The 144,179-nt window shown below is 43.2% G+C and overlaps 1 protein-coding gene across 5 annotated transcripts; it reads right to left on the minus strand.

Annotated features, from left to right (window-relative positions):
- Positions 1-5,610: 5,610 nt before the first annotated feature.
- LOC124151969 (inhibin beta A chain-like) lies at positions 5,611-65,956 on the minus strand. 5 transcript variants are annotated; one of them, XM_046524682.2, is made up of 4 exons: positions 65,672-65,955; positions 54,908-54,953; positions 17,062-17,430; positions 5,611-10,933 (listed from the first exon to the last, which is right to left on the minus strand). In XM_046524682.2, exons 3-4 carry the CDS (start codon positions 17,366-17,368, stop codon positions 10,020-10,022), a joined length of 1,221 nt encoding a protein of 406 aa, XP_046380638.1. In that variant the 5' UTR covers positions 17,369-17,430; positions 54,908-54,953; positions 65,672-65,955; the 3' UTR covers positions 5,611-10,019. The 5 variants fall into 5 exon arrangements, with proteins under 5 accessions (XP_046380638.1, XP_046380636.1, XP_048247540.1 ...); XM_046524680.2 differs by lacking the exon at positions 54,908-54,953 and having other exon boundaries at positions 65,672-65,956; XM_048391583.1 differs by lacking the exons at positions 54,908-54,953; positions 65,672-65,955 and adding an exon at positions 41,962-42,175.
- Between the last annotated feature and the right edge of the window lie 78,223 nt (positions 65,957-144,179).

Genomic DNA, 144,179 nt, shown 5'->3' on the forward strand with positions numbered 1-144,179 from the left:
ACCCGTCACAAACACGTTTTATGTCGGGAACATGTTGTACAAGTCAAACAGGGAATTGCATCGGACAAAATGTTTGTCATTGATTCGTCACATTTGGAAATGTCTTACACATGACTAAGATAAAACGTTTTGATAGTTTTTCTGAGGTTATACATGTTGCAACCTTGATCAAACAACGTATGACACAGGGAGTGTATGTCGGCACTAAGTGCAAATTAAGTTTACTCCCCTTGTTGTTTACAAACAAGACAGACTGAATCGCTCGAGAAGTTTCAGGATGGTGCAGTTTCTCGAAGGCTGGCTGTACCAATCAACGAGCGCCACGAGAGCGATTCAAGGCCTGTCAGGACCTGGCCTGCGTCTTATCTACTAACCAAGATACCTATAGAGAACACCGAACTTCTGACAGGTTCCATCACTATTCCACATTCAAGAACAGAGACAGAACTGTTTCAAGACATTCGACAGTGAGCATTAGTGAGTGAACAAACACTGATCATATGTGCCGTTACTGCTGAAACTAATTTCACCATTGCATTGCCCCTTTACTGAAAACTAAACACTGTGTGTTTCAATATGATTTATTGATTAATCTGGATTTCGGGGTTAAAATGTTTGAATGTGGACATGGCCTCATAGCAAGTAACAATGATACCCATACAATTATATCTCCTTCACTGGCACGCCTCAATCCAATTATTCTCTTTTCTGTGGACACCCGTGAAGATCCGGGGTAGATAGAATAGGTCTTCAGCAACCCATGCTTGCCTTAAAAGGCGACTATGCTTGTCGTAAGAGGCGACAAACAGGATCGGGTGGTCAGGCTCCCTGTTTTGGGTGATGCATGTCATCGTATCTCAATTTTGTGGATCGATGCTCATGATGCCAATCACTGGATTGTCTGGCCCAGACTCGATTATTTACAGACCTCCGTCATATAGCTGGAATATTGCTGAGTGCGGTGTTAAAAAACGTTTCAAAGATTCGCATTGGTTATATGGCGGCATCTGTGTCATCTGTGTGTAGGAGTATAACCTGATGTGAAACCCAGTAGGACGTACACGGTACAGACAAACCAAGGATCGTTTTCTGGGGTTCGAACCAACGAACATCGAATAAGAGCACGCATAAGCAACGAAACTCTTGAATGGTCCGATCCGTTCGTACCCGCCACTTTGTATCACTGTGATATCATGATGTTACTGGTTGTGCAAGTGTAAGAGAGTACATGGATGTTGTTTGTCAACGGAGTCACCAATATTCCCCCAGTCACATCACGATCCTTCCATGCAGTACAGGCGAATAGTCCCGACTCAAGCTTTAAGTAGCTACTTTGGAAGCTGTCTCCTTCAGTGTTACGTTCTTCACAACCAGTGAGACATCTTCCCGAGGCAAGGGCGTGAACTGACTATACAAATCCAGTTTCCACCCTTGCCGAACTAGGCTGCAATTATGGGGTTACATTTTGGCTGGTGTCTATGCATAGTCCAATCAAAATCGCGTAAAGAACTAGACATCCGTTTCGTAAACAACATGGATTTCAACGTGCAGATTTCGGTCGACTGCAGGTTTTGCAAAGCATGTGTACTGCCAGCTGGGCGTCGAGAGTTGCAAATTCTTTCATGTTTTTTTATCAAGGTGCTCACGTGAGTTGATGCACTTCGCGGGGTAAGTCCCGTTTTATTACAATATAGATCTTGATTATCGATCAGATCGTCTTGACTGAGCGTCTTGTTTGAAGCAAATGCAAGTGATATGAGAAATGGAATCTGATTGGTCAATAGGAGGAACATAGAAGGGACATAACTCGTAATAGCCACTGGTGGCGCTACGATCGAGCCTGGAAATTCCAGCCTAGTTCGGCAAGGGTGGAAAGTGGACTTGCCTCGTCTTGCCTCGGGATGATACGACTGAGTAGGTAAGAAAGTTGTTATCAATGTTACAGACACATCCCGGCGCGTTTTCATACACTCTTAAAAAAAAAGAAACGCATTGGTGTTTTGAGAATACCAATTAGATTTTTTCCCCCAGCAATCGTCATAAAGACAATTCTTATGTTTGATTCCCGTTAATCATGTCATTTGTGTTGTGCATTGCGCGCAAACACATCTCAAAATGTTTTTTGTAAACGTTTATCAGCAAAAATGCAAAGGATACATGGAAATTGCTTTCAGAAAAAGTTTTCAGCACAATGCACGTGCAAAATGTTGGAAACAAGCGTAGAGACACTGACTATAAAAGACCGTGCAAAATTCATTAGTTCATTACGAATTTTCTGACGTGAACGGAGATCGAAACATGACAGGATTAACCGCAGCTGACCGAAATATCGCCACTGGACGTTTGGAAGCAGGGGAGTCCCAGTCTGCCGTTGCAAGACACTTCAACGTTCACCAAAGCACCATATCTCGACCATCAATATACCCGCACTAATTCGACTCAAGATCATTCCAGAAGTGGAAGACCAAGAGTGACCTCCCCTGCTCAGGATCAGAACATCCGGTTGCATCACCTTCGGAATCGATTTGCTACAGCAACGGACACTGCAGGACAAGTGCCTGGTATGCGAAGAATTTCCGACCAAATCATCAGAAATCGTCTGAAGGAAATGGGAATTCAAGCGAGACGACCAAAAGTTGGACCTGTCTTGCGACGTCTACACCGTCAACGACGTGTCCGGTGGTGCAACAGAGTACAGGCATGGGATCTCAGGAACTGGCGACGCGTTTGGTTCAGCGATGACTCACGTTTTCTTCTTCAACGACGGGATGGAAGACAACGTGTATACCAACGTCGACGTGAACGTTTTGCGCCGAAGTGCGTTCGACAGGTGGACCGATTTTTTGAGGGAGTGTCATGGTGTGGGGAGCCATATGCTACACGGATAGATCACAGTTAGTGGTTGTCCAGGGCAATCTTACACCAAACCGATACATAGACCAAATTCTGCGTCCTCACCTCCTCCCAACTTTGGACCGCCAGAGGGAGCTGTTCCAACATGACAACGCTCGGCCCCATACAGCACGTGCAACAGTTAATTTCCTTGTTTATCAGGACATGAATGTCCTTCCATGGCCGTCCAATTCGCCTGATCTCAACCCGATTGAACATTTGTGGGACGAACTTGATCGACGCGTCCGTCAACGTCACCAGCGTCCCCACACACTGGCACAACTCGCCAACGCCTTACAGGAGGAATGGCGAAGAACTCCCAACGAAAAAATCCGAAGACTTGTGCAATCTTTGCCAAGGAGGTGTCGAGCAGTGACGGCTGCAAGAGGTGGTGTGACCAGGTACTGACCATGACACCCCCTTGTGGCTACATATGTGCAATGACTGAACTGAATTAATGCTGACAATGACGGCAATGCATTTGTCGATCACTGTGTCTAATTTCATTTGATTGTATTCACGCATATTCTGTGTATATACTTTTAATCCTTATTTTTTAACTGTGCGTTTCTTTTTTTTAAGAGTGTAGGTCGCTGAGACCCGGAAAGATCCGGGATAGAACAGGTCTTCATCAACCCATGCTTGTCGTAAAAGGCTCGCTGACTTGGTTAATGCATATCATCTCATCCCACTTGCGTTGATCCCTGCTCATAATGTCAATCAATGGATTATCTGGTCCAGATTCGATTATTTACAGACCGCCGTCATATAGCCGGACTATTGTCGAGTGCGGCGTTAAACAACAAACAAACAAACAGGTCGCTGACGTGTTGCACCTTTAGCCTATGCTGATGGTAAGAGGCGACTGAATAGATCGGGACTCAGGTTCGGTGACTTGGTTGATTGCACGTCATGGTACCAAGACGGGGTAGGTAGTTTCTGAGTAAGGCTTTTAACAACAAAACTACGAAGCCCACAAATAGCAATGCAATACAGGCGATGAATATAGCTGTTAGTGGAATAGAGGTATGCCTATTTATCATATATATAATGGGTGGGTTTCTCGGCAGGATAAAGCCAACGGATAAAAACGATATCCGTTGGGGTCATATGCGGATAGAGATGCAAATATCAAGGTCAAGTAGGGACTACTTTTACTCTTTACAAACAAACATGGCATCGCCCTTGTCATTCGGCGATCAAGTCAGAATTAACCATCGGGAATGTGGAGAAACTACAGGGATAATTGCTATCATTATGAAAAGAACAGTCTTATATACTGAAAACCAGTGTCTTACTGTGACGTAGCTGGGGTATTTTACGAGTTTTTGCACTTTTGGCGATCTCAATTGCGAAACAATTTTGCGAGGGCAATAGCCATCCCCAAACACGCTCGCGTTATAACCTCTATTATCATCCAAAACTGGCTCCCACAGGAGATATCGCCTGGATGAGATCAAGCGATATCTACACTGTAGATATCGCTGCAATGAAATTACATCACAATGCTTTGCAGACCAGCGTGACGTCATAGGTTACATGACGTCACAATCAAATGACATCACTAATGGCTCTGCTACTGAAGCTGTTTGCAGTACTCTTTACACTGAAGACACTGCTTATAACTGTCTACAAACTGAAAAAGTTGGAAGAATGATGTTGGATGATAAATAAAATCTCACCCTCGTGTCTTTTGACATCAAATATATCAACACTCGTTGATAAAAGTGGCAAAAATCCTCGGCAAGCCTCGGAATTTTTCCACTTTTATCAACTCGTGTTGATATATTTGATATCAAAAGACACTCGGGTGAGATTCTCTATTTTACTGAAAATAAACAAATCTAGACAGAGGAAATACAATAATTTTATTTTCTATAGGCTGACAAATATAAAAACAATTTGATAACATGGACATGAACAATTCCTTCTTTTTCTCAACAATGAAACAATGACGATTTGCAAATAACATCATGGTCAATGTCACGTGCATATCCACAACATTCAATGTTTATCTCACGTCAAATAACGATAAATAAATAATTCGCACACCTCATACTACGTCAACGTGGTGATTTCATGAAAGTTTTTGAACTCTTTGACATTGTGAATTAAAATCAATTTAACAGCCGCAAAACCAAATATACCATTGTCCTCCTCGTGTATATATAACGATGACACAGAGAACCAACAGTTGCTGATAATGTCAGCTGACCATTGTAAAAACTAGTGTAGGTGGGATATTAGGTAACTATTTGAGCAATAAAATGCATTGCCAAATATACCCATGACGCGCACGTGTAACGTGAAACAAAACATGTATTGTCAGTCCGTCATAGCACATCATCTATTCATGTTTAGGTGACCCGGTCAAATAAATGCAAAATTGTTGTATGACATTCATGTATGCCCTTACGTACTCACACCGATAGATCCAATTACTGATATGTTGATAAATAGGTACAATTTTACGACGGTGTTTTTATTGAACATGATCAAGCCTTATTCGTATCTATCACGAGTGAAACAACAAACGACAAATTCAACTTGTTAATCTCTAAAATTAAAATTAAAATTAAAAAAAAAAAATTCTTCGAAAAAACCTTTCAGATCGGCTTAATACAAGAGCACAAAAATATTCAGTATTTAGATATATCTAGACTGTGCTTTAAGCAAAGCTGTCTTATGCTTACAGAAATGGTTCTGTTTCATATATTAAAATCCTTAAAATGAAAGTTTGAAAGAGTAAAATTTAAACATCCATGCTGTTTTAAATTATGTTCATTCTGACTTTAACTGAATTATAGCGAGTATTTAGACGCTGTTGTAACAATGACTTACGGGATGCAACTTTAGTTCATTGTAAGGTTTACGACAGAGGTGTCATCCATAAAGGAAAGAGGCCTTAACCCTTATGCTGACTTTTAAAGGGGCACTAGACTCAAGCAAATTTGCAGCCTCAGCTACTTTGACAGTGGTGCTGGTATTAAATGCAAAACCTAGAACCTGGCCTATTGTTGGCACCCGACCTCGTTGCACCGACCCTTTTAACAGTTAAACAGTAGCTTTGTCAGCATTATTCAGCGTTTAGTTCATCGTTTACTTAGAACCTTCTAGAAAGATATGTTAGATGTGTTATCTGGGATTCACCACAGCGTGAAAAGACAGGTTTCCGTTTTCCGGAATTCTTCTGGAAACCTTTGGATGCCTTTTGTTTCATAATTAATTGAACAAAATGCACTGCAAAGTGTTTGCCAATCATTTGGAAAGGCTTCTGGGCGGAATCCTGCCCCCCAGAAACCTTACGCCAATGATGAAGTATCCGGAAGAATTTGAGAGCGCAAACATGACTTTCAATGCTGTGCATTTATTGACATTAGTGTGTATGGCCGCTAAGTGACCCCGTGCTTCTTGACCAACAACATGGGACTTCATGTACCCGGAACTTGGTACCTGATGAATCTATCACTTGTCATCTATCCTAAAGTGACTATAACGCTATGTGAACTACTTAACACATTGACAAGACGAAAATTGAGGTATTTCAGTTATAATGATAAAATGTTTTGAATAACGCGTGATGTAATTATGATTTATGATATATAATTTGATCTATTATATATATTTATGATTTATGACGTATTTTGAGGAGTTCCATGACATTTGCAAACTAAGTTGTATATTTAACTTCACTCAGTAACTCATCCTTTTTTCTAGTTATGCGCACTGCAGTATATTTTACCAAAGACCTTGTTATTTCGTATCATCAGAACCGTCTTGTCATAACGGGATCCCGAATGACACTACCGTGAATTTGTTATTCAGATTAAACTTGATAGTGTATTTAATTGAGTCTTTAATGGCCTTATCAGAATTGGAAATTAATTTAATCTCACAACAGCGTTTGGATTAGATTCACGGGAGCATTAAGACCACATTGCTCTGCAAGGTACGCGTTTGGAGAATCGAACCCGGAGCTTCTGCGCGACAAGCGAACGAATTGCCCTCTAGGATAATGGAATATGTTCTTGCTGTTGGGACGGTGTTACCAATTACTGGTACATCTTTAATATAAGCAAATAATAAAATCTATGTCTCGAAAGTGAGTTTGTGTATAACACTGTAAAGATTTACATGTTGAATGTCTGTGTTGCATTTTCACCGCCTCACATCGTCAATACCTCCCGGGTTTGGTCCACTATGTTCCCCCAGTTACCGTGGTTACATACGGTTGCTTTTATAGTACTGTCGCTATTTTAACCAACGAATCAAGAAACGGACAGATTCCAGCAAGTGCTCTGGCCAATGAGCCGTCAGATTACAATATGGCTCGTGCAAAATTTGCCACAGTCCTATAACTATCACTCTGACACTGCCTTAAAATTCATTCATCGAGTAGGGCCCTTTTAACTTCGAATAGACACGAGTGACAACTGCTCCGGAATGCGGCCGTAGGCATTTGTTGATGATGGAGGCCCGTAGTATCAAACCTCTACAGACACGATGTGTCTAATGATATGGTTTATCTACTTTTGATAAACAAAATTGAAAGAAGTAACAACATAATAATAATGTTTGCTTGCGGTTATTAGCAATACCATTTACCTTTTGATAATTTAACCCAGTATTATGTCAATGGTATTAAGCGTTTTAAGAAACAGTTTCATGAATAAGTATTTTGCGATCTTGTTTTGTTGCCAAAGGTGGCGTTAGACTTAAACTATCCCCCATGGACTCATGGAGTGTTTATAAACAATTCCTGCTCAACTGATGAATGGACATAATGTTCTTTTTACAAATCAGTGTGTTTAACATTACAATTAGTGCTGACAATTGTTCTAGAAAATAGTTTCCCTCCTGTTTCATGAAAAATGTTGACTGGTTGTCTTTGATAAAAAGATTACAACTTCTTTCAAAGAAACATATGTATTGACTCAGTGACAGAAGAAATAATAGTCACCCAAGACTATTAAATGAACGGTACCTTACAATTGCCATCTGTAAACATGTACATGCTTATGAGAAAATCGGACAGAAGAGGCATGTTATAAAAGAAATGGTAATAAAAGTTATGGTAAGAATGCTTGGTTGAATCTCAAGAATAATATGCTTTTAAGTTTCTTTGTTTCTCAGCAACATTCCAGGTCTATGACAGCGGCATGTAAATAATCCTTGTTCTTATAATGATCCACACCACAAAGATAAAACGGACTGAACGATGACACCTATCAACCGTGTCGCCAAGCCTGACCGCCCCATTCATCAACTCGTCTCTTACAACCAGTAAGTGATGCTGGGGACCTCCATGGAGGTTTTCACGATGTTCGTCAAACAATATTAATTATGTAATGATAATAAATATAAGTGTAATACAACTACATAAGGAATGATGATCATGGATATCACAGATTACAACGAGGTAAGCAAAAAATACACATACGATATTAATGATAGGCAAATATCTCATCAATGACACAACACGAGCTGAGATGACCACATGTGTCTCACATGAACAGCTTCTGTATCTGCCAGTCATACATTCTATAAGGGGTTGACATTCAGGCAATAAATTCCAATAAATTTTCACAAAAAATGCGCTTTCAAACTTTCTCCTTTTCTTCCAGGGCGCGTGTTGTATAAACCCGCTCACTGTCCTGTTATTGTATTTATACAAGTGCACTAGCCATCATCGACCTCAACCTTGGCAATGAGACATAAGTACAACTTACAAACCAAATATTAGGAGGCGCAATGGCACACTTCTAGATATGAAGGGACGAGGTGAGAAAAGGTAACTACTTGACTGAACTAAAATAAACAATTTAAAATTTGTTTGTTGAATGATTTCTGTGAAATTTATGTGTTCAAATGACTGACAACTAGCGTTCAGGCTTTGAAAATGTTTGCCTCAAAACATCGTGAACTAAAGAGTAATATCGTGAACGACAGAGAAAGGTTTGAATCAAAGAAAAATGACGCTTTTTTACGCTCAAACTGCAAACGTACTACATATAAGAACAAGTCCGTGGTTCTGGTGTAGACACAGAGCAAAAAAACACCTCCGGTCAAGGACTTTTTTATGGGGAAACATGTGAAAGACCTTTTGAAATCTTCAAAAGCGACCTGTTTCAGTTTCCCCCTTCATTCTGTTAAAAGTTAAAACCATGAACAATTTTATTTTCAAATATATGTATGTCCAGAACACAAATTTCAAGCAGACAGAAAATGTCCCTTTTTCATACCTCGTCCCTTGGTATTTGGCACTACTTACTTTCAAGGTCATTGGGATTGCTGAGATCCGGAAGTTTTCTTATAAATCAAGGTACTACTGATGACCTCCATCCCGCTACGCCGCCAAAATGATACCAACAAGGGATAACACTCATGTTATACATTCGAGCAAACATTTAATCATTCTCCACGTCACCAAACGTCATCATCTCGTCACCAATGTGTGATGACAATATCGACAGTTGATGCGAACCACCATAAAAACAGTGTCAGTCATTAACAATAACATACATAACATCATGTGTGACAGATTCTAGTGATGTTTACAAACACATTCGTCTCTTTTCTTCTTCTTACTACAAAGATACTCCAGTTGAGACATTCTTCCATGTTATACGCTGACAATGACCCTCCTGCATGGCAACATTAAGACATTTTACAATGGCAAAAACAGAGGTGGCGGTTTCATCACGTTGATATGGATGAAACACATGGGAATTCTAGGTTGCCAATGTCAAGGACAGTTATTAAACATTGGTAACTGAGGCATTGTCTCTTAAGCATGCGCATTTGGACGAGCAGCCCCTTGAGTCCTTTACCAGATCGGCTATAGTAACTGGTGTTCACGCTTAAGTTGCATGGAACCTTTTCGGTTCGAGTACCACTTTCCAGGCAGCCACAAGGCCACGACCACAGAACTAGCAGCAGTAATGTAAATACATGACATCATCGGTGACGGTTAACATTTCGACGACATGTCTTGGTCAGGCGCCATTTGGCTTCTACTCGAGTCAAACATTTTTTTGTGGCTGAAACCCATTGTCGCAGGTTGATCAGTCCACGGGTGGACTCCTTTATCTATTAATACCGTAATGTTAAACATAGGCCTATTTGCATTACCGACAGTCACAATTTCTCACAACTAAATCTTGCAATTCTGCCCGTACTAAGTCATGGTTTTCGTCAAAGAGCCACACACTCAGTGGAGATGTTTCAACGGCACGGCATTTACCTTTCCTAGATTTTCCTCCACGTGACCGTTTGTTCCGGTTCCGGTTCCGGTTCCGGCCTCTCCGCCGCCGGTTCCGGTTGCGACGCATTCTGGAACATCTACCGATACACCTTGAGGCATCGTATCCGCCAGGGGTTACAATGGCATCGTCTAGTTCCATATCACTAAATTCTACATACGTGGACATTCTACAGCATCTGCTGCTTGTGACTGTTCCATTCCTATATGTGAGATCGGAAGGGTTACACGACAGAGACCGCTTCCGTCGATCAAAACTCTTATATCGCTGCTCTATTATCATGAAAGGAAGTCTTTGAGTGGACACTGTAGGGGGGTAGTTTCTTGCCGTACCACAACCGCGTTTTCGACCCATTGCTTTTGGCTTCCTGCCATGCTTACCTCCCTTTTTACCCTTACTCCTTCTCTTCTTATTTCTCTTGCACTTTTTCTTCGACATCTGAGGAAGCATAAGTCTTGTTTTCCGATTACAGCGTTTACACTCAACCCGCAATATGATAGTACTGTTTTGGCTCATTTCTAGATTTCGAACAAGTGAAATTGGTAAACTGATTCGAAACCAGTTCGTGCCTTGTATCCTTGTTCGAAGTTCCGCGATGACTTTATCGTCTTTGGAACTATTGTTGTACACACTGATTCGAATCATTTTCCCTTTTCTCTTCCTCCTCGCTTGTCTCTTTTTCTCCCTCTGCCAGACATGGATCCACAAGTTGACCCGAGTCACTACGGAGGCTTGATCTTCGCCAGATTTGTTTATGGTAAATTTCAGGAGGTTTTTGCCTGGAAAATATTAAGAAATTCGATACTTTTATTTCATAAAATTAAATGAAGATTAAGATGTAGCTAAGGTACATGCGTATACCCAGAAGGAGCTGCATAAAGGATAAAGATGAAGGTACAGATACGGATACATGATGAAGGTACAGATACATGATGAAGGTACAGATACAGATAAATGATGAAGGTACAGATACAGATACACAATGAAGATACAGATACATGATGAAGGTACACATACATAATGAAGGTACAGATACATGATGAAGGTACAGTTACAGATACATGATGAAGTACATATACAGATACATGATGAAGGTACAGATACATGATGAAGGTACAGATACATAATGAGGGTACAGGTACATGATGAAGGTACAGTTACAGATACATGATGAAGTACATATACAGATACATGATGAAGGTACAGATACATAATGAAGATACAGATACATGATAAAGGTACAGATACATGATAAAGGTACAGACACGTGATGAAGGTACAGATACATGGTGAAGGTACAGATACAGATACATGATGAAGGTACAGATACATGGTTAGGATAAGGATACATGATGATGGTAGAGATAGATGATGAAGGTACAGATACAGATACATGATGAAGGTACAGATACAGATACATGATGAAGGTACAGATACATGGTTAGGATAAGGATACATGATGATGGTAGAGATAGATTATGAAGGTACAGATACATGATAAAGGTACAGATACATGATGAATGTACAGATACATAATGAAGATAAGGATACATGATGAAAGTACAGATACATGATGAAGATACAGATACATGGTGAAGGTACAAATACAGATACACGATGAAGATACAGATACAGATACATGATGAAGGAACAAACACGGATACGTGATGAAGGTACAGATACATGATGAAGGTACAGATACACGATAAAGATACAGATACAGATACATGATGAAGGTACAGATACATAATGAAGTTACAGATACATGATGAAGGTACATATACAGATACATGATGAAGATACGGATACATGATGAAGGTACAGATACATAATGAAGGTACATATACAGATACATGATGAAGATACGGATACATGATGAAGGTACATATACAGATACATGATGAAGATACAGATACATGATGAAGGTACAGATACATAATGAAGGTACAGATACAAATACATGATGAAGATATGGATACATGATGAAGATCCAGATACAGATACATGATGAAGGTACAAATACAGATACATAATGAAGGTACAGATACATAATGAAGTTACAGATACATGATGAAGGTACATATACAGATACATGATGAAGATACGGATACATGATGAAGGTACAGATACATAATGAAGGTACATATACAGATACATGATGAAGATACGGATACATGATGAAGGTACATATACAGATACATGATGAAGATACGGATACATGATGAAGGTACAGATACATAATGAAGGTACAGATACAAATACATGATGAAGATATGGATACATGATGAAGATCCAGATACAGATACATGATGAAGGTACAAATACAGATACATAATGAAGGTACAGGTACATAATGAAGGTACAGATAGAGATACACGATGAAGATACAGATCCAGATACATGACGAAGGTACAAACACAGATACATGATGAAAATTCGGATACATGATGAAGGTACAGATATATGATGAAGATACAGATACATGATGAAGGTACAGATACATAATGAAGGTACAGATACATGATTAAGGTACAGCTACAGATACATGATGAAGGTACAGATACATAATGAAGGTACAGATACATGATTAAGGTACAGCTACATATACATGATGAAGGTACAGATACAGATACATGATGAAGGTACAGATACATAATGAAGGTACATATACAGATACATAATGAAGGAACAGGTACATAATGAAGGTACAGATACATAATGAAGGTACAGGTACACAATGAAGGTACAGATAGAGATACACGATGAAGGTACAGATACAGACACATGATGAAAATATAGATACATGATGAAGCTACAAATTCAGATACATGATGAAGGTACAGATACATGATGAAGATACAGATACATGATGAAGGTACAGATACAGATACATGATGAAGCTACAAATTCAGATACATAATGAAGGTACAGATACATGATGAAGATACGGATACATGATGAAGGTACAGATACAGATACATAATGAAGATACGGATACATGATGAAGGCACAGATACATGATGAAGATACAGATACAGATACATGATGAAGATCCAGATACAGTATGAAGGTAAAAATACCGATACATAATGAAGGTAGAGGTACATAATGAAGGTACAGATAGAGATACATGATGAAGGTACAGAAACATGATGAAGATACAGATACGTGATGAAGGTACATATACACGATGAAGGTACAGATACGGATATATGATAAAGGTACAGATACAGATACATGATGAAGGTACAGATACATGATGAAGATACAGATACATGATGAAGGTACAGGTACACGATGAAGGCACAGATACAGATACATGATGAAGATATAGATAAATGATGAAGGTACAGATACACGATAAAGATACAGATACAGATACATGATGAAGGTACAGATACAAATACATAATGAAGAAACAGATACATGAGGAAGGTACAGATACATGATGAAGGTACAGGTACATTATGAAGGCAAAGATACAGATACATGATGAAGATATAGATAAATGATGAAGATATAGATAAATGATGAAGGTACAGATAAAGATAGATAATGAAGACACAGATAAAGATACATGATGAAGGTACAGATACATGATGAAGGTGCAGATACATGATGAAGGGACAGATACAGATACTTGATGAAGGTGCAGATACATGATGAAGACACAGATAAAGATACATGATAAGGTACAGATACATGATGAAGGTACAGATACAGATACACAATGAAGGTACAGATACAGATACATGATGAATGTACAAATACATAATGAAGGTACAAATATAGATACATGATGAAGAAACAGACACATGATGAAAAGACAGATACGTGATGAAGGTACAGATACACGATAAAGGTATAGATACGGATACATGATGAATGTACAGATACAGATACATAATGAAGATACAGATACATGATGAAGGTACAGATACATTATGAAGGTACAGATACGGATATATGATGGAGGTAGAGATACAGATACATGATGAAGGTACAGATACAGATACATAATGAAGATACAGATACATGATGGAGGTATAGATACATGATGAAGGTACAGATACAGATACAAAATGAAGGTACAGATACATGATGAAGGTACAGATACGGATATATGATGAAGGTACAGATACAGATACACAATGAAGGTGCAGCTACAGATACATGATGAAAGTACAGATAAAGATACACGATGAAGGTACAGATATAGATACACGCTGAGTGAGTGAGTGAGTATGGTTTTACGCCGCTTTTAGCAATATTCCAGCAATATCACGACGGTGAATACCAGAAATGGGCTTCCGCATTGTACCCATGTTTGGAACACGGGTCTTCGGTGTGACGAGCGAACTCTTTTACCACTAGGCTACCCGACCGCCCCAGTTACACAATGAGTGTGAGTGAGTGAGTATGGTTTTACGCCGCTTTTAGCAATATTCCAGCAATATCACGGCGGGGGACACCAGAAATAGGCTTCACACATTGTACTCATGTCGGCAATCGAACCCGGGTTTTCGGCGTGACGAGCGAACGCTTTAACCACTAGGCTACCCGACCGCCCCAATTTACACAATGAAGGTACAGAAACATGATAAAGGTACAGATGCGGATACATGATGAAGGTACAGATACATGATGAAGGTACAGATGCAGATATATCATGACGGTACAGATACACGATAAGGGAACAGATACACGATGAAGGTACAGATACATGATGAAGGTACAGATACATGATGGAGATACAGACACATGATGTGGGTACAAATAAAGATACATGATAAAGGTACAGATACATGTTGAAGGCACAGATACACATACATGATGAAGGTACAGATACAGATACATGATGAAGGTACAGATACACGATGAAGGTACAGATACACATACATGATGAAGGTACAGATACAGATACATGATGAAGGTACAGATACACGATGAAGGCACAGATACACATACATGATGAAGGTACAGATACAGATACATGATGAAGGTACAGATACACGATGAAGGTACAGATACATAATGAAGATACAGATGCAGGTATTGGATGGAAGTACTAACTGCTGACGTCTGTTTATAAAGAGATAAGAATTCCATATTGCGAAATATATCCATCCTGATATTCATATAAGCATCACACGTTCAGACCCGAAAGAAGTAAGGATATTGGTGGAATGTAGGAAATGATTTGTGTATTGGTCTTTGTTTACTCAACATAAAATTCACAAATACTGAAACAGTTACAATACTCATCGGGCATGTTGACTAATTCATGACACATAACTCCGCGTATGCAACGATTCTGCCAGAGGTTGAGGTGTTTTCTCAGCGGGCAGTGTAACCACGCCAATCAGGAAACAGAAACATGACCGGCCATTCCTGATCGATGTGCCCGATACCGTATAACTTGGACGAGTCTCGTCAGAAGGATTATGTAGGATTTATGGGAAGACTATGTATAGAACTGACTCAGTTATCCAAGTTTCTCTTCAAGGAGGATTGTTACGTGCCATAACCATTGAGGCACTCCATCATATCAAATATTACATATCACTAAATGGGATTTAACGCTGGGCTGAGCGATTTTGTGATGATATAATTGATGTTTTTGGTTTATGGGGCAAATAGCATAAGGCACTCGGGGGACAGAACGGTATTAATAACAGCGAATTAGATGACTATTTGTTAGCATTCCAACAGCCACTCTTCTCCAGTAAGGTAGGTTTCTTATAATACTGTACATTATTTGTCACGAAATAAAGCGACCCCGTCAATCCAACCACATCGCTCCAAGTGAAATCGTCCGGATTACCACATATCCGGATTAACGAATCGTGGTCGGTAACACTGTCTCTTTAATTTTATAGATATTACAGTAATCACCCAAAGTGCAGGGTTTCCGGATTAACGAGGGTTCGGATTAACGAGTGTCCGTATTAACGGGGGTATGGAATAACGGGGGTTCGGAATAACGGGGGTTTCACTGGGATATATCACTCGGAAGATCGGATTTCCGGATGGGGTTCGCTTTAATGAGTAACCAATCTATCTAGGTATATTCATCGATACGCTATTGCACTATTCACTATAGCATAACATCTAAGACGTACCATGCACTCTTTGAGTTAGGTAGCTGGAAATACCATATGACGAACTCGGTGATGCAATGGCACTGTCATTATCAATGTTTGCCAGCGGGGGTATTAAGCACCACGGGTTGGCTACACATGCAGACAGAACAAACACGTCTCGTCGGCGTATTAATAGATTGTATGTAATACGGTTCAATGGCTAATTTATCAGCTGATTTGCCTTAATCGCGTTTGAAAAACTGTTTATAAGAAACTACCGCCGCCACACACCACGTATCATGCGAATGTTACACATTTAACGAACACAATCATAGAACGTCGATGTTTAATGACGCTTATGATAAGGTGACGAGGTGGTCTAGTGATTAAAGCGTTCGCTCGTGTCGCCGAAGGCGCGGGTTCGATGTCCATATGGGTACAATATGTGAGACCCATTTCTGGTGTCTCACGCTTGACATAGCTGGTACATTGCTAGAAGCGGCCTAAAGTCACACTCACTCCCTCACTAACTGCAAGAAGGTTGTTATGACGATGGTCATCATCAAGATGATGATTATGATGATGGGTACAATGTGTGAAGCCCATGTCTGGTGTCTACCGCCGTAATATTGTAGGAATATTGCTAGAAGCGGCGTAAAATCATACTCACTCACTCACTCACTTATGCTAACTGCAAGGACGTAGTGAACAACGATGATAATCATCAAAATGATGATGATGATGATGATGATGATGATGAATGATGATGATGATGATGATGATGATGACGACGACGAAGAAGAAGAAGACAACAAAAAGCTTACCCAGTTCACCCGGCGAGTGGGAAATTACAAATTGGGTATGCGATGTAACCTTGCCCTCATTAGCGTTATCCGGTTCTGGGTCTGTTTGAACGACTCGGACCCCCGATGTGTTCCCTCTGTATTTAGCAATCTCTCGCTGGATCTTGTCCTTCAAAACTTTCAGATAAAACTTGTCCTGTAATGACGTGTTTCGTGGCACTCCGTTGACTAAACCGGGAGGTAAGGCGACATTGGCAGAAATTTCTTGATACAAGAAAGCTCCCACGAGCCAAACCAGTGATACCCAAATAGTCTGGACACGTAACATTGCCGCTGGGGCGAGGGAGGTACAACGTGGGCCCACAAGGACTAAATCACCTTCGACACGAACTGAAAACAAAAGCGACAATTAGTTCAAATGAACATGGATTACGATACAGGGGTAAAGCTGGCCGCGTCTTAAAACACAGTACAACAATCAAGAAGCAGTACGATAGTCAAGCGGAAAGAGCGACCGAGAGTCACCCTTGAAAGGCCGGATTCGGTTCCCTTCCTGTGTGCACTCCTTTTTTCCGACGCCAGCTCGTCGTCATATTTATTGGAATACAGCTTGAAGTGGAGTACAACACGATAGATATGTTATATTTACATTCACCTTTACCTAACCAGACAGGCACACAGTCAATGAAAGAAACATATTTTATTGCAGAGCTTGAATTGCAAGAAGGTCCGGTTATCATTCGTATTGGAGATTGAACTGGTTTTTCCGCCGTACAAAATATCCATTTGCGCCATGCAAACTGGGACAATGTCGACGTATGACGCCAAGTGCATACATGAAACAATACTCTGTAAACGAAGTCTGTGTCTCTCGACAAATGGCACAAACAAGAACTCTCATGCATCACCCCGAAACGTGCATACCAGTAGAAATCAGTTCAATCTAGTTATGATTGGACGTTCATTATAATCGACAACGTACCAAGGGATCGATATGATTCCCCCTCCCTCTTATACTGTACGTAAAGTCGATAAATATAAAATATCAATGAAAGAAATATGACAAACTTCCACCGACTGTGGTATAACGAACACAGAAAAATATTCAGACTTGTTACATATTACTAACCTCAATAGGATTTAACTTCAGCCACATGATTTATCTTATTTCAGCAACATTTCCACATCTTTGATTTGTAACTTGTATCATGAACCTTAAGTCACGATACAGCAGATAACAATATAAATAAATATGCTTACAGTCCAAAATGTACATCCCACATGACACTAGTATTTTATCCAATGTTCGTGTAACCACGTAGATTGTCCTTCATTTAGAGCTAACGCTAATCAAACACAACTGAGAGTCGAATGCTTAGTCCCACCTTGAAACCATCCAGTTATCAATATCGACGTATTCTCCCCGCCGTTGTCGATGCAGTCAGTGGAGTTCCCGTTGTTACTGTTGATTATGTAGTGTCAAAAGATAGAACAGATACCGCCCACACCGCGGGGCGAGATTGGTTGTAGCAAAAAGGCAATGAAGCATCCTCATCTCAAACAGTTGATAACGGAGAAGATGCACCCACACTTAGAGTTTAACAATACCCTCCCACCTAACTACTAAAGTGGTTGTTTATTATAATTAGTGAGTGAGTGCGTGTTTTTTTTTGTTTAAAGCGCTTTGAACAGTATTCAAGTTGTATGACGGGGCCAGTTTTAAATGTGGGAGGACAGTGGGAAATGATGAAGGTTTAAGACATTTTCCACTTTATCGACCTACAGACACGGGCGTGGTTACAGAACTTACGTTACATCGGTTCTTGTCTTTCTACCAGTTCACGTTAAACACTATTCTTGCTCTTTTACACTATAAGAATCAAAAGCAAAACTGGTTTATCAGCTAACGTTGTTGCCACAGCGACATCCTGTGATCGTCCTCGGTGATCTTTCAAATGAATACCCAAGTTGGAAGATTATGAGTGAGATAGAGTTTTAACGCCGCTGTGTTCTGTTATATTTTACTACAGTAACTTTATTCTGTTATATTTTACTACAGTAACTTTATTTCAGCTCAATATGGAGGAAAGCCTGAAGTGATGCAGGTCTTGGACGTTTCCACTTTAGTCTGTTTGTTTGTTTGTTTGTTGTTTAACCCAACATTGAGCAATATTCCAGGTATATGACGGCGGTCTGTAAATAATCGAGTCTGGACTAGACAATCCGGCGATTCATATCATGAGCATCGATCCACGCAATTGGGAACGATGACATGTATCAACCAAGTCAGCGAGCCTGACCACCTGATCCCGTTAGTCGCCTTTTACGACAAGCATAGTCGCCTTTTACAGTAAGCATGGGTTGCTGAAGACCTATTCTACCCCGGATCTTCGCGAGTTATGGTTGATCCTATATATAAACACTGCGTCTCCGTTCAACAATCCTCAACATTCTCCTCTTTGCTTTCACCACGCACCCACGCACCCGCCCAACCACCGACCGATGCTTGTATTATTCCAACTGATTTATCATCGACTGCATCTTCCTCTACGTGACGCTGTGCGCTATGTGTGGATATGTCGGCCAACTCTACCTGCTAAACTTTATGATGTTTAAAGATGACGTCATAGGGCGGGTCATCCTGAAGCCAGTAAGATTTAAGGTCCACTAATGGACATGTTTCCTGCTTGACCATGATGATTAGGTCTATATTGTATTTATCCACCGAGTGTTGGAATCCCCCCCACCCCCGTGACCCCCTGGTACCCAGTAGCCTATGATGATGGTAAGAGGTGACGAAATTACTCGTTGGCTCGGTGACGTGGTTGATCACGTGTCATCTTTGCACACAATGGATTATCTGCCCTTGATTAGAAAATTTACAAACCGCCGTCATATACATGTAGCTGGGATACTGCCGAGTGCGGCGTTAAACGACAAACAAACATAGGTGTCATTAGCCTTGTGCAATACTTGATGTAATATATTGGCAACTATGCAAGTAAATAATGCAAAAATATTCTAAAAATAATCCCTAAAAAATCAAACAGTGAATTTATTTGGAATACATTTTTAGAAGTTTGCTGTTTCAATCAATTGCAAACTAAATGTATTTTTAAGAACGTTGAATTATCCTCAGTGTTAAAAACTTGTGAATTCAATTTTTTTAATTACCAAGAGAGCTGATATTAACTTCAGAAAGCTTCTTATTGCATTATTATATTGTTTGGGGCTTGCTTTATACAGGTAGAATTATAGTGACACAAGTGACGTTCAGAGAGAGTGATGTCCCAAGTACAGTAAACTACGGTTATAACGAACACGCTAATAACGAACTGACGGATATAACGAACTTATTTTTTGGTCCCGACTATTTGCTGCAGTTATGCTGTATATATGCTTATGACGAACTTCGGTTATAACGTACTAAAATTAGTAGTCCCTTTGAGTTCGTTATAACCGTACTTTACTGTACTTGGATATTGGGGTGAATTCTTTGTATCGTAGTATGACTGTGCGGTAACCCAATGTCGCTGAAAAGCTAAAAAAAAAGCAAAGTCAGAGGCGTTTTCTTCTATGGCCCTGATAAACAAGGATCATAATTGGAGCAAACTGTGATCAGCGGATTCTTACAGGGCTAAGGGACGCAACTCTGAAGGGAGAATTATTGGAATCTGGACTGCTTCCTCCAGGTTTTACAGAACAGGTCTACCATTCATGTGATAGAGGAAAAAATGACTTAACAAGAAAATCAATATATCGTTTGTCTGTACGCCTATCGACATCGCAATTTAAGCGATATGACCAGGTGCCATACATTGAAACACACGAAAATCGATATTAAACATTGATTTATTATACTGCAAATATTCCGATTCAAGAAAGAAACTAATTCGGGTCACGTTATTGCGCGCAGTTTATGGATATATTTCCATATAAATGACTTGAAGTCATTGACCCGAGTCAGGCGGTGGAACTAGTGCACACAAGTACAGAAAGGTCCCGCCCGCCTTACCCTACTGATGCTGCTGTTCCCACTAGCAATATACTTATAAGCGATAAAATATATTCTATTCATCTAAAGCTGAGTCCAGGGGAGATGTTCATCTGGATAGTAGTAACTAGATGACCAGACCTGTCTGAGATGTGTTCAAGTTCCACTGTTTTCTATAACACGTAGACGTGTGTTAGCATCCTTAAATAATGTATCATTAATCACAAAGATGCGAGTCAGTAAATATACGAAGATATTACATAAAGTGCCTGGAACTACTGCCGATATTATGTTCGGTTTCCGATGCGACGGTACGGCTGTCTGGTCTTTGGCGACGTGGCCGGTCTACAGCTCCACGATTGTAATGAAGTCAGGGATATTTGAGGCTTGCCGATCCAAGGATCCACAGCCATAACCAACTCTGTGAATCAAAGGTCTTCACGCTGAGGTGGAGATTAACCGATCGGCAGTGCAGCTATTACCGACCCTCTTTATTATGGTATGGCTGGTAATGCAAAAGTAATTTCACTCAGTCCGTATTGCCTCTTATAGACGACTTTTTTGTGTTATTATTCACTGGGACGCTGCACGGCCACCACACGTTGGGGCTCTACGAGACACAGCACTGCCAATACACACCCTTCCTCAAGAAGACAATGCACTTCCAAAAGTGTGGCCCCAAAAAGGCATCTCACTTCCCAAACACACCGGGCCCTTAAAAGATACTGCACATCCTAAATACACCAAGTTCCAAAAGACCTTTCATGTACAGCTGAAGCTACTCTTAGATGAGATTTCTTATGCAAATTGACAGGGTTTCGTCGTATTTATTCAAATACACGCCGGGCCTCTGATAGATTCGTGGTCCGAAGCAAATTAGGAAAACAGAGACCGGGCCTCTAACACACGTCGGGACTCTAATGACTGGGGACGTCAATTAAAGCAAAAACGGTACATATAAACATGGCTGGATTTTGAAAAGCAACATGTTGAAGCAGGTGAAGAAAACATCGAAGAATGTATGGACTTGTTCGTAGTTCTAGATTAGCCGTGTACGGTATCAGTGAGTGAGTGAGTGAGTGGGTGGGTGGGTGGCTGAGTGAGTGAGTGAGTGAGTGAGTGGGTGAGTGGGTGGGTGGGTGGGTGAGTGAGTGAGTGAGTGAGTGGATGGGTGGCTGAGTGAGTGAGTGAGTGAGTGAGTGAGTGAGTGAGTGAGTGAGTGAGTGGGTGGGTGGATGAGTGAGTGAGTGAGTGAGTGAGTGAGTGAGTGAGTGAGTGAGTGAGTGAGTGAGTGAGTGGGTGGGTGGATGAGTGAGTGAGTGAGTGAGTGAGTGAGATTGAGTGAGTGGGTGGGTGGGTGGGTGGGTGGCTGAGTGAGTGCGTGAGTAAGTGGGTGGGTGGCTGAGTGAGTGAGTGAGTGAGTGAGTGAGTGGGTGAGTGAGTGCGTGAGTAAGTGGGTGGGTGGCTGAGTGAGTGAGTGAGTGAGTAATGAGTGAGTGAGTGCGTGAGTGAGTGAGTGAGTGAGTGAGTGAGTGAGTGAGTGAGAGAGAGTTTAACACTAAATTTGAAAAGTATGTCTGTTGACGTCACTTAACAGGTAATCAAGTCAGCAGTTCCAGAGGTAAAACCTATATAAAAAATTAATTGGAAAATGTAATACCTAGTCGGGTTATTTTGTGAAATCATGCATGAATCAACTTAAAACAACGTCAATAACATCAGGTTGTACGAAACTCCTTTCAGTCAAACCTTCACTCATATCTTAGGGGTTGTTAAGCACTTTTCGTATCTACCCGTTGGGTTCTCCTGCTGGATCGGGTCAATCACAGAGAATCCCACATTTATACCTTTATTGTTGCGTTGACAGGTGGAGATTTCCACACCTTGATATACCAAACAGGAACCAATTACAACAGCGGCAAGACTGTTTCTGGGTGCCTTATCAAACGTCATCTAGTTCACCGTTTGACATTCTAAAACCAATTGACTTGAACAGATGACAGATGAATTTCCTCTTCAATAAACATTCGATACTCGTCGGCAAATACACGCCATATAACTGGCTATAACGACGGAGTGACGTCTTCGACTGTAATCCGACTGTTTGTGAACTCCGTGCAGGGTTCCTGGGCACTCTCATTACACTGTGGTGAAGTTTGCACATTTTTAAATATTAACTCAACCCCCCGGGTTATTTCAACCCTCAATGATTCCAGGCCAACAATAGATACATAATACGGGTGACGCTTGCGTGAATATTAATATTAATATTAATATGAAGGCTGGTGCTATTTTTGACGTCATTTATCTGCACCGGGTGAGCCCGAACTGGCTAATAATCATCAAAAAACAAACTATTGTTTTTTTTTGACAGAACAATTTGAAACCTCACGTGTCTTTTTTTTCAAGATTTTTTTCAAACGGAAACGCATGATTGTGTTAATGTTTTATGGACGTAAGCACGTTCGAATCACAAAGCTTAAGGGGGCGGTTGGGTAGCCTAGTGGTTAAAGCGTTCGCTCGTCACGCCGAAGACCCGGGTTCGATTCCCGACATGGGTACAATGTGTGAAGCCCATTTCTGGCGTCCCCCGCCGTGATATTGCTGGAATATTGCTAAAAGCGGCGTAAAACCATACTCACTCACTCACTCACGCACAAAGCTTAACTTTAGTGATGCGACAAGCCATACCCCCTGAACGCCGACTGTCGAACTAGAAAGGATGGTACATAGAGATACTCTGAAATAAGCTGTAAGGTTGATCTGGATACAGAGCTACGTTTTTTATTTAAATATAATAAACTTTTATGAGATATACACGGAATTAATGCGTATAGGAGAGAAATACCCTGATGATCTCCCTTGAATATTACGTTTTAGCGTGGGGTACCGACGTTCTCAGAATGGATTGACACACTGCAGGGCCCACGTGCACAAAGCGATCTTAGCGCTAAGATGATCCCATACTTTAACATAGGCTTACAATAGTCGTAGCGCTTTGTGCAAGTGGGGCCCGGAACAATCTCCTCCTCGCCATCATTAAAATATATAAATTTATATAAGGTAAGATTTGTTAAAAAGATGCGCGTACCGACACCTAATGACAGATAATGGTATCATAACGAGCATCTTTTAATGAATTCAAATGAGAGTTCGATGGCGTATGAATATTCATAAAGTTAGGGGCCGATTGCATAAGTATGTGAGTAAGTGAGTGAGTGAGTTTGGTTTAACGTTGCTTTTAACTGTATTCCAGTTATATCGCGGCGTGTCAGCTTAATGTGGGAGGAAAGCCCGAAGTGATGCAGGTTTCAGACGTTTACCATTTTGGTGAAACTCACGAGCACGGGCATGGTGCTAACAATCCGAGGAACATTATCGGGATTCGAACCCACAATCATAGGTTTCTGGAGTGCTCAAGGGGACGCAACTACGTTACTCGTGACCCCCTGGTCGTTTATCACTTAATTGAAAGCAGCGAATACGGATAGGGTGCGAACAGACCAACAAACATAATCATGGCGAATGGTATTCGAACCCACAACATAGATTCCAGACGCGCTTAAGAAAACAATTCTGCACAGAAACCCAACGGCCTCTTTGACGTCAGGATCACCCACGCTGTATGAACGTCCCTGTATTCGTCTTTGAATAAAGAATCGTGAAACGTGTTTGAACGTCAAAATATATGGCGTAGGAACGTCAGTTTCGCAGTCAAGTGACGGACCATTTTTTGCCGAATAGAAAAGGCGTATCTCGTATGAATGGATATTAAAACGTAAGGCATAAATATATCTTTCAACTGTGTAACACAAACAGGGAAGATTTCAAATGTTGTACCAGATATTCTCAAGGCGGAAATTCCAAACACGAAAGACGTCGTTCTTTTTGTCAGTTTATTGAACAGCCAAACTTGGCGTTGGCGTCAAAACACCCTAACAACGCGTTTAACTACGGCTGAATCACCGCGACAGAAAAGCGGTGATGACATATTTAAAGATAAACCCAATACACCGCTGCACAACCGGATATCCAACTGTCTTAGATTAGCATCAACGTGACTTTACTCCATCTAGAGAGCAATTGTATTGACCAAGCTCTGTTGAGATCAATCAGGAAAAGAGCTATTACAGGTGACCAGGGCTTGGCGATAAAGCACTTAATCACCTTTCTAAAGGTTTCGTTCAGGTGACGAATTTCTGAGGTGATCACTGATCTCCAAGTTTGCTGTTACATGAGTTTTATTCGTAAAACACATTTGCACAAAACTCATCTGATCTCCAGGGAAACGTGACGAATAGGAAACCTGATAACGCGGGTGGTGTTATATTATTTCCATAGCTGGAGAGTTATGATAAAGGGATTTGATTGAGTGGACTGAGTGATGTCGAACAGATGACGTCTGATCATGAGAACACATAGTGCAAAACCTGTATTAACCAAAAATACGAACTTTGTGTCAATCGATAAAACATGTATCAATGGACAGAGTACGTTTTATACCTTTACAGTAAACTACGGTTATAACGAACACGCTTATAACGAACTGACGGATATAACGTACTTACTTTTTGGTCACGACTACTTGCTGTAGTTATGCTCTATATGAACTTACAACGAACTACGGTTATAACGAACTAAAATTAGTAGTCCCTTTGAGTTCGTTATAAACGTAGTTTACTGTAGTTCTATTGTCGTTTTGACACATTTAACGTGAATTGCGAAACTTTATTTCTGAGATAGTGGACTAAAGTTATTGAAGAAACCTGCAGTGAAAAATGTAATTCAATCAGTATTGTACTCTTTGGCGAATACGTGGGTTACAAGTTATTTGTTCAATCACTATCATACTCTTCAGCGAATACATGGGTAACACATTTTTTAATTTTTTTTTATTGATTATCAAAATGCATAGCGATATCTTGTACTTTTATGATAATGTGTACAGAATTAATACTAACAGCGTCAAAAGAGGCATCTGTGATGTCCTTTATAATGGAATGGCGCGGCCACATGCGATCATACAATTGGATTTACCTTATGTCACAGACAACCTCATAACATTTCAGACAAAGTGCAATTGCTTTTGGGTGGCGGGGTAGCCTTGTGGTTAAAGCGTTCGCTGCTCACGCCGAAAGCCCAGTGGACATTGCCGACATGGATACAATGTGTGAAGCCCATTTCTGTGTCCCAAACTTGATGCTCCTGAATTATTGCTGACTCGCGGCATATAACCATACTCGCTCACTTAGATCGGAAAGTGTCAACATATCAAGGGGGATAACTCTTTTAACTCTAATGCGAATGACGTCGAAGAGAAGCACAATTTTGCTTACAGTGAATACGGTTAGGAACCGGTCATTAGTGACAGGGAGGTGGGTCAAAGGTTTTGGATGCACCAAAATACTGTATGACATACCATAACTCTCCAAAAAATGCCTGTATTCGTTTTATTACCCTCCCCAGAGACTATCATAGGTTCGAATGGCCCGCCCCTGATTCCCTCTGACGCCCCCGACCCTAATAAATGACCGGCCCCTTAATATTCCTCAATATTCATATCCTAACTTGTAATCATTGTAACAAAGTCAGGGGGTACGGGTGGCCCAGTCGTCTAAGGTGCCGCGATTCGCTGTGCAGAGTTGCGTCCCTTGGGGACGCCAGAAACCAATGATTGTGGGCTCGAATCCCGGTTCGCCCCGATTATGTTTCTAGGTTTGTCAGCACCATGCCCGTGCTCGTGGGTTTCACCGAAGTGGTAAACGTCCGAGACCTGCATCACTTCGGGCTTTCCTCCCACATTAAGCTGACACGCCGCGATATAACTGGAATACTTTTAAAAGCGGCGTTAAACCCAACTCACTCACTCACTCACTGTAACAAAGTCAACATGCAAAAAAATCTACTGAAAATATACATGATTTATTGACTGGTTTATATTGTACCCATACACGTGTTTAGTTAAATTGTTTGATAGGCATTACTTAGCAGTTGACGGATGATAAAGTAGAGACAATTTGTGGATACCAACTTCTATATTTATCGTTAAGGCGACGTTTCGGTATAGATCTTTATACCGTTGTCAAGCAAGCCTTGCTTGAAAACGGTATACGGATCTATACCGAAACGTCGTCTTTACAGTAAATAAAGAAGTTTATCACGTGTTGAGTTATCTTCCTGTTTAAAACATTGACCCTTGCAACACGACTGTTATTGTAACAGGCATTATTATTATTGTTATTTACAGATTAAAATAAAGCATGCAGCAAAGAGGGTTTGGGTGATCCTGGCACAGGTGGACTGGTTAGGCTTATCATCAGCTCAGGGCCCTTGCCCCCTCTACACGCAGCCAAGATAGCGAATGGGACTTCTCCCAGGAAGCGCTGCCTAGTCAAACTCACCCAGAACTTTTCGGAGAATGTGAAGACTCCCCAACACTGCAACCTTCTGAATTACCCAGATTGTCAGAAGGGCTGCATTCCTGGCAGCAAACCCGGGTACTCTCCCAATGTCAATAAACAGATTGGGAGGTACCAAACCTAAGGCACCGAAAACAATGGGGGGGGGGGGGGGGTCGGACAACTTGGTACTTGGGATACAAACGTGACATTTCGAAAGCGAGGTCCGCATATTTGCCATGTTTTTCCTGAATTTCGTCAATGAGACAGAAAATTCAATAAAATAAATGATTTCATTGGGTTTGTCAAAAAGGACAAGATCAGGGTTGTTGGCCTGGATACGTCTGAGGCTGTCTACGGGCCTATGCTAAAGAATTTTGTATTTATCATTTTCCATGACGCCCTCTACATATTCCGGGTCGTACCATGGATGGACCTCTGTGTCAAAACCACAAGCATGGCGAAGACGGTAATAAAATGATCGAGCCACTCAATCATGTCTAAGATTCTGTGTTTGTGCCAAAGCTGGACATCCACTGACAATGTTAAATTCCTTACATAATCTACATTTCATATTTACATTATGGTGCAAAATCACACATTGACGGTTTCGAGTAGGAAGTGACTGGTCCTGAGCAGCAAACAGAAAGCCTTCTGATTCTTCGTGTGAGGGTGTATATTATTATTATTATCTTTATCATCACCATCATCACCACCACCACCACCACCATCATCATCATCATCATCATCATCATCATCATCATCATCATCATTAATATTATTACATCGCGGAACAAGTAGTTACCTACATATCTCGGTGAACCTGACACACTGTGAGACATGTGACTTACATGAACAGCAATATGCCAACTTAATGTGGGTGGAAGCAGATCGCCACGCAGATAATAGGCATTTGAAAACTTCGTGAAACCCGCAAAACACTGATGCGGTGGTGGCACATTAACAAAGAAACAATGCTAACACCGTAGAGGAAACGAAACACTGTCTTTAGACGACATCCTGGTTAGCAAATGATATAACTTCAGCATGGCGTTTAGCCATGGGTTGGAGCTGTAACAACGACATAACATTCAACAAGATGTCATTCATAAGTGACACTAACATTATTTTGGTCCATTCTGGAACACATTAACATGAAACTGAACATGCATGAGGCCCATGATCTCCAGTGATGCGTGAATCATTGCTGGTTATATTCCGAACGCGACACAAGTAAAGACTTAAGTGATTCAGGCATTCGTGCTTCATGCAGTGCAATATACAGCTGTGTCTTTGCAAATGGACTAACGTCATGCAACTGACGATCAGATGACCAATACCAGTTTAAAGCTATGGGCAGAAGTTATCCAGACGGTGAATCGATCGTTTAGAGTTTAATGATTGCGAAGCTAGATTGTTGAAAGCGAGGGAAAACATCATGCTGACTCATTAATTCTAGAAATGATCGATTTGGTGACGATATCAATGCAGTGACGATGAACATATATGAGGGGAAAGACATGGCCTAGCCATCACGTTGAACCAGGTCCTCACAACTGAAACCACCGTTGTTAAGCCGACACGACCAGATGCCATCTGGATGACAACGCGTTAGACCACAAACACACAGAAACAGATTCCAAATCAGACAACCAACGTTAGGTTAAAAAAGCGACAACAATGTTTCCATAATCATATGGAATCTCTGATAAAAGCAGAGTCCATAGTACGATTCCGGCTATATGATAAGCATGTGTTTATGAATCACAATCAAATAGTGATGATACCAGGTGTTCGCGAGGTGTGAGCTTGTCCTGCCCCCATCGGTGGCACCCGCCACAAACACCTGTACGTATGGCACAAGTCAAAATAGGGTGTTGCATTGGACATCATATTTGTTCCTGAATTGTCAAGTTTGGAAATGTCATCCACATGTTTAAAATGAAACTTCTCGAAAGTTTTACTCAGACTTTGAATGTTGTAATCTTGGTCAAACAAGTTTTAAGCTGTTCCGGTGTACCTCAAAAGTTGTGAAATGTAGACAGCACAGGCTGGAGTTGCAGGAATACCTCTCAACATAAAGGTAAACTTGACTATTGGAAACATCCTACACCCACACATCCTAACAACTCATACATTCCAGCAACTCCTACATCCTAGCAACACCTACATCCTAGCAACTCCCACACCCTAGCTAATCCCACACCCTAGCAACTCCTACGTCCTAACACCTCCCACCCTCTAGCAACTCCCACACCCTAGTAACTCCCACACCCTAGCAACACCCACATGCTAGCAACTCCCACACCCTTGCAACTCCCACGCCATAGCAACTCCCACACCCTAGCAACACCCACACCCAAGTAACTCCCATACCCTAGCAACACCCACATGATAGCAACTCCCAAACTATATCAACACCCACACCCCAGTAACTCCCACACCCTAAAAGGAATAAAAAATGTAAAAAAACAACAACAAAAAAACTCCCACACCCTAGCAACACCCACATGCTAGCAACTCCCACACCCTAGCAACTACCACACCCTAGTAACCCCCACACCCTAGCAACACCCACATGCTAGCAACTCCCACACCCTAGCAACTCTCACACCCTAGCAACACCCACATCCTAGTAACACCCGCTTCCTAGTAACACCCGCTTCCTAGTAACACCCACATGCTAGTAACTCCCACATGCTAGTAACTCCCACATCCTAGTAACACCCGTTGCTTCTTAGCAACTCCCACACCCTAGCAACACCCACATCCTAGTAACACCCGCTTCCTAGTAACACCCGCTTCCTAGTAACACCCGCTTCCTAGTAACACCCGCTTCCTAGTAACACCCACATGCTAGTAACTCCCACATCCTAGTAACACCCGTTGCTTCTTAGCAACTCCCACACCCTAGCAACACCCACATCCTAGTAACACCCGCTTCCTAGTAACACCCACATGCTAGCAACACCCACATGCTAGTAACTCCCACATCCATTACAATAAAATTAAAGCGATAAGACCCACTCCACAACAAGAAATCCACTGTGCGATCCCGTCTATATCACAAGTACATGTATGTGTTTGCAATAACTGTCAGATATTGAGGACACCAGACGTTCGCGAAAAGGGTATCCTGTCCCATCGGTAACAAACACATGCAAAGGCAAATCAATTTTTCACCTGAAAAAAAACCCACGGGAATATAATGATGGCCCAAATGAAAGTTGGGAATTCCCCACCATGTCTACCATGCTGTAAACCTGATCACACAACAGTACAGTTCTCTATCGACACAAAGGGAAAGTTGACTATTGGGAAGTTGAAGTCATAATCATCTCGTCATACAGCCTTGTGAAGCGTGATTTATCACCTGAATCAATGCATGCATCTAAATATGAAACAGAGAAGACGGCCACCGGCCTCTTTTATTTGTTCCTTGGTAAGGTGAATCTGTGGAAGGGAATTGGCTAGTTGATGGTTATTGATCATCGATAAGTTAAGTTAATTTCTTTGGCCTAGACGTACTATCCCCAAAGCTGATGTCAATGAGGAAGTCAAGTATTTCGAAAATTGTTTCCTCAGTGAACATCAGATGACCCGTGCTTGACAAATATGATCTGACAAATTGACCTGACAAACTAACCTGAATCTCGAAAGATACAGCTGCATCTGTATCTGTGGTCACCAAGTTTTGTAACAATTGCTCCAAGGCATGAAGTTTTACCTTGAGTTTCTCATGTGGCATAGGGGTGGTTGGGTAGCCTTGTGGTTAAAGCGTTCGCTCGTCACGCCGAAGACCCGGGCTCGATTCCCGACATGGGTACAATGTGTGAAGCCGATTGCTAGTGTCCCCCGCCGTGATATTGCTGGAATATTGCTATAAGCGGCGTAGACCATACTCACTCACTCATGTGGCATAGTGGTGTACAAAGTCGAAACATTATTTTTTTTGACAGAATTGAAGCTGGTTCTTTTCTGACATTTCCATTCCATTGCTTTTTTGAGAATCCACATGGTATTAACTACACTTGTCTTAAATGTTTTCCTTTTAAGGTCCTTTAATGATTGTATGAAGAACTATTTACATTACAACCGACTGTACACTACTTGTTGAATGTTATTACAACCGACTGTACACTACTTGTTGAATGTAATACCAGCATCTCGAATTTATGCCAATTGAATTCAATTCCTTATTTCTCTTCAGTGGCCCAGGTCAGTGGGTTCAGAGATCAGCGTCCCATATACAAGACCGATATAATATAACAGCAATGAGAGTACAGAGTATAAAGTAATCGAGAAAAGTAATAAACCAAGTATATTACTGCTTTCACCGAGGAAAGCACTTTGTATTTTATGTCATTCATTTATTCAAATATCTTGTTTAGGCCCTAGTGAATGTCGAATGCATTGAGTGCAATAAGTACATCTCGATGCTATGTCAGTATGCAGTATTCCCTTACATTCAACCTGTCACGTGAAGATCCGGGATAGAATAGGTCTTCAGCAACCTATGCTTGTCGTAACAGGCGACTGTGCTTGTTGTAAGAGGCGACTAACGGATGTTATTAATTTTATTTTAAGAAAATCTATATATAATCAGATTCAACTTTAAACTCAGAAAGATGAACTTATGAAACTATATGGACAATCGAGGGTCCTTTCACTCGTGCAGCCAAACAGAGGGACAAAAGCCTCACTTCTTGTTCAGTGCAGGGTTGTCCCCCTTAGTCGCGACAGGAACTGCAAGCGCAGGTTCCATTCCGCTTAGAATGTCAGAAACATGTTCGTGGATGTCATTATATAAACATGTACGACCTTCACTAAAACACGGGCGGTCGGGTAGCCTAGTGGTTAAAGCGTTGGCTCGTCACGCCGAAGACCCGGGTTCTATTCCCGACATGGGTACAATGTGTGAAGCCCATTTCTGGTGTCCCCGCCGTGATATTGCTGGAATATTGCTAAAAAGCGGCGTAAAACCATACTCACTCACTCACTCACTCACTAACACACCACAACATAACGGCACACCGGCATAAAGCGGCCTTAACCCAACGCACTCACTCACTCACTCTTGAGCCCAGGGTCAGCCGGATATTAATCAATCTTTTATCAGATTCGTAGTGTCTATATAGCCGAGGAGGTCGGCAGACAAATTTAGCAGATAGTATTCATACCGGCATCTTAGGCATATGTCAACTCCACAAGCCTTCATCTACTCATGAAGCCCTATCGATTTAGCTCCACCAACTCTTACAAAGGAGGGAGGGGGGTAGCGACAGGACGGGCCAGAGTATGGAGTATATACATATAAAAGACGTTTAGTCTAATTACCGTCAGATATGTCGCTCGCGTGGATAGGAACGCGTGTTTATTTTCTCTGCGTGGGAGGAACAAGTGGTATGAAAACGTTGACAGACAAGACCGGTGGCAGTTGCCATACATTTCTAAATGCTCACTCCGTTCAACGTGGTCATGGATTGTGTGTATTAATGCGGGGGGATTAACTAAATTGCAACGTCAGCAAATACATCTAAATATGGTACATGCAGTTGTGAGGAGATAGCAATTAAAACAATTAGGCCAGGCTATTTTTCTAACCACACGCGACCGTTGGTTGATTACCTGCACTCAATTTATACACTGTTGACGCACCCTAAAGGCCTATTTACATTGTACGATTAGTCGCATAGGACATGAATCGGCACAAGGCAACGCGTGACACATTTTTAACTTGACGTGATTACAGTGGTTTTGGGGAAGTGATCATTATTTGTTGGTATTATAAGTCCTATACCAACTGAATCAGGGTTTTAAGATGATTTGCAATATTTAATGATTGTCAAGATTTAATGTGAACGTTCAAAGGCGCCGCAATTCACTCTGCAGAGTTGCGTCCCTTGAGCTTGCCAGAAACCAATGATCGTTGTTCGAATCCCGATTTTCCCCGTTTATATGTTCACGTTTGTCAGCACTTTCGTGGTTTTCGCCAAAGTGGTATTTTATTAAGCATCTGAGACCTGCATCACTTCGGGCTTTCCTTCACATCAACCTGACTTGCCGTGATAGAACTGGAAAACTGTTCAAAGCGGCGCTAAACCCAACTCGCTCGTTCAATATCTATTCGATACATCTCCATAATCGCTTTTGAAAGACCGGCCATCTGATCAGTGAGTGAGTGAGTATGGTTTTACGCCGCTTTTAGCAATATTCCAGCAATATCACGGCGGGGGACACCAGAAATGAGCTTCACACATTGTACCCATGTCGGGAATCGAACCCGGGTCTTCGGCGTGACGAGCGAACGCTTTAACCACTAGGCTACCCGACCGCCCCCCATCTGATCAGTGATGACTGACACTTGCATTCGTCACAGATTCATTGACTTAGTCTATTTTGACGTCCTTGGCTGGGGTAGTTCTGAACAGTTTGTCTTCTAGGTTATTTGTTTAACGCCGCACTCTGCAATATTCCACCTATATGACGGCAGTCTGTATATAATCGAGTCTGGACAAGACAATCCAGTGACTAAAATCACGAACATCGATCCACGCAATTGGGATCGATGACATGCATCAACCAAGTCAGCGAGCCTGACTACCCGATCCCGTTAGTCGCTTCTTACGACAAGCATAGTCGCCTTTTACAGTACGCATGGGTTGCTGGAGACCTATTCTACCCCTGGTCTTCACGGGTCGGTTCTGAACAGACATGTCTCTTCCAATGATGACATTAGTTAAATCTATTCTTTGTGCCTCAGTACAAGATATGGCAATGTAGAGCATTTTAGTACTATATATACGCACATGTCATCTCTCAGTTTTGAGGAAAAAGCTCGGTCGTCATACGCCAATGAACAAAATAAAAGTCAATATTTAGGTACCCCCTAACAGATAGAGCTGCTTCTTTGTGTGACGTCACATTGGACAGTAGTTGTTATGAACTAAGGGGAACTTAAACTACTACCGTTGAATATGAGAAACATCTTAGCTACCTGATTGGTTAGTCGTCGTCTTGTAATAACCATAGCAAGTCATAATTTATCGTGTTCCCATTTTAAGATACCATACCAAACTCGCTGTCAGATATGATATTGTCACATAAACAAACGTCACCGAAAATAAATATTCTCTGTACATTGTCAACACGTAATGATTAATTTATTACATTTGATAATAGTTGGTGTTGGGATTTTACGATCTGAACACGTGGTGTACAAGCCCAGTCACGTGGGCACCCCGCTAGTGACACATGTAACTCACAATAACTTCATATTATGTGCACAATATCTTCCTATATAAGGCCGCCTTCGTGGTCTAATGGTAGAGCGTCCGCCCGGAGAGCGGAAGGTCCGGGGTTCGATCCCCGGCGGCGTCATGCCAAAAGACGTTAAAAGATGGTACTTGTTGTTACCGTGTCTGGCGCTTTGCATTAAGGGGTTAAAACAAGGACTGGTCAGCTCGTAGTCAGTATACTGTGTCTGAGTGGGGTATTCATATTAAACTTCGGCATGGTATCTCAGTGTGCTAGCACTATAAATCGACTAGTAGAAGCAGCCACACACATACACGTGCATGCACGTTGCTATATAAGTAAAATAATCTTGGACGTGACGTTAAACCCTATTTCACCTCACCTCACCTCTTCCTATACAATTTAATATAGGGCGTTAAAACAACGCAGCATGAGTGAGTGGGTGAGTTTAAATCCGCCCTGAGAATTATTTCAGTTATATCACGGCGTGTCAGCTCGTAATAGGAAGAGAGAGTGAGTATGGTTTTACGCCGCTTTAGCAGTATTCCCGCAATATCACAGCGAAGGACACCAACAATATATACATGTGGTGTCTCCTTAGGCCTGTGACTTTGTTCGAAATATGCATCTGTTCACCCAGCAGTGAGTGGGTACCCGGTAGGATGGGATGGTAATATGAATGTTAACCTTCTAGCGCCTCACAGGCAGATTGTATATTCCCCAGGGAGCTGAGAATGAAACTTGAGTGCACACCGATCCATTGACCGGGTTAACAATATAGGACTCTGAGCATGTTTTACAGTATGGATTAGGCGCATTATAAATATGCACATTAAATTATTATTACATGACGTATATTCTGCAATAATATTTTTGACGTTTCATAATAAAGATATGACGGTATGGAAAATATAACGATATATATTAACACCAATCACCGACAGAAAACATGTGGTTGTATTTTTTCAGAGTTGCGCCTCTTGTTCTAACCGTTTGCGATAAAGTGCGGGTAACTGAACCATTCTATGACTACACTGTTACTTCTGTCGATGCATGGTATAATGAAAATAATAAAAGAACTTGGACCTTCATAGATCCCGCCTGTCCTTGTTCCACAAAGGTCGGGGGGGGGGGGGGGGGGGGGTCACGGGTGGCACAGTCGTCTAAGGCGTCGCGATTCGCTGTGCGGAGTTGCGTCCCTTGGGCACGCCACAAACCTATGATTGTGGGTTCGAAACCCGGTTCGCCCCGATTATGTTTCTAGGTTTGTCAGCACCATACCCGTGCTCGTGGGTTTCACCGAAGTGGTAAACGTCTGAGCCTTACATCATTTCGGGCTTTCCTCCCACATTAAGCTGACACGCCGTGATATAACTGGAATACTGTTAAAAGCGGCGTTAAACCCAAATCCTCAAGGTCGTGATCCCGGAAGTGGTGTATGACAAAGACGGTTGAGTGTATTCGATGGGGACATTTAAGAGCGCTTTGATCTCCGCATGTACCTGCAATTACTGAGTCGTGTTACGCTGTTGTTCGACAAACCTCCATTAACGAAAGCATTACCGACGTCAGTACGTCTTTAATCATTTGCACGGTGTCACGTGACGGGAAATCACGTGTCCTACCTGTTTGATGGACGAGAACAAGCCTTGACAAGCGTCCTTGAAATATAAGTTCTGTTACACTTCATTTAAATGAACGGAACAAGGCCGTATGGCAAGGAATACAGCAGTATTTTCTCGTAGAGCGTGACACTAAAACTGTCATTACTGCTGACAGCACGTTATATATGTGTCTTTTAATGATCTGCGAAAACCAGATGCTTCAGTGGTTAAAAAGCTTACACACCGCGATAACGTTGACATGCAGAACAACCAGGACACCAGACGCTTGAAATACAACTACTCATATTTATATAGTTTTGATTATAATAAACAAATACAGTAATGCCAAGAATATGACGTTTTGGTGTCATTACAGACAAATATATTAAAATACGTTTTGTCTGACTTGTATATACGAGCTTTTAAACAATCACATATGTTGGTTTTTGGTCATAGTAAGTGTGTTTGTGCATATTCAAAACACGAATAATTAAAATTCAGACATTCATTTTAGAATACTTTCAGTTATCTCTCTTTCGGACATTCATTCATGGCATATGTGCGTTGTATTGGTATTTATCAATGGCCTCAGCAACTGCCGGTGTGTTTCATTCAATACTATGTTCTGGCAACAGCTGTGCGATATCCATAACGGCATTTTCTATGCATAAGGATATAATTTCACCGTCGACATGTGTACTTTAAATTTAAGACACAATCAAGTCCAATCATAAATCCCATTCTGAGGGGGTTGGGGGGAGAGCACGGGTGGCCCAGTCGTCTAAGGCGCCGCGATTCGTTGTGCAGAGTTGCGTTCCAAGAAACCTATGATTGTGGGTTCGAATCCCGATTATGTTTCTTGGTTTGTCAGCACCATACCCGTGCTCGTGGGTTTCACCGAAGAGACCTGCATCACTTCGGGCTTTCCTCCCACATTAAACTGACACGCCGTGATATAACTGGAATACTGTTAAAAGCGGCGTTAAACCCAACTCACCCACCCACCCCATTCTGATCTCGTGTGTTGCTATACAGACACGTGAATAGATACTAAAACGACTGGGGTTTATCACTTGCTCACCCATAAACTAATGCTAATCCTTTGAACAGTATAGGATGCTATTTACGTCAAATAGTGTACACAATATGTTTACGTAAAATGACAGATCGATACCCAAAACACATCATTTTAAAAGCAAGTACGTTTTTAAAAAAAATCACAAAAAATGGATAGTATGAATGAAAACATTTTTGTTGTCCCTGGCGTGTTCTTAACCCGACTCCATTCATAAACAGTACTTGTAGGACTTGAATAATAAACTGCCGGGCTAACGAAAGCATGCACTTGAAAAAAAAAAGGATTCGACTCAAAATTTACAAGTGTTATCGAAACGTTATTAAGCTGGGAACAGTTGCCGACGCATTGCAAACTGTAGAAATAACGATGATAACCGGATCAAGTACATCACCATCGGATAACCATTTTTCGTTTGCTTCATTTTCAACTACCATCGAACCTGGGTTTGTAGTTTCTCTTGCACGGCTGTTTATATTAACGGTGCGACATTAGTGAGTGAGTGAGTTTGATTTTACGCCGCTTTTAGCAATATTCCAGCAATATCACGGCGGGGGACACCAGAAATGGGTTTCACACATTGTACCAATGTCGGGAATCGAACCCGGGTCTTCGGCGTGACGAGCGAACGCTTTAACCACTAGGCTACCCGACCACCCCGGTGAGACATTAGATGGTAATTAATCACTCATGGTTCATCTGACGGATATCACGACAACCCACATGACTCTCTAGTCCGACTCATCTGGAGCATTCATGATTCATTGACGTGCTGTGGTAACCGGATAACAGTGTTCTATGTGCAAACAGCCTGCCCTTCGTATTCGTGCAAGTCATCGCGGAGTGGACACTGCCATTGCACAATAGCGAGAAACCCACGCCGATACTCCACTTCTATTTGACAGTTTAATTGTTATTGTGTTCCACTAATCTATGAAACATGGAACATTGAAAAACGCCCTTGCTTATAAAATATAGATTTTCATTATTCCCGGGGTATTGTTTACCTATTACGTATTATATACGCTGCAATATTCAATTTAGTTCAAATTTGAGCTGCACTAAAGGCCTATTTACTATCTGAACTTCTTCTCCTTTTTGTCATAATTTGTAAAAGTACTATTTGTTATGTGGTCTTAAATGGTTATTTATTTTTGGCGACACATTTTGTACGGTACCTTCTATTTATTGCTTAGGCAACTTGGGAGTGAGTGGTGGGTTCGAATCCCGGTTCGCCCCGATTATGTTTCTAGGTTTCTAGGTTTGCTCGTGGGTTTCACCGAAGTGGTTAATGTTTAGCTGATACGCCTCGATATAACTGGAATACTGTTAAAAGCGGCGTTAAACCCAACTCACTCACTCACTGGGAGTGAGTGAGTATGGTCTTTCGCCTCTTTTTGGCAATATTCCAGTAATATCATACCGGGGGGACACAAGGCATGAACTTCAGACATTGTACACATATGGGGAATCGAACCCGGGTCTTCAGTGTGACGAGAGAACGCGTTAACTACTAGGCTAACCCACCGCCCCTGCAGGCAACGGCGTTCCTTGTGATGATCATTAGCTAATAATATATCCTGCAACTATTAGCGAGTGGACAGTGGTGTAAGGAGTCGAACCTAGTCGATAAGAGTTGCGCCCCTTGGCCGTGACAGGATCCGCTGGCCGCTGGGTCACATTCACGCTGATTATGATTGTCAGTATATGAGTTCCATGCTCTTGGACCGCCTCCGTGGTCTAGTAGTAGAGCGTCCGCCCGGAGAGCGGAAGGTCCGGAGTTCGATCCCCGGCCGCGTCACACCAAAAGACGTTAAAAGATGGTACTTGTTGTTACCCTGTCTGGCGCTCGGCATTAAGGGGGTAAAACAAGGACTGGTCGGCTCGGAGTCAGTATACTGTGTCTGATTGGGGTGTTCATGTTAAACTGCGGCATGGTATTTCAGTGAGCTAGCACTATAAATCGGCATCAGTCCGGACTAGTACAAGCAGCCACACAAACACACACCCGTACAGGCACGTCGCTATATAAGTGCAATAATCTTGGACGCGACGTTAAATCCCATTTCACCTCACCTCACCTCCATGCTCGCGCTTATGTCTACGGCATACATACAACTATCTAAAATAGAACTGTTTTAAACTTAACTCACTCACTGCTATAATGGAGTTAAACCTAAAAACCAAACCGCTAAGTTTGATATTATCGGAATATAAGTTTTGATGCTTGTCGGGCAGGCGTGTTCAGGGGACCGTCTCCAAAGTTTTCAGGAGCATATTCTCTTTGAGTACGAGAAAGCGCGATGGTCCTCAAACCGCGACAGAGATGAGAGATATCGGAAGTGGTCCTTTAATTTTAAGATAACGACAGTAGCACCGTTGACTTCGAGGTAACAACAGTAGCCGCTATATATTCGAGATAACAGCAGTAGCACCGTTGACTTCAAGATAACGACAGTAGCCCCGTTGACTTCGAAATAACGACAGTAGCCCTGTTGAAATCGAAATAATGACAGTAGCCCTGTTCACTTCGTGGTAACGACAGTAGACCCGTTGACTTCGAAATAACGACAGTAGCCCTGTTCACGTCAAGATAACGACATTAGCCCCGTTGACTTAGAGATAACGACAGTAGCCCCCTTGACTTCGAGATAACGACAGTAGCCCCGTTGACTTCGAAATAACGACAGTAGCCTCGTTGACTTCGAGATAACGACAGTAGCCCCGTTGACTTCGGGATAACGACAGTAGCCCTGTTGACTTCGGGATAACGACAGTAGCCCTGTTGACTTCACGATAACGACAGTAGCCCCGTTGACGCCGAGATAACGACAGTAGCCCCGTTGACTTCAAAATAACGACAGTAGCCCCGTTGACTTCACGATAACGACAGTAGCCCTGTTGACTTCAAGATAACAGTAGTTGCCCTCACCCTTCGAGATGAGTGTAGCCCAGGGTTCCTTAATTTCGAGATATCTAAATTCACACCCACAGACAAAACTAAAGGGTGAGATTTCTGCAGACAAGGCGTAAGATATTATAAACATATACAGCTACTCCCCAATGCTATAATAACGTATTACGTACATGTATGTCAAGACCCGTGAAAGTTCGGGGTAGAATAGGTCTTCAGCAACCCACGCTTGCCATAAAAGGCGACTATGCTTGTCGTAAGAGGCGACTAACGGGATCGGGTGGTCAGGCTCGCTGACTTGGTTGATGCATGTCATCGATCCCAATTGCGCGGGTCGATGCTCATGCTATTAATCACTGGATTGTCTTGTCCAGACTCGATTTTTTACAGATGGCCGTCATGTAGCTGGAATATTACCGAGTGCGGCGTTAAACCACAAACAAACAAACAAACAAACAAACATGTATGTCAAACATACACGCTGCACATTGTGATAAAACAGGGTTCATTCTTACCTAACATAGCTATATCTAGCTAAACCATACAAGCCTATTCAGAAATCGGCTGTGTGTAAATTTGAAGAATTCAAACCGTTTTCCTATAAAGACGACCCCTGTACTACACAAGCAAATATCTCTGACCGACATCCTTGAAAATGTTAAAGGTATCTCAAAGCACATTTAGTGACCTTTTATTGAAATAAGAAACCACATCCTCGTCGCTGAGATTGTCAACCCCCTTAACCTGCTATCTCTATCTCATTGTGGTTAATGCACCTTTACTATATCATGTTATTGAAATCAGATAAATATTTAGTCTTGACATGAATTACAAGCCACAAAATGACCACAGAGGGGAATAGGGCGTGTTAACGTCGAGCATATAAGTCAATTCGCCCATCGCACCAATTTGCTAACACTGATTAAAATCAATAGTCAAATGAAAATCGACCCTCGATGCAATTTAAACTAACCTTTGATATTTGCCTCACCGATGTACACGATATAAGCGCTATAAGCCGCGGCAATGATGTGTTAGCGTTCACATCAAGAGTCGCTCCGAACCACGTACAGTCAGCATGTCAATAGATTTTAAGGAATTCAAGCCCGCAAGGTAACCCATTTTGTGCCCTGAGATATACCACAGCAGCAGCACAACGAAGTTACTGCGGAACTATTTAACACATTTTAGAATGAATACATACAGGCAGATATCTACATGAATGCCTATATATAAATTATATATCTGCCTAACCTTAATTACTTTGACTAATGCTGGTAATGCTTGTTCCGCGTGACCTATATAGAAAGTGTCGACGAAGGAGAAATATTTAGCTTAAATGCCAAACCATCACACGATTATAACATCACTAATAAACACGTGTGAATGTTCAAAAAACTGGTAACGTAGATAGCTGAATTATTTCGAGACAACGACCAACGACTTCTACAACTGATGCGGCACTTACGAGAACACAAACTAACGTTAATGGCATAATTCTTTTTAAATATCAAATCATTTACGACTAAGTAAAATATCCCCACTCAGCTTGAAACACAACAAGCACTGATCTCGCCCGACACTGGCCTAGTTGTAACTTGTTCTGCGCGCAGCGATATAAATGTTCACGGCGAATACACAAACACTATAGTTAGAACTGAGCGACAAGAGAGACTCACCATGGTTCTGCAGCAGTTCCTTTATGAGCCACTCGCACAGAGAACAGGCCCGCGACACAACTGTAAGAGATCGCAAACCCACCCACGCGCATCGTGGACGAGTCAGATGGATGTTTTATCAATGGAAGTGACTCCATGAATGGACGGAGTGCGCTGGGACTGTGGTTGCCTTATACTAGGTGGGTGGAGGTGGGAGATCATGAGGTGGTAGGTGGAGATGGGTGGCGATGAGGTGGAGGTGGTTGGAGATCGGTGGAGATGAGGTGGAGGTGGGAGATGATGAGGTGGTGGGTGGAGATGGGTGATGAGGTGGAGGTGGGTGGAGGTGGGTGGAGATGGATGGCAATGAGGTGGAGGTGGTTGGAGATGGGTGATGAGGTGGAGGTGGGTGGAGGTGGGTGGAGATGGATGGCGATGAGGTGGAGGTGGGTGGAGATGGGTGGAGATGAGGTGGAGGTTGGTGGAGATGGGTGGCGATGAGGTGGAGGTGGATGGAGGTGGATGCAGGTGGGTGGAGATGAGGTGGAGGTGGATGGAGGTGGATGGAGGTGGGTGGAGATGGGTGGTGATGAGGTGGAGGTGGATGGAGGTGGGTGGAGATGGGTGGTGATGAGGTGGAGGTGGATGGAGGTGGGTGGAGATGGGTGGAGATGAGGTGGAGGTGGGTGGAGATGGGTGGAGATGAGGTGGAGGTGGGTGGAGATGGGTGGAGATGAGGTGGATGTGGGAGATGATGAGGTGGTAGGTGGAGATGGGTGATGAGGTGGAGGTGGGTGGAGGTGGGTGGAGATGAGGTGGAGATAAGGTGGAGGTGGATGGAGGTGGAAAATACGTGGATGTAGGTAGAGATCCTTGGAGATGAGGTGGAGATAGGTGGAGGTGGTTGGAGATGAGTAGAGATGGGTGGGTGGGGTTGAGGTGGGAGATGATGAGGTGGTGGGTGGAGATGGGTGATGAGGTGGAGGTGGGTGGAGATGGGTGGAGATGAGGTGGAGGTGGGTGGAGATGGGTGGAGATGAGGTGGATGTGGGAGATGATGAGGTGGTGGGTGGAGATGGGTGATGAGGTGGAGGTGGGTGGAGATGGGTTGAGGTGGGTGATGAGGTGGAGGTGGGTGGAGATGGGTTGAGGTGGGTGATGAGGTGGAGGTGGTTGGAGATGGGTGATGGGGTGGAGGTGGGTGGAAATGGGTGGAGATGGGTGATTAGGTGGAGGTAGGTGGAGATGGGTGATGGGGTGGAGGTGGGTGGAGATGGGTGGAGATAAGGTGGAGGTGGGTGGAGATGGGTGATGAGGTGGAGGTGGGTGGAGATGGTTGGAGATGGGTGATGAGGTGGAGGTGGTTGGAGATGGGTGGAGATGGGTGGAGATGGGTGATGAGGTGGATGTGGGAGATGATGAGGTGGAGGTGGGTGGAGATGGGTGGAGATGAGGTGGATGTTGGAGATGATGAGGTGGTGGGTGGAGATGGGTGATGAGGTGGAGGTGGGTGGAGATGGGTTGAGGTGGGTGATGAGATGGAGGTGGTTGGAGATGGGTGATGGGGTGGAGGTGGTTGGAGATGGGTGATGGGGTGGAGGTGGGTGGAGATGGTCGGAGATGGGTGATGAGGTGGATGTGGGAGATGATGAGGTGGAGGTGGGTGGAGATGGGTTGAGGTGGGTGATGAGGTGGAGGTGGTTGGAGATGGGTGATGGGGTGGAGGTGGGTGGAAATGGGTGGAGACGGGTGATGAGGTGGAGGTGGTTGGAGGTGGGTGGAGATGGGTGGAGATGGGTGATGAGGTGGAGGTGGGTGGAAATGGGTGGAGATGGGTGATGAGGTGGAGGTGGTTGGAGATGGGTGATGGGGTGGAGGTGGGTGGAAATGGGTGGAGATGGGTGATGGGGTGGAGGTGGGTGGAAATGGGTGGAGATGGGTGATGAGGTGGATGTGGGAGATGATGAGGTGGAGGTGGGTGGAGGTAGGTGGAGATGGGTGATGAGGTGGAGGTGGGTGGAGATGGGTGGAGATGAGGTGGATGTTGGAGATGATGAGGTGGTGGGTGGAGATGGGTGATGAGGTGGAGGTGGGTGGAGATGGGTTGAGGTGGGTGATGAGGTGGAGGTGGTTGGAGATGGGTGATGGGGTGGAGGTGGGTGGAAATGGGTGGAGATGGGTGATGGGGTGGAGGTGGGTGGAAATGGGTGGATATGGGTGATGAGGTGGATGTGGGAGATGATGAGGTGGAGGTGGGTGGAGGTAGGTGGAGATGGGTGATGGGGTGGAGGTGGGTGGAGATGGGTGGAGATAAGGTGGAGGTGGGTGGAGATGGTTGGAGATGGGTGATAAGGTGGAGGTGGTTGGAGATGGGTGGAGATGGGTGGAGATGGGTGATGAGGTGGAGGTGGATGGAGATGGGTGGAGATGGGTGATGAGGTGGAGGTGGGTAGAGATGGGTGGAGATGAGGTGGAGGTGGGAGATGATGAGGTGGAGACGGATGGAGGTACGTGGTGATGAGGTGGAGGTGGGAAGAGATGGGTGGAGATATGGTTGAGGTGAGTTGAGGTTGAGATGAGGGTGAGATGGGTGGGAACGGGTGGAGGTGGGTGGAGATGAGGTGGAGATAAGGTGGAGGTGGGTGGAGGTGGAAAATACGTGGATGTGGGTAGAGATCGTTGGAGATGAGGTGGAGGTAGGTGGAGGTGGTTGGAGGTGTGTAGAGATGGGTGGAGATGGGGTGGAGGTGGGTGGAGGTGGGTGGAGATGAGGTGGAGGTGGGTGAAGGTGAGTAGAGATGGGTGAAGATGGGTGGAGACGATTTGGAGATGAGGTGGAGATGGGTAGAGGTAGGTCATGAGGTAGAGGTTGGTAGAAATGGGTGGAGATGAGGTGGAGGTGGGTGAAAGTGGAAAAGAGGTGGAGTGGGTAGAGATGGGTGGATGTGCTGAAGGTGGAGGAGGAGGTGGAAGAAGGTGGAGATGGATTGAGATAAGGTGGTGGAGGTTGGTGGGGATGAGGTGGAGGCGGGTAGAGATGAGGTGGAGATGAAGTGGATGTGATGGAGGTGGGTGGGGATGAGGCGGATGTGGTGGTGGTGGTGGAGATGAGATTGATGTGGTGGATATGACGTGGAGGTGGCCGGAGGTTGGTGGTGATGAGGTGGAGGTGGTAGGAGCTGAGGTAGAGGTGGTGAAGGTAGGTGGAGATGGGTGAAGATGGGCGGAGATGAGGTGGAGGTGGATGGAGGTGGGATGAGATGAGGTAGAGGTGGAGATTGGTGGCTATGAGTTTGAGATGAGTAGAGAGGTGGGGGTGGATGGAGATGAGGTGAAGGTGGGTGGAGATGGTGGATGTGATGGAGGTGGTGGAGGTGGGTGGAGATGAGGTGAAGGTGGATTGAGATGGTGGAGGTGGGTGGAGATGGTGGAGGAGGTGGAGATGGGTGAAGGTGAATGGAGATGGTGGAGTTGGTAGAGGTAGATAGAGGTGGGTGGTGATGGGTGGTGATGTTTTAGTTGGTGGAGGTGGGTGGAGATGGGTGGAGATGAGGTGGAGGTGATGGAGGTGGATGGAGATGGTGGAGGTGGTGGAGGTGGTGGAGGTGGGTGGAGATGGTGGAGGTGGTGGATGTGATGGAGGTAGGTAGAGGTTGGAGGTGATGGGTGGTAATGTTTTAGTTGGTGGAGGTGGTGGAGGTGGGTGGTGGAGATGAGGTGAAGGTGGATGGAGATGGTGGATGTAATGGAGGTAGGTGGAGCTGGGTGGTGGTTGGTGGAGGTGGTGGAGATGGTTGAGGTGGTGGAGATGGTGGAGATGGTGGAGGTGGTGGAGATGGTGGAGGTGGTGGAGATGGTGGAGATGGTGGAGGTGGTGGAGATGGTGGAGGTGGTGGAGATAGTGGAGGTGGTGGAGGTGGATGGAGATGGTGGAGATGGTGGAGATATTGGAGGTGGTGGAGATGGTGGAGGTGGTGGAGGTGGTGGAGGTGGTGGAGATGGTGGAGGTGGTGGAGGTGGAGGTTGGTGGAGGTGGTGGAGATGGTGGAGGTGGTGGAGATGGTGGAGGTGGTGGAGGTGGAGGTTGGTGGAGGTGGTGGAGATGGTGGAGGTGGTGGAGGTGGTGGAGGTGGTGGAGATGGTGGAGGTGGTGGAGGTGGAGGTTGGTGGAGGTGGTGGAGGTGGTGGAGGTGGTGGAGGTTGGTGGAGGTGGTGGAGATGGTGGAGGTGGTGGAGATGTTGGAGATGGTGGAGATGGTGGGGGTGGATGGAGATGGTGGAGGTAGTGGAAATGGTGGAGGTGGTGGAGATGGTTGAGATGGAGGTGGTGGAGATGGTGGAGATGGTGGAGATGGTGGAGGTGGTGGAGATGGTGGAGGTGGTGGAGGTGGATGGAGATGGTGGAGGTGGTGGAGATGGTGGAGGTGGTGGAGATGGTGGAGATGGTGGTGATGGTGGAGGTGGATGGAGGTGGTGGAGGTGGTGGAGATGGTGGAGGTGGTGGAGATGGTGGAGATGGTGGAGATGGTGGAGGTGGTGGAGATGGTGGAGATGGTGGAGGTGGTGGAGGTGGATGGAGGTGGTGGAGGTGATGGAGATGGTGGAGGTGGTGGAGATGGTGGAGGTGGTGGAGGTGGTGGAGGTGGTGGAGATGGTGGAGGTGGTGGAGATGGTGCAGGTGGTGGAGGTTGTGGAGGTTGTGGAGATTGTGGAGGTGGTGGAGATGGTGGAGGTGGTGGAGATGGTGGAGGTGGCGGAGGTGGTGGAGATGGTGGAGATGGTGGAGGTGGTGGAGGTGGTGGAGGTGGTGGAGGTGGTGGTGGTGGTGGAGGTGGTGGAGGTGGTGGAGATGGTGGAGGTGGTGGAGGTGGAGGTTGGTGGAGATGGTGGAGGTGGTGGAGATGGTGGAGATGGTGGATATGGTGGAGATGGTGGAGATGGTGGAGATGGTGGAGGTGGTGGAGGTGGAGGTTGGTGGAGATGGTGGAGATGGTGGAGATGGTGGAGGTTGTGGAGATGGTGGAGGTGGTGGAGGTGGACGAGATGGTGGAGGTGGTGGAGGTGGTGGAGGTGGTGGAGGTGGTGGAGGTTGGTGGATGTGGTGGAGATGGTGGAGGTGGTGGAGATGGTGGAGGTGGTGGAGGTGGAGGTTGGTGGAGGTGGTGGAGATGGTGGAGGTGGTGGAGGTGGTGGAGATGGTGGAGGTGGTGGAGGTGGAGGTTGGTGGAGGTGGTGGAGGTGGTGGAGGTGGTGGAGGTTGGTGGAGGTGGTGGAGATGGTGGAGGTGGTGGAGATGGTGGAGATGGTGGAGATGGTGGGGGTGGATGGAGATGGTGGAGGTAGTGGAAATGGTGGAGGTGGTGGAGATGGTTGAGATGGAGGTGGTGGAGGTGGTGGAGATGGTGGAGATGGTGGAGATGGTGGAGGTGGTGGAGATGGTGGAGGTGGTGGAGATGGTGGAGGTGGTGGAGATGGTGGAGGTGGTGGAGGTGGTGGAGATGGTGGAGGTGGTGGAGGTGGAGGTTGGTGGAGGTGGTGGAGGTGGTGGAGGTGGTGGAGGTTGGTGGAGGTGGTGGAGATGGTGGAGGTGGTGGAGATGGTGGAGATGGTGGAGATGGTGGGGGTGGATGGAGATGGTGGAGGTAGTGGAAATGGTGGAGGTGGTGGAGATGGTTGAGATGGAGGTGGTGGAGATGGTGGAGATGGTGGAGATGGTGGAGGTGGTGGAGATGGTGGAGGTGGTGGAGGTGGATGGAGATGGTGGAGGTGGTGGAGATGGTGGAGGTGGTGGAGATGGTGGAGATGGTGGTGATGGTGGAGGTGGATGGAGGTGGTGGAGGTGGTGGAGATGGTGGAGGTGGTGGAGATGGTGGAGATGGTGGAGATGGTGGAGATGGTGGAGGTGGTGGAGGTGGATGGAGGTGGTGGAGGTGTCGGAGATGGTGGAGGTGGTGGAGATGGTGGAGGTGGTGGAGGTGGTGGAGGTGGTGGAGATGGTGGAGGTGGTGGAGATGGTGGAGATGGTGGAGGTGGTGGAGATGGTGGAAATGGTGGAGGTGGTGGAGATGGTTGAGATGGAGGTGGTGGAGATGGTGGAGATGGTGGAGATGGTGGAGGTGGTGGAGATGGTGGAGGTGGTGGAGGTGGATGGAGATGGTGGAGGTGGTGGAGATGGTGGAGGTGGTGGAGATGGTGGAGATGGTGGTGATGGTGGAGGTGGATGGAGGTGGTGGAGGTGGTGGAGATGGTGGAGGTGGTGGAGATGGTGGAGATGGTGGAGATGGTGGAGATGGTGGAGATGGTGGAGGTTGTGGAGATGGTGGAGGTGGTGGAGGTGGTGGAGATGGTGGAGGTGGTGGAGGTGGTTGAGGTGGTGGAGGTGGTGGAGATGATGGAGGTGGTGGAGGTGGTGGAGGTGGTGGAGGTGGAGGTTGGTGGAGATGGTGGAGATGGTGGAGGTGGTGGAGATGGTGGAGGTGGTGGAGATGGTGGAGATGGTGGAGATGGTGGAGGTGGAGGTTGGTGGAGGTGGTGGAGGTGGTGGAGGTGGTGGAGGTGGTGGTGGTGGTGGAGGTGGTGGAGGTGGTGGAGATGGTGGAGGTGGTGGAGGTGGAGGTTGGTGGAGATGGTGGAGATGGTGGAGGTGGTGGAGATGGTGGAGATGGTGGAGATGGTGGATATGGTGGAGATGGTGGAGATGGTGGAGATGGTGGAGGTGGTGGAGGTGGAGGTTGGTGGAGATGGTGGAGATGGTGGAGATGGTGGAGGTTGTGGAGATGGTGGAGGTGGTGGAGGTGGTGGAGATGGTGGAGGTGGTGGAGGTGGTTGAGGTGGTGGAGGTGGTGGAGATGATGGAGGTGGTGGAGGTGGTGGAGGTGGAGGTTGGTGGAGATGGTGGAGATGGTGGAGGTTGGTGGAGATGGTGGAGGTGGTGGAGATGGTGGAGATGGTGGAGATGGTGGAGGTGGTGGAGGTGGTGGAGGTGGTGGAGATGGTGGAGGTGGTGGAGGTGGTGGATGTGATGGAGGTGGTGGAGGTGGTGGTGGTGGTGGAGATGGTGGAGGTGGTGGAGATGGTTGAGATGGTGGAGGTGGAGGTTGGTGGAGATGGTGGAGATGGTGGAGGTGGTGGAGATGGTGGAGGTGGTGGAGATGGTGGAGATGGTGGAGATGGTGGAGGTGGTGGAGGTGGTGGAGATGGTGGAGGTGGTGGAGGTGGTGGAGGTGGTGGTGGATGGAGATGGTGGAGGTGGTGGTGGTGGTGGAGGTGGTGGAGATGGTGGAGGTGGTGGAGATGGTGGAGGTGGTGGAGATGGGGGAGGTGGTGGAGATGGAGGAGGTGGTGGTGGTGGATGGAGATGGTTGAGATGAGGTGAAGGTGGATGGAGATGGTGGAGGTGGTGGAAATGGTCGAGGTGGTGGAGATGGTGGAGATGGTGGAGGTGGTGGATGTGATGGAGGTAGGTGGAAGTGAGTGGTGATTGGTGGAGGTCGGTGGAGACGAGGTGAAGGTGAATGGAGATGGTGGAGGTGGGTGGTGATGGTGGAGATTGGTGAGAAGAGGTTTCGGTCGGTGGTTATGGGTGGTGGTTGATGGAGATGAGTTGGAGGTGGCGGGAGAAGCTAGGATGTGAGAGTTATTAGGATGCGGGAGTTCCTGGGATGTGGGAGTTGCTAGGATGTGGGTATTGCTACAATGTGAGTGTTGCTGGGTTGAGGGAGTTGCTAGGATGTAGGTGTTAATGGGACGTGGGAGTTGCTAGGATGTGGGTGTTGCTAGGATGTGGGAGTTGCTAGGATGTCGGGACTGCTACGAATTGAGTGTTGCTGGAATGAGGGAGTTGCTAGGATGTAGGTGTTAATAGGATGTGGGAGTTTATAGGTTGTGGGTGTTGCAAGGATGTAGGTGTTGCTGGTATGTCGGTATTACTACGACGTGAGTGTTGCTGGGATTAGGGAGTTGCTAGGATGTAGGTGTTAATAGCATGTGGGAGTTGCTAGGATGTCGGTATTGCTACGAATTGAGTGTTTCTTGAATGAGGGAGTTGCTAGGGTGTAGGTGTTAATAGGATGAAAGAGTTGCTAGGATGTGGGTATTGCTACGAATTGAGTGTTGGTTGAATGAGGGAGTTGCTAGGATGTAGGTGTTAATAGCATGTGGGAGTTGATAGGATGTGGGTGTTAATAGGATGTGGGAGTTGCTAGGATGTCGGTATTGGTACGAATTGAGTGTTGCTGGAATGAGGGAGTTGCTAGGATGTAGGTGTTAATAGGATGTGGGAGTTGCTAGGATGTCGGTATTGCTACGAATTGAGTGTTGCTGGGATGAGTGAGTTGCTAGGATGTAGGTGTTGCTCGGATGTGGGAGTTGATAGGATGTGGGTGTTGCTAGGATGTGGGAGTTGCTAGGATGTCGGTATTGGTACGAGTTCCTAGGATATGGGTGTTGCTACGATGTGAGTGTTGCTGGGATGTGGGAGTTGCTAGTATATTGGTGTTGCTAGGATATTGGAGTTGCTAGGTTGTGGGAGTTACTAGGATGTGAGTGTTGCTTGGATGAGGGAGTTGCTACGATTTAGGTGTTAATAGGATGTTGGAATTGCTAGAATATGGGTGTTACTAGGATGTGGGGGTTGCTAGGATGTGGGAGTTGCTAGGAAGCAGGTGTTGATAGGATGTTGGAGTTGTTAGTATAGCTGGGATCAGCTTTTAGAATTTGACGAACTCATTTGGAATGCTCTTAAGATGCGCGTGGGAAGCAGACATTCCATGCAGGCTGTGTCCTCTTTGAAACAGTGTTGAGAGGTGAGTGTGTCTCAGAGATGATGGTTGACCATCATGACGGAAACAGGACATACATAAATCCGACTTCACCTCTCACATCAAAGAACCCAATACACCCACAAAGCCACATCCCACCCACCCACCCACATACATTTACGACCACATGTAGGGGCGGTCGGGTAGCCTAGTGGTTAAAGCGTTCGCTCGTCACTCAGAAGACCCGGGTTCGATTCCCGACATGGGTACAATGTGTGAAGGCCATTTCTGGTGTCCCCCGCCGTGATATTGCTGGAATATTGCTAAAAGCGGCGTAAAACCATATTCACTCACTCACACCCACATGTTGGCTCTGAGTCGCTGCAGTGTGTCTGAGTGGGGTACCCATGCGGCATGGTATCTAGCACCATCTAGCACCATCTAGCACTAGAAACCTGCTATAGGTCCTGACTGGAACAAGCAGCCACATCCACACGTGCATTCTCGCCTATATATAAGTTTGATGAACTTTCTTGTACCTTCGTTCGATTACCTAAGAAAAGCCTACCAGTTGAACACAAATCTGGCATATTTCACTCTTATATTCAATATATCCATCCCTCAATAAAAATGCACAAACATGATTATCATTCCAGTGTATTATAATCTATTTAGACTAGCTATTACTTTCTACACACTACATACCTCCCCTAGATACTACACTGTACCAGGTATGGTGCTGACAAACCTAGAAACATAATCGGGGAGAACCGGGATTCGAACCCACAATGATAGGTTTCTGGCGTGCCCAAGGGACGCAACTCTGCACAGCGAATCGCGGCGCCTTAGACGGCTGGGCCACCCGTGTCCCCCATGGCTTTTGAGGTGGAAACGAACATTCTATTTCTATCAAGATTTCAGAGAACATCATATAACTCCTGCTCAGAAGTCGTTTATCAAGGTTACTACATTCAAAGGGGCGGTCGGGTAGCCTAGTGGTTAAAACGTTCACACGTCACGCCGAAGACCCGGGTTCGATTCCCGACATGGGTACAATGTGTGAAGCCCACTGTACCAGTGCCAACCCGTGACACTTTGTGTATGAACTGACATTTTTGTGAAATAAAACGTGTATTTGTTCCATTACGTAACGTAATAGAAACATATTTAAGAAAAACACAAAGACTTAGTTCGTGACAGGAACAAGGCCATCCACGTTCCTCGGATGAAAACACTTATGTATTATATTCAAAACAGGGTATTTATGTACACTTTATGTGGAGACGATAAAGGGGAGGTTTAATAGTAATTCAATAAAAAGAGCATATAATATAAGCATTGAATGAGTCTCCGAAAGTAGATGCGTTCGTTATTCATAGAAAAATAGTAATTGAGACCTAAACACTTACAAAAAATTCACGTTTAATTTTCAATTATATCAACCAATTCTTTTCATCCATCCATAAACAAATATTAACTGACAAAAATTACGTAGCGAAATGAATCTCTCCTGCTGGTGATGATAACATTCGAAAGACGTATCTATTCGATAAAATTCTTTGTTGGGACCACGATCATTCAAACCTTACATTCTCCTCTCAAGCGAAAATATCGCGAAGTTCATGAATAAGTCCTTGGGGGATCTATCGCGCTCGGAATTGATTGCGTGGTAATATTTCTTATCAGATAGGGGGCCATATTCATGAACACTGTCGGGATGAAGCCGAGGCACACCTCGAAAGGATGCTATTCCGTTAGCACTAGGGAAAATCGTTTGAAGAACGGCTACATTCGCTGGAATGGAAAGGTGGTTTAAGGTTTAAGCAATAGCTGCGTTGTACGAGTAACAAACAAAGATTCATATGACAAGGACTGTATTTTAAAAGTATGCTGTAGGTAAATTTGAACTGATACAATTTAAGTATTATAATTGCTGAAATGTTCCTACAGCGGAAATATATGTATAGAGGGATGCTACACGGAGACGAATACTGGAAACATTACCATGGAAGCTAATTCGTGAGTGAGTGAGTTGGGTTTAACGCCGCTTTTAACAGTATTCCACTTATATCGCGGCGTGTCAGCTTAATGTGGGAGGAAAGCCCGAAGTGATGCAGGTCTCAGACGTTTACCACTTCGGTGAAACCAACGAGCCCAGGTATAGTGCTGACAAACCTAGAAACATAATCGGGGCGAACCGGGATTCGAACCCACAATCATAGGTTTCTGGCGTGCCCAAGGGACGCAACTCTGCACTGCGAATCGCGGCGCCTTAGACGGCTCGGCCACCCGTGCCCACCATGTGGTGGAAACGAACATTCTATTTCTATCAAGATTTCAGAGAACATCATATAACTCCTGCTCAGAAGTCGTTTATCAAGGTTACTACATTCAAGGCCTCGGTGAAGCTTTCAAAAAGGTTTACGGCAGGGATGTTGAGGGCACTTCCAAATTGACGCCATCAGTGACAAAAATTATGTCCGATGCAATTCCCCATTTTGAGTTGTACCATATGTTTATCAGGTTAACAATTGACTTGCCTTTGCATGTGTTTGTGACGGGTGCCGCCGGTGGGCCTGGTTACACGCAGCTTTTCGCGAATTCATGAACTAATGCTCATGATATAGTCGGAGATCGAACAATCGCCTCTGCTTATTGCAAAGATTTCTTATGAACATTGAAAGGGTTTTGTCGCTTTCATCTTTCTATCTATCTTAGAACGTGTGTGATTGTGTGACTGTCTACCTGGCTATCTGTGGCTGACTGTACGTGTGTCTATCTGTGTACCTTTGTGCGTATCCGACTGTATCTCTACCTGACTATTTTTTTGCGTATGTGTTTTTTTCTGTATATGTGTCTACAACTAAACTACACCTACATCGTCTGATCTGAGTATCCAGTTGTTAAATTGAAGTTGATGATCTACTTTAATACCCATCCCAATAGGTTTAGTATCACCATTAGTTACATGTACGATGAATGGTTGTTATTACAATCAATTAGCCTAACCACCAAACACGTGTAGACGAACTGCTCAGAAGAACCCGTAAACTCAATTGGGGTTATACCTGCGCATGACTTCCCCTTACAGGAGCAAAATGATTTCTAAATATTTTGCTTATTTATGAAATAGTCAGATAAAGTTGACCACGCTGCGGTCCTTTGTCTTCTATATAACATTTTCTACTCTGACGTTGAAGAAAGCTTGATTCTGATTGGTTAAAAAGAGGTGTCCCTTTCACTTCCTGATACCACTTTAAATTAACCCTTTCCACACCAAAACCATGCGTATGAAACATCGTTCTATAGACAGCCTGTGCATCAATGCTTATAACCATGGCTGCCGATAACCCTTTAGAATATTGTATACGTTCGATGTCGGAATATTACCTCAAGGTTTCGTCTTTCACTGGCATACTGCACGAGCACTTGACAATAACTTATCAGACATGATGGAATCTTTTTTAGAACTCATACAATGAATGAAACATGCATATGTCATTGTGTCATGAAAATGAGCAGTCTTTCGTGTCGCGAAGGGCCAGCTCGTCTTCAGAAAAAAACGGCCGTGTATTTCAGGATGTTTCCGTTGGCAATGATTGTGCCAATGGACCTTTTTCAACCAGTAAATTATCAGGTTAATGTTGAGGTGTGGTGAAATGGGGTTTAACGTCGCGTCCAAGATTATTGCACTTATATAGCGACGTGCATGTACGTGTGTGTGTTTGTGTGGCTGCTTGTACTAGTCCGGGCTGATGACGATTTATAGCGCTAGCTTACTGAGATACCATGCCGCAGTTTAACATGAATACCCCACTCAGACACAGTATACTGACTCCGAGCCGACCAGTCCTTGTTTTAGCCCCGTAATGCCGAGCGCCAGACAGGGTAACAACAAGTACCATCTTTTAACGTCTTTCGATATGGCGCGGCCGGGATCGAACCCCGGACCTTCCGCTCTCCGGGCGGACGCTCTACCACTAGACCACGGAGGCGGTCGGTAAATGTTGAACATGCCCACATATCAGGGTTGTCCTCTGGGTTCATGCAATATGTAAATGGCACCGTAAAAAACTATTTGGGTAATTCGAGCCAACGATCACAGGCTCCTGGCGTGTCCAAGGGGCGCAACTCTGCACAGCGACTTATGGCAACATAGACGACTGGGCCATCTTCTGACAAGTTGTCTTAGAAAGGATAATACTCACGAACGTTTTTTCATCCTATGCCGCAATAGGCTTTCTTAACGGATTGCTGAAGGAAAAAAAGCGTACACAAGTGTGAAATAACACAAATCCCAAAATCCAGTGCTATAAAGTCTGTGCAAGTTCAGCGTCGTTTAATGTAAGCTCTTGTCGCTTTGTACATAAGTGAAGACCAAACCAAGAACGAAGTAGCGTCAGTGAAAAGAGTGTTGATGGCTACAAGTGTGTAGAGATTGTAAAATTTATGGTTCATAATTCAAGTTGGGGCAATGAGATCCATAGGCATGGCCCATGTAGTAAGGGTTTCTAACAACACTACTGTCATCTTTCCTGACTTAAGTACTGTGTGATGACGTCACAATAGATGACGTCACTCATACCCTTTTGACGTCATGCTGACATATGTTTCTCGTCAAGTTTATCAATAAAGAAGGCACGTTTCCACTTATTAATAAGTCCTGATATTGATGAAAATATTACATTCTTCGCAGGTGTATACCTATCCATCGTTTTGATACAATACGGTACTGGATTGAACATTCCCACACCCACGTTCAGTGTTCAAATTGCACTCAGACTATGTATTTTTATTATTTTACAGATTAAAAAAAGCCAGCAGCCCAGGGCTCTTGCCCCCTCAAAACGCAGCTCAGACAGCGAGACGACTTCCGCCAGCAAACGATGCCTAATCGAACCCTTTCAAGCACTTTTCGGAGAAAGTAAAGACGCCCCAACACTGCAGCCTTCTACATTACCCAGATTGTCTGAAGGGCTGTATTCCTGGTAGCAAACCCGGGTACTCTCCCAATGTCAGTCAACAGATTGGGAGGTACAAAACCTTAGGCACAGTGGACAATGGAAAGTCAGACAACCTGGTTCTTTGGATGCAAGTGTGTCATTTCGTAAGTGAGGTCAGCATATATGCCATGTTTTCCCCTGAATCTTGTTAATCACATGATCGCAAAAGGGACAGAAAATTCAAAAATATAAATGAATTCATTCGATTTATCAAACAGAACTAGATCAGATTTGTTGGCCTGGATAGGTCTGAGGCTGCACACGGGCCTATTCCAAAGGATTTTGTATTTATCATTTTCCATGACACCCTCTACATATAATGGGTCGTACCACAGTCAAAACCACAGGCATGGCGAAGACGGTAATAAAAGGATCGAGCCACTCCATCATGTCGCTTAAGATAATGCGTTTGTGCTAAAGCTAGGCATCCACTGCGAACTTGTTGGACAGTCTCAGTAAATTCATTGCATAATCTACATTCCATATTGACATTTTGATGCAAAATCACACATTGGCGGTTTCGAATGGGAAGAAACTGTTCCTGAACAGCAAATAGAAAGCCTCTGTTTCACATTTCAGGACAGTCGACTTCATCCAAAAGAGGACTCTGTAGGGTTGCTGATCTTCTCAACACACCGAAAATAAACTCGATGCAGTGGCAAGAAAATAAAATCCACGTTAACGGGAAACCGGTATCTTGTACTGTTCCAGGAACAAGCCTATAATGTACAGACATCTAATAAGAGGCGATTAAACGTTTCCCCGTTCCCAGGCAGGGGTTGACGAACCCTCTCTGTCTCCAGGCAGCTGTCCTGGAAGGTGCTACATTTCATATGCTCTATTAATACTTATAAAAAGAATATGATTGCTATTGTGCATGTACACTTCCTGAATAAGCACGATACATGCTAACTGCGTATGATGCAGACCGGTAAATGGAGGCAACAATTAAGCCTGAAGCGAAAACACGAACATGTTTTGAGCCATTTTCTGAACCATAATTGCTACCGGATGTTATCCATCAGGGCTAACCGCTGAAAGTTCTTGGCTAACCATCCGATCGCTTCGTGGGGGTCACTGAATACAGTTTAACTTGCCTAGCGGAAGTTACTGCATCAGTCGCACCTGCCCCCATGCACCCAGGAAGTCAACACTAAAATAATTCTACTGTCAGTTATTATTCTAAACAGTCCGCCTCCGTGGTCTAGTGGTAGAGTGTCCGCCCGGAGAGCGGAAGGTCCGGGGTTCGATCCCCGACCGCGTCATACCAAAAGACGTTAAAAGATGGTACTTGTTGTTACCCTGTCCGGCGCTCGGCATTAAGGGGCTAAAACAAGGACTGGTCGACTCGGAGTCAGTATACTGTGTCTGAGTGGGGTATTCATGTTAAACTGCGGCATGGTATCTCAGTGAGCTAGCACTATAAATCGGCATCAGTCCGGACTGGTACAAGCAGCCACACAACAGGCACGTCGCTATATAAGTCGCAATAATCTTGGACGCGACGTCAAACCCCATTTCACCTCACCTATTATTCTAAACGTAAACTCGATCTTACGGTGATGAGAATTATGTTAGTGTTTGTGGTACTTGTGCCCAAGGCATTAGCTGTCAACGCTGTGACATTTACGAGAGCAGATGCGGTGAACCATGTGCATGACGAATTAAAGACATATGTTTAACGTCATCTCCATAACTACACAAAGAAATTCATACTAAGGAGTCATTTATTGGTCGTCAAAGTCGTCAAGTTCGTCAAGTTGCAAGCGTGAAAAGTACCACTTTATGATAAACCTGAATAATCCTGCCTATAAGCAATGTAAGAAGGAGATAGTATTGACTGAGTATGATTTTACGCCGCGTTTAGCAATATTCCAGCAATATCAAGGCGGGGGACACCAGAAATGGGCTGTCACAAACGCATGCAGAGGCAGGTCAATTGTTCACCTAAAACTGAGTGAGTGAGTGCGGATGGTTTTACGCCGCTTTTAGCAATATTCCAGCAATATCACGGCGGGGGACACCAGAAATGGGCTTCACACATTGTACCAATGTGGGAAGTCGGAACCGGGTCTTTGGCGTGACGAGCGAACGCTTTAACCACTAGGCTACCCGACCGCCTCCAAAGGAGATAACAGAAAGAGTGAGTGGGGAAGTCATCTTGTAGAGAGTGGGATGATGCGGATATGAGAGCCGACGAGAACATATATGATGCTTACATGCTAAGCATCATCATCTAAGAGAATCAGGGATTCGAACTCACAATCAGCATATCCTGGTACAGCTAGGGACCGCAAATCTGGACATTCAGAAGAGTAGACATAGCTTCTGAATTTTTCTCAATAAATATGAATCTACGTTAGTGTCACAAAAAACACTTTAGGCATAAGACCAGATTGTAGGCGCCGATGGGGTACGATGGCACGCTCTTTGAAACAGAAAGTGTTCCTCATGACCTATTTCAACGCGGAACCCCCTATCAAGTTATTCATGGTGTTCTTTAAGTAATATTAATTTAGCCAGCCCATCCATTAAGTAGCCTTTTTCAATAATGATACGTGGTTGGGGACCTATATTAGCCCGGGGATGTTGTGAAAAGAAGCAGACCCCCGCCACGAGCTTCTTGTAACTAGAGTAGTCCTTAATTAGGTCCAAGGTATTAATGGTGAGTGGTGCGGTAGTCCTTTGTCGTGAGTGGTGCGGTAGTCCTTACTCGTGGGTGGAGCGGTAGTCCTTAGTGGTAGGTGGTGTGGTAGTCCTTAGTCGTGGGCGGTGGGGTAGTTCTAAGTCGTGGGCGGTGGGGTAGTCCTTAGTCGTGGGTTGAGGGGTAGTCCTTAGTCGTTTACGGTGGGGTAGGCCTTAGTCATGAATGGTGCTGTAGTCCTTAATCCTGGGCGGTGCGGTAGTCCTTAGTCGTGGGAGGTGGGGTAGTCCTAAGTCGTGGGCGGTGGGGTAGTCCTTAGTCGTGGTTGATGGGGTAATCCTTAGTCGTGGGCTGTGTGGTAGGCCTTAGTCGTGAATGGTGCTGTAGTCCTTAATCCTGGGTGGTGCAGTAGGCCTTAATCCTGGGTTGTCCGATAGTCCTTAGTCGTGGGTGGTGCTGTAGTCCTTAATCAGGGGTGGTGCGGGAGTCCTTAGTCATGCGTGGAGGGGTAGTCTTTAGTCGTTGGTGGTGCTTTTGTCCTCAGTCGTGGACGGTGCTATAGTCCTTAGTAGGGGTTGTACTTAGTCGTGGGTAGTGCTGTATCCCTTAGTCGTTGGTAGTCCTGAGTTGTGGGTGGTTAGGTAGTCCTTACTCGTGAGTGGTACGGCAGTCCTTAGTCGTGAGTGGTGCCTTAGTTCTTAGTAGGGGTAGTCCTCAGTCGTAGGTGATGCGGTAGTTCTTTAATCGTGAGTGGTGCGGTAGTCCTTAGTAGGGGGAGTCCTTTATTCGTGGGTGGAGCTTTAGTCCTTAGTCGTAGGTGGTGTGGTAGTCCTTAGTGGTGGGTGGAGGGGAAGTCCTAAGTCGTGGGCGGTGGGGTAGTCCTTAGTCATGGTTGGTGGGGTAATCCTAAGTCGTGGGTGGTGGGGTAGTCCTTAGTCGTGGTTGGTGGGGTAATCCTTAGTCGTGGGTGGTGCGGTAGTCCTTAATCAGGGGTGGTGCGGGAGTCATCAGTCATGGGTGGAGGGGTAGTCTTTAGTCGTGGACGGTGCTGTAGTCCTTAGTAGGGGTTGTACTTAGTCGTGGGTAGTACTGTATCCCTTAGTCGTTGGTGGAGGGGTAGTCTTCAGTCGTAGGTGACGCGGTAGTTCTTTAATCGTGAGTGGTGCGGTAGTCCTTAGTCGTGGGTGGTGCGGTAGTCCTAAGTCGTAGGTGGTGTGGGAGTCTTTAGTCGTAGGTGGTGTGGTAGTCCTTAGTCGTAGGTGGTGTGGTAGTCCTTAGCTGTAGGTGGTGTGGTAGTCCTTAGTCACCGGTGGTGTGGTAGTCCTTAGTTGTAGGTCGTTCGGAGTCCTTAGTCGTGGGTGGTGTGGAAGTCCTTAGTCGTAGGTGGTGTGGTAGTCCTTAATCCTGGGCGTTGCGGTAGTCCTTAGTCGTGGACGGTGGGGTAGTCCTAAATCGTGGTTGATGGGGTAATCCTTAGTCGTGGGCTGTGTGGTAGGCCTTAGTCGTGAGTGGTGTAGTAGTCCTTAGTCGTAGGTGGTGTGGGAGTCCTTAGTTGTAGGTCGTTCGGAGTCCTTTAGTCGTGGGTGGTGTGGTAGTCCTTAGTCGTAGGTGGTGTGGTAGTCCTTAGTCGTAGGTTGTGTGGTAGTCCTTAGTCGTGGGTGGTGTGGTAGTCCTTAGTCGTGGTTGGTGGGGTAGTCCTTAGTCGTGGGCGATGTGGTAGGCCTTAGTCGTGGTTGGTGGAGTAGTCCTTAGTCGTGGGCGATGTGGTAGGCCTTAGTCGTGGTTGGTGGGGTAATCCTTAGTTGTGGGTGGTGTTGTAGTCCTTAATCCTGGGTTGACCGATAGTCCTGAGTCGTGGGTGGTGTGGTAGTCCTTAGTCGTAGGTGGTGTGGGAGTCCTTAGTCGTGGGTGGTGGGGTAGTCCTTAGTCGTAGGTGGTGTGGTAGTCCTTAGTCGTGGGTGGTGTGGTAGTCCTTAGTCGTAGGTGGTGTGGTAGTCCTTAGTCGTGGGTGGTGTAGTAGTCCTTAGTCGTAGGTGGTGTGGGAGTCCTTAGTCGTGGGTGGTGTGGTAGTCCTTAGTCGTAGGTGGTGTGGTAGTCCTTAGTCGTGGGTGGTGTAGTAGTCCTTAGTCTTGGGTGGAGGGGTAGTCCTAAGTCGTGGGCGGTGGGGTAGTCCTTAGTCGTGGTTGGTGGGGTAAACCTTAGTCGTAGGCGATGTGGTAGGCCTTAATCGTGAGTGGTGCTGTAGTCCTTAATCCTGGGTGGTGCAGTAGTCCTTAATCCTGGGTTGTCCGATAGTCCTTAGTCGTGGGTGGTGCGGTAGTCCTTAATCAGGGGTGGTGCGGGAGTCCTTAGTCGTGGGTGGAGGGGAAGTCTTTAGTCGTGGGTGGTGCTTTTGTCCTTAGTCGTGGGTAGTGTTGTATCCCTTAGTCGTTGGTGTAGGGGTAGTCCTTAGTTGTGGGTGGTTCGGTAGTCCTTACTCGTGAGTGGTGCGACAGTCCTTAGTCGTGAGTGGTGCCTTAATTCTTACTAGGGGTAGTCCTCAGTCGTAGGTGATGCGGTAGCTCTTTAATCGTGAGTGGTGCGGTAGTCCTTAGTCGTGGGTGGTGTGGTATTCCTTAGTCTTAGGTGGTGTGGTAGTCCTTAGTCGTGGGTGGAGGGGTAGTCCTTAGTCGTGGGTGGTGCGGTTGTTCTTTAGTCATAGGTGGAGGGGTTGTGGGGGTGGGATAGCCTGGGATGTATAGCATGTCCTGACCTCCTCGAAGTCTTTTTGTTCTCAGACTTGGCGTTACAGAGTAAAGCTATAACCAACCTGAAATTTACTCATATTAGTTTGTGAAGAAAGTGTGTTATGTAAGCCCAGCGATCTTATACCAAGAGGTAGTCTACAAAACTTAATGTGCTCGATTGAAAAGCTAAAATATACACTATGCTCCTTATCATTGGTGACAAGTTTGTTTACTTAAGATATCTGTCACTCGTTAAGGTTCATGTCTGACATGTTTCAAGCCCAAGTTGTGTCACGTCACATCTAGGGGATTAACTTTGCCCGAACAGCTGGTTCATACCTTGCCCTCTAGATAATCATGTCTTGGTAATTTATTGCCGGTGTGTTGTCGTAATTTATAGCCGGTGTGTTTCTATCTCCAGCCTGGAATGTACACACCAGAATGAAGGCACATGTGACTGGATAGAGCCACCTACAAATGCACTTTTAAGATCGGACTCCTAACGTTCGTAAAGGGACATATGCTGTTTAGGCGACACTGAGGGAAGGACCAGATTATATTCTGGAGGGTTGGGATTTTATCGAAAATATAACTTGTCCAAGTACACACTGGAAACAATTATCTATACTTCCGACTGATGAAAAAACAGAAATTGTCAGCCACGAGAAATACGTTGTTTTCAAAACATTTAGGCTCATAATTTTTAATTTGTTCTTAATTAACAAATATCTGCTTTTGGTGGTGTAGCTGAATAAATAAATCTCGTTTCCATGCAAAGATCGAGACCTCTCCCCAGAATATGAAACAGTGAGCCTTCTATGAACATTATAAACAATAGGTTATCGATAAGAGGAAGATGTAGTATTTTGTCAACAGTTTGATCTGTCGCCGCCATTTTTATACTGACACGGTAGACACAATTTTATGGATAACAACTTCTTTAATACTGTAAAAAGCGACGTTTCGGTATAGATCCTTATATAGTTGTCAGCAGTTGTTATCCATAAAATTGTGTCTACCTTGTCACCCATCAACTTCTAAGTAATGCCTATCAAACCATTTACTTTTCTACTATTTCTATCGGCATTTCTTTGCAACAGATTTACATTAAAAGCATTACTTCAAAGAAACAATAGATAAATATGTTTATTCAAAATATATTAATTTGTGTTCGTTCTGATTAAATTATATTTTAAATAATATTGTCTGTAAAAAAGGTTTGTCAAACGTTTCAAATATGTTACTTACTCGAGCTGAGTGTGTTCTCAACCGAAACCACAGGAGCAACCCTGGTGTATATATATTCTAAACCTCTTGACACATTCACAAATAAGTCAAGTGACAGGTATTTCAGTGATGGCTTTGTATGCTGTTAATGTCTTTGCTTATTTGATAAAAGCGTTATACTAGGGTAGATAGTCAATGTAAAGAGGTTATTGGTAAAAAGACATGTTCATAGGCCGGGTGCTGACACAGCCTAGAACAGAACTCTTCACATCCACCTGCAAGGTGCAATAACTACAATGGAACTGTCCAGTGCTATGTTGCAACGTAAAGGTGACGTGAAATGGGATTTAACGTCGCGTTCAATAGTAGGTGGTGAGGTGAAGTGGGGTTTAACGTCGCGTCCAAGATTATTGCACTTATATAGCGACGTGCATGTACGGGTGTGTGTTTGTGTGGCTGCTTGTACTAGTCCGGACTGATGCCGATTTATAGTGCTAGCTCACTGAGATACCATGCTGCAGTTTAACATGAATACCCCACTCAGACACAGTATACTGACATCTGAGCCGACCAGTCCTTGTTTTAGCAACTTAATGCCGAGCGCCAGACAGGGTGGTGTCTAGCCGTGAGAGCCACATTTCAGAAATGGATATTGCCGGTAGAGCCACATTTTCAGCTGAGTGCATTTCACCTATTCTAGCGGGTAATTAATTAATCCGATTACCGATACCTTTAAATGAGTGTCCCACATTTAAATTAGTAAGCGTGGTGTTCTTTAGAGATACCTTTAAATGAGTGTCCCACTTTTAAATTACTAAGCGTGGTGTTACTTACTTACTTACTTACTTATATTGGAGATTTAACGTGCGCTTTCCGACTGCAAGCGTATGTCGCACACGGGCCCGGCCAGGCCATTTAATGTGTTTCCAAAAAGGGGAAAGTGAGTTTGTGCAACCCGGAGGGGGGCATTAGGGGTTGCTTATATAGTAATTTTGAAATTTGGAAAGAATGCCAAGAGTGGGTGGGGGACGAAGTAAGGGAGCTTGCCAAGAAGTGCCACCCGACCATCTACGAGGTAGTGAAGCTATTTCAGCGAGAGCAGTCACTCAAAGAGGTTACAGTCCTGTGACTCTCTCACCAGTGGTCAGAACCTTCACGAAGAAAGAAGTACACGGCAAACGATGCACGTATTGCGTCCCTCAAGATCCAGCTCCTGAACCAACATCGGAGTGAGATGGAATATGCTGACCACGTGGGCGACCCCCTTTCTTCTGCAGTAATGACATTAAATCCATTATGCTATTCATATGCTATTCATATTCATCAATGTAAAGTTTTGATGAATATGTTACTGTTATCCTTGTTGAATAAAAAAATGAGAAAACAAGACTTGTTTTGTTATATACGGTAACCTGTTAGAATCACAAAGCATGTTTTGACAGCATAGCCGCGAGAGCCACATTATACAATCACGCAACCATAACCATTGCCGCGAGAGCCACATCAATTTGGGCTATCTATTTTCGAAATGTGGCTTTGCGGGCCTGTAACCGACAGGGTAACAACAAGTACCGTCTTTTAACGTCTTTTTGTATGACGCGGCTGGGGATCGAACCCCGGACCTTCCGCTCTCCGGGCGGACGCTCTACCACTAGACCACGGAGGCGGTCCGTTCAATAGTAATGCACTTATATGGCGACGTGCATGTTCATGTGTGTGCCTGTGTGTGCCTGTGTGCGTGTGTGTGTGTGTGTGTGTGTGTGTGTGTGTGTGTGTGTGTGTGTGTGTGTGTGTGTGTGTGTGTTTGTGTGCCTGAGTGCGTCTATGTGTCTGTTTGTATGTGTCTGTGCGTGTGTCGGTGTATGTGTGTCTGTCTGTATGCGTCTGCGTGTGTGCGTCTGTCTGTGCGTGTGTGTATCTGCTTGTACTAGTCCGGACTAAAGAAGTAATTTTGAAACAGTGCCTGTCAACTGTAAAAGTGAATCTTTGATATCTTAGTCTACGAGGTCAAACCTGTCAAATTAGCACACGCTTTTTATCAAACAAGCAAACATTACATGCATACAAAGTCCATCACCGAAATACCTGACACTGGTCTATTTTATGAATATGTCGAGTGGTTCAGAATAATCCGTGGTGCCTGCCTTATCATGGACGAAAATTCCAGGTGTGAACAGACGCGACAAAACCCTTCCTATAGCCACGAGAGAACTCTGCTACAAGCAGAGTCTATTGTACGATTGCGACGTATTCATGAGCATGTGTTTATAAATCACTATGAAATAGTGATGACACCGTATGTGTTCGCGAAAAGGTGAGGGGATCATGCCCCACCGGTGGCACCCGTCACCAAAATAACATCGAGTACTTGATAATAAACCAAACTAACAATATCCATGTTGTCTGATTACAATGTCAATAACAGTACAAGGACACTCCACCTGGATGACCGGGTCGCGGTGCAGTGGTTGGTTAACGCCACACTCAGCAAAATACCAGCTACATGACGGCGGCATGTAAGTAATTGTGTCTGGACCAGACAATCCAGTGATTGATGGTGTACGCAACCAACCATGACAAGCCCGGGTTGCTGGGAACCCACTCCAGCCTTGACCGCCCCTCCCCCGGTGGTAGAATTTGTGAGTGGGTGGGTTTTTTCTCCGCTTTTAGAAATACCCCCGCTGTAACACTATGGGGTCACCAGAAATAGGTTTCACAAATTAAAGAGGGTGGTAACGCTCTAGGTTCAAGTCCAGTCTAGGGCCAGACATGAGAAGAAGTGCCTTGTGGAAATGTAGTCGTTATGGATGGAGTAATGAGTTGGCGTAGAAAAATGTGGGAATTAAACGACCAGCCTGACGTGACATGTTCTTATTAACTTGCTAAACATGATTAATTGACCCATGCACGTAACTGTCTTATCTGCACACCCCAGCATGAAAGTATGACATGTTACCATGATAATATGAAAGTATGACATGTTACCATGATAATATGAAAGTATGACATGTTACCATGATAATATGAAAGTATGACATGTTACCATGATAATATGAAAGTATGACAACATGTTACCATGATGTTATGAAAGTATGACAACATGTTACCATGATAATATGAAAGTATGCACTATGTTACTGTGATAATATAAAAGTATGACAAAATGTTACTGGGATAATATGAAAGTATGACAACATGTTACCATGACAATATGAAAGTATGCAACATGTTACCATGATAATATGAAAGTATGACAACATGTTACCATGATAATATGAAAGTATGACAACATGTTACCACGATAATATGACGGCATGCAACATTCTACTGCGATAACATGAAGAAATCGTGCTTAAATAATATGCTACTCACTGCCTTCTATCCGGGACACAATAGCGTCATAGTGTACAGTAATCCTCCACATGGCGACATCCATTGCAACACACGCATACAGGTGGCATGATGTGAATGTCAGGCCCCTGTTTTCGATGACAACTGATGAGTATTATGACAGCTTCTAAATCACCATTGACCTCTAGTATGGCATTTAACACGTGTGTGCCTGTCCATCTCCGTAGATATTGACCCGTACAGGTGCATCGGTGTCGGCGTGTTAGCGTCAGCTTCAGAAGTTGTGACCTATAGGGTTATCGCTGGATTACGTATATAGCTTCAGAGGGCCCAATATCACCGAATAATATAGCTATTTCAGGTTACATGGGCTGAGTCAGAGACTAGGCGCCTTTGATAAGGAGGGACGTAGAGAATGTAAGTCATTTTCTAAGGAATGTAGACTTGCTTGGTTCTTTGGAAATTATAATACTACATTCCAATGACACCGAGGTCTGCGATCTACGGTAGTTTTTACCGTACATTAACTATGGTACAGGCATTGTTAGTCTATGAATAAAAGAATTTGGGTCTAGCAAACCAGTGGTTGAGAGCATGAGCAAGAACCCGCGTGTAATCACACGCACTCAGCAAGGTTACTGCCTCATCCTTAAAAGGATGCTCCTTGGACACACGTGGTTAAGGCGATCTCGCAGAATCTTCACGGAGTGAATTTGTGAATCATTTGTAACAAGACTATCACCCTCCCTTTAAAAAAAAATGCAATGGATTAACTCCTAGATGGTTGCGAATCTTATTCGAATTTAATCGAAAAAAGTAAACTTTTGAATTGAATAACAAGAAAAAATTGAGATGAGGATAAGCATTAGGAAGTATTCAGCTGATATAACGGGCATTTATCTCACTGATGACATTCTGATGTTCCAATTCAATTTACTTGGTAAAACTAAGTTGACAGTCCACATATCAGCTGACTGTTCCATTCGTATGACGTACAACCGTGGAATGAAAGGCAGTTAATTTCACTCCATTGAACACACCCATCCCGTATACATGTCCGTCAAGCAATGCTTAACATGTCATCTATTACATGATTATATACTGAACAACAAAAGTTCCCGTGACATTGAATAAGATTTAATGCAAATTATGTCTTTCACCAAATCTGAAACAATTTCGGTTTGCAACAGATAAAAGACTCCTGTAAGTCTTCAAATGGTTTAAATTTCCATACTGACTTAAGAAAATGCGTGATTTCATAAATAAACATGAACATGCCATATGTCAATTTACAAATCAATAGCGTGTGTGTCCACCTCTGGTTGCGATGCAAGCAACGCATCTTCGTCTCATGGAATGGACCAGGCGTCGCACAAAGTCTTGTGGGATATCTGTCCATATCTGCTGGAGCATGTTTCGAAGTTCCTGGAGTGTCTGTGGAACACGTGGTAGACGTCGAAGGCGCCGATCCATCTCATCCCACATGTGCTCGATTGGTGAGAGATCAGGGGAGCGAGCCGGCCAGGGGATGACATTCACGTTATTTTGTTGAAGAGAGCCCTGAACAAGTCGAACAATATGAGGCCGGGCGTTGTCATGTTGAAAGGTAATGCCTGGGGCATGACGACGCAAAAACGGTAGAACAACAGGGGCCGATGATCTCGTCGCGGTAGCGCTGTCCATTGAGATTTCCCTCTACCACTATCAAACGGGTCCTCTTGTCTTGCTGTAATCCATACCCATACCATAACGCTGCCGACCCCGAACCGATCTTCTTCCATGACACCCATGATTGACGTAACGTTCACCTCGACGTCGGTACACTCGAATCCGTCCATCGCTGTGGCTGAGGTGAAAACGAGACCAAATAGTGTTTCTGTGGACATTAAATTGTCTTGCACCATCAAGTTGACTCGATCCTGTTCAACCATACCAATGGCTCGCAGACGCTTATTTTCGGTCAGGCGTGGCATTTCGTAATGTTGAATAATTGCGTACTTTTGTTGTTTTTCTGAGTGGTTGTTGTCGGCACGATGTTAAACAATGCATATGGACTCCCGTTAACGCACGTGTTTTTATACCCATTCTTGGGTAGTGAAATGCACGGGGCTTGCATAAAAGTCAACTTTTGCATGGAATGCATGCTTTTCTGTAGCAGATTTTTTCTTGTGACTTGATTCCATACATGTACTACAACACTGAAAACCAAACTTTACTTGTTTGAAAAATACACTAAAATATTGGTGTCACAGGAACTTTTGTTGTTGAGTATACATCAGTTGATTCAGTCATGGAATATTTTAAGTTCAAAGACCTTCCTTTACGCTTATCTACCAATCTAGCGAACATACGACTGCTCCATTTGAGAATAAATGAGTAGCAATTAAAGGCTGTTTTCCGATTACAACTTGTACACGTAAGGCATTCTGGTCAGTGTTGACATGGCGACAAGTAACGTGTAGATAAGACACGAGCAAAGGCTACTGACACAGCTACATTTAGCCCGCCAGGATCTTAAAATAGACCTGGGTCTATAAATATACCACGATATAAGTCAGTGTACCTATGTCGTTGCTGACCGTGTATAAAAGTACATATAGCCTTCACATGTTTGCCGTATCAGCTCGTAGAGCTACCATAAGTAGTTGCGCGGAACGTAGTGTCACTTTCTCTTTTTGAGTACTAACATTGTCAAGTAGTTAGTTTTAAGTAGGTATATTTCATATAGATATCATCTCCAGTAAGGTTAAGATATATGTATGAACAACTTCATTAGAGTTGGGAGCGACGTTTCGATGAATGTACTAACACCGTTATCATGATCAAGCAAGTGATGCTTGATAACGGTGCTTGATAACGGTGCTTGATAACGATGTTAGAACCTAGAACTTCTAAATGCCTCTCAAAGAAGTTATTATCCCCAGTGAATGAAATTTGTTCATGGATTACGTCAAAGTACTTCTATGGAGAAATATTATAGGTTTTCAATAAGAAATTTGTCCGACCTGCGAATTTATCAAATCTGATCCCGTACGTGAATTAAAATGACGAGAATGAGAGTATTTGGTAAAACGCACCGGTTTCGCACAATATTTGTGTATACACGTGTGGAGGGAGTGGAGGAGTAGGATCTTGGATTTTCCAGAAATATCAAAGGAACATTTAATTTGTTCTTGATGCAAATGGAGACAATGTAATTTGTACCCCTCCCCCCTCATAACACCCCCCCCCCCCCCCCAAATCACCCCCTCCCCCGTCCCCAGTAAAATGTATGGCGAGTCCCTTATAACTTTGCAAATGATATAACTGTCCGTTAGTATTAAATTCAATGTGACCCCGACAATCCCTATCACATCCGGGTTATGAGAGCCCTCCTGGCAGCACAGGTGGACATCGGTGGGTACGTTGGTAGGATATGGGTCCCATGTCAGTATTTATTACCAGGAAATTCCACCATGATACCAAGTATCAACGACTTCAACAACAACTTATTCCGCCCAATCTGTGTAGCCAGGAGTGCCCTTGCCATTGACTCTAACCTTTATCCGCCAGGCGCACTCAGCATGCCAAGCCAAGAGGCCATCATGATTGTCGTCTGTTGGATAGAGGTAACGTCGAGCGTATTTTTGGAAGGGTTAAAACGTCAGGGTGTATTCATAGTACTATCACACACAATTACACCAATCTGAACAAAAAATAAACCAGCACACTCACTCATTGATGGAACCGGGTGTTCCGAAACGAATAATTGAGCCCTACCGGAGGGTCATGGTAAAGGGAGATAACCGACGTTGATTTTTGGAACTGACTGAAAAGTCGAATCGATCAATGGTTTTCCGAATACTACCAGACTGTATATGACTAACTACATGTTTCCGCTAGAGATGTCGATGTATAAGGGGGAATGAGTTGTGTAGTAACCTAACGCGCCGCATGTCGCTGAGACGAGTTACGTCCCTTGCGGCCGGAAACAATGATCGTGGCTTGAGTCCCACATTCGCCCTGAATATATTGCTGGGATTGTCAGCTCCATACCTGTGCTTGTGGATGTCACGTTGGGGTGTAATTCCCCATCAAGCTAACACGCCTTTATAATAACAGTTACTACAATACCCTTTTTCAGGACGTGGTTAAACCAAACTCACCCCTTTATCACGCTGAACTCAGTTGTGTATGTGTATATACATACATGTTTTGGCTCTACATACAATTACGCCTACATGCATCTCATCGTCATTATGTAATAGTGAGTGAGTACTTTTAACAGTTTTACAGTTATATCGGTGCGTGTCAGTTCTGTGGGGGGAAAGCCCGAAGTGATGCAGGTCTCAGACGTTTACCACTTCGGTGAAACCCTTGAGCACAGGTATGGTGCTGACAAACCTAGAAACATAACCGGGTCTAGTACTGCTGCTGTTGCTGCTAATATTACTTATGTGCTAATGAAGTAGAACAATAATATCAATAATATATTATAAGACAAACATTTGACTCCCCCCCCCCAAAAAAAAAAAACAACACCCACCCACACACACACCCACACCTCAGCCCCAGCAGAAGTCAACGGCTGGAGTCGCCGTTCACCCCACAACAGGACCCCCTGGGAAGTACACGTCGAATAGACGAGATTGGCGTAATTCCACAGGAGGTACCTGTGGTAGCTCATTTTCAAAATACATCCGCCTGTTTGCTGAAGCTTCTCGTGAGGCGTAGCGCATAACCGATTTTCTACAAAACACGATGAAGCCAAAGAACCCCAATAATTTTTTTTTTTTTTTTTATAAATGTGACATTTCTATGTTTTATTTACTTTAGTTCAAGTAACATGCGGATACGTTAATGACGTGCCCGGCCATACAAAATGCCGTCCTTGCTTTTTGCCGTAATGTCTATAGTCGATGCTGCTGTAATGTCGTTTACGTACAAGGATGTAAAGTGATCCTCGTACAAGTATGACACCAACATATTCGTTAAACAGCCGCCCCCATACGACGCTGACGTAACGTTATTCACTGCACCCTATGGGCGGTTGACATCGACGCTATATAAGTGCAGTAATCTTGAAGGCGACGTTAAACCCCAGATCGTCCGAACACCACGCATTATTGGGTAGGAGGGTCACATCTGTGACCTTTGCGTTTATCCGGGTGGTCCAAAAGCGTTAATCACTGCCATACCTATGGTGGGCCGTTCCTACAGTAGCACAAGTCCGCATTGTACTACATACACACGCACTTCATTCGCCCTGTTGTGACGTCGTGCGGTGATGACGTCACACTTGTCACTTGACACCGTCATCGTGCTTGCTTGAGAAAGGTGGCTAGTTGTACGGGTGGTCTCACTGCAGAGACGTAACTGTTGGGGTTGTTATTTGAATCTGTACAAACAAGCGTCAAAGCAGTTATATTTGCTTTACCTCATAATCATAACACAGTGAGAAAAAGTTAAGAAAGAATATGCCAAGGTGGTGTTCTGACACCTATGCAGCTGCCAAGTGACAGATCCTATTTCAGGATCAGGGGATGATTTGAGTATCACAGAGGAGGCTCTGTCTGTGTTGTTATACTTCGTGTGTTCATAATAATAATAAACTATTTTGAGATATCCTGTTTGCTTACATCGTAAAATAGGCCATTATCCCCCACTCGAGTGCACAGTGACTCGTAAAAGTACGGTTGCGTTCCTGCCCATAATTAACAATAGGTATACTTTTAAATGCGGCGTTCAACCACACACACCCATTCACTCATAAACTCGACCACATTGAACAATTTTCTATGAATGATTTTAAGTTGAAGCCAATGATAACATCGTCCAAATGTGAGTGAGTGAGTGAGTTTGGTTTTACGCCGCTTTTAGCAATATTCCAGCAATATCACGGCGGGGGACACCAGAAATGGGCTTCACACATTGTACCCATGTCGGGAATCGAACCCGGGTCTTCGGCGTGACGAGCGAACGCTTTAACCACTAGGCTACCCGACCGCCCCTCGTCCAAATGTAACACCCCTTGCTGAGCGTGTAAGTGAATGATCGAGTCACATAAACGCAACTTTGACCACTGTGTCACGATTGGAATGTATGTCAAATTTACCGCTATTCGTAACAACTCGCAATGTGAGGGGGGCGGGTGGCCCAGTCGTCTAAGGTGCCGCGATTCGCTGTGCAGAGTTGCCTTGGGCACGCCAGAAACCTATGATTGCTGGTTCGAATCCCGGTTAGCCCCGATTATGTTTGTAGGTTTGTCAGCATCATACCCGTCCTCGTGGGTTTCACCGAGGTGGTAAACGTCGAAGACCCGCATCACTTCGGGCTTTCCTCCAACATTAAGCGGACATGCCATGATTTAACTGGAATACTGTTAAAAGCGGCGTTAAACCCAACTCACTCCCACACTCGCAATGTGAGATTGAGATCTACCACATCATCGTCCTTGAAATAGTTGTAATCCATGACAGTTGCCAGTCACTGTGATACTATCGACCACGTTCCTGTCTGTCTGCATGTAGCAATAAACACGTATCTTATACCGCCACTACATACACGTATATATACCCGCAGAGACTATGTGGTTAAGCGGGCAAGTGGCTCCACAAACAGGGAGATGTTTGTTGTGTGCAACCCCTCCTACTCGAGGAGCTATTTACACCTGTCGGTTGTTCAACAAGTCTCTCCTCCTTCCGCTAAATGCCTGACATGTGAAGGATCCCGGGACCTCATGCATTGCACGGTAACAGGTATGGCTATTGTTTATAGTGAAAGTGTGAAAGTTTTTTCCACTCAAGTACGGTATATTTGGTGACGGTGAACACAACATACCTATCAAAATGCCAATGCATATCGTTGCATCGCATCGTGTGTGTGTGAAAGCTGGTTTACGTCACCAGGTGCGTTGTTTTGAATTATCGAGGCGGCTTAAAATATAATCGACCACCTTTCCTTGTCAAGAGGATTATCCACTAAAACACAGTCCAGTATACGATTCCGACTATATCATGAGCTTGTGTTTATGAGCATCGTGTGTGTGTGAAAGCTGGTTTACGTCACCGGCTGCGTTGTTTTGGATTATCGAGGCGGCTTAAAATATAATCGACCACCTTTCCTTGTCAAGAGGATTATCCACTAAAACACAGTCCAGTATACGATTCCGACTATATCATGAGCTTGTGTTTATGATTCACTATCAAACAATGATGACACCAGGTGTTCGCGAAAAGGTGAGCTTATCCCGCACCTGTCACAAACGCATGCAGAGGCAGGTCAATTGTTCACCTAAGAGTGAGTGAGTGAGTGCGGATGGTTTTACGCCGCTTTTAGCAGTATTCCAGCAATATCACGGCGGGGGACACCGGCAAATGGGCTTCACACATTGTACCCATGTGGGAAATCGAACCCGGGTCTTCGGTGTGACAAGCCAACACTTTAACCACTAGGCTACCCCACCGCCCCTTCACCTAAAAGAAACACGGGAACACTTGGTACATGTCAAAATAATGCATCGGAAATATATTTTGCCAATGATGCTTCAAATTTAGTGAGGCCATGAATGGCCTAACCCTGATCAAGCAGCCTATGAACAACGATCCACGACTGGGGTACTGTGACACACTACGGCTATCTAGATCCACTGAAGACCCAAACACATGCACATTAGCAACAAGATTCTTTCCAGAATCATAATGTAAAACTACCCGTGAAGATCCGGGGTAGAATAGGTCTTCACCAACCCATGCTTGCCGTAAAAGGCGACTATGCTTGTCGTAAGAGGCGACTAACGGGATCGGGTGGTCAAGCTCGCTGACGTGGTAGATTTATATCATCGCATCCTTATTGCGTGGGTCGATGCTCATGATGTCAATCACTGGATTGTCTGGTCCAGACTCGATTATTTACGTGACCGCAGTCATATAGCAGGAATATCATTGAGTACGGCGTTAAACAATAAACAAACAAACAAATATAATGTAAAACATCAACGCTAGAGAACATGCCAGTCTCGATCAACAGTCGAAGCAGATTCCACGAGGCTCAAAAGGCAAAACAGCAGAGAACGTATGGATCCAAAAAACCAGCGACACCAGGCGCTATCGAAAAGGGCAAGCATGCCACGCCCCACCAGCAACACCGCCAACCACATACAATTTGCACCAAAAGGTGAGGTGAAATTGGGTTTAACGTCGCGTCCAAGATTATTGCACTTATATAGCGCGTTGCATGCACGTGTGTGTGTGGCTGCTTGTACTAGTCCGGACTGATGCCGATTTATAGTGCTAGCACACTGAGATAGCATGTCGCAGTTAAACATGAATATCCCACTCAGACACAGTATACTGACTCCGAGCCGACCAGTCCTTGTTTTAGCCCCTTAATGCCGAGCGCTAGACAGGGTAACAACAAGTACCATCTTTTAACGTCTTTTGGTATGACGCGGCCAGGGATCGGACCCCGGACCTTCCGCTCTCCGGGCGGACGCTCTACCACTAGACCACGGAGGCGGTCCTCGCACCAAAAGCAAGTGGTTGTTCCTGACAACGCACATCAGAATTCCTGCCAAGAAATCCGTGCTTAACCACTACGCTATCCTATTATCCCCTAGGTGTTTGCTGAAATCAACATGTTTATTAATTTGTTTATACACTTGAGACAGATTGTCTGTTAATATTGGAATTCATATTTCACATCTAAATTGCACTTGCAATCACGCTAAGAACCTGAAGATCGATTGGTATACGCTTTCCTGTTTATGAAGAGGAAGGAGATTAATTACCACAAAGGCTTATCCTGTAGATGAGTTGGATTATGATTGTCCTGTCTCGAATATAAAACATGCGACTTCTTTTTCACCCGCGTTATATAAGATGGTACTTTATTTATAACATGTTAAGTAAAGTGCTGATATTGTGTCACACAAACAAAGTGACATTAAGTTAGAAATCTGATTACAATATCATCTGGAAGTAGATAGTAATAGTCGCTAATATGATTCAACTAAATATACACATCAAAAAAGGTTAAGCACCTCTCCCCCGTCAGTAGACTTGTAGAAACCCTTACTACACGGGTCATATCCATTAATTTCATCGCTCCAACTTGTATTGATCATGAAACTTTACAATCTCTACATACGTGCAGCCATCAAAACTCTTTTCACAGACGCTACTTCGTTCTCGGTTTGGTCATCACTGATGTGCGAGTGACAAGAGCTTACATTAAACAACATACTAACATAGATGTCTATACTTTATAGCACCTTCCACACACTTTCCGGATACCTTCCACACACTTTCCGGATACCTTCCACACACTTTCCGGATATCTTCCATACACTTTCCGGATACCTTCCACACACTTTCCGGATATCTTCCATACACTTTCCGGATACCTTCCCCACACTTTCCGGATACCTTCCACACACTTTCCGGATACCTTCCACACACTTTCCGGGATACATTCAACACAACTCATTTCTTATTATTCCTTTCAATCAAACGGTCTTCGAAAATTAAATTCAGTGCTAATGTGCTTGTAAAATGGAGTTTAACATTCCTGCCAGGGGAGACTGTTCAAACAGGAGTGAGTGAGTGAGTACGGTTTTACGCCGCTTTTAGCAATATTCCAGCAATATCACGGCGGGGAACACCAGAAATGGGCTTCACACATTTTTCCCATGTCGGGAATCGAACCCGGGTCTTCGGCGTGACGAGCGAACGCTTTAACCACTAGGCTACCCGACCGCCCCTTTCAAGCAGGAATATTCATAGTTATGGGACAATTGTCTGTCTATTAACCTGTCTGCTTGTCATCAATTGAGCGTTCTGATGTGAGTTGTGCACTCATCTATCACATATATACAAGACAGTGAGTCAGAGACAGAAAGACAGACAGACACACACACACAGACACACACACACACACACACACACACCATTTGACAAAATTGTGCTTTAATATACATAAAACATTTGAATGACAGCTCATTTAATATATGTTATAGATAACCATAGTTATGCGCTTCATATCATTATCAACGTTAACTGTGTGGCCTCACCAATTAGGATGTCTCTCCATATGTAGTTTACCCAAGTACACATATCAACTGTGGTAACACCATGGTCACAGCGTAAGAGGTGACCTTGTGGTAAAGCGTTCGCTCTTCACACCAAAGGCCAACACACATGGGTAAAATGTATCAAGCCCATTTCTGGGGTCCCCTGCCTGCTGGAAATATTGCTAAAGCGGCGTAAAACAATACTCACTCACAGCGGTGTTTCCGCCTTCTGCCAAATTGTGACCGCCTCCGTGTTCTTGTGGTAGAGCGTCCGCCCGGAGAGCGGAAGGTCCAGGGTTCGATCCCGGGCCGCGTCATACCAAAAGACGTTAAAAGATTGTACTTGTTGTTACCCTGTCTGGCGCTCGGCATTAAGGGGCTAAAACAAGGACTGGTCGGCTCGGAGTCAGTATACTGTGTCTGAGTGGGGTATTCATGTTAAACTGCGGCATGGTATCTCAGTGAGCTAGCACTATAAATCGGCATCAGTCCGGACTAGTACAAGCAGCCACACACACACACACACGTGCATGCACGTCGCTATATAAGTGCAATAATCTTGGACGCGACGTTAAACCCAATTTCACCTCACCATCTGCCAAATTGTACCGATAATATGCAAACGAGATATAAATCCGAGAGCAACAATTAAATGACCATTAAAGTTATTTATTTGTTAACACCAACTCGTCACCATAATTTCAGATATGAAAGTGTAGAACAAGTTTAACAAACTATCATGTAAATGTTGGAAGATTAATGCATGCTGTTAAAAGGGCGTCTGCACAATAAACATAACAGCTGAAGGGCATCGCGGAACACAGGGATGCTCTCAAAACTTCTATTCTGAAATATTTACACTGCTACTGTCAACTGAAATAATAATTTGAATGACAGTTGCATGATTTAATCCATCACTTGTATGACATGAGGCTTTATTTCTGGTCTCGAATGTGTCATTGAACCCCCTGCCGTGACACACCAAGATTTTGAATCATCTGGGAATTTCATCATGAAGGGTAATACTATTGTAATCCTACATGACACGTTCTGTTTATTTTGTTTATTTGCATTTGAAATTAGCTGCGTAGCAACACCGAGAACATCACTGACACTGAGAATATCACAGATTCCCATTGTATATTCAGTTTAATAACTACTACAGAAAGATGCGCTGATTTAGACTTTTCATTTGACAGTATTTTATTACAGAAGAAACAGTAGAAGTTTGGTCTAACACGGTCGAAAGTCACGTGCGAATGTATGGCTGTTCTGTTAGCCCTTGTAAAAACGTGCATTAAACCACCATCAATGACATGAGAGTTTATTTAACAACTTTTCCCAACCCTCAGGAGAATTTCTGAAATTATGGGGACGAGTTATGGGACTAATAAATACTTGTCATGCTATTTAAGACGAATTGTTGCTTTCGGATATAAATCTATGTTGCATTTCCTCGGTACAATTTTGCAGCAAACGGATTGTATATGCAAGTACATATTCTTATAGGTTTGCACTAGACAAGAGATCATAAATCAAAAGTCAACAAGAATATTTACGGTCAATAGTGTTATGGCATTCACACTGTAATATCATATACTATTCAAAACAAGTTACAGAACACTCACAATTACAAGATTATGTTTGCTCAATAATCAGCCATGACTGATTTACCATAGTCACATTGAAAGAATATGGTGTTCTTTAACTTCTTTGATTTATTAAGAGCGTATTGCCATGACCCGTCACGCGCTGATGGCGTGATGGTCCGATTAAACTCCTGAATAGGGCCATAAATCAATCAATTACTATTTCCGCAGAAATACGGTTTAAAATCACCTACGTCTGTACAGTCAAATTATGTTAAAGTAAATAGTGAGAAAATTTCACCATTTAGGTATGAAAGGTATAATTTGAAATGTGACTGGGTAAAATATCAGCCCTCTTTTAAGACTCTTATATCTGTATAATAAATGGTCAACCCCTTTATGATTCTGAGGTGTGGTTTAACAATTGAAACAGATAACACATGAAACCCCTATAGTTGTCAAGAGGGGATATTGCTTCACTGCGAGAAAGCGTGAAAGCGTGAAAGCGAGAAAGCGTGAAAGCGAAAAAGCGAGAAAACGAGAAAGCGATAACACGAGACGAGAAAGCGATGCACGATACGAGAAAGCGATAACGCGATACGAGAGAGCGATAGCACGAGACGAGAAAGCGATAACGCGAGAGGAGATAGCGATAACACGAGACGAGAAAGCGATGCACGATACGAGAGAGCGATTGCACGAGACGAGAAAGCGATAACGCGATAACGCTATCTCTTCTCGCGTTATCGCTTTCTCGTCTCGCGTTATCGCTTTTTCGTCTCGAGCTATCGCTTTCTCGTCTCGCGTTATCGCTTTCTCGTCTCGTGTTATCGCTCTCTCGTATCGCGTTATCGCTCTCTCGTATCGCGTTATCGCTTTCTCGTCTCGCGTTATTGCTTCATCTCTTTCTCGCGATCATTAGTGAAGGCGAAAAAACGATGTCCCCTCTCGGCCACCATAGTTATCGGCAGCCATTGCTGTATGCACCAATGCCTAGGCTGTCGACTGACCGATGTATCATACGCACGGTGCTAGTGTGAAAAGGCTTAATTTATAGTAGGTAACAGCAGAAAAAAATGATACCTCTTTTCTTCAATGTCATGGTAGATTAAGAAGCATAGGAACTATACTCAACTGACTATAGCCACGAGGCCGTCGTAAAACATGTGATGGACCAGTTGATTTCAATATGAGAATGTCTTTTTGTGAACAAACACAAATACGCTTCGTCTGCATTTTAATTGAGGATACGATTAAAAAATATATTAGGCGGTCATCTGAACATCATAATGTAGGAATTTATACAGCATTAATATCAAGTATATCCCCGCTCAAAATCGCTTTCGTATGAGGAAGAGTGTTTATCAAGATTTCAGTTACGGTTCATTATCTATATTGGGATGTTGTCCCATAGTGTTGGGCAAGTTTGGGTAACCACCGATTGCCAAATGGTATTGTGGGAACATTTCGTACTCTTGTCCCCCCTCAAATTCAAATCGACACTGTATGATGCCTGTCTGCCAATATTCGAGTCTGAACTAGACAATCCAGTGATTGACTTCTTGAGAATCGATCTACACATGGGATAAGATTATACGCATCAACAAAGTCAGCTAGCCAGCAGAAGGCCAAGGCTAACCCGGATGTTCTTGGGATGCCAGCTTAATGTTTGTTTGTTTGCTGTTTAACGCCGCACTCAACAATATTACAGCTATATGACGGCGGTCTGTAAATAATCGAGTCTGGACCGGACAATTCAGTAATTGACAACATGAGCATCGATTCACGCAAATTGGAGCGATGACATGCATCAACCAAGCCTGGCCATTCGATCCCGTTAGTCACCTCTAAAGACAAGCATAGTCGCTTTTTACGGCAAGCATGGGTTGCTGAAGACCTACTCTGACCCGGATGTTCTAGGGATGCCAACATAATGTATATAATATCTCCATGGTAATGCAATTTGGGATACTAAGATATGATCAGTGAAAAATTGTAAACTGCGACCTATAAAAGAAGATGATCAAATGTGGGACTTAAAGCATCTCAAATCCTTTCATAGTGTCACGTGACACATATACATGACTAAACTCAATTAGCACTCAATATCTAACATACCGATCAATGAACCCTCCGTCCTCATGCACCCACTTATCAACGACCTTAAGCCATTGATGTCATTTACAAGTCCATTAATGCCAAACTGATTTATGGAGAACTAATACATGATATTTTACAGGTGAAACACAGGGCTTCGGGGATATCATGAAAAAAAGAGAGATTATGTAATACGTTTATCTTGTTTATAGTTCGTTTGACTCTGTAGAACTGCCTTGAGTTGCGAAACGGTTATTGCCCTCCGGTATTGTCCGGTTATACAGGATTTCCTTATGATAAATATTTTTTACTGTAACGTTCAACGGCCTTGACATTCACATAAACCTTTAACCTTTTCATACGTTAAATTTGAAGTACTATTCAATTCAAGATTAGGATACATTGCTTCATTTGCAATGCTGCTACTTTCATCGTCTGTAATGAACAACCGTGTATTTTGTCCATTTCCGAGTTTCCCTGTGTCCATCCCATCGTATCCATTATGAGTGAGTATGGTTTTACGCCGTTTTTAGCAATATTCCAGCAACATCACGACGGGGGACACCAGAAATGGGCTTCACACATTGTACGCATGTCGGGAACCGAACGCGGGTCTTCGGCGAGACGAGCGAACGCTTTAACCACTAGGCTACCCGACCGCCCCGTATCCATTATGAGTTAACTCAACATAGTGCAGAGTGTGCGACGCTGAATTGTAAGACCCGAACTCGGCAGTGCCGTTATAGAGTGAGTGAGTGAGTGAGTGAGTGAGTGAGTGAGTGAGTGAGTGAGTGAGTGAGTGAGTGAGTGAGTGAGTGAGTGAGTGAGTGAGTGAGTGAGTGAGTGAGTGAGTGAGTGAGTGAGTGAGTGAGTGAGTGAGTGAGTGAGTGAGTGAGTGAGTGAGTGAGTGAGTGAGTGAGTGAGTGAGTGAGTGAGTGAGTGAGTGAGTGAGTGAGTGAGTGAGTGAGTGAGTGAGTGAGTGAGTGAGTGAGTGAGTGAGTGAGTGAGTGAGTGAGTGAGTGAGTGAGTGAGTGAGTGAGTGAGTGAGTGAGTGAGTGAGTGAGTGAGTGAGTGAGTGAGTGAGTGAGTGAGTGAGTGAGTGAGTGAGTGAGTGAGTGAGTGAGTGAGTGAGTGAGTGAGTGAGTGAGTGAGTGAGTGAGTGAGTGAGTGAGTGTTCTATAAGGGCGCAATATTTCAGCAAATTGACGACGGCTGCCAGTAATCGAGTCTGGGCCAGACGAATGAGTTCGAACTCCCCTAACCAAGACAACGAATTTTGATGATCCGCCATGTCACAGAATAGGCCCACCCGATCCACTCTTTAATAAGCCATGTCACAGAGCCTGACCACCTCATACCAAGTAAAATCAGCGCTTACGGCAAGCAGGAAGTACTGGACACACATTCTGACCCTGAATTCCCCCAGGAGATGTTCCTGTCGATACACTGTTCAAGTCTATCCTTAGGTCAGATAACTGAGGCGTCTTGCGATGTGTATACTGAAAAATGAGTATCTCGAAGTCGTATTTCCCCTGGGCCATGTGGGAAATGTGCTATATTTGTGATGCCACGTCGCCCCAAGGCCAAGGCAGGTATGTCTTGAGTATACAAGTAAGTAAATATTTACATCTATTGCCCATTAATGACGGAGAGGTTATCTCAAAGATACGTCCCCGGACAACACAGCTGGGCAGCTATAGCGAGGATGTGAGGAGTCTTCAAAACTGGGAGGCAATATGAGGGGTTCAAAACGAATATAATTCTTTTGTGTCTCTGTTTGCGTATGAGCAGCAGAATCTGTGAACTTATACCCAGCAGAAGGACTTCAAAGTTCACATATGTGTTTTGGTTTAATAAGGCTCAGTAAATGCGCTTTCATGTCACTGGATTGTCTGGCCCATCACTGGATTGTCTGGACAAGACACTATTGTTTCTAGGCCGCCCTCGCATGGCAGGAGTATTACCTGGGTTCTGCGTTGGGCAAAAAACAAACATATTTCATGCAAATTGTGCCAGTGGTGCTACGACCTGAAAGCGAGATAAGCCTTTTTCGTGAGCACCTGCATTTTCAGGGATCCATTCATATAATTTGCATCACTATTTTGCCTTTTATTCCAAATGGAATCTGTTTCGGCAGATCATCGAGATCTCAGGCGTTGATGCATTTGACCGTGTAAAGAAGATACAGAGGTGAAGTATCTCACCATGTAAAGAAGATAAAGGGGTGAAGTATCTCACTGTGTAAAGAAGATTAAAGGGGTGAAGTATCTCACCATGTAAAGAAGATAAAGGGTGAAGGAGTTGACCGCGCAAAGAAGATAAAGGTTGAAGTATTTGAATGGGTAGAGAATATGAATGATGAACTCTTTGGCTGTCCAAATAAGATAAAGGGATGAAGTCGTTGTCCGTGCAAATAACATAAAGGGTGAAGTATTCTTCCGTGTAAAGAAAATAAAAGGTGAAGTAGTTGGCTGTGTAAAGAAAAGAACGGGTGAAGTAGTTGGCCGTGTAAAGAAGATGGGTGAAGTAGTTGGCTGTGTAAAGAAGATAAAGGGTGAAGTAGTTGGCCGTGTAAAGAAGGTAAAGGGTGAAGTAGTTGGCTGTGTAAAGAAGATAAAGGGTGAAGTAGTTGGCCGTGTAAAGAAAAAGGGTGAAGTAGTTGGCTGTTTAAAGAAGATAAAGGGTGAAGTAGTTGGCCGTGTAATTAAGATAAAGGGTGAAGTAGTTGGCCGTGTAAAGAAGATAAAGGGTGAAGTAGTTGGCCTTGTAAAGAAGATAAAAGGTGAAGAAATGAACGGATGAAGTAGTTGGCTGTGTAAAGAAGGATGAAGTAGTTGGCTTTGTAAAGAAAGGTGAAGTAGTTGGCTGTGTAAAGAAAAGAACGGGTGAAATAGTTGGCTGTGTAAAGAAGGGTGAAGTAGTTGGCTTTGTAAAGAAAATAAAAGGTGCATTAGTTCGCCTTGTAAAGAAAAAAACGGGTGAAGTAGTTGGCTGTGTAAGAGAGATTAAGGGTGAAGTAGTTGGCTGTGTAAAGAAGATAAAAGGTGAATTAGTTCGCCTTGTAAAGAAGAAAACGGGTGAAGTAGTTGGCTGTGTAAAGAAGGGTGAAGTAGTTGGCTTTGTAAAGAAGGGTGAAGTAGTTGGCTGTGTAAAGAAGATAAAGGGTGAAGTAGTTGGCCGTGTAAAGAAGATAAAGGGTGAAGTAGTTGGCCGTGTAAACAAGATAAAGGGTGAAGCATTCCAACGCGTAAACAAGATAAAGGTTGAATTATTTCACCATGTAAACAAGATAAAGGGTGAAGTAGTTGGCCGTGTAAAGAAGATAAAGGGTGAAGTATTTCACCATGTAAACAAGATAAAGGGTGAAGTAGTTGGCCGTGTACAGATGATAAAGGGTGAATTATTTCACCGCGTAAACAAGATAAAGGGTGAAGTATTTCACCGTGTAAAGTAGATAAAAGGTGAAATATTTCACCTATTAACAAGATAAAGGGTATTTCACCATGTTAACATGATAAAAGGTTAAGTATTTCACCGTTTAAAGAGGATAAGGGGTGAATTATTTCACCATGCAAGAAAGATAAAGGGTGAAGTAATTCAAGATGTAAACAAGATAAAAGGTGAAGCATTTCACCATGCAAGGAAGATAAAAGGTGAAGTATTTTACGATGTAAACAAGATAAAGGGTGAAGCATTTCACCATGCAAGGAAGATAAAGGGTGAAGTATTTCACGATGTAAACAAGATAAAGGGTGAGGCATTTCACCATGCAAGGAAGATAAAGGGTGAAGTAATTCACGATGTAAACAAGGTAAAGGGTGAAGCATTTCACCATGCAAGGAAGATAAAGGGTGAAGTATTTCATGATGTAAACAAGATAAAGGGTGAAGCATTTCACTATGTAAGGAAGATAAAGGGTGAAGTATTTCACGATGTAAACAAGATAAAGGGTGAAGTATTTCACCATGCAAGGAAGATAAAGGGTGAAGTATTTCACGATGTAAACAAGATAAAGGGTGAAGTATTTCACCATGCAAGGAAGATAAATGGTGAAGTATTTCACGATGTAAACAAGATAAAGGGTGAAGCATTTCACGATGTAAACAAGATAAAGGGTAATTGCAATTAAAAGTAATTGTATGTGTAGAAAAGACAAATAGTATAAAGCATTTGGACTTCCATAGAAGCTAATGGTTTGAATTATTTGCACACTTATATTAACGATAAATAGTGTGAAGAATTTAGACGTAATAATAATAATAATAATAATAATAATAATAATAATAATAATAATAATAATGATAATAATAATAATAATAATAATCATCATCATCATCATCATCCTCCTCCTCCTATGTAACAAACTATATGAAGTGTTCCGTTTAAAACAGAACTTCGTGTTGCCAGTAATCTCCATGTGTGTGCGCAATTTGCCGCGCCAGTCTGAATACACGGGAAAATAGCACTGTCTGTGACGGACGTTTCGAACCCAACATACATCTGTGGCAGCTGCATTAAAAACGGCATTGTCACCCGAGGCAGACACAAACACGCAGTGATTGACCCAAATGAAAAATTAAATTCCTCGTCACGTGACCGGAAAACATGGAATTACAGCATTCGCGGGGGGTCTTTGTGGTCCCGGGGGCACAGACGCTGTCTGATCTCGCAGAACGGACATTTATCAGCGAGGCACGCACATCTGCCTTGATAACTTCCTGGATATAGTACCGTGAAGGGATACAAGAGAAGCGGTGGTCTGGATGTTTCCGGGTGTGATTTCTTAACGCTAATCCCATTTAATCTCTTCTTCCCACGAGCGACTGTTCAAGCATGACTAAGGCAATATCATCAAACTGATGTTTTCCGAATGAGTGGAGAAACACTTCAGTCAAGTCAGCACTTCTTGAAAAAACATCCGTCTTTATGCCATGTAATAGTTTTCCATGTAAGACGCTTTAGTTTACTGAAAATGGCCACTTTGTTATAATTGCATGAATTAAACTGATTAGACTATGTCTTTGGTCGGCATCAGCTGCGTGAACCGCAATTATCCGTCACATGATCAGCTGTCATGGGTTTGAATCCTAAATTCACCAAAATGTAGATCCTTCATTTGCCAGCAAAATATGCCAAGGACTAAGATTTGCCGAGTACAACACCTTTGACGAAAGATGACTATATTAGTCCTTAGCAAATGTTAAGTGGTACATATTATCGAACTCGTAGATTTAAGCAAAGCGATAAACGTCTACTATAATCCTATATCAGTTCGGCTTTTTTGTTGGTTGGTTTTTTGTTGTTTAACGCCGCACCCAGAAATATTGCAGCTATATGACGGCGGTCTGTAAATAATCGAGTCTAGACCAGACAATACAGTGATTGACATAATGAGCATCAATCACGCAATTGGGATCGATGACATGCATCAACCAAGTCAGCGAGCCTGGCCTCCCGATCCCGTTGGTCGCCTCTTACGACAAGCATAGTCGCCTTTTACGACAAGAATGGGTTGCTGAAGACCTATTCTACCCCGGATCTTCACGGGTGTCCCGGGTACCAAATGTAAAGAATTAGCGGACAACGTAAAATGAAACCATGTAAAAGAAGTTAAATCATAATTACCATCATCTGAGCAGATCGTTATAATTTTTATCACCCAAAACAAACTTTCGAGGACCGTTTGTCTCCCTCTTCATTTATATTTGTTGTAGATCACTACGCATGCGCAACTATAACCGGATATGGTAATATTTGAACCACATTTGTTTGGGTCGTAAATGTTTGAAAATGTTAGACGTTTCTCTTTACTCACAAGCAGCTACTCTATACTTGTGCACAGAAGAAGTCTTAACAAAATATCTAGTGGTAGAGCGTCCGCCCGGAGAGCGGAAGGTCCGGGGTTCGATCCCCGACCGCGTCATACCAAAAGACGTTAAAGATGGTACTTGTTGTTACCCTGTCGGGCGCTCGGCATTAAGGGGCTAAAACAAGGACTGGTCGGCTCGGAGTCAGTATACTGTGTCTGAGTAAGGTATTCATGTTAAACTGCGGTATGGTATCTCAGTGGGCAAGCACTATAAATCGGCATCAGTCCGGACTAGTACAAGCAGCCACATACACACACACGTGCATGCACGTCGCTATATAAGTGCAATATTCTTGGACACGACGTTAAACCCCATTTCACCTCACCTCATCTTAACAAAATAACATATCGTTGTAACGAGTTTTTAAAACAGCCGTCGCATGGCAGGAGCACTGATGTTTTGTTTGTTTGTTTGTTTGTTTGTTGTTGAACGCCGCACTCAGCAGAGTACTGGTGTGTGGCGTCCGGCATCACACAAACACTAACTTTTTATGCAGGTGCTACCGGCAGGGGCAGGAAGCGCTTATCCTTTTCGCGAACACCTGGTGTCATCACTAAATTTCATTGATATTTCAATAAAATTATTATATTTTACCGCAATTTTGCCTTTTACACCCGCTGTTTTGGCTGACAATCGAGACTGATTATTCTCCATATTTTACCGTTTGCTGACAGCGCAAAGCAGTGGAACCAGTTTAATGCAGTTCAAAGAACCGTTTAATTCTCACTCACTCGCGCAGGGCGGAAGTGAATCATATAATGGTCAAGACGTGGAACCGGAAAAGGGCGGATTTCATTCTACCAGTCACCACGACAGTTACCATAAGAGAATAACCATGCCTTTGCATGTGTTTGTGACAGGATACTCTCACCTTTACGCGAACACCTGGCATATCACTATTGAATAGTGATTCATAACAAAACATGCCTATGATATAGTCGGAATCTTACAAAGGACTCAACCTTTAGTATATATTTCTCATGACTATGGAAAAGGCTTTGTTGCAATTATTTATTTGAAAGTATTTTTATAGAGCCCCGTGTTCAAGGTTTCATTTTTAGCCACACTACGTGTGAATTCTGATAGCTACATCACAACAAATCCTTCCAAAATGATGTGATCAGCCCATAAAGAAAGCATACAAATAGCGGTTTGAATAAATGCAATTTAATATGTTTCAATGGACGTTGTTGTTTCATTTCCCAAAGAAGTTAAGCCATAAACCTTCTTAAATAAGCTGTATAATAAAGTTGTCACTATTTCCTACTTCCTGGCAGATGATGCTCCCACGACTAACGAGTCGTAGCATCCCCTGAAGCTAGATTTGCAAAATAGCATATTGTTCTAACTGCGTATCTATATCTGTCCGTCCAGATACGTCTGTACCAGTATAGACACCCGCGTCTCAATGACTCACGTTCCTAGGAACGAAATGTGCCACTCTCATCCCTACATAAGCCTTGTTTTGATCAAAACAGCATAATAGCCAATATGTATTCATGTTTTCGGACAATCTGGTGCTTGTTTGCGATATGTTTTTGTACACTACTCGGTGTTTACTCCACCACGCCATACCTTCGTTTAATGTCGGTATTTTGTTTAGAAATGGTGTTCTTGAAAACAAAAAAATCAATGACTCCTCTCGAATCCAGACAAGGGTTTGAACAAGAACAGTCCGGTTTAACCTGTGTCTTGACTAACAAAGAACGTGAAATTTTAGAAAATATGCTAGATATCCACAGGGTTTTCGCGGGTGCAAGGTCCAGATTAACAGATTTAGTGTAACCTGGGGCTTAATCCAAACCATCTACAAACTGTATTTGGATGATTGCGTGACATCGTACTCTAGAGGCGTGGAGCGCTGCTCATGATATCAATCCCTGGTTTGACTGGCCCAGACTCAATCATTGACGGGCTATCGTGATTAATACTGTAAACAGCCATTACGCCAACATTGTATGGCGGTGTAATTACGACATAATTCCAAATTTTACGCATCAATAACCAACATGAAGTGCGATACAACTCCCTACTTAGACTTGTATCACATGTTCCCGTGTTCGTTCAGGTTGACAATTGCCTTGCCTTTGCGTGTGTTTGTGACAGGTGCCACTGGTGGGGAGAATACGCTCATTTTTACGCAAACACCTGGAATCATCACTATTTTGATAGAAATTAAAAAAAACAGCATTCTTATGATATGGTCGTAAGAGGTTTTGTTGAGAATCTGGAAAGGGTTCTGTCGCTTTTATTATCATGATTATGAAATGATATATGCCACTTTTGACGATTTTAATTATAGTGTTAGTGTGGGACCAACTTCTCCTTTATATTCCTAGGTAGTGTTATAAAGGGAGATTTTTGAAGTGGCACCAACTTTGGTACTGGTTTATATGGAGAGTCGGTTGATCTTTTTATCGTTACAATATTAAGTCAACATAAGAACACACTGTTCTGTAGTGTGACGTTGGTTGACGCCGCTTTGGAAAATATCATTAAGATATAACATGTGTGCATTACATAAGGTGTCGGTTTAAAGAGTGTCCCTTGTAACAGCCATTTCACTGATCCTCGTTAGTGAGTGAGTGAGTTGGGTTTAACGCCGCTTTTAACATTCTTCCAGTTATATCACGGCGTGTCAGCTTAATGTGGGAGGAAAGCCCGAAGTGATGCATGTCTCAGGCGTTTACCACTTCGGTGAAACCCACGAGCACGGGTATGGTGCTGACAAACCTAGAAACATAATCGGGGCGAACCGGGATTCGAACCCACAATGATAGGTTTCTGGCGTGCCCAAGGGACACAAGATCCTCGTGAGACGGTTTCGTACTCAAGATTAGTAAACACTTATTGACGATAAGCTCTGATCTACATTATACATTCATTTCTTTTAGTAAACATCTTCGATGATTGCTAGTCATTAGTGCTGTGGCCTTGGGAACGACTTCTGCTAACAAACACAGATTACCCCATCAAAGACAGAATGTTATCTGTAAGATTCTTATTGTCATATCCAGTGCTCCCATAGGTCACAGACTGTCATGATTGACACAGTCAGAGAGAAGACCACTCGGTCGCCTCCCACGCTCAACAGAAAGTAACTACCATTTACAAATTCATTAACCATGACAGAAGGCAATTTAGAGCGTTTTTTGTATAAATTGTGAATTTGCGATGACCCTTTATGGCACATCGTGTTGCGACATCCATGCAAATAAGGTGAGGTGCAGAGGTGAGGGGGTTAACGTCGCGTCCAAAATGTTTGTACTTATATTGCGACGTGCATGAAAGTGTATGTGCGTGTTTGTGTGGCTGCTTGTACTAGTCCGGGCTGATGCCGATTTATAGTGCTAGCTCACTGAGATACCATGCCGCAGTTTAACATGAATCCCCCTCTCAGACACAGTAAAATGACTCCGAGCCGACCAGTCCTTGTTTTAGCCCCTTAATGCCGAGCGCCAGACAGGGTAACAACAAGTACCATCTTTTAACGTCTTTTTGAATGACGCTGCCGGGGATCGAACCCCGGACCTTCCGCTCTCCGGGCGGACGCTCTACCACTAGACCACGGCGGCGGTCTGCAAATATGAGGTAGTGTAACATTCATACGACGTTTTGAAACAACATTGTGATGTTTCTATATAATTTCGTTACTTTCATCTTATTAAAACGCATCTCAAGAGCACGATGTCAGTCAGCATAAGCCATCTATTGGATTGTGGGGGATTCACATAACATTTGAAAAGACATTATATAACTATCAAATGAATGAAGAAACAGCATTGCAACTCCAAGTCCCTAGCAACATCCGTATCCTAGCAACACTCACATCTAGCAACATTCACAGCAGCAGCACCAATATCACAGCAACACTCACATCCTAGCAACATTCACATCTTAGCAACATCCTCATTTTAGCAACTCCCACATCCTAGAAACACTCACATCCCAGCAACACTCACATTCCAGCAACACTCATATCCCAGCAACACTCACATCCTAGCAACTCCCACATCCTAGCAACACGCACATCCAAGCAACGTCCATATCCCAGCAACACTCACATCTCAGCAACACTCACATCCCAGCAACAGTCACATTCCAGCAACACTAACATCCCAGCAACACCCACATCCTAGCGACATCCACATCCTAGCAACACCCACATCCCAGCAACACTCACATCCCAGCAACACTAACCCCCCAGAAACACTCACATCCCTGTAACACCCACATCCTAGCAACACCCACATCCCAGCAACACTCACATCCCAGCAACACTAACACCCCAGAAACACTCACATCCCTGCAACACCCACATCCTAGCAACATTCACATCTTAGCAACACCCTCATTTTAGCAACTCCAACATCCTAGAAACACTCACATCCCAGCAACACTCTCATTCCAGCAACACCCATATCCCAGCAACACACACATTCTAGCAACTCCCACATCCTAGCAACACGCACATCCCAGCAACACTCACATCCCAGCAACACTCACATCCCAGCACCTTCCATATCCCAGCAACATGCACACCCCAGTAACACTCACATCCCAGCAACTCTCACATCCCAGCAACACACACATCCTAGCATCATCCATATCCCAGCAACACTCACATCTAGCAACACCCAGATCCTTGAATGTTGACTATTGTGAAGTTTAAGTCATCCCTCTTGTAATAGGCTTGTGGAGAATCGTTGTCATACTGAATCTTTAAGCATAGATCTTTACATGAGACAGACGAGGGGGTCTCACTGCTTTCTTTTATTTCTAGCTCAGATGGGTGAATCAGTGGCTGGGAATTGGCTACTAGTATTCGAAGCCGTTTGGTTATGGTCAACATGAACAACATCCTGTCCAACAGGCGACACCTGTCATGGTTATGGTCAACATGAACAACATCCTGTCCAACAGGCGACACCTGTCATGGTTATGGTCAACATGAACAACATCCTGTCCAACAGGCGACACCTGTCATGGTTATGGTCAACATGAACAACATCCTGTCCAACAGGCGACACCTGTCATGGTTATGGTCAACATGAACAACATCCTGTCCAACAGGCGACACCTGTCATGGTTATGGTCAACATGAACAACATCCTGTCCAACAGGCGACACCTGTCATGGTTATGGTCAACATGAACAACATCCTGTCCAACAGGCGACACCTGTCATGGTTATGGTCAACATGAACAACATCCTGTCCAACAGGCGACACCTGTCATGGTTATGGTCAACATGAACAACATCCTGTCCAACAGGCGACACCTGTCATGGTTATGGTCAACATGAACAACATCCTGTCCAACAGGCGACACCTGTCATGGTTATGGTCAACATGAACAACATCCTGTCCAACAGGCGACACCTGTCATGGTTATGGTCAACATGAACAACATCCTGTCCAACAGGCGTCACCTGTCATGGTTATGGTCAACATGAACAACATCCTGTCCAACAGGCGACACCTGTCATGGTTATGGTCAACATGAACAACATCCTGTCCAACAGGCGACACCTGTCATGGTTATGGTCAACATGAACAACATCCTGTCCAACAGGCGACACCTGTCATGGTTATGGTCAACATGAACAACATCCTGTCCAACAGGCGTCACCTGTCATGGTTATGGTCAACATGAACAACATCCTGTCCAACAGGCGACACCTGTCATGGTTATGGTCAACATGAACAGCATCCTGTCCAACAGGCGACACCTGTCATGGTTATGGTCAACATGAACAACATCCTGTCCAACAGGCGACACCTGTCATGGTTATGGTCAACAAGAACAACACCCTGTCCAACAGGCGACACCTGTCATGGTTATGGTCAACATGAACAACATCCTGTCCAACAGGCGACACCTGTCATGGTTATGGTCAACATGAACAACATCCTGTCCAACAGGCGACACCTGTCATGGCTATGGTCAACATGAACAACATCCTGTCCAACAGGCGACACCTGTCATGGTTATGGTCAACATGAACAACATCCTGTCCAACAGGCGACACCTGTCATGGTTATGGTCAACATGAACAACATCCTGTCCAACAGGCGACACCTGTCATGGTTATGGTCAACATGAACAACATCCTGTCCAACAGGCGACACCTGTCATGGTTATGGTCAACATGAACAACATCCTGTCCAACAGGCGTCACCTGTCATGGTTATGGTCAACATGAACAACATCCTGTCCAACAGGCGACACCTGTCATGGTTATGGTCAACATGAGCAACATCCTGTCCAACAGGCGACACCTGTCATGGTTATGGTCAACATGAACAACATCCTGTCCAACAGGCGACACCTGTCATGGTTATGGTCAACATGAACAACATCCTGTCCAACAGGCGACACCTGTCATGGTTATGGTCAACATGAACAACATCCTGTCCAACAGGCGACACCTGTCATGGTTATGGTGGAATCGATCATAAGACTCAACACGCCAAACGTTATTGACACAAAACACTACGCGGTACTGCTCAGTTCCTGTTTCTACCTTTTACTATAGAAGGAAAGTAGAGCAAATTATAGTTTATATGTTTTTCTTATATATTATCTGACGGTTAACCGGAATTAACTATTCTAAATCAATACAAAAGCAAAACCCAACTCACTCTCTCTCGGTAACTGACGGCATAAGTTTCCAATGTGCTTTGTATATCTTGGAGGGCAAATTGGAACGTTCGTGGCCTCCTAGATATGGATTTGTTTAATGTGGGTTCCAGTTTGTTTGAGGAATGTCAGCTCTTTGCGTTACCAACTGTTTTCGAGACGTCAACTGGAGAATTTAACATTGATGAGGGTAACTACGAAAATAGAGAAAACTGAGAAACGAGCTGTTATTAAGAACCTGCATAACGAAAGACACGTCACAAAAAGAAATACACGTAGAATATCCTGGGGGATAACTGCCTTTTCTTAACCGTTGTGAAATGGGCTGCTCAATTTAAGCGTGACAGATGTAACACAAAAGGTGACCAGATATCTGGTATCCAAAAGATCTCACGTCAGAAATTAAGGCGGAATCGACAACATATCGCTGACACTATTGGAATCAGTTTTGGGTGAGAACAGTCGATATCAACTGTCACACTCCACATGAGCAAGCTTTCCCCATGAAGAAAGTTGAGACCGGATCAGAAGCTGACCTGAATAAACTTATCCAGAGACCTTTGACGAGTTGTGAGCAGAATACCGATACATTCTTTAAATGCCTGTACCCAAGGTTTGAACCTGGATCAATCACCCTTAAACCATCGTTAAAACGTTTTGAGAAAACAGTAGAGACATCTGGTCTCACCCCTATCAAAGACAGTAAGAGTATACTCATGATTAACTATTTGCAAGGCTATCAATGGACAATACAACTGTGTCGGCTGATAAACCTATGTGGGAACAACATCGAGGAAAGCCCCATCCAGATCTGCTTCTGCTCCAGAAAATGCACGTGTGCACACAACACAAGTGTCAGTGGCTGCAACTGCAGAATGTGGCTTTGAACTACTCCCCCAAGCCTCATACTCTCCTGACCTTGCACCCGTCAAGTAACGACAACGTGATTGTCGACGTCATGGCTTCCTTGTGATTCCAAGATGAAGACGTCTACAAGGCATGGGTTACATTGATGGAGCACCGCTGACCCAAATGTGCTAAAGTCAAGGGAGACTATATATATGTTGTAAAATATAGTGTGAACAATTTGGATTCGGGACCATTTTGTGTGTGAGGCCACGAACTTTTCTATCTAACTTTTCGTAGGAAAAAAGAGTTTTTAAAAAGAACACTGAATTAATTTTATCACATTGTAACCGGAGTAGACCAATCCATTGTTGACAATGAAAACTGAAAATAGTACAAGTGATTTGTTATTTGATTTACTAAAACTAAACAATTTGATCCGAAGTCATAAATCTGATGTATTATAACTCAATCTGGATAATCCTGTATGTAGGCAATATCCCCTTCAAGATACATCCTGCATGTTATAAACTGGTTTGGCGGAGTTGCGTCCCGTGGGCACGCCAGAATCTTATGGTCGTGGGTTCGAATCCCGCTGTTTCTAGGTTTGTCAGCACCATACCCGTGCTCGTGGGTTTCACCAAAGTGGTAAACGTCCTAGCCCTGCATTACTTCCGGTTTGAAGATCTTTCCTCCCTCATTAAGCTGACGCGCCGTGGTAAAATTCGAATACTGTTCAAAGTGGCGTTAAAACCACTTCACTCACTCCAATCATACCTTACGAAAACCACGGATTCAATAAAACCAGGTCCATTTTTCATCGATCCTGATGCGCTATTCTTTTGAGTGAGTGAGTGAGTGAGTGAGTGAGTGAGTGAGTTGGGTTTAACGCCGCTTTTAACAATATTCCAGTTATATCACGGCGTGTCAGCTTAATGTGGGAGGAAAGCCCAAAGTGATGCAGGGTATGATGCACGAGCACGGGTATGGTGCTGACAAACCTAGAAACATAATCGGGGCGAACCGGGATTCGAACCCACAATCATAGGTTTCTGGCGTGCCCATGGGACGCAACTCTGCACAGCCAATCGCGGCGCCTGAGACGACTGGGCCACCCGTGCCCCTTTTCTTTTGAACAATAACACCTTAATTCTTACTTGTTTCCATGTCGCACTGGCCCACATGCACAAATATTTTCACATACTGCATACCAGCGTTAGAGAAACAGTAAATCAGTGCCAAAATGAAATTAAAAGAGTTATCACTTTCTACAGTCTGTCTGAGGCATTTCCTGCCACGTGTGTAATGAATAAATTAATTAGCGATGTACACAATGCAACTGCCCTCTTTACTCAGCCAGATGAATGTGGGTTGATCTTGGTTGAACGTTTTAAAATAATATACTGAAGGGTCCCCAACCCTGCCTTGATCTTGCCGTTATTATAACCATTAACTAACACGTGTTCGTAGCTAGCGCGACAGAATCAACACGTACGATTAAACATGTATCATGCTATTGTTTTGGTTATTGTTCTACACCATATTTATGTTTCTCTTTGAAGAACCCACATTAAGTGAACGTTGTGAATTGACCTAAGAGACGTTATTGTCCTATGTCATTGGTGTGGTAGACGCATATCCTACAGTTAACCCTTGAGTCTCTTTAATCTGAGCTTGGGTTCAGTTTAATATTTTTTTATATTCTGCATCGTGCTAAAACACCAAAAGTACTTACACAATACATGCGGCCCCAAATCTGTACATAATCGAGTCTGGACCAGACAATCAAGTGTTTGACATCATGAGCATCGATCCACGGAGTTGGGATCGATGTCATGCATCAACCACGTCAGCGAGCCTGACCACCCGGTCCCGTTTGTCGCCTCTTACAATAAGCATAGTTGCCTTTTACGGCAAGTATGGGTTGTTGAAACCCCGGATCTTCACGGGTCTCTGAATATTTGAGTAATTCTTCATTGCAGCGCGTCACAGTTGTATGTGAAACTATGTGTGCACATACAATTATGACATAGCAAGGATGTGTGTTAAGGATTATTCAATCATATTTTGCATTAGTAGGATCAACATAACGGAGAGTGTGTAAACGAAATATGTTTATAATATATTATTTAACAAGAAAATAACCATATTAACAAAATATATAAAAACGCATACAAAAAAGCTTACATGATAACAATCATAACTGATTATAGGTAATGCAAGTCTATATCATATAGCACGTGGATGGAAAGTAAATTGATGGTATAAATACAGAACCCACTCGCGTCCACTCGGCTGATTCCGGTACATCGGCTAGCATTAAAGTACTAATATTGCATAGTTCGTATAGGTTGAGGTGAAATGGGGTTTAACGTCGCGTCCAAGATTATTGCACTTATATAGCGACGTGCATGTACATCTGTGTCTTTGTGTGGCTGCTTGTACTAGTCCGGACTGATGCCGATTAATAGTGCTAGCTCACTGAGATACCATGCCGCAGTTTAACATGAATACCCCACTCAGACACAGTATACTGACTCCGAGCCGACCAGTCCTTGTTTAAGCCCCTTAATGCCGAGCGCCAGACAGGGTAACAACAAGTACCATCTTTTAACGTCGTTTTGTATGACGCGGCCGGGGATCGAACCCCGGACCTTCGGCTCTCCGGGCGGACGCTCTACCACTAGACCACGGAGGCGGTCGCATAGTTCGTATAACATGGCGGCCTTTTGTGAAGACTTTAAAGACGCTACGACTTGAAGACAAAAGCGAACGGAAAAATAGATTGCACAACTATGTTCATGACTGAAGGTTACCACTTTAAAAATGAAATTGCAATTTTTTTTTAAACACAAGTTCAAACTAAATCAATGCACACCACATCGTCCAAACACAACGATGATATATGCAGAAAATGATATGCGAACAAGGCACGCTTTTTTGTAGAAAATGTGAAAAATACAAAACACCTGACGCCGGGCAGCCGAAACTTCACGCACGGTATACAAATGATACGGACGGCATGTCGGACACTCACACTCATAAACAACCCCCACAGAAATGCCACGACTCACACTCGAACAACGCGAACAGGCCCTGGGTATGATACAGAGGGAGGCACCAATGCCCACATTGCTTGATCTTTTGCTTTCTATTAGTTGCTGTAACTAACCCGATGCAACGTTACAGACCGGCCAAACACCAGACAGGCTATGAACAGGCAGACCCAATGTAACTACGCCCAATGAAGACCGGTACTTGCGACAGTGACGCCATCAGCGACGAATGCCTAAGGGCATATGGTTAGTCGACAGACAGTGGCCGTGGGACTGATTACTGAAGGAATTAGGGCGAATATTAGACGGCCAGGACAGCGATATTACTGACAGAGGGTCGTCGGCTTGTTAACCGCTGAAGGGGAGAACGGACGGCTGCATGTTGTGTTCAGAAGGTGATGGATGCCGTATGATGGAGGGGGTGCTATGTCGTGGGGAGGAAAGAACACCACTGGTCATCGTTAACGGACATTTGACAACTCAGCGTTACATGGATGACATTCTTCGTCCGATTGTCATACCATTTCTACAACAGCTGCCACGTGGTGTCCTTTATCAGCCCGACAACGCCAGACCCCATACATCCCGAATTGTACAGTTCTCAAAAGAACACCTCTGAGATGTCATGGATCGTCGTATTCGACAGCGACCCCATCCTCCAGTCAATCGCCCTCCAAGAAGAATGGCGACGTAACCCACGTGACGTCATCAGACTTTTTTGTGCACCGGAGAGTTTTGTGTGTCTTGTAGAAGGGATCGGTCATACACGCTATACATGTGACGTGTCATTGCACTTGAGCGATTGAGAAGTGTGTGCCCTTCGTCCATTACGTTGAAAGTTTGTCTTTGATCCCCGACTCAATTCAGGCAACTGTCATACCAATAACGGATGCTGTATGATTTTTAGTTTTTAATGCTGATTTCTTTGAGATTTTGATTTTTTCAATACATTTTTCTTAAAGCATCTTGTGTGTTTTTTAAAGAGTGTTTCAACACATGGTAAAGTTTCTTTTCGTCTTCCGTTTATGGTATGTTTGACCACTTTCTATAAGGCACTGTCCGGTAAAGGCTGGTTGTGTAATGTGACAGTCACGTGCACGACATTTCATACATTATGGTCCCTGCATTCAGTAAGCCGAAATACTATCAGACTAAGAGTATCCAAGTATTCTGAACTCTCATGAGTTTTGTAAGAACATATGTCTCAAATCACCTTGTTTATTATCACCATGCATGGTAGAAGGTTAGCGTGGATATGAAAAATCCATGTATTATAATGACGCGTCCTGTAGAACCATTATCTAAAAGGTGTAATGACATCACTGTAGATAATGAATGTCACTGTTGACGTCATGAACACAATCAAAAATCAAAACTTCCAAAAAAATCCTATTCATCACTACAGTTTTTTTATGAAATACGGATAATAAAAAAGATTTTATATTCGTATCACTCATTCACGTAATAATCCCTAGTTAGGTCGTAGTATATGTATGACTGAGTACATTGTACGCGTCGTAACGTCTCCTCGACATCCGGTCTATATCCGCGTGTGTGGAAGAATCTCGATGAAATTAAGTCTGAATAACACATAAGTCCTCCTCTTGAGATTCCCGTCGTTTTAGAAAGTCCCTATGTTATACGTCTATCCCATGGATCATATAGATGCCTCTAAAAAACATTTGATTACAGTTGATAGGCCTCCTGAAATAGTATACCCATCGCGATATCATCGAGGTAACGAGGAAGCGCAAAACGTAATGAGAAAACACCTTAATCACTGCGCGTTAAGGCTTTTATATTGAGTATATCATCAATGATTAGACACCCACGCCTCCGATTATTGTCATTTTTGTTTGTCTGCATGGCGCGTTGGGCTATTTTGGTTTCCGATTTTACGACAATTCCCCAAGTGGCGTAATTTACCCTGGAATTATTTTGGCCAGTAAGACGTATCTTGACTTCCATAGAAAACAGAAGGTTTTTGTCTGACCTTGTACATCCCGAATGTATCCTTTGTCAAGGACTGGACCGAATGTTCTTATTAGCTACAAAGCAGCTTCAGCATTGGTGAACATGTTTGAAATGTATTACTATTGAGAACAATCTCCAAATTCAACAACATATTAGGAAGTCGGATTTGTAAGTGACGTCCCACATAGAAGCACATGCCACATGCCACATGACACATGACATGACGTGGGAGGCAGCACAGTGGTTCTAGCGTTTGCTCAATAAGCAGATGATGGCCCGCTATGGATTTTTCACATTGTGATATTGCAGGAATATTGCGGCGAAAACGTTAAACATTCACCATGACTTAACTGAACATACAAGGGATGACTGAAAAGTTCTGAGCCTAACTACGAGGGATGTATAGCACACCCTTGGCTGTTTCCCTTTATGAAGTACATTACTATCCACTATTACTTACAGGCTGCATTTGAACCAAATACACAACCAGGCAGCATATTTCTGCAGGCGCGAAAGTGACCGGAACATGAATTGGAGAGATATGTCTTCCACTCTGTCCTCAATGGACCGCCTCCGTGGTCTAGTGGTAGAGCGTCCGCCCGGAGAGCGGAAGGTCCGGGATTCAATCTCCGGCCGCGTCATACCAAAAGACGTTAAAAGATGGTACTTGTTGTTACCCTGTCTGGCGCTCGGCATTAAAGGGCTAAAACAAGGACTGGTCGGCTCGGAGTCAGTATACTGTGTCTGAGTGGGGTATTCATGTTAAACTGCGGCATGGTATCTCAGTGAGCTAGCACTATAAATTGGCATCAGTCCGGACTAGTACCTGCAGCCACACAAACACATACACGTACATGCACGTCGCTATATAAGTGCAATAATCTTGGACGCGACGTTAAACCCAATTTCACCTCACCTGTCCTCAATGATCTCCATCTAATAGGGCTAACTCCTACAGCCACCCATGCGGAAATTGTGTCAGCATTAAGGAATGGTCCTCCTTCCCTTGGCACCGTTAAGAGGTGGTCACGAAGATGGCCCAAGATCAGGAAATAAAAGCGATAAAACCCTTTCCATATTCATAAGAAATATATGCTAAAGTAGAGTCGATTGTACGATTCCGACTTTATCATGAGCATGTGTTTATGAATCACTATCAAATAGTGATGATACCAGGTGTTCGCGAACAGGTGAGCGTATCCTGCCCCGACGGTGGCTAGCGTCAGAAACACATGCAAAAGCAAGTTAATGGTTCGCCTGAAAAAAACCAGGAAATATGGAAATGTCCTCCGCTTGTCTACATAAAACATTTGAAAGTTTTTATTAGGCCTTGAATGCTGAGCTCCTAGAATATTTGCTCGATGTGAAGGGAAAGTTGACTACTGGAAAGTTGAAGTCATCCCTCTTGTCATACTGTCTTGTGTCATTTTGTCACTATGAATCTTTATGCATCATCCATCAACTGCCACTGGTGAGGAGATTAGCCAACTACCCCACTACTCTACTAGCCCATTACTCCACTACCCCACTACTCCACTACTCCACTACCCCACTACCCACTTCTCCATTACTCCACTACCCCAATACCCCAATACTCCACTACCTACTACTCCACTACCCCACTACTCCACTACCCTACTACCCACTTCTCCACTACTCCACTACCCCACTACTCCACTACCCCGCTACTCCACTGCCCACTACTCCACTACCCCACTACTCCACTACCCCACTACACTACTCCACTGCCCACTACTCCACTACTCCACTACCCCACTACTCCACTACTCCACTGCCCACTACTCCACTACTCCACTACCCCACTACTCCACTACCCCACTACTCCACTGCCCCACTACTCCACTACCCCACTACTCCACTACTCCACTACCCCACTACTCCACTACCCCACTACCCACTTCTCCACTACTCCACTGCCCACTACTCCACTACTCCACTACTCCACTACTCCACTGCCCCACTGCCCCACTACTCCACTACTCCACTACCCCACTACTCCACTACCCAACTACTCCACTACTCACCACACGTCACACAACCAACTCAGAAGGCATCATGAGAGTGCTGAGAACATTCGTTGGAATGAACTGGGCTTGACAAAGATTTCATCACGCTTGGTTCCAAGACTCCTGATCAGCAACGCTCCATGTTCGTCATCACTTGTGGGGCTGGTCGGGTAGCCTAGTGGTTAAAGCGTTCGCGCGTCACGCCGAAGACCCAGGTTCGAATCCCGACATGCGCACAATGTGTGACGCCCATTTCTGGTGTCCCCCGCCGTGATATTGCTGGAATATTGCTAAACGCGGCGTAAAACCATACTCACTCACTCACTCACCATTTGTGAGAATTTACAACGATTTGAGTGGGTGAGTTTGGTTTACCGCCGCTTGTAACAGTATTGCAGTGATATCACGGCGTACCGGCTTATTGTGGGGGGAAAAGCCCGAGGGGATGCAGGTCTCAGACGTTAACCACTCCCGTGAAACCCACGAGCACGGGTATGGTGCTGACAAACCTAGAAACATAATCGAGGCGAACCGGGATTCGAACCCACAATCATAGGTTTCTGGCGTGCCCAGCGAATCGCGGCGTCTTAGGCGACTGGGCCACCCGTGCCCCCGGCAGATGATCGAGAAGTTGACGCTTTGAATTTACTAGCAGGATGAAAAGGGTTAAACTATTATGGCAAAGAGGTATCAACACCAGCGTCAGTACATTAACAAACAGAGATTCATTCTATTTAAAAGCCACTTTTGTCTTCATATAGTTTCGATCCCAACGCGGGGGAGGATTATTCCCGCCGATAACCCATGATCAGTAACGCCCAACGAGGAAACATTAAAACCCATGGCCACTAGTAGCACATAACGTGGATACAGTGGGCCCAATATGCCAACAAGCACGTATGTAATTGTATAGAAAGCAATACAAATGGATTCACATTGATTTTCTTGCCACCGCAGTATTTCACATTTGTCGCGTCGACAGCATGTGTACAATGAGCTAATCCTAAAGTATCCATTATCAAATATTGAACAATCTCTTTTGCCGCTAAATATCCAATACAAGCAAAACACACCTTCACATTACCGAATTGTTTTACAAAATGACAATTAAGCGTCGGAAAAAAAAAAGAAAAGCGTCGTTTTCAATGGCTGGTATCAGTCCCTATAGATTGACCAGGATGAATTGGAGATGCTTTTAAAGTGTATATGCTGGAATGGATTATGTATACATCATGTATAAAGCCGAGCTTGGGGATTGCACGTTTTACCATTGTAGACTGACAGGAACGATAACTCGTGTAGCATGTGTAGGTGAACTGTGGGAACACACAGTGATATTCAACAGCAAGGATATTCAACAGCAGGCAGAGCGTCTGCTTACTATATTGTGTTACCGATGGCTATCATGATAGCTCTATGCTAGAGACTTAGTTGACCGAGTAAAAAATTCGGGTTTGATTCCCAATAGAGTGCTTAGCAAGAACGCCATCAAATGTCTCTGATTTCTGCTTGTAAGCTCACGATACAGACAGACGTAAGTCTAGCGAACCCACTTGACCCAGTCACGAGCGGTCTGGAACACTGTGGATCTCAGAAACACTTGATCCGATGCACCAATTTCCGTTTGTGACATTGGAATGGATCATTGTCTCCGGATTACTCGATCCATGACACAAGACAGAATATCAAATTAATGAACTTATGGACAAGCGTTTGCACAGTTGTGACTTGGTGTGGGATGGGCATTTAACAATAATAATTATATAGTGTTATATTGGATATGTGACAACCGTTCAATCTACAGGGTCGTCACCGGTTTAATTATGAAATCATCAACAATCACAAGGCAACCAAAAAAACCCACATATTTTGGGGGCAATGTGTGTGAGTAGAGGGTGCTACCGCTAGAGTTTCGCTAACACCTGGTGTCGTAATAGTCAGGGGTGGTCGGGTAGCCCAGTGGTTAAAGCGTTCGCTCGTCACGCCGAAGACCCGGGTTCGATTCCCGACATGGGTACAATGTGCGAAACCAATTTGTGGTGTCCCCCGCCGTGATATTGCTGGAATATTGCTAAAAGCGGCGTAAAACCATACTCACACACTCATTCATAATAGTCAAGTTCGTAATGGACGCCCAGTTCATGCTCCACGCAAGGCACAAAGGCGGCCCAGTCGCTTAAGGTCGTCAGGACTGTGGGTCAGTTGGTGTAAGCCACTATTGTTCGGTTTTCGCCTAATGGAATCTGTTTTGCCGGATAATCGAGACTGGTTAATCTCTGGCATTGACGCTTTACATTTTGTAAAATAGGCGACATGTTTTCGTTTCAGAAGTAAACTGTGGTTTTACTGGGAGATAACTGCAGACGAAAAAATCCGACGTCGATGCAGGTTTATCCTTTAAGTAAACACTGCAGCCCCTTCGTATGGCGAGAAAAAGGGATCTCTGACATAAGCTTGACTCAATCTGTTAAACACTATTGGACGTACCCGGGCAAATTTGGAGAGTTAACAATCCTGCGAAGCAATTGCTCTTCAACGCCATTCATAAAATATCGATGAATGAAACTCGGTGACAAATTGATGCTGTGTTAACGGGACCCGATTGCGATACGAGGCGCATATCAACAACGCCCCCGCTCCAAGCATTGATCCTACATGACAAATTGTATTGAAAAACAGATCAAGTTGAGTTCACATTCCATGTACATTTACGCCTTGTCAACACTTAAGCTTGTTAATTTCTCATCCTGTGGCACAGCGAGCAACCTGATTGACAGTTTCAAGGAAGGAAATGTACGATATTGGTTATGAAATATAAGAGAGCCTGACCTTTATCCTTCTCCATTACCTGATTGTGGGTTTGTAATAAAAGACACAAATGCGATGCTTTATTAACATCTTTAGGGCATAATCAAAATGGAAATTGTGTGAGTTATTTCGAGAAATGCTAACAAGAAGCGAACGTATGGTTCCCATGTCAATAAAGCACGCAGACAAACAGGAAAACGTCGATTTTCTCAATCGTTCCGAAAATAAGAGGTCAGATGTGCTGCCACGCAATTTTTATTTCTTTCTCGCTTGGTAGACTGAAGATTACCTTGATATCACTTCATCAGATGAACGATTTACACCAGATTCACCCGATGCACGTGGACCCGAGCCGTAATAAATGGCATGGAAAAGATGAACTTGATGACTTTCGGTAAACAAACAAGAGTGAATAAATCATAAATAAATAAAAAAACAGTTTTCCACAATAAGGCCTACACTGGTCTTTCATTTTTGGATTACATACTGTGCACTTGTTGGGAATCGAACCCGGGTATTGAACATGACTAAATGGCACATTTGCAATTGAGTCAACACACAGTCAAACCGGCCACATGCTTTGAAAATAAAGAGGCGGTCGGGTAGCCTTGTGGTTAAAGCGTTCGCTCGTGACGCCGAGGACCCAGGTTCGATTCCCAGCAGGGTACAATGTGTGAACCCCGCTTCTGGCGTGATATCACTGGAGTATTGATAAAAGCGGCGTGAAACCATACCCACTCATTCATTCACAATAAAAAAAAAAAATATAAGTGCTTTGAATATATGTACGTGACTGGGAGCAATCGGGTATCCCAGTAGCTTAATGTGGTAGGAAAGCCCGAAGTGATGCAGGTCTCAGACGTTTACCACTTCGATGAAACGACCGCCTCCGTGGTCTAGTGGAAGAGCGTCCGCCCGGAGAGCGGAAGGTCCGGGGTTCGATCCCCGACCGCGTCATACCAAAAGACGTAAAAAGATGGTACTTGTTGTTACCCTGTCTGGCGCTCGGCATTAAGGGGCTAAAACAAGGACTGGTCGGCTCGGAGTCAGTATACTGTGTCTGAGTGGGGTATTCATGTTAAACTGCGGCATGGTATCTCAGTGAGCTAGCACTATAAATCGGCATCAGTCCGGACTAGTACAAGCAGCCACACAAACACACACACGTACATGCACGTCGCTATATAAGTGCAATATCTTGGACGCGACGTTAAACCCCATTTCACCTCACCTCACCTCACTTCGGTGAAACCCACGAGCACGGGTATGGTGCTGACAAACCTAGAAACATAATCGGGGCGAACCGGGATTCGAACCAACAATCATAGGTTTCTGGCGTGCCCAAGGGACGCAACTCTGCACAGCCAATCGCGGCACCTTAGACGACTGGGCCACCCGTGCCCCCTGACGTTCATAAGTGTATGAACGACACAATTTGATGTTCATACATTTTTCACGAGACTGTGTTCCTAAAACATCTCTCCATGGCAAGGTAGTTAAATGACTGTAAAAGTCCAACTTCCACCCTTGCCAAACTAGGCTGTTATAATGGAGTTATAGTTTGGCTGGACTAACGAGTCTATGCATAGTTCAAATTAAAATCGCGAATCGAAATCGATATCCGGTCCGTAAATAACATGGATTTCAAAGTGCTTTTAGCAATATTCCAGCAATATCACGGCGGGGGACACCAGAAATGGGCTTCACACATTGTACCAAAGTCGGGAATCGAACCTGGGTCTTCGGCGTGACGAGCGAACGCTTTAACCACTAGGCTACCCGACCGTCCCCATTCTATTAGGAAATATACCCTTGATTCCTTTGCACTTAATGTCGGGGAAGACGTTATTTCGGTTATCACTAACTTAGCACAGAGTTACCCTCGCTCGTGTGTGCAATATGATTGGACGGCTAATCTGGAAGTATATGAATTAAAAGAAACTATGGTAGCGAAGAGGCCCTGGGTGTTTATCCGAAAAAACTGGACATATAATACACTGAATAATCGGAGTTGTCTATTTTCATTAGCATTTCTGTCCTGTTGCATATTACAAGGGCAGGTGACTCAAACCACACTGCCATGCATTGTATTTCTCCACAGATGACAGTGGACGAGGGAGTTCATCATATTCGAGGCGACCGTCCCATTTCTAACACATTCAGTGTTGAAAAAAAATGTTCTAAATCTTCTTCCTATCGAAATAAGAGATCTTACCTAATTTCTGTTTAGATTGAATGCAAGAACACGTTCTTAAAATCGACCGGCCAGGCTTAAAACCTTTTCTGTCGGATATGGGTTTAGGTTCGTGCCTGGGAATTACAACAATTGTGAGATTAGAGAGACTCTGGTTGAAACATGTACAACTACCAATCTTTTTTAACCAAAAACAAACCAACCCAAAAATTATATCACCTAAAATCCACCAAATTCTCCTTCGAACGCGTACACACGTAATTTTGCAATCTGCCAATTAGGACAACAGGTAGCTGTAGCAGCTGTGCATGGGGTATGGTAGGGTAGGGTAGGGTAGGGTAGGGTAGGGTAGGGTAGGGGTAGGGTAGGGTAGGGTAGGGTAGGGTAGGGTAGGGTAGGGTAGGGTAGGGAAGGGTAGGGTAGGGTAGGGTAGGGTAGAGTATGGTTTAAGGGCGACTTTGACCATTGTTTGCGCCTAATACAACAATGTCTTTAAATAGGAGGAACGTGAGTATTGGAAATGAAATGATTAACCAGTCTGCTCCATGATGAAGTTATCATTTCATTTCTGAAATCGCGGGGTCAAAAACAGAAAATTCCTTCCTTTGTAAAATGCCCATTCGGTATCGTGGTGAATAAAACAAAAACATAAAACACCGAGCAATTAGATAGTGAGTGGGTGAGTGACTGTGGTTTTACGCCGCTTTTATTCCAGCAATATCACGCCGGGGAACACCAGAAATGGGCTTCACACATTGTACCCATGTCGGGAATCGAACCCGGATCTTCGGCGTGACTAGCGAACGCTTTAACCAGTAGGCTACCCGACCGCCCCGAGCAATTAGATAAACAGAGACGGATCATCCTTTCTTCGTTTTGGGGTGATCGTCAGACGGAGGGACGAGGCAAAATGCAAAAATGTCATTGTTGCCGAACTGGAGACCAATTTGACAAGTGTTGAAAAGAACAGCTCTTAACTTGCTTAAATTATAGCCATACCTTGCTGTGTCGAACATGCATATGTCGAATTCTCGGTTGTCTTGAACTCACCTTCCCTCCCTGCAAATTCCTTATCTATTTATCATCATACTCGGATCTGTCGAGATGGATGTGTCGATTTCCTGGTTGTCTCGAACTCCCATGTATACAAATTAAGCATAAAATTCACCTGAATACTCGAACGTCCATACACCCGCACTCCCCGAACTTCCACTTTCAACCCACTGCACACCATTAACCTTCACTACCAGCTGTCTGGGCATTGACATTTACGTGAGCCTTGACATCTAGTGTTGCGTCCGGATCTCGTAATAATCTCTCATAACATGATGTTTGATTCTCAAAAATTAACTTTGTTGGTTGTCTCGAACCCCAGAGGGGGCACGGTAGGCCCAGTCGTCTAAGGCGCCGCGATTCGCTGTGCAGAGTTGCGTCCCTTGGGCACGCCAGAAACCTATGATTGTGGGTTCGAATCCCGGTTCGCACCGATTATGTTTCTAGGTTTGTCAGCACCATACCCGTGCCCGTTGGTTTCACCGAAGTGGTAAACGTCTGAGACCTGCATCACTTCGGGCTTTCCTCCGACATTAAGGTAACACGCCGCGATATAAGTGGAATACTGTTAAAAGCGGCGTTAAACTCAACTCACACACTCACTCACTCGAACCCCAGATAACTCGAACTTTTTCCAAGGTCCACACGAGTTCGACACAACGAGGTTCGACTGTTTCTAACCCCTTTGCATAAATAAATGTTTGCGTATGACTGGTTTTTATTGAACATTATGAAACGTTACATTCTGGCATGTGAGAGTCGTGTGATTTGTTTGTTTGTTTGTTGTTTAACGCCGCACTCAGCAATATTCAAGCTAAAGACCGCGGTCTGTAAATAATGGAGTCTGGACCAGACAATCCAGTAATTGACAACATGAGCATTGATCCACGCAATAGGGATCGATGACATGCATCGGGGCGAGAGAGAGAGAGAGAGAGAGAGAGAGAGAGAGAGAGAGAGAGAGACGTGTGAAGGGAGATAACTCAAGACCAAGGATAATAATCGGGTCACATGTAGGATTCGAACGCATTGGTCAGGACAAACAATTGCCCCGTTGTGTTATCACCTCAGAAAGAAAGGGAGCATTTAGGTTTCCAACTGGTCTAAGGTGCCACTGCTCCTTAGTAGTTGCGCCCCATGGTAGTACCAGGATCCGCTGTACGCATGTTCTCCTTGATTATCATCCTTGTCGGCACCCATGCTCGTGGGTTTCACCAAAATGTTCAAAAGTGTGCATGGTATCCTTACACTGAGGGGCACGCCGTCATAATGCTGAAAATGCAACTGCGGCGTCAATAAACTCGACAATTTCACTCACCACAAATGTACCCATATACAAATTATCACCACGGGATAACATCACAAGTTTGAATAAAGGCATTTCCAAAGGAGAAGATCCATTTATGTGCCACTGCAGAGTGAGTGAGTGAGTGAGTGAGTGAGTGAGTGAGTTGGGTATAACGACGCTTTGAACACTATAATAGTTAGATGGCGACTTGATGTGGGAGGAAACTCCGAAGTGATGCACGTCCAAGACGTTTAACACTTCGTGAAAGTTACGAGCTCTGGTATACAGCTGACGAAACTGGAATTAATACCAGATTTGATTTGATTTGGTAGGGATTTGACCCTACCATCACCGGTTTCTGGCACGCCAAAGGGAGGCAACTCTACACAGTGAATTCCGTCGCTTACGATGACTTGGTCACGGGTACCCGGTTTTTCTGTACATGACGTTGCTCCGATATGTCCATGGCTTAGTAGGATTAACCTTGTCCCTGATAAAGCACAACAGGAATGCCATAAGGTGAGCAGGGCCTAAACCAGATCCTGGCCTTCCCCTAATCAGCCATACAATAAAGCCATAATTTACCTCCCGGGTCAACACAATTAGGAAACGAGTGACGTCACAAAGTACTGGATCCCCTCTCGGAGAACTAACTTGTTTACACGATCTCTGAAAGTCCGGGTCACGGCATCGGCTGTTGAAGAACGGTAGGACACCAGCAAGATGACATTTGTAATTATCGAGCTGGGGATGGGGGTGGGGGAGATGTTGGATACGCCAGTCCGTGACTGATATTAAAGCATGACGTTCTTTTTGCCGCATTCTAGTCAAATACCGTCTCCATTCACAGCGTCATTGAATTATTTATATAGCATTCGGTGCTCTGCCCTAAGAATAGGAATATTAATCAAGGCTCATTACCTCCCTCCTCGTGCTTGGTGATAGATTGCAGTCAGGACTATTTATTTGCTTGCATTCTATAAGGAGATGTTTCCTGTGTGGGAGAAGTACAAGCTGCTGGTTGTACAATTTTCAGGATATTTTAGCCATAATGTCATTACCCTGACGTGCAGTTTTGTCTCTCTATCTATGTTGTCCAACCTTGTCAGTCACGGGTAATTGCGTCTCCCCGAGAAGCATGGACGGAATATGGAAGTAGGCCTGGGTACTTGCCTTTCTGAGTGAGTGAGTGAGTGAGTGAGTGAGTGAGTGAGTTGGGTTTAACGCCGCTTTTAACATTATTCCCATTATATCGCGGCGTAACAGCTTAATGTGGGAGGAAACGCCCGAAGTGATGTAGGTCTTAGACGTTTACCAGTTTGGTGAAAACCACGAGCACGGGTATGGTGCTGACTAACCTAGAAATATAATCGGGGCGAATCGGGATTCGAACCCATAATCATTGGTTTCTGGCGTGTCGAAGGAAGGAGTAGCAAGTGTGGTTTCCATGGTGTGTACTTCTTGCGAAGGTCATTTAGTGCAATGTACACACAGAATTGGCGGTTTTCATTTCCGTGTAGCTTTTCGTTTGAACTTGAAAGTTGAGTGTTAGGTAACACACCAATGCCTTAGTAACTGTCAGAACATAGCCTGGTGGATGAGAGGAATACGACCTTTATACTTATTGTCATATAGTTTACTTTAATCATGGATGGCATGGGTGGCCAAGTCGTCAAAGGCGCCGCGATTCGTTGTGGGGAGTTGTGTCCCTTGGGCACGCCAGAAACCTATGATTGTGGGTTCGAATCTCGGTTTGCCCCGATTATGTTTCCAGGTTAGTCAGCACCATACCCGTGCTCGTGGTTTTCACCAAAGTGGTAAACGTCTGAGACCTGCATCACTTCGGGCTTTCCTCCCACATTAAGCTGACATGTCGCGATATAACTGGCATACTGTTAAAAGCGGCGTTAAACCCAACTCTCTCACTCACTCACTTTTATCACGGCAGAATAACATCATAAATGGGGAACGGCTATAGCGGGATAAGTGTTAGACGCGTACCACTTGCGTGAGGTGAGAAGAGGTGAGATGGTGAGATGGTGTTTAACGTCGTGTTCAAGATAATTGTACTTATAGGGCGACGTGCGTGCGTACGTGCATGCGTGCGTGCGTGTGTATGGCTGCTTGCACTAGTTCGGACTGATGCCGATTTATAGTGCTAGCCCACTGAGATACCATGCCGCAGTTTAACATAAATACCTCACACAGACACAGTATACTGACTCCGAACCGACTACAAGTTGGCCTTGGCTGCTACCTTGATTTATGACATGTCCCCTCTGCTTGTACAAACAGGATTACCGTTAATCCTGTTCAGCGTGGTAGCAAACCAGGAACAAGACCACCCTGCCATGAAAGATGGGGATAATGGTCTATTAGTACCTGCTGTACGCACGTGAGGTATAACTGTCGGGTTAAAGAACTCTATCACGATACTGGTGTCCATCTTCCCGAGGCAAGGGCGTTAACTGACTTTAAAAGTCCAGTTTCCACCCTTGCCGAACCAGGCTTGAATTCATGGGCTTGATCGTAGCGCCACCAGTGGCTATTACGAGTTGTGTCCCTTCTATGCCTCTCCTATTGACAAATCAGATTCCACCCCTCGTATCACTTGCATTTGCTTCAAACAAAACGGCGGCGCCCAGTCAAGACGATCTGATCGATAATCCAGATCTATATTGAGTTAAAACGAGTCTTACATTGCGAAATGCATCAAATCACTTGAGCACCTTGATTAAAAAGATGAAAAGATTTAGAAAATATCTGTTGACAACGAGTTAGCGGTGCCAATGCTTTGCAAATCCTGCAATCGACCGAAATCTGCTTGACAGTTTACGAACTGGATTTCGATTTCGGTGCGCGATTTTTATTGGACTATGCAGAGTAAGGGTGGAAACTGGACTTTTATAGACAGTTAACTCTCTTGCCTTGGGAAGATGCTGGTCTCCACGCTGACACAACTAGTTTGTCCTGTTTACTAACTTCACTGATCAGTTAATATTATGTGGATTATCGTCACTAACTAAAATAAGCCGAGTAGTAAATCCGATCTAGTGTCATTGTCAACTTCCTGTAGACATACTGTTTGTTGTTGAACGCCGCAGTCAGCAATATTCCAGCTATATGACGGTGGTCTGTAAGTAATCGAGTCTGGACCAGACAATCCAGTGATTGACAACATGAGCATCGATCCTCGCAATTGGGATCGATGACATGCATCAACCAAGTCAGCGAGTCTGACCACCCGATCCGGTTAATCGCCTCTTACCACAAGCATAGTCACCTTTAACGGCAAGCATGGGTTGCTGAAGACCATTCTACCCTGGATCTTCATAATTATGTGGACATACATGTACTAAGGCATGTAAGAACAACACATTGATGAACATAAAGACTTTTAAACATCGATGGGATTCGAACCCGCACCCTCTTTCTTTGTACTCCGTCGTTGTAAAGTTCGTTGTAAGTCCTGGTGGTAAATGTGTTAGGAAATCGTCTGTCAATCTGATTTGCACTTCTAATGTCAATGTATATCAATGACAAACATCTCATCCATATTTGACTTATGGCCTGATATATGTACTTTATTAAACAAGTTTAAATTCTAAACATGTTTAAAGGCGTTCAAATTCTAACCATGTTCAAAATAGTTGCGTTCTAAACATTTTGAGTATGGTTATGTTGCGTTTAGGTGATGGTTATTTTATGTGTTTAGAGCCTAAACGTGTTTAGATAAAACAAACCAAATGTGCATTAGGATTGAAAAGGATTCCTAAACATGTCCTCTGTGTGTTTACATTCTTGACACATAGTTTACAGTGTGGTTTAAGTAGTGAATTATACTAATTCATCAGTGACATCATTATCTGCAGTGACGTCATTGCACGTGATCAATTAAGGGTTCTAGTTAATAGTTACATATAATTTTTTATATCCACCTTTACCTCTTACCATGCATGGTGATAATAAACAAGCCCATTTGAGACATGTCCTAACAAAAATCATGAGAGTTCAGAATACTTAGGGGGCGGTCGGGTAGCCTAGTGGTTAAAGCGTTCGCTCGTCACGCCGAAGACCCGGGTTCGATTCCCGACATGGGTACAATGTGTGAAGCCCATTTCTGGTGTCCCCCGCCGTGATATTGCTGGAATATTGCTAAAAGCGGCGTAAAACCATACTCACTCACTCACTCAGAATACTCAGTTTGATAGTACCTCGACCAGCATGCTGCAAGTGCCTGTCGTGTGTGTCACATGCCACAACACAACCTTGACCGGACAATTAAGAACTGACTGTCACTTTGTGTGAATTCATTGGAGTATGAACCTTCATAGAGTGAGGGCCAAACATTGTATGAACGTCGTCGCAGGCTCCGAAGGTTCATACTCAAATGAACTCGCACAAAGTGAAAGTTGATGCTTACAAATTTTTATATCACTACTTTTTACCTCGAAGGACGCACGCCTAGATCTGTACACAATATTACTATGTATCTAGATCTCTACATGTGAGGCGCGGTCGGGTAGCCTAGTAGTTAAAGCGTTCGCTCGTCACGCCGAAGACCCGGGTTCGATTCCCGACATGGGTACAATGTGTGAAGCCCATTTCTGGTGTCCCCCGCCGTTATATTGCTGGAATATCGCTAAAAGCGACGCAAAACCATTCTCACCAAGTCACTCCACGCGTGACTCCGTGTTTACGCTCACGACCATAAAACAATCAGCTGTATCGCGGAATAAAAAAGTACCTCAAAAAGAGGTGACGTGAGCGAATGTATGCTCAACTTGTTCCAAAGGCACATCAAATGTAGTTTGTTCATAACAAAAGTATTCAAATAATATCATCGCTGGATGAGAAAGGTATGTTGAGATCTACTTTACAGTAGGTAAGTCACAACGACCGCGCGTCGTAATACATTTACATCAAGTACAAGACGTCAAAATGGCCGACACGATGAAAGGGACAGAGAGATTTCCGGTAATGAGCTTGTGACGGTTGAATGTGTTGATCAAAAGGCCCAGCATTGAAAGGTGATAATAAAGATGTGTCAAATAGACACTAAGATAAATTCACAGATTGATTAGACTATAATCTAGACACTGAGGGGCGGTCGGGGAGCCTAGGGGTTAAAGCGTTCGCTCGTCACGCCGAAGACCCGGGTTCGATTCCCGACATGGGTACAATGTGTGAAGCCCATTTCTGGTGTCCCCCGCCGTGATATTGCTTGAATATTGCTAAAAGCGGCGTAAAACCACACTCACTCACTCACTCACTCACTCACTCACTCACTCACTCACTCACTCACTCACCCACCCACCCACCCACTCACCCACTCACCCACCCACCCACTCACTCTCTCACTCACTCACTCACTCACTCACTCACTCACTCACTCACTCACTCACTCACTCACTCACAAAAATGGATCTTCTCCTTTGGAAATGCCTTTATTCAAACTTGTGATGTTATCCCGTGGTGAGTGAAATTGCAGTTGCATTTTCAGCATTATGACGGCGTGTCCCTCAATGTAAGAATACCATGCACACTTTTGAACCTTGTCGGCACCAACCCACGAGGGTGGGTGCCGACAAGGATGATAATCAAGGAGAACATGCGTACAGCAGATCCTGGCACTATCATGGGGCGCAACTACTAAGGAGCAGTGGCACCTTAGACCAGTTGGAAACCTTAATGCTCCCTTTCTTTCTGAGGTGATAACACAACGGGGCAATTGTTTGGAAATGCATTTCTTCGTTTTGTTAATTAGGATGGGTCGTAGCGAGGATCTTCGTGAACGATCGTGCAGTAAAACTCTAAAACGTACTAGCGTACTAAAACGCTGAGTTCAAGATTAAAGGGTCTAAAAGATCTAAAACAACGCTTCTGTATGTATTCGTGCTTGGGAATTCCCAGGGTTTCCCCCAGGAATGACTATGTGTAAGTAGTCCGTCTGTGTTAACGTCATTTCAACGTCATACAGTCTCGAGAAAAAGGTATGAACGTCAAATTGTGTCAAATTCTTGTTACCGACCTCTCTTCCAATGGAAAAGCCTTCTATCGTGTAAACTTCACATAAAATAAATATTAGACTTTTGCAGGCAAAGTCCTAAGATGTACAGTGCACACCTCTGTTGGATCCTTTTATCCCCAGAACTTAACTGACCCGCCACAAAAGCTGTCATGTTCAAACACAAGCAGTTCGCAAATAGTGCATGCAAAAATACGTTGTGATATGGTACTTGTTGTGACCCTGCCTGATGCTCGGCATTGAGGGGATGAAACAAGGACTGGTCGGCTCGGAGTCAGTATACTGTGTTTGAGCTGGGTATCCATGTTAAACTGCGGCATGGTATATCAGTGGGCTAGCGCTATAAAACTGCCATATATGTGGACTAGTACAAGCAGCCACACACGTACGTGTCCACACGTGGCTATTCGTGAAGTAAAAAGTTAACCCATGTCACCTCACCTCATTATTGATACGCCAAGCAGGACGTAATGAAAATACTGACATATGAACAGAACAGACAGTGAGTGAGTGAGTGAGTGAGTGAGTGAGTGACCGCCTCCGTGGTCTTGTGGTAGAGCGTCCGCCCGGAGAGCATTAAGAAACATTAAGGTGAGGTGAAATGGGGTTTAACGTCGCGTCCAAGATTATTGCACTTATATTATATAGCGTGTTTGTGTCTGTTGCTGCTTGTGCTGGTCCGGACTGATGCCGATTTATAGTGCTATCCCACTGAGATACCATGCCGCAGTTTAACACGAATGCCCCACTCAGACACAGTGTACCGATTCCAAGCCGAGCAGTCCTTGTTTTCGACCCTTAATGACGAGACCGCCTCCGTGGTCTAGTGGTAGAGCGTCCGCCCGGAGAGCGGAAGGTCCGGGGTTCGATCCCCGGCCGCGTCAAACCAAAAGACGTTTAAAGATGGTACTTGTTGTTACCCTGTCTGGCGCTCGGCATGAAGGGGCTAAAACAAGGACTGGTCGGCTCGGAGTCAGTATACTGTGTCTGAGTGGGGTATTCATGTTAAACTGCGGCATGGTATCTCAGTGAGCTTAGCACTTTAAATCGGCATAGTCCGGACTAGTACAAGCAGCCACACAAACACGTACACGTACATGCACGTCGCTATATAAGTGCAATAATCTTGGACGCGACGTTAAACCCAATTTCACCACACCTCACCTCACGGCGAACCTGGGACTCGAACCCAGGATCAACTGATCCTAACAGACGCAACTCAGCGGCCCTAAAAACCATAGGGCCACCTTTTTAAAGCTTTTTTCTACTGTAAAATGGTTACATGTCAAATCGTGGTCTATGCTTGTCCTTCTGAGTAATTTCTGGCAAGCCCGGGGTGATTTCGATGTTTAATGCTTCAGACAGGGGCGGTCGGGTAGCCTAGTGGTTAAAGCGTTCGCTCGTCACGCCGAAGACCCGGGTTCGATTCCCGACATGGGTATAATGTGTGAAGCCCATTTCTGGTGTCCCCTGCCGTGATATTGCTGGAATATTGCTAAAAGCGGCGTAAAACCATACTCACTCACTCCCTCATGCTTCAGACCAACCACTGCCCTGGTGGCAAAACACTTTTGTCCAGCTTTCACATGAAAACATTGTAACGTTTGTACTTTTGGTACATTTTGATATTCCTCACACATGCCACGGAGCATTTGAGCAACCTACGCACATTTTGAACTCTGATTGATAGTGGGGTGTTGTAGAGCCATCGGTTTATGGATGTACACAGCTACCCAGCAACAATGAATTATATCTTGATATTTAGATAACATAGATTTGCCATTACCGAGTGTTTGTCAATGAGAATAGTGGCAATTGTGACGTTACCTTATAATGAATGGCCAGTGCCGTTATTCCCTTGTATTTGTTTAGCATCAGGGAAAATTGCGTCAAGCGAGATTGTGAATGATAGCCCAGTAACCTTTACGCAGAGTGCAACCAATCACATAACACGTTATATATCACCTCCCACGTCTCCTTTTTTCTTCAGACAACCAATCAAAACCCTTGTCTCAATCAGCATTTCGGCTGACGGGCACTAATGAAATAATCATATCGTTGATTTGCCCAGTGGTTGAAACGACTTGTCTTGAACACTGATTCAATTAGTTTCTTTACACATGACGTATTGGAGAGGTGAACTTCAGGCAACAAGAGATCTCTTTTAGGCTTCATGTCCAACGTGCTATTTCGTGGCAAAAAAACTTCATATTTTATGTCTGCAATTACTGAGAAAGGCTTTTGACATCTTTTGAAATTGCAAATCATTTGAATTGTTCCCATGAACACAAACTATGATCTGTAATTGTGGCTGCCATTTCTCATGTCATTTGATAATATCTCCAGTTTACCAAATGAAGTAAACTTTATGGTTAGACATGTACGATTGTTGTATGTCAAAATGCGTTTAACCCTTACTCAGTAGTTGAAGAACGAACAGATGTAGATGCAGGTATTAACTACCGACTTGGATGACCCACGCCATTACCATCTTCCCGCTGATGACCAGTGAACTTTATTCTTAGATAAGGTGTGTGAGTATGGTGTTACGCCGCTTTTAGCAATATTCCAGTAATTTCACGGCGGGAGATGGGCTTCACACACGGGGAATCGATCCCGGATCTTCGGCGTGACGAGCGAACGCTTTAACCATCAGGCTACCTCATTGCTCCTCCAAGAAGGAAGTAATAAAGTCATCATTAACATATATGACTAATTATATTTAATGCTACACAGAGAATGATATTATCCCGTTATATCATTTGTTTGTCTGTGTATTGTGCTCCGAGTTCCTGGAGTTCTTTTCACAATTGGCATGCTTAAGGAAACACGTTTTTTTGTAATAACAGTTATTACAACATAACAATATTATTATACTTATTGATATGAAGATTGTGATGATGTTTTCATCTCGAGGTTATGTTTAGGATACACCACACTTTCTTCAGTTCTTCAGTTTCTTCAGTTCTTCAGTTCGAGACAAGCAGAGAAAAGATCAAAGGAAGCTACGGTCATCAGCGACATGTTGGAGAGACTGAATTCGGGATAAAGCCATTTTACTGGAATAACAAATCTGCTGATTTGAACGGAAAACCTGAATGAACATGTCAGGGATAGTTCGCGATTTGTGTAAATAATACCCAACGGGTGAGGTGAAATGTACATGTACGTGTGTGTATTTGTGTGTCTGCTTGTACAAGTCCGGACTGATGCCGATTTATAGTGCTAGCTCACTGAGATATTGTGCCGCAGTTTAACATGACTACCCCACTCAGACACAGTATACTGACTCCAAGCCGACCAGTCCTTGTTTGAGACCCTTAATGCCGAGCGCCAGACAGGGTAACAACAAGTGCCATCTTTTAACGTCTTTTGGAATGACGCGGCGGGGGATCGAACCCCGGACCTTCCGCTCTCCGGGCGGACGCTCTACCACTAGACCACGGAGGCGGTCAATACCCTATGGAAACCGTGAACTTGTGTGAGTAGGTTTCAACGTCACTTTACGGTATTCCTGTTACATCAACGTGTTAACTTGATATGGGATTAAAGCCCGAAGTGATGCAGGTCCCAGACGTTTGTTTGGTGAAAACCACGAGCACGGGTATGGTGCTGACTAACCTAGAAACATAATCGGGGCGAAGTGGGATTCGAACCCACAATCATAGGTTTCTGGCGTGCCCAAGGGACCCAACTCTGCACAGCGAAGTACAGCGCCTTAGACGACTGCGCCACCCGTGCCCCTATGAACATGTAACGTCGAGGAACAGAAGCATGGCTAAACATTTTCAACTCTTCTGTCAAGAATATGGTGACTGTACGAAACAGAAACAAGTACCACACTGTATCGTTACAACATCCCACATAATCTATTGAAACCCAAAGACCCATGACTCATATTGTCAAAGAAAACGAACGATAAAAAGAAATGGGCATCCGAAAAAATAACTTTGTATGAAGGGCCGACCAATATAAAGTCAAGTTCCGCCCCTGCATCACGAACATTTTCACTCAATAAAGGACAGAGATTCACAACAGCCGGATCACCTTTCGCTTAAATAAAATAAAAGCGACAAAGCTCTTTCCATAGTGATAAAAAATCGTTGTACATTTCTGACTATATCACGAGCACGTGTTTTGAATTTATATCGGGGGCACGGTTGGCCCAGTCGTCTAAGGCGCCGCAATTCGCTGTGCAGAGTTGCGTCCCTTGGGCACGCCAGAAACCTATGATTGTGGGTTCGAATCCCGGTTCGCCCCAATTATGTTTCTAGGTTTGTCAACACCATACCCGTGCTCGTGGGTTTCACCGAAGTGGTAGACGTCTGAGACCTGCATCACTTCGGGCTTTTCTCCCACATTAAGCTGACACACCGCGATATAAGTGGAATACTGTTAAAAGCGGCGTTAAACCCAACTCACTCACTCATTGAATCTTTATCAACTAGTGATACCAGAGCCCACTTGCACAAAGCGATCTTAGCGCTAAGATTATCGTAAGCCTATGTTAAAGTATGGGAGTTATGATCATCTTAGCGCTAAGATCGTTTTGTGCAAGTGGGTCAAGGTGTTCGCGAAAAGGTGAAAAACAACAAAAAAACAATGGCACATTTGGTGCTATTCAAGAGCAATGTCTGATTACGTTTTTACACCCAATACACTGTTTATGTCCGGTTGTGCAAGATCGTGGCCACAGTCACTTATTACCTATAACCTTTTCTCATATTAAATATTGTTGCTTTTTCCGGGTGGCTTTTCGTTTTCTTGGGGTCAGTTTGCTTTTGGGTTTTGATTTTGAGGTCCCCTATTTGACAAGGCAGGGTAAACTATTGAAGACAGCGTTCGCCCGACTCGCCGAAGATCCGGTTCGATTCCCCACATGGGTCAATATGTGAAACCGATGCCATTGTTCAGTTGATGTTTACGACAGTGGTCCACAAAGGTAATGCTTCTATGTGTGATTTCACATACCGAAGGCACGGGTTTGATTTTCCAAATAGGTACATGTCACAAACACATGCAAAGGCACGTCAATCGTTCACACACGTGAACATAATAATTATTATGATACAGGTCAAAATAGGGAATTGCGCAGGGCATATTCTTTGTCAAAGATGGAAATGTCCGCCACATGTCTGCCCTAACACTTTTGAAAGGCTTGAACTGAGGCCTTTAAAGTTGTGACCCTGATCAAAGAATTTTTTAGCAAGATTTGTATGACGCTCTTTGAAATCTTTTTAGGAAGGACCCAGACAGCATTCAGACGTTGGCACAACGTTGGCAATGGTTGGCAGTGTCGCGGTCGGATTTCCACGTTAGGTAGCATTTCGGTAATTATTTTCAAGGGACGCTACTCTTAATTGAACGCTTCTCATAGAGGGCGCTTCGGTTTTGCGCCTCTCTAGGAGCAGACGACGTGAGGGTACACGGTTGGCCTAATCGTCTAAGGCGCCGTTATTCGCTGTGCAGAGTTGCGTCCCATGGGCCAGCAACCTATGTTTGTGGGTTCGAATCCCGGTTCGCCCCGATTATGTTTCTAGGTTTGTCAGCACCACACCAGTGCTTGTGGGTTTCACCGAAGTGGTATACGTCTGAGACCTGCATCACTTCGGGTTTTCCTCCCACATTAAGCTGACACGCCGCGATATAACTGGAATACTGATAAAAGCGGCGTTAAACCCCAAACACTCACTCACTTACTCAGACGACGCGACACAAGCACAACCTCGATCATTTGAATACTGTTTTCCTCGAATATATAGAGTTTAGTGTTTAATTGATGTCTTATTATAATGTTCAAACAGTACCCGAGAATAAACAACCATTGTTCATTCATTAATATCAACACGAACAATTATTTTCCACAAATTTGAAAACATCACGTTCACTAACTTCATGACTTAATGATAAGAATATGTCTCCCTCATTGCTTGAAAAATATAGCATACTAGCATCCCCAAAAAATCGAGCTTGTCCGTATGATAAAGTTTGTCGAGATCGTGAGGACAAATTAGCAAGTGCATGCTCGACTGTACCGTAAAACTTGTGAATGTAGAAAGCAGGGGTGGGACGATTGCTCGACGTAATAATGAATGAATAACGATCTTGAAATCAACATTAAATAACTGACCTACTGAATAAGAACTTGAGACCCTAAAGCTTAAACTTTGAGAAAACTCCAGATGAGGGTGTAGCCGAAATGTAAAGGCCAAACAAGGTAAGACCAAACAAGGTACGACCAAACAAGGTAAAGGCCAAACAAGGTAAGACCAAACAAGGTAAGACCAAACAAGGTACGACCAAACAAGGTAAAGGCCAAACAAGGTAAGACCAAACACGGTGAAGGCCAAACAAGGCGAAGGCCAAACAAGGCGAAGGCCAAACAAGGCGAAGGTCAAACAAGGTAAAGGCAAGTCAAAACAACATGTGTCACAATTTATCCATACTTAAAAAATTACTTCAGTGTAACTAAAATAACCAAAGTGACTTTCCAAGATGGCCGCCTTGACGGCTTTAAGAAGTTTTGGTCATATATATTTTCCTCAAGCTTATTCCTCCCATGTTTAACTGCCACGCCAATAGAAATACGGCCAAGCGGTGTTAAACAAACTCGCTAACCGATGCCAATTCTGCATTGTGCATTAGCATATTCCACAACATAGTTTTATTCACTACATTGGCGCACAGTGTTTATAAAGTGGTTACATTTGCTTCGCGAAGTGACGACTTTATCACATTGAGACAAGCTTGTGACAGCATCCTCGACCATCCTCAAAACAAGCTGTGGTAGCGGATGAGCCCTGGGTATATACTGCACAAAAAAGTTCAAGGACGCCCGATTTTTCATAGCATGACGACCCGCGAAGATCCGATGTAGAATAGATCTTCAGCGACCCATGCTTGCCGTAAAAGACGACTATGCTTGTCGTCTGATAACATGGATACAGGAGAAGAAAATGGTTCTCATCCTCTATTAGCTGTAGATTACAATTCTACATAATCAAGTTTCCGTTCAGATTTTGGAATATCTTCCCGTTTCAATATTCAATTCAGGCGATAAGCATTTGAATCTAGAACATGCGATTCTATATTTGCACAAGATTCGTTTTAATTGATATTCTGCAGTTATAAAATGTGTTTTAAACAAACTAAAGTGCTGACAATTTGACGATGAAGGCAACACACAATTATTTATCAAGGTTGTCACGATGAATCAATTAATCATTCATTAACTCTGGCTTACAAAACATGACATTAAAATGAAATACTATCCACTTCATAAAAATTGACTAGCATCTTCGTGCTGAGAAAGATCCTCCAAAATGGATGTGACAAAGGTAGGCTATGATCACTGAGTGAATATTCCATTCGTGTTCAAAGAATAATCCGCTTCGCTGTACCACGCACAGTAAAACATACCAGACAACACCGTCCACAAATACCGAGCAAGTCGGCCATTCGCAATGTAAAAGTGGACTCCGAGAACCATTCATGTATTCATACGTGTTAGTTCCATGTATTTATTTTGACGCTTACAGATTGGTGGGTTCCTATGGCAAGAACTAAATCACCGACATTTGTACATGAGGTAATTAAGATATATTGACAGAATACTTTTTTGCTTCCGACATTAACGTTTGTATATATGTATGTCGAACGCTATGTTACTTTTTTTTCTGGAAACATAATTTACATTTTAAGGAAAACCAAACCTTACTATGAATAATATGCATGTTTCGCAGTCGTAATAACTACAACAATTTATTTAAAATATTTCACATGGATTAAAACCACCATGTGGGTGGTCTGCGTGATTGTTGTTGACGGTGCACAGGGCTTGCTCTCCGCTACTGCTCTACAAGCACATGTGTCATGTGTGTCTAGTTGAGCCAATTCTCATTCCTCGCATTAAGTGCAATGCAGAGTGGTGTAAATAAATGTGATAAGGATTAAATCCCTTGAGTGACATTAGCTTTTTCAATATCTCTGGCAACGAATGTTACGCCGTGAGTCACAAAGTTAATAGTGACTCATTTGTACCCTATATGGTTGAGTGAAGGTATTAACAAACTAGAAAGATATATTTAAAATATTTATCACTCAATCAATCTTTATTACCAAAATACTGAAAGGCCATAGGCCTACTGTACATATCTTTGTGGATAGTGGGTGGACATATTGATTTCCACTTGCTTAGGTCACTCCTTTTATCATTTCTAAAATTCATTACATGGAATATATACGCAGTCAAAGGCTTCAGCACATTAATATTTATAGAAGACATTAATAACTTAAGTTTAATATATTTGGAAATTGATCTATTGATGGGTGTAGGTACCAGTTCATAAATTCTAAAAAAATGGACAAATGAGAAGAAAATGGTTCTCATTCTCTATTAGCTGTAAATTACAATTCTACATAATCAAGTTTCCGTTCAGATTTTGGAATATCTTCCCGTTTCAATATTTAATTCAAGTGATGAGCATCTGTATCTAAAACATGCGATTCTATTTTTGTACAAGATTCGTTTCAAAAGAAATTCTGCAGTTATAAAATGTGTTTTAAACAAACTAAAGTGCTGACAATGTGACGATGAAGGCAACAAACAATTATTTATCAAGGTTGTCACGATGAATCAATTAATCATTCATTCACTCTAGCTTACAAAACATGACATTAAAACGAAATACTATCCACTTCATAAAAATGGACTGGCATCTTCGTGCTGAGAAAGATCCTCCAAAATGGATGTGACAAAGGTAGGCTATGATCACTGAGTGAATATTCCATTCGTGTTCAAAGAATAATCCGTTTCGCTGTACCACGCACAGTAAAACATTCCAGACAACACCGTCCACAAATACCGAGCAAGTCGGCCATTCGCAATGTAAAAGTGGACTCCGAGAACCATTCATCTATTCATACGTGTTAGTACCATATATTTATTTTGTCGCTTAAGATTGGTGGTTTCCTATGGCATGAACTAAATCACCGACATTTGTACATGAGGTAATTGAAATATATTGACAGAATACTTTTTTGCTTCCGACATTAACGTTTGTATATATGTATGTCGTACGTTATGTTACTTTTTTTCTGGAAATATACTTTACATTTTTAGGTAAACCAAACCTTACTATGAATAACATGCATGTTTCGCAGTCGTAATAACTACAACAAATTATTTGAAATATTTCACATGGATTAAAACCACCATGTGGGTGGTCTGCGTGATTGTTGTTGACGGTGCACAGGGCTTGCTCTCCGCTACTGCTCTACAAGCACATGTGTCATGTGTGTCTAGTTGAGCCAATTCTCATTCCTCGCATTAAGTGCAATGCAGAGTGGTGTAAATATATGTGATAAGGATTAAATCCCTTGAGTGACATTAGCTTTTTCAATATCTCTGACAACGAATGTTACGCCGTGAGTCACAAAGTTAATAGTGACTCATTTGTACCCTATATGGTTGAGTGAAGGTATTAACAAACTAGAAAGATATATTTAAAATATTTATCACTCAATCAATCTTTATTACCAAAATACTGAAAGGCCATAGGCCTACAGTACATATTTTTGTGGAGAGTGGGTGGACATATTGATTAACACTTGCTTAGCTCACTCCTTTTATCATTTCTAAAATTCATTACATGGAATATATACGCCGTCAAAGGCTTCAGCACATTAATATTTATAGAAGACATTAATAACTTAAGTTTAATATATTTGGAAATTGATCCATTGATGGGTGTAGGTACCAGTTCATAAATTCTAAAAAAATGGACAAATGAGAAGAAAATGGTTCTCATTCTCTATTAGCTGTAAATTACAATTCTACATAATCAAGTTTCCGTTCAGATTTTGGAATATCTTCCCGTTTCAATATTTAATTCAAGTGATGAGCATCTGTATCTAAAACATGCGATTCTATATTTGTACAAGATTCGTTTCAAAAGAAATTCTGCAGTTATAAAATGTGTTTTAAACAAACTAAAGTGCTGACAATGTGACGATGAAGGCAACACACAATTATTTATCAAGGTTGTCACGATGAATCATTGAATCATTCATAAACTCTAGCTTACAAAACATGACATTAAAACGAAATACTATCCACTTCATAAAAATGGACTGGCATCTTCGTGCTGAGAAAGATCCTCCAAAATGGATGTGACAAAGGTAGGCTATGATCACTGAGTGAATATTCCATTCGTGTTCAAAGAATAATCCGCTTCGCTGTACCACGCACAGTAAAACATTCCAGACAACACCGTCCACAAATACCGAGCAAGTCGGCCATTCGCAATGTAAAAGTGGACTCCGAGAACCATTCATCTATTCATACGTGTTAGTACCATATATTCATTTTGTCGCTTACAGATTGGTGGGTTCCTATGGCATGAACTAAATCACCGACATTTGTACATGAGGTAATTGAAATATATTCACAAAATACTTTTTTGCTTCCGACATAAACGTTTGTATATATGTATGTCGTACGTTATGTTACTTTTTTCTGGAAACATACTTTACAATTTTAGGTAAACCAAACCTTACTATGAATAACATGCATGTTTCGCAGTCGTAATAACTACAACAAATTATTTGATATATTTCACATGGATTAAAACCACCACGTGGTTGGTCTGCGTGATTGTTGTTGACAAATTATTTGAAATATTTCTATAGGTGTTAAAAAATCGCAAAACGTGGTCTGTTTTAAAACGTAAGTGTTTTGTGATTTTAGACTTGATTAAATGATAACACTGAATCTTGTTTCCTTGTTATCGAGAGTCTCCGATGGTAACTTTCTCCTTGACCCTGTACGATGTCGCGAAGAGCACAATTTATCACCGATGCTGAATTCAGAATCTTTGAAAATTGGCAATTTCCGAAGTTGGATTGAGATAGTTTTGAATGGAGAAATTTCATTACTTCGTTAAACGCAATCTCATGTCCCTTCGATTTCCAGGGAGCGTTTGGAAGCATCCGGGCACTTATCCTCATGCATGAACGTTCCGCTAAGACCAACCGTCCATTCATCCTGTGTACGGCATTAAAGATAACAGCGTTTCGATATATATGAATATGTCTTTATGTCATAAACCGTTAAATTCGTCTGTCAGCGGATCTGAAACAATAAATATTCAAAGTCCGTTTCTCTTCAGGTTTAAAGTTTGACAGTCGACTATCGATTTTAGGTGAATGAGTTGGGTCTTGGCGCCATGGCAATAGCGTAGCTACATCGTTATTGACCTGTCTGGGTATACACCCCCACTTCCGGTCTAAAACATCTGCCCCCATATCCGGTCCTCGCATCTTCACCGAGAAAATTAACAAGCCTAGGCAGCTTGACTTCATTATCATCACTTCTAACTATAGACCTTTAAATCATGTTTTGACATTCCTGTTATTGTAAGATGCATTTCTAAATTGGGTTAAACTTGCACGCACGTCCAACAATACAGGAGTGTCATTGAATCAACATTGAGCTTTGGGAAACGAGGTATAAAATGTAATATTATTTTGACGATCGTATATGTAAATGTAAAACGTCAACGTAAGAGAATAATATAATCAGTCTTGAATTTCTGCCGAAACAGATTCCCCTGTGCGTAGAAGGCACAATAGAGCTGAAGATTTTGTGAATACAAGGGCTGGTCAAAGTAAAAAAAAATTTACGCTTGACTAGCTTTCAACTATGGGCCATAACAAAGTGAACTAGTCAATGTAGCACATTATTTGAGTAGTTCGTTGCAAGTATATTTGGTCTGTTGATGCCGTTTCTATATTAGTCACAGTCGGTCGAACGTGATAGGGGTCCAAATGGACACAGAAATTGAAAAGAACGAGCAGTCATCAAGTTTTTGACTTTAGAGAATAGTGCTTCCCCAGAAATTCATGACCGCATGTCGCAAGTGTATTGGGATAAGTGCCCTAGCTTCTCAACTGTGAAATGTTGGCCGCTATGTTTTATGATGGCACCATTCCACTTCTCCGGCAACATAGAAATTCAACACGTCTGCAGTCAAAAGACGATTACCGGTGCCTACAATGCTGATATGCTTCAACGCCCGAGAGATTCTATCTAAGAAAAGCGGCGATTAATGCTGACTGCTGGAGTTCTACATTTTCATGTCAATGACATTTCTCACACCTCTCTACTTGCAAAGGCTGCTGTGCGACAATGTGGCTTCGAATAGCTTCCTCACCCTCCATACTCGCTAGACCTGGCACTATGATTTCCCCCTGATTCCTAAACTGAAAGAACACCTTCGTGGAAAGCACCATATCGACAAGGATGACCTAAAAGCTGTCGTGAATGGGTATTTGAGGGTGACATCAGAAAACTTCTTCCTGACCGAAATTGAAAAACCTCACTACTGATATGAGAAGTGAATTGAAAAAATTGAGATTATGTTGAAATACAATCAAAACCACTTTCACAATTGTTGGTGTTTTACCAGCCCTCGTTGAAAGCTGAAAAAAATGTTTTAGTCTTAAACAGATCACACTGTTACAGATTACAACATGATCGCGGTAACGTTGGTATTTCTGTTACTCCTAAATAGCTCATATTGTTACAGATTAGAACATGATCGCGGGAACGTTGGTTTCTCTGTTACTCCTAAATAGATCACCCTGGTACAGATTAGAACATGATCGCGGTAACGTTGGTTTCTCTGTTACTCCTGTTACTCCTAAATAGATCACCCTGTTACAGATTAGAACATGATCGCGGTAACGTTGGTATGTCTGTTACTCCTAAATAGATCACCCTGTTACAGATTAGAACATAATCGCCATAACGTTGGTTTCTCTGTTACTCCTGTTACTCCTAAATAGATCACCCTGTTACAGATTAAAACATGATCGCGGGAACGTTGGTATGTCTGTTACTCCTAAATAGATCACCCTGTTACAGATTAAAACATGATCGCGGGAACGTTGGTATGTCTGTTACTCCTAAATATATCACCCTGTTACAGATTAAAACATGATCGCGGGAACGTTGGTATGTCTGTTACTCCTAAATATATCACCCTGTTACAGATTAGAACATGATCGCGGGAACGTTGGTATGTCTGTTACTCCTAAATATATCACCCTGTTACAGATTAGAACATGATAGCGGGAACGTTGGTTTCTCTGTTACTCCTGTTACTCCTAAATAGATCACCCTGTTACAGATTAAAACATGATCGCGGGAACGTTGGTATGTCTGTTACTCCTATATATATCACCCTGTTACAGATTAGAACATGATCGCGGTAACGTTGGTTTCTCTGTTACTCCTGTTACTCCTAAATAGATCACCCTGTTACAGATTAAAACATGATCGCGGTAACGTTGGTATGTCTGTTACTCCTAAATAGATCACCCTGTTACAGATTAAAACATGATCGCGGTAACGTTGGTTTCTCTGTTACTCCTGTTACTCCTAAATAGATCACCCTGTTACAGATTAGAACATAATCGCCATAACGTTGGTATGTCTGTTACTCCTGTTACTCCTAAATAGATCACCCTGTTACAGATTAAAACATGATCGCGGGAACGTTGGTATGTCTGTTACTCCTAAATAGATCACCCTGTTACAGATTAGAACATGATCGCGGGAACGTTGGTTTCTCTGTTACTCCTGTTACTCCTAAATAGATCACCCTGTTACAGATTAGAACATGATAGCGGTAACGTTGGTTTCTCTCCCTCGTGTCATATTTTCATACACCTACTACGCACGATAATATGAAAGGGAGGTCCTGACAGATCTCCTACAACTCTTTCCCCAGTACAGATGTACGCGAAGCTGCCTACACATTACACCCGTGTGCCGGCCAAATATTCCACCCCCACATAATGACAGAAAAAATACTTCTACAATAGGTAGTTTACCCCTAGGTATTTAACCTTATTAAAAGTACTCCGACCAAGGCATAATACAGGCTAGTGACATCGATTTTTTGTCATCATGTTGATTGCTGTCGAATCTGTAATGGCCGCCCCTTCGTTCGTAAAGGGCAGCGCGTTTCAATGCGCCTTAATCCAATTTAATATTATACATTTTCGCTCAATTTGACCAAATTACTTGTCCGTCCCCTCCAAGTCCTCCAGATCTTAACTTGAATAAAGGGTTCTAGATTACAGTCATGTGATCTGTTTGATTCGACCGTGCTGATTGGACACAGGCAAGTTTCTCCTTTACGGTATCTGGTATCGAGGCTACGTGGAATGCACACATTGTGCAACACGCACACCAGAAATCAAATCAGGATGTGGGGCTCCGCACAACGACCACTGTCGTCGGCACACATTCGACAGGATTTCACATGCATACAAAAATAGAAGGTTTTGTAACAAGAACTTTATATGGCGGGACGAATCCCTGCATGATTCACCCACCTCCCACTCACATCAAGTCACGTGACGTGAATGTTAAATACTCTCCGTCTCCGATGCTATGCGGTCAATATGTTTAAGCAAGTAATTTCTAGAGAAACTAAGCTTACTTCAAATTTTACATTTTTTGCTAGTTATGGCCAGCGGCAATACCAAGTGACTTAGGCTAGGTTGTAGTGATTTAAAATCACATTTATTTGACAGATTTCTGATTGATAATCCCATCTGTCCATGTGGCCTAAATAGAGAAGATGCTTTCCACTTTTTTCTATCTTGTCCACGCTATGCCAAGTTTAGAATTGATAAATACTTTTTGTTAACCAGCTCAGCATACATACTATACTCCACGGCAACGAAGATTCATCTCCCTCAGACAATGAACACATTATAAAATCAGTTTACAATTACATCATTGAAACAAACCGCTTTACGTAAGTTATGTGTCAACTTAAGAATATAAAATGCATTTGGTATCTTGCTTTCCATTTTCTTTGATTTTGTGTTACTCATTAATGTCTGCTCTATAGACTTCATTACAATCTACATGTATGATGTACAATATTAGGAGAAGCATTAATATAGGCCTTTTTGGCCTGTTTGCTAATCCTTTTTCCATTTTGTAACGTTATGTAATGTAAAATCTGAACATTAATGGAAATAAAACACTGTTTAAATCATATGTTTTATAGACGTTCCTGTTCAGTTTTAAACGCACGTCTATCAACCAAACAATGTTTCCATCATCTGTCTGTTTTTTGTTGCGCGCACGCTATCTGTTTGATTATGTTTCTTATTGTCGCGTGTTATAGATCTACAGGAAATGTAACAAATAACATAACTTACTATCTCTTAAACTATGAGTGGGGTGCTACTCATTTCGTTGTACTGGGTTGCATCCCTTATCCGCATCAGGATCCGATTTTCATGAGTGCGAAACATTGCAAATTTATCCGAAAATGATATGCGATTTTTCCAACACTCTGATTCCGTGAAGATTCCGGGGTAGAATAGGTCTTCAGCAACCCATGCTTGCCGTAAAAGGCGACAATGCTTGTCGTAGAAGGCGACTAACGGGATCGGGTGGTCAGGCTCGCTGACTTGGTTGATGCATGTCATCGATCATCATATAGCTGGAATATTGCTGAGTGCGGCGTTAAACAACAAACCAACAACCAACAACAACCCTACGACTGACAAGCTTCGAAACAATTAAATACTGTCCAAGGCTGCGTTAAACGAAACAAACCTCTACAATGAAGTATCGAACAATCAGTTGCGACATGATGTCTGCATGACCCCGTGGGGATATCGGGTAGAATGTGTTATGGTCGTAAGAGGCGAATAAATGGATCGGGTGGTCAGGCTCGGTGACTTGGTTAATGGATGGTAACGGATCCAGATGGCGTGGATCTTTTCTCACGCTATCAATCACCGGATTGTCTGGTCCGTCGTATACACTGCTGGGTGTGTTGTTCAACAACACACACAGCTTACACCCCCCCCCCCCCCCCCCCCTACACACACACGCACCGCACATACACACGATAATACCGGTATCTGACTGTAATGCATCAACAATTGAGTCTATATTACGTCAACAGTGTTGTATTTATCCCATTAACAATGATGAACAATGAAACCAGCATTACACATTCTGAAATTCGTTGAGGCATTATGTCTACAATGAAGCCTGCATTACGTCAACAATAGTGCCTGCTTTACGCCAACAATGGTGTGTAAATTACATCAACAATGGTGCGTGAATTACGTCAACAATGGTGTGTGATTTACGTCAACAATTTTGTGTGAATTACGTCAACAATGGTGTGTGCATTCCGCCAACAATGGTGTGTGAATTACGTCAACAATTGTTTGTGAATTACGTCAACAATGGTGTGTGAATTACGCCAACAATGGTGTGTGAATGACGTCAACAGTGGTGTGTGAATTACGTTAACAATGATGCCTGCATTACGTCTACAAAGATGCCGTCGTTACGTCAACAAATGATACTTGCATTACATTAACAATGGCGTGTGCATTCCTTCACCAATGCCTTTTTGAATAGCATTAACAATGGTGCGTGCATTCCTTCACCAATGATGCCTGTCTTACGTCAACAAAGTATTACGAAGTGGTACAGGTTGAAGATAACCATCACTTTGGTGAAACTCATGATGAGTATGGACCTGAGAAAACCAAGAGCATAATCAGTTCGAATCTACCAACATCGGATTCTGACATAGCTAAGTGACGCAACTCGTTTTTACACTTTTACACTTGCTTCGTGTGGAGTTTTATAGCCTCGCTTATGTCAAACCATATGGATACCTTTGCCCATTTATATATAATTACCCCCATCTAAATAACATACATGTAAATGGGTGAGTGAGTATGGTTTTACGCTGCTTTTAGCAATATTCCAGCAATATCACGGCGCGGGACACCAGAAACGGGTTTCACACATTGTACCCATGTCGGGAATCAAACCCGGGTCTTCGGCGTGACGAGCGAACTCTTTAACCACTAGGCTACCTGACCGCCCCTACCTTGGGCTGACACACCCCTGTGTACTCTTGTCGGTATTCATCATCGCCCCATAAATACGGCCATATATTTTAAGGTTATCCGATGCTATAAAATATCCCATACAATACAAAGCTAATGATTTTCATATTTTCTGGTCGCTGGTCTATTCCCTGTTACGCTTAACAACCGTGCAGAATCAACATTATTCATATCTGAGTGTTCCTTGCACAGCAGGCAAATAGGCATTATGGGTGAAATATTGTGTCTCGCCGAAACAGTGATTTGCCCTTATTTTGTACTTAACCCTCTCGCTAAGAAATTTAGTTTATAGTACATCGTGGTTTGGTAAAAGGCATCAATAGCCGAATCGACGTACTGAAATGTGAATAACATAAAGTTACTTAAATGTAGACACAGACAAGTCTGGTGCAAGAGCTAGCGGGATAAAGGGCACCGCACTCTTAACAACGCCTAATCCATGAAACCAGCAGACTCCGAAACAACAGCACCAGCAGCAGCAACATCAGATAGACACCCCAACACCAGCACCAGAAGCATCACCAGCACCAGCAACATCAGATAGACACCCCAACACCACCACCAGCAACATCAGATAGACACCCCAAAACCAGCACCAGAAGCATCACCAGCAGTAGCAACATCAGATAGACACCCCAACACCAGCAGCAGAAACATCACATAGACACCCCAACACAAGCACGAGAAGCATCACCAGCACCAGTAACATCAGATAGACACCCCAACACCAGCAACAGCAACATCACCAGCAGCAGCAACATCAGATAAACACCCCAGCACCAGCAGCAGCAACATCACCAGCAGTAGCAACATCAGATAGACACCCCAACACCAGCAGCAGCAACATCACATAGACACCCCAACACAAGCACCAGAAGCATCACCAGCACCAGCAACATCAGATAGACACCCCAACACCAGCAACAGCAACATCACCAGCAGCAGCAACATCAGAAAGACACCCCAGCACCAGCAGCAGCAACATCAGCAGCAGCAGCAACATCACATAGACACCCCAACACCAACAGCAGCACCATCACCAGCAGCAGCATCATCAGATAGACACCCCAACACTAGCAGTAGCAACATCACCAGCAGCAGCAACATCACATAGACACCCGGACACCATCAGCAGCAACATCACAAGCAGCAGCAGCACCGGCATTGGCACCAGAACCAGAACCCACTAAATACTGACAACGACAACGACAACGAAATCGACACCAACAACACCAACACTAACACCAAAACCGACTCCAAACACTACCAAGACCAACACTACCAACACCACCAACGCTGACACCGACACCGAAACCAACACTACCAACAACATCAACGGCGACACCGATATCAACACCAACACCAACACCGACCACCAACATCAACATCAACACCAACACAAACGTCAAGACCAATGCCAACACCATCCGACACTCCATCAGACAGACGCTCCGACACCAACATCATCAGCAGCAGCAGCACCGGCATCGACACGACAACCCATGTACTTCAAAAGTCAATCACCGCATAAGGTTCATCGACCTTCCACGCAATAAACAAGCTGTATCTGTGCGATAATAGCTATACATATTTCCCCCTCGAAATTGGGGAATGAAAAGTGCCTACATGAAAAATACCGACTCAACGCAGCGCAGCTGCCGGCGTAGTGGGGGGTGGGGGGTGTTGGCGTGATGAGGCGAGCATCAATAACAGGCTTTTAAGTCTTATTCATCCGAAAGAAAATACTTTGACCTTTAAGACATCAACGATTCGCAAAATGTCAATAGTTTGGGTCCACTTAATAATGTGAAACCGGGATCAATCAAATGCTGAACGAAGGCATCTATTTCCCGTCATCACACACTCTATTATAAATCAAATGCACCTTTCTGTTATATTGCTGATATCAGACTAGATGTTTTGGCAGTGTTTAGGGTGCTACCATGTTTAGTTCTGGGTGGCCCAGTCGTCTAAGGCGCCGCGATACGCTGTGCAGAGTTGCGTCCCTTGGGCACGCCAGAAACCTATGATTGTGGGTTCGAATCCCGGTTCGACCCAATTATGTTTCTAGGTTTGTCAGCACCATACCCGTGCTTGTGGGTTTCACCGAAGTGGTAAACGTCTGAAACCTGCATCACTTCGGGCTTTCCTCCCACATTAAGCTGACACGCCGCGATATAACTGGAATACTGTTAAAAGTGGCGTTATACCCAACTCACTCACTCACTCATTTAGACGAGAATTGGATTTTGTTTATTTCAACACTTGCATATTTTGGATGTAAGAAGCAAAAAAGTATATTTATGAGTCATTTTTCTGATTGTTCTCATTACCTTTTTTTCAAATGTATCCGTGAATTTCCTTTTTTAACAATTCTAGTGAGCCAAATAGGCCAGGCAACTATTCCAACTTATTTTCTTGCACATCAATCGATGGAAAATACTTTTCAAATCCGGCTAATATCAGTGAACAGACTATAAACCAAGTTAGCAATCAAATGCATCGACCGCGCAATCACACTATATTTGAAAGGTCAGTAGTTAACTGTGGTTTGACCCGTGAAGAACTGGGGTAGAAAAGTTCTTCAGCAACTCATGCTTGCCATAACACGCGACTTTGCTAACCGTCAGAGGCGACTAACGGGATCGGACTTGGTTGATGCATGTCGTATCCCAATTGTGTGGATCGATGCTTATGATGTCACTCACTGGATTGTCTGGTCCAGATTCGATTATTTACAGACCGCTGTTATATAGCTAGAATATTGCTGACTGCGGCGTTAAACAACAAACAAATAAACAAACGATGTAATTTATCAATACCAAGTCAAAGAGATCATCCCTTCCTCTTCAGAATGCTTTCTTACAACTACGAGTCCCGTGATTGACATCATGAGCATCGATCCACGCAATTAGGATACGAAAATATGCATCAACCAAATCAGCGAGTCTGATCACCTGATCCCATTATTCGCCTCTTACAGCAAGCATGGGTTGCTGAGATCGAGAGTCTAATCCGGATCTTCACAAGGTCCTACATAGACTGCTGACATGTATGTGTTGGGATGTGTGTTCTGGACAGCGATGTGAAGGGTTGACGAGTGACTGTTTTGTAACTGCAAAGGTTCAAACCCGCACCATAGGTGAACATTGTAACCATCGTCATGAGTCATCTTCTTTGAAGGATTATTCACGCGAACAGTGACCAGTTATACCAATGTAGTGTTTATTGTGTAATAATTATGTAATGTTATATATCAGTTAAGTCTCTGTTCTATGTCAGTTATGTCTCTGTTATATCTCAATATACATCAGATATGTCAGTTATATGTCAGTTATATCTCTGATCGCCTATATTTCACTGCATTTTGGCTCAATGACCATGTCGCAGTGATATCTCAATATACATCAGATATGTATCAGTTATATGTCAGTTATATATCTCTGATCGCCTATATTTCACTGCATTTCGGCTCCATGACCATGTCGCAGTGATATCTCAATATACATCAGATATGTATCAGTTATATATCAGTTATATCTCTGATCGCCTATCTTTCACTGCATTTCGGCTCCATGACCATGTCGCAGTGATATCTCAATATATATCAGATATGTCAGTTATATGTCAGTTATATCTCTGATCGCCTATATTTCACTGCATTTCGGCTCCATGACCATGTCGCTGTGATATCTCAATATACATCAGATATGTCAGTTATATATCAGTTATATCTCGGATCGCCTATATTTCACTGCATTTTGGCTCCATGACCATGTCGCAGTGATATCTCAATTTACATCAGATATGTATCAGTTATATATCAATTATATCTCTGATCGCCTATATTTCACTGCATTTCGGCTCCATGACCATGTCGCTGTGATATCTCAATATATAGCTTATTCTGTTTAGTTCAGGTCTTGGGTATGCTTGTGTCTACCATGATGTTGGATGTATAACTATGTTTTAGCCAATATAAATTTTATGTACAGCCAATAATGAACCAGTATATTATCATCTAGTACTAGATATGAATATTATACACTTTTTAAGATAACCCGAGAAGGAGAGAAATGTTGAATAGATTTGACTTTGTGTACATTTGTTACCGAATTTGCACGTGTTCGAGTTGGATGTACATGGCGTAATATTGATATCGGAGACACCATAAAATTCCAAATTCGGAAAGATTATGAACATATTGTAATCTAAACAATATCAAAGATCTGTATAATTTCACCTTAACATGTCCATCCATTAAAATATATGCGAAAGCAATACATACCAAATAAATATGTAATTCGACCATCAGGCCAAACATTTATTCGACCCGTGAAGATCCGGGGTAGAATAGGTCTTCAGCAACCCATGCTTGCCGTAAAAGGCGACTATGCTTGTCGTAAAAGGCGACTAACGAGATCGGGTGGTCAGGCTCGCTGACTTGGTTGATGCACGGTCATCGATCCAAACTGCGTGGATCGATGCTCATGATATCAATCACTGGATTGTCTGGTCCAGACTCGATTATTTACAGACCTCCGTCATATAGCTGGAATATTGCTAAGTGTGGCGTTAAACAACAAACAAACAAACAAACAAACAAACATTTATTCGCCTTATGGCAACCTCAAATTATAAATATTTAAAATTTGTTGTCTTCTAAAATTTTATTTCAAATATAAGATATAAATATAACATAACAAAATGTACAGAAATGAAACATGTGATTCACTTGTTTAGTTATCCTATACTGTATTGTATCCATTACATGTATTGGGGTCTTTGGCCTATCATAAATAAACATTTGATTTGCAATATACATCTTAGCCATATCAAAGTTAAATGTTAGTTATGTATCTCAGAGATAAGACTGTTATATCTCCATTAAAAAATGGTGATGGTGACTTAGTCTCACTGGCTCTTTTGGCTATCTGACCTTGCGCATACTGTTTCTTCTTTGTGAAAATGTGTCTTCGGCAGCAAGAAATATATTTTCAGATTGGTATAGTGTCATATAATGTGAATCAGAGAAGCTCTTGTATTAGTAGTGGAAGATCCACTGGTCATGGGTTCGAATCCAAGTTACCCCCTTTTAGGATCATTTTTCTGTCATCACAAAATAAGGGTACTTGGGTTTTACGTCTAATAAATTCGTGTCTTTCATTCTACATTGAACTGCCACATCGTGACATAAAACAGCCGCTGTTAAAAGGTGTGAAACCTCTCCACTACCTCTTCCCTGGTTACAGTAACATAACAAACTCTGAATAGTAAACTACATAACACACCCCCACACAGGAAGAACGATATCGACCTCTCGTCACCTTCACATGGACAGCAGTATGGCCATGTGATTCTTTTCGAACACGAATATTTTATAGCGATGCCTCATTCAAAAACCTCGTGTTGGAAAATATCGTGATGAATTGGAATCTGGAGTTTGTTGGAGGAATGCGTGGGAGTGTGGCCTAGGAGGGCGACATGAAGCTGCCCTATACTCCAGAATCCCTTTGGTTACTTTGACGACTCTCGAAGGGATATCCTCAGGGTTTACTTTCGGTAGGTTTTTGCTACATGGACAGAGATATCACAATATGAAATTATTTTTGTAGATGAAATTCTATGATTGGGGATAACTATTTGCTTTTAACATGAATTACCCTTCTTGTTTCTGGTGATATCTTTGCATGTGGTGTTAAACCTAACATCTGTTGTTGGTGATTACTCACAGCACTGCATCAATATCCTAATTATGTTCATATTTACGTGTCTACTCTGACAAAACACATGTAATCTGCTTGCGAATCAACATCTACAATTCCACATGTCTTCAACCCCGGAATATGATACCTTGATATCAATTCAATACAGAAATCAACCTTGTTTAAAGGATTATTCATACGAACAGGGACCAGTTATACCAATGTACGTGTTATATTTCTAAAATGTAATGTTATATATCAGTTCTATGTAAGTTAAGTATCTGTTATATCTCAATATATATTAGATATATATCAGTTATATGCCAGTCATATCTCTTATCCCCTATATTTCACCTAGGGGGCACGGGTGGCCCAGTCGTCTGAGGCGCCGTGATCCGCTGTGCAGAGAAACCTTGAAATTGTGGGTGCGAATCCCGGTTCGCCCCGATTATGTTTCTAGGTTTGTCAGCACCATACCCGTGCTCGTGGGTTTCACCGACGTGGTAAATGTCTTAGGCCTGCATCACTTCGGGCTTTTAACTCCAGAATATGATACCTTGATATACATTCAACTCCAGAATATGATACCTTGATAAACATTCAGCCCCACAATATGATACCTTGATATACATTCAACTCCAGAATAGTATACCACTGACATACCTTCAATCCCAGAATATCATACCACTGACTTACATTCAACCCCACAATATGATACCTTGATATACATTCAACTCCAGAATATGATACCTTGATATACATTCAACTCCAGAATAGTATACCACTGACATACATTCAACCCCAGAATATGATACCTTGATATACATTCAACCCCAGAATATGATACCTTGATATACATTCAACTCCAGAATAGTATAACACTGACATACATTCAACACCAGAATATGATACCTTGATATACATTCAACCCCAGAATAGTATACCACTGACATACCTTCAACCCCAGAATATGATACCTTGATATACATTCAACTCCAGAATAGTATGCCACTGACATACCTTCAACCCCAGAATATGATACCTTGATATACATTCAACCCCAGAATATGATACCTTGATATACATTCAACCCCAGAAAACGATACCACTGACACACATTTAACTCCAGAATATGATACCTTGACATACATTCAGCCCCACAATAGTATACCACTGACATACCTTCAACCCCAGAATATGATACCTTGACATACATTCAACTCCAGAATAGTATACCACTGACATACATTCAACCCCAGAATATGATACCTTGATATACATTCAACTCCTGAATAGTATACCACTGACATACCTTGAACCCCAGAATATCATACCACTGACATACATTCAACCCCAGAATATAATACCTTGATATACATTCAACTCCAAAATAGTATACCACTGACATACATTCAACCCCAGAATATGATACCTTGATATACATTCAACCCCAGAATATGATACCTTGATATACATTCAACTCCTGAATAGTATGCCACTGACATACATTCAACCCCAGAATATGATACCTTGATATACATTCAACCCCAGAATATGATACCTTGATATACATTCAACTCCAGAATAGTATACCACTGACATACATTCAACCCCAGAATATGATACCTTCATATACATTCAACCCCAGAATAGTATACCACTGACATACATTCAACCCCAGAATATGATACCTTGATATACATTCAACTCCAGAATAGTATGCCACTGACATACATTCAACCCCAGAATATGATACCTTGATATACATTCAACCCCAGAATATGATATCTTGATATACATTCAACCCCAGAATATGATACCACTGACACACATTTAACTCCAGAATATGATACCTTGACATACATTCAACCCCAGAATATGATACCTTGACATACATTCAACCCAGAATAGTATACCACTGACATACATTCAACCCCAGAATATGATACCTTGATATACATTCAACCCCAGAATAGTATACCACTGACATACATTCAACCCCAGAATATGATACCTTGATATACATTCATCTCCAGAATAGTATACCACTGACATACCTTGAACCCAAGAATATCATACCACTGACATACATTCAACCCCAGAATATAATACCTTGATATACATTCAACTCCAGAATAGAATACAACTGACATACCTTCAACCCCAGAATAAGATACCTTGATATACATTCAACTCCAGAATAGTATACCACTGACATACATTCAACCCCAGAATATGATACCACTGACATACATTCAACTCCAGAATATGATACCTTGATATACATTCAACCACAGAATATGATACCTTGATATACATTTAACTCCAGAATAGTATACCACTGACTTACATTCAATCCCAGAATATGATACCTTGACATACATTCAACCCCAGAATATGATACCTTGATATACATTCAACTCCAGAATATTATACCTTGATATACATTCAACTCCAGAATAGTAAACCACTGACATACCTTCAATCCCAGAATATCATACCACTGACATACATTCAACCCCAGAATATGATACCTTGATATACATTCAACCCCAGAATATGATACCTTGATATACATTCAACTCCAGAATAGTATACCACTGACATACATTCAACCCCATAATATGATACCTTGAAATACATTCAACCCCAGAATATGATACCTTGATATACATTCAACTCCAGAATAGTATAACACTGACATACATTCAACACCAGAATATGATACCTTGATATACATTCAACCCCAGAATAGTATACCACTGACATACCTTCAACCCCAGAATATGATACCTTGATATACATTCAACTCCAGAATAGTATGCCACTAACATACCTTAAACCCCAGAATATGATACCTTGATATACATTCAACCCCAGAATATGATACCTTGATATACATTCAACTACAGAATACGATACCACTGACACACATTTAACTCCAGAATATGATACCTTGACATACATTCAGCCCCACAATAGTATACCACTGACATACCTTCAACCCCAGAATATGATACCTTGACATACATTCAACTCCAGAATAGTATACCACTGACATACATTCAACCCAAGAATATGATACCTTGATATACATTCAACTCTAGAATAGTATACCACTGAAATACCTTGAACCCCAGAATATCATACCACTGACATACATTCAACCCCAGAATATAATACCTTGATATACATTCAACTCCAGAATAGTATACCACTGACATACATTCAACCCCAGAATATGATACCTTGATATACATTCAACTCCAGAATAGTATACCACTGAAATACCTTGAACCCAAGAATATCATACCACTGACATACATTCAACCCCAGAATATAATACCTTGATATACATTCAACTCCAGAATAGTATACCACTGACATACATTCAACCCCACAATATGATACCTTGATATACATTCAACCCCAGAATATGATACCTTGATATACATTCAACTCCTGAATAGTCTACCACTGACATACATTCAACCCCAGAATATGATACCTTGATATACATTCAACCCCAGAATATGATACCTTGATATACATTCAACTCCAGAATAGTATACCACTGACATACATTCAACCCCAGAATATGATACCTTGATATACATTCAACTCCAGAATAGTATGCCACTGACATACCTTCAACCCCAGAATATGATACCTTCATATACATTCAACCCCAGAATATGATACCTTGATATACATTCAACCCCAGAATATGATACCTTGACATACATTCAACCCCAGAATAGTATACCACTGACATACCTTCAACCCCAGAATATGATACCTCGATATACATTCATCTCCAGAATAGTATACCACTGACATACCTTAAACCCCAGAATATGATACCTTGATATACATTCAACCCCAGAATAGTATACCACTGACATACCTTCAACCCCAGAATATGATACCACTGACATACATTCAAGTCCAGAATATTATACAACTGACATACATTCAACTCCAGAATATGATACAACTGACATACATTCAACCCTAGAATATGATACCTTGATATACATTCAACTCCTGAATAGTATACCACTGACATTCCTTCAACCCCAGAATATGATAATTTGACATACCTTCAACCCCAGAATAGTATACCACTGACATACATTCAACTCCAGAATATGATACCTTGACATTCATTCAACCCCAGAATAGTATACCACTGACATACATTCAACTCCAGAATATGATACCTTGATATACATTCAACTCCAGAATGATACCACTGACCTATATTCAACTCCAGAATATTATACAACTGACATACCTTCAACTCCAGAATATGATACCTTGATATACATTCAACTCCAGAAGGATACCACTGACCTATATTCAACTCCAGAATATGATACCACTGATAAACATTCAACCCCAGAATACTAAGCCACTGAGACACCTTCAACCCCAGAATATGATACCTTGACACACATTCAACCCAAGAATATGATACCTTGACATACATTCAACCCTAGAATAGAATACCTTGACATACCTTCAACAACAGAATATTATACCTTGATATACATTCAACTCCGGAATCCTGGAACATGATACCATGACATTCCAACAAAAAAATCGAATTTGATATTATAGAATCCTAACAACCGCAGACGCTTACGTCATGGCAAACCTGTTCCTTCAGAATATGATCTATCATCTCCCACAGTTGCTGAAGATACGTCTTAATATGCAACTATGTTCAACAAACATTTGGCCGCTTCTTGCAAAACCATCACAAGCCAACTTCAGAATCCGTTATCAGCCTGAACAGTTTCAATCGGATAATAAGGCTAATTCAACAATCAACTTAATTTCCATTTTCATTGAAATGCTACGTAAGAAACCAATTCTGAAATGTTGAAAACGTATTTTATAAATTAGGATTTGTGCAAAAACAGAAGTTTGCATTAACTTTGTCTTTCCTTTTTGTCGAAGAGAACCTGCAACGAAACCACGTTTCAAAGGGTTTAAAACGTTTGAATTTTTAAAAAAAAGTAGCATCTCTGTATGCTCCTAAGTAATTGGCTATGGGCACGCAAAGTCCAACTGAACATTTTATTCAAAGCCGTAAATAATGAAGGAATACACTATGGCGGTTACGAGGCTAAGCTGATATTGTCTGAATAGAGACGTGGTTGATCGCTCTGGCGCCATGCACGGCGATGGCTTACAGCTCACGGTGGCTCGGGAACCTGAGTGCTATCGGGTCCCTCATCGAGGATTTCTCAACGTCTGTTTTTTTTATGAATGGATTCGGCAAAATGGGAGCAGCATTCATCCAGTAGATCGATTGACCAGGCAGTGTATGGTAATTGGTAACCTCAAAGGAAACATATTGTATTGTAACGGATTTTTGGACACATAAAAAGAACCTATTGTTTTACCCTTTCATATAGATGTTTTAACATATGGTGTCCACAAGCAATATAAAGAAACATGTTCGACATTCACTGTAAGCAAAAAGAACGCTGTATCGAACATAATTTCAGACACATGTATAACGGCACGATATGGGAGGAGCTCTTATGGGTCTAGTTCTTAGCAATATTCTCTACATATAATCCTAGGAAAACCAGAAATTGGTTACATAGACTCGGGAATCGAACTCGCGTTTTCGACATGACTGGCTACCACTTTTACCACTAGCCTTCCCATTGTCCCTCGGGGAATTAGTGAAATCAGAACTCTTTTTAATGTGTTTATGCACTTGAGACAGTGAGTGAGTGAATATGGGTTTCGCCGCTTTTAGCAATATTGCAGCAATATCACGTCAGAAATGGGCTTCACACATTGTACCCATATGGGGAATCGAACCCAGGTCTTCGGTCTTAACCACGAAGCTACCCGACCGTCCCCTTGAGACAGATTGTCTGTCAGGATTGTTAATTCATATACGACAACTAACATGCACTTGTATTTAACGGCTTATTCAGATCCAGAAAAAATGTTGAGCTGAGTTGATGTAGGCTAACCCGGCTATGATGATGAAGAAGAAACATATTCCACGAAGGCTTATTTATGTAGATTGGTTGGATTATAAATGTTCTGTCTCGAGAAAAAAACATACGTCCTCTTTATCATCAGCCATATATGTTATGATCAATAAAAGCGACAAAACCATAAATCTACATAAATCACAAGAAGTCACTGCTGAACGCAGAGTCAATCTTCAATTCCATCTACACTCAGAATGTGTTTCTGAAACATTGTCAAACAGTGGTAATACCAACACCACCAATACCACCAACATTACCAACATTACCAAAATCACCAGCATTACCAACACCACCAACATTACCAACGTTACCAACACCATCAACACCACCAACATTACCAACACCAACAACATTACCAACTCCACAAACATTACCAACATTACCAACACCATCAACATTACCTACAAACCCCAACATTACCAACATTACCAACATTTCCAACGTTACCAACACCATCAACATTGCCTACACCCCCAACATTACCAACACCACCAACATTACCAACACCACCAATACCACCAACATTACCTACACCCCAAACATTACCAACATTACCAACACCCCCAACATTACCAACATCCCCAACACCACCAACACCACCAACACCACCAACATAACCAACATTACCAACATTACCAACATTACCAACGTTACCAACACCATCAACACCACCAACATTACCAACACCAACAACATTACCAACTCCACAAACATTACCAACGTTACCAACACCATCAACTTTACCTACAAACCCCAACATTACCAACATTTCCAACGTTACCAACACCATCAACATTGCCTACACCCCCAACATTACCAACACCACCAACATTACCAACATTACCTTCACCCCCAACATTACCAACATTACCAACACCCCCAACATCACCAACACCACCAACACCACCAACATTACCAACACCACCACCAACATTACCTACACCCCCAACATTACCAACGTTACCTACACCCCCAACATTACCAACGTTACCTACACCCCCAACATTACCAACACCACCAACACCACCAACATCTCCAACACCACCAACATTACCAACACCACCAACATTACCAACGTTACCTACACCCCCAACATTACCAACATTACCAACATTACCTACACCCCCAACATTACCAACGTTACCTACACCCCCAACATTACCAACGTTACCTACACCCCCAACATTACCAACACCACCAACATTACCTACACCCCCAACATTACCAACGTTACCTACACCCCCAACATTACCAACACCACCAACATTACCTACACCCCCAACATTACCAACATTACCTACACCCCCAACATTACCAACGTTACCTACACCCCCAACATTACCAACACCACCAACACCACCAACATCTCCAACACCACCAACACCCCAACATCTCCAACATCCCCAACACCACCAACATTACCAACATTACTAACATTACCAACACCACCAATATCACCAACATTACCAACACACCAACACCACCAACATTACCAACACCACCAATACCACCAACATTACCAACATTACCAACACCACCAAAACCACCAGCAATGCTTGTCGTTAGGAACTAAAATGCTTATCGTAAGTTTTTTTTTTTCGGGTTTTTTCGTTGTTGTTCAATGTCGCACTCAGCAATATTCCATCTTTATGACGGCGGTCTGTACATAGTCGAGTCTGGACCAGACAATCCAGTGATTGACATCATGACCATCGATCTCCGCAATTGGGATACGATGACCAAGTCAGCAAGCCTGACCACCCTATCCTGTTAGTAACAAGGATGAAAAAGGATCAACGTTAGTCGACAATTCTGAACCCGGATTATCACGAGTTCCGCGTGAAGTCGGATAACACGCTAAATGAATCTACATAAACATTCTTAACAGTCCCCGCCAGGACCGGGTCCGGCATATCGTAGATCAGCTTAACGGTCTTGACCGCACTCTCAAACGTCACACACAGCGACTCATAGCCAATGGCGTCATTCCGACACAAGCCGAATGCACACGGAAAGGGACGAGTGGTGACGAATTTAGCGTCCCGATTCCAGGCGTGTGGGCGGAAGGCTGCCGAGCGAACACATCGTATAGATCACTATTTATATCTTCAAAGTATGAATCAAAGCTTAAGATCACTGACATTCAATACCTTATGGCTATATAGTTCCCTGACAGTAATGTTAATTGTCCAATCGTGTATGCACAGACGCAGTAACATTGCCCTTCATCTTACGGAGTAATCCATTGACATTTTACAAAATCACAGCGATAAATACGCCCGTTGTAAGATAAGAAGTTCTTAAGTCATGT

This window comes from Haliotis rufescens, unplaced genomic scaffold (genome assembly GCF_023055435.1).
Source record: "Haliotis rufescens isolate VD_foot unplaced genomic scaffold, xgHalRufe1.0.p SCAF_91, whole genome shotgun sequence".
NCBI lineage: Eukaryota > Metazoa > Mollusca > Gastropoda > Lepetellida > Haliotidae > Haliotis > Haliotis rufescens.

What these genes read in the sequence shown, in the direction of transcription:
- LOC124151969 (XM_046524680.2), bottom strand. Translation starts at nt 65,735, where the DNA reads ATGGATGTCGCCATGTGGAGGATTACTGTACACTATGACGCTATTGTG. An exon ending in TGTGTCCCGGATAGAAGGCA is followed by an intron (nt 17,431 to 65,671) that starts GTGAGTAGCATA and finishes TTTTGTTTTCAG; the next exon opens with TTCGTGTCGAAGGTGATTTA. An exon ending in CCACTCGCCGGGTGAACTGG is followed by an intron (nt 10,934 to 17,061) that starts GTAAGCTTTTTG and finishes AATATTTTCCAG; the next exon opens with GCAAAAACCTCCTGAAATTT.